Source organism: Oncorhynchus mykiss, chromosome 11, assembly GCF_057628025.1.
Source record: "Oncorhynchus mykiss isolate SJ-2025 chromosome 11, ASM5762802v1, whole genome shotgun sequence".
In the NCBI taxonomy this organism is placed as follows: domain Eukaryota; kingdom Metazoa; phylum Chordata; class Actinopteri; order Salmoniformes; family Salmonidae; genus Oncorhynchus; species Oncorhynchus mykiss.
This window is the reverse complement of record NC_143032.1, coordinates 12,571,478-12,715,656: the sequence shown is the minus strand read 5'-3', so window position 1 is coordinate 12,715,656 and position 144,179 is coordinate 12,571,478. Positions and strand designations below refer to the sequence as shown.

Below are 144,179 nucleotides of genomic sequence, written 5' to 3'. Positions count from 1 at the left end.
TATTATGGTCCAAACAAACCAAGACAGTCATGAAGAGGGCACGACAACACCTTTTCCTCCTCAGGAGACTGAGAAGATTTGGCATGGGTCCCCAGATCCTCAAGAAGTTCTACAGCTGCACCATCGATAGCATTCTGACCGGTTGCTTCACCGCCTGGTATGGAAACTGCTCGGGATCTGACAATAAGGCGCTACAGAGGGTAGTGTGTACGGCCCAGTACATCACAGGGGCCAATCTCCCTGCCTTCCAAGACCTATATAATAGGCGGTGTCAGAGCAAAGCCCAAAAAATTGTCAGAGACTCCAGTCACCGAAGTAATAGACTGTTTTCTCTGCTACCGCAAGGCAAGCGGTACCGGAGCGCCTACTCTAGGACTCCTTAAAAAAAGGCTCCTTAACATTTTCAACCCCCAAGCCATAAGACTGCTGAATAATTAATCAAATGGCCACCAGACTATTACATTGACCCCTCCCCCATTTGTTTTGTACATCGCTGCTACTCGCTGTTTAATATCTGTGCATAGTCACTTCACCCCTACCTACATGTACAAATGACCTCAACTAACCTGTACCCCCGCACATTGACTCTGTACCGGTTCACCCTGTATATAGCCTCGTTACTGTTATTTTATTGTGTTACTTTTTATTATTTTTTACTTTAGTTTATTTGTGATAGGTGAGAATTGTCTGTTAATTGAATGATTAGAATATTCCGCCCTGAAACATATAATTGTATGGAATTGATTAGAATGTATGAAATCATAATCAATAAATGTGTAGTCCTAGTCAGAATTAGGGTTTAGGGTAAAACAATATGCCTTTATGGTATTTCAAACAGACTGTCTGAGCTTGGTGCCGACCTGACTATAGATTTGGGAGAGAACGGGGAGTACGTCTCAAGGACAAAGTCACTATCTCTGTCGGCTGGGAAGTGAGACAGACAGTGTGTGCGTAGCAGGACATGTGTGTGCGTGTGTGTGTTTGTGTGTATGTGTGGGCGTGAGAAGTCAGTATAAAATGAATTGATTTGTATTCTTGACTTCAGAACGTTCCCGTGAATAAACATTTAACTTTGGTAGACTGGGCCTCTGTCTGTTTTCGTCTCTATCAGTATCTTACAAATCCTGATAGAACAGACTGAGGGTAACATCATTGAATTGGTAAATGAACAGGAGTATAGAATTCTCTTGACAATTTGGTAAATATTTTATTAACTCTTCTTGAACTGCCCTGTTGGTTAAGGGCTTGTAAAGTAAGCATTTCAAGGTAAGGTTGGCACACGTGACAAATAAAGTTTGATTTGATTTGTCCGAATTTGACAAAAAAAAACAAGAACCGGAACTGATGCTGCTGGTCATCTCAAGCTTCCTGTTGTACAATGACAGACCGACAGTACCAGTTATGTTTATGTTTAACACCCGATGAACCACTCTACCCCACAATCTCACACCCCTGGGAACACAACCAATTTAATGCACAGAGTAGTGTTCAGATGTGAGTGTTGGCAAGGTGTTACCGTAACCTTTTTGTGTGTTCCATATAGCCTTAGGCATGTTGTTATGCTGCTGTTACATGCCATGAAGAGATCGCATTTAAACAAACCACAATAAAACTGTTAGGATATACAGTAGATACAATGTATTAATTATTATTAGTTGAAGGCCCTAGTGGTGTAAACATACTCCATCATACATACACCTGTATGTAACCTGTATTTATCAGAGATGGTTTGGGGAACCATTATGTGATGAGTAACCATGCCTGAGACCTGAAGACTCCCATAGCTCAGTGGGCTAACACAGGCTTGCGGTGAGTAGGAACTCCTTTACACATGAGTTTTTCTCTGGTGTTCCAAGTCGGCCCACAGGTTCTGTTGATGAGTCAGAACCAGCTAATTGAAATGTCACAAGTGCCACTACTGTAGATCCTCTAGAGCCCTCAAACTCAACTCTGGACCTCGAAGCCAGGTCCACTGCATTCTTTCTGCATTCATTGTTCCCCTGTAGTCAGGGATTGATTTAGACCTGTGACACCAGGTGTGCACAATTAATTATCAGGTAGAACAGAAAAGCATCAGGCTCTGGATCTCGTAAGGTAAGAGTTGAGTACCTCTGCTACAGAACATAAAATGGCTCTGAAATATGCAGTGGCCTAATACCCCTAAAGCACAGCAGAACAGCCTCAGTTAACCAAATATAAAACATGTTAAACGTCCTCTCATGTTGGTTCTCATAGTCTTAGTGCCAAGACAATGTGTACCTGCCAAGACATTAATCAACCATTTACACCTCAGTATGTTGCCAGTCACCCTGATGCTAAAATGAATGATCTGTAGCCTTCCTTTCTTTATGGCTACTGCTATCTGGTTGCCAGGTGCTCTATACGGATGAGGCACCCTGGATCTATTGATTACAGTAATTGCATTGTCCAAAGCTTACATCTCTCTTATTAAACATTAAAGGGTGATGAGATGGCTGCAGATTATTTTTTTTTTGTTCTTGTTTTTTTTTGTCTCCTTTGAGTGAATTAGTAGCGCTTCGCTTGTCTAAACCCAAGGAGCACAGCAAAGATAATAAGATCGTTGTTTTTGGTTTGTTTTTATTCTCTCTTATTTTATAGTCTTGCTTGTACCCGTAGCGATATTGATTGACATGTAACGTCGGTCTCCACGGAGACAGGGGAAGGTCAAAGGAATTGTCTTGTAGAGTTGGGCTGTGCTCCAAACAGACTGAAGCTAATAGTTCAAATCAAATTTTAAAAAAATGTTCACATACACACGGTTAGCAGATGTTAATGCGGGTGTAGCGAAATGCTTGTGCTTCTAGTTCCGACAATGCAGTAATAACCAACGAGTAATCTAACCTAACAATTCCACAACAACTACCTTATTCACACAAGCGTAAAGGGATGAAGAATATGTACATAAGATATATGAATGAGTGATGGTACAGAACGGCATAGGCAAGATGCAGTAGATAGTATCGAGTACAGTATATACATATGAGATGAGTAATGTAGGGTATGTAAACATTAAAGTGGCATTGTTTAAAGTGGCTAGTGATACATATATTACATAAAGATGGCAAGATGCAGTAGATGGTATAGAGTACATTATATACATGTGAGATGAGTAATGTAGGGTATGTAAACATTACATTAAGTGGCATACGGGTACTTTAAGCCGTTCCAAAACAAGTCATGGGAAACCATTTTAGTCAGTCCGTTAGAGGGAAATACCTACAGTAGGTTTGGACATGTTTTAACAATTATTAATTTAAACATTTTTGTCTATGAGAAAATAGCCAACTTGTTCACATAAAACTGGTTGTAGAGATTTTTAGAGGATACATTTAATTTATTGATATCATCAGTTAATATCGATTTGATTGGTTAATGTAGAATAATGCATTTTAACCCAAGGTAGGAAGTACATACCAATGTATATGTACGTATATAAGACACTGAAGATATAGATTATGGACCAGATAATTTCGAAACCGCAGACCCTGAATCTAAACACAACGTCATCCACGTTATAGGGGAGGAAAAACTCTTTCCTCTTTTCCATGCTGTGGCAAATTCAGTTTGTTTTGATTGTTTTTGTATGGGAAATTGGACAGTGTAAATAAAGAGACAGAAAGGAAACAGGCAATGCTTTGGACCACACAGCTTGACAATTACAGCATTTTCCCTTCGTTATCCTAAATGAATATGCAATAAGCCCCAAAAAGTAAGCACTCTAATTTCTTAAATGGGTTTTGTCACACACAAATGAGCTATTGACTATTCATACTGTGGATTTGTTTGTTTGCTTTCCTTCATTGTTTACATTTTAAGAATGTAAAATCTTTCAGTATGATATTTAACTTGTTGCCATGCATCTACTGTATCTCCCTGACAGCTCATCACACTTCAGACAACACAAAATAAAAATTGACACTAAACTCAGGAACTGCCTAAGTGAGCACACACTGGTTGAATCAATGTTGTTTCCACATAATTTCAATTAAATTAAGTAGAACTAATGTGGAATTGACGACATCTATGCCCAGTGGTTGACTACACAAAAATGGAATACTGTTTTTATTACGAGCTTCAGAGTGAGTTTAATCAGCTTGTCAACCTTTGACCTTGAACAATCCCTTAGGTAATGAGTGATGAAGACATTTGATACCACATCTTGATTAAATCGTATCCATATGTGTTTTGCACATCAACAATTACAACAGACTTCCAAGGTGTTCACCAAGCATTGAAGGTACACGGTGTATTTGAATTTAATGTAAATACATTATGGCACTGTTGGCTTCAATCTTTGACATGTTTCCAAGAACAACCTGTGGTTGTAATTGTAGAACAAAATGCAGATGATCATAATAATAAACACATTGATAATTGGTTTGAGGACTTAGCCAGGCAGAGTAAGCTGGAGAGAAAACACAGAGGATCTGTGGTAAAAATTTTAGGAGGGGATTTTTTCTCTCCCTTTCATCTGGTGTTTTTTGTGTGTTTTTTTTGGGGACAAATATGAGAAACAGGAGACACCAACACAAGAAAGGAGGATGATGAGAGCCTTTGAGATGCACGTCACATCTCACTATTTTGGATCTTTTAGAGGGGTTCCTTTGTTCTGTCTGTCTGTTTCTGTTGACAGTGGTTATGCTCTAGTGGTTAAGAGCATTGGACATCACATTATTGTTAGTCAGGTATCCAGTAACTATGGTATCATGATCAATGTATTTATCATAGGGTGCGTTCGTAAATTCACTCTACCTATCTATTCCGATTTCAGTGCGCTCTCGTCTGAGCGTGCCTGAGTGCTGAATAACTGATGAATTTACAAACGCTCCACATCCGTTGAATATGACAGGTGTCAGAAAACGTCGGCAAAAAACATAATTAAATTGTTGCCAGCTGCACAGTTACAGTCACCAATGCTCTAGAGAGCTTGAAAACAGCCGAACAAGGAGAGGCACCAACTTCGGCGGAAGTCGTGACAGTACCCCCCTCCTGATGCACGGCTACAGCAGCGCACGACATCGGCCTCGGGGATGACCCGCAGGACGAGGCGCAGGGCGATCTGGGTGGAGACGGTGAAATTCCTGCAGTATGAAAGGGTCCAGGATGCCCTCCACCGGCACCCAGCATCTCTCCTCTGGACTGTACTCCTCCCACTCTACGAGGTACTGAAGGCCCATCGCCCGACGCCTTGAGTCCATGATGGCTCGCACAGTATACGCCAGGGCACCCTCGATGTCCAGAGGGGGCGGAGGAACCTCCCGCACCTCAGACTGCTGGAGCGGACCAGCCACCACCGGCCTGAGGAGAGACACAAGGAACAAGGGGTTAATACGATAATGAGGGGGAAGCTGTAACCTATAACATACCTTGTTCAGTCTCCTCAGGACTTTAAATGGCCCCACAAACCGCAGACCCAGCTTCCGGCAGGGCAGGCGAAGGGGCAGGTTTCGGGTCGAGAGCCAGACCCGGTCTCGAGGTGCATACACTGGGGCCTCACTGTGGTGGCAGTCGGCGCTCGCCTTCTGTCGCCTGATGGAGGCGCACACGCCATTGCAGGCGCACACGGGCAGCGTCCCAGGTCTCCTCCGAGCGCCGAAACCATTCATCCACCGCAGGTGCCTCGATCTGGCTCTGATGCCACAGTGCCAGGACCGGCTGATAACTTAGTACACACTGAAATGGAGACAGGTTAGTGGAGGAGTGGCGGAGGGAGTTTTGGGCCATCTCTGCCCAGGGGATGAAAGCCGCCCACTCCCCCGGCCGGTCCTGGCAATAAGACTGCAGAAACCTATCCACATCCTGGTTAACTCTCTCCACCTGCCCATTACTTTCGGTATGAAACCCTGAGGTCAGGCTGACCGAGACCCCCAGATGATCCATGAATGCCCTCCAGACCCTTGATGTGAACTGGGGACCCAGATCCTCAGACTATATCCTCAGGCACCCTGTAGTGTTGGAAGACGTGTGTAAACAGGGCCTCCGCAGTCTGTAGGGCCGTAGGGAGACCGGGCAAAGAAATGAGATGGCAGGACTTAGAAAACCGATCCACAACAACCAGAATCATGGTGTTTCCTTGTGACGGAGGAAGATCCGTCACGAAATCCACCGACAGGTGTGACCATGGCCGTTGTGGAACGGGTAGGGGGTGTAATTTCCCTCTGGGCAGGTGTCTAGGTGCCTTGCACTGGGCACACAGTGAGCAGGAGGAAACATACACCCTCACGTCCTTAGCTAAAGTGGGCCACCAGTACTTCCCACTAAGACAGCGCACTGTCCAACCGATGCCAGGATGACCAGAGGAGGGTGACGTGTGGGCCCAACAGATCAATCGATCACAAACATCAGACGGAACGTACAGACGTCCAAATGGACACTGGGTGGGAGTGGGCTCCGCACGTAACACCCTCTCGATGTCCGCGTCAACCTCCCATACCACCGGTGCCACCAGGCAAGAAGCCAGAAGTATGGGAGTGGGATCCGTGGACCTCTCCTCTGTGTCATACATCCGGGACAGTGCGTCTGCCTTAGCGTTCTGGGAACCTGGTCTGTAGGATAGAGTGAATAACATGGCCCACCTTGCCTGGCAAGGATTCATTCTCCTCGCCGCCCGGATGTACTCCAGATTGCGGTGGTCAGTCCAAATGAGGGTGTTTAGCCCCCTCAAGCCAATGCCTCCACGTTTTCAGAGCCTTAAACAGCCAACAGCTCCCGGTCCCCCACATCATAGTTTCGCTCCACCGGGCTGAGCTTCTTCGAAAAGAACACACAGGGGCGGAGCTTTGGTGGCGTACCCGAGCACTGAGACAGCACAGCTCCTATCCCAGCCTCGGATGCGTCCACCTCTACTATGAACGTTAAGGAGGGATCCGGATGAGCCAACACAGAAGCCGATGTAAACAGAGCCTTCAGGTGACCAAAAGCCCTGTCCGACCACAGCTGACCACTGCAGTCGCACCGGTCCCCCTTAAGCAAAGAGGAAATGGGAGCCGCTACCTGACCAAAACCCCAGATAAACCTCCGGTAGTAGTTGACAAACCCTAAGAACCGCTGCACCTCCTTTACCATGGTTGGAGTCGGCCAATTACGCACGGCTGAAATGCAGTCATTCTCCATCTCCACCCCTGACTCGGACAGGCAGTTCCCTAGGATGGAGACTGACTGCTGGAAGATCAGACATTTCTCGGCCTTAACGTGCAGGTCATGCTCCAACAGTTGACAAAGCACCTTGCGCACCAGAGACACATGCTCGGCGCGTGTAGCTTATTGTTATTGGTTACAGCTTCCCCCTCACAAAACGTATTAGAATGTCATCTATATACACCACTACACCCTGCCCATGCAGGTCCCTGAAAATGTCGCCTACAAAGGATTGGAAGATGGACGGAGCATTCATCAACCCATACGGCATGATGAGGTACTCATAGAGCCCAGAGGTGTTACTAAATGCCGTCTTCCACTCATCCCCCTCCCGGATACGCACCAGGTTGTAAGCACTCCTGAGATCCAATTTGGTGAAGAAGCACGCCCCATGCAATGACTCGGTCACACTGGCTATGAGTCTATACTTCACCGTGATCTGATTTAAACCTCTATAGTCAATGCACGGGCGTAAACCTCCATCCTTCTTCTTCACAAAAAAGAAACTCGAGGAGGCAGGTAAAGTGGAAGGCCGAATGTATCCCTGTCCCAGAGATTCGGTGACATATGTTTCCATAGCCGCCGTCTCCTCCTGTGACAGAGGATACACATGACTCCTGGGAAGTGTTGCGTCTACCAGGAGATTTATCGCACAATCCCCCCCGTCGATGGGGTGGTAGTTGAGTCGCCTTCCTTTTACAGAAGGCGAGAGCCAAATCGGCATATTCAGGTAGGATGTGCATGGTGGAAACCTGGTTTGGACTCTCCACCGTAGTTGCACCTATGGAAACACCTATACACCTCCCTGATCACTGACGTGACCATCCCTTGAGAGCCTTCTGTTGCCACTAAATAGTGGGGTCATGATAGGCCAACCAGGGAAGCACCAACACCACAGGAAACGCAGGAGAATCGATCAGGAAGAGACTAATTCTCTCCTCATGATCCTCCTGCGTTATCATACATAGTGGATAATCAGGCCCGACCCTTAAGGACGACTATCTAAGGAATGTACAGAGAAGGGCACATCAACAGGAACAATGGGGATCCCTAATCTAAGAGCAAACGAATGGTCAATAAAGTTCCCAGCTGCGCCTGAATCTACTAGCGCCTTATGCTGGGAATGCGGTGAAAATTCTATAAATATACACATGTGCGCAACAGGAAGCTCTGGGTGAGTTGGGTGCCTACTCACCTGGGATGATCCACCAGTGCCCTGCCTGTTCCCTCGACTTCCTGGGGAACCTCTCCAGCACCAACCAGCAGTGTAGCCTCCTCGGCCACAGGGAGTGCAGGAAATGGCCCCCACTCCCCACAAACTTCCTCACGTAGATTACACCGGTAATGGTCGATCAGGGCCCTCTCATTCCAACCCGTGCTGACAGCCAGGGTCCTGAAGTCCAGTGCGAATTCCTATATGCTCCTCATCCCCTGTCTGAAATGGAACAAGCGTTCTACCGCCGCTCTCCCCTCAGGTGGATGATTGAAGACCGCCCAGAAGAGGCGGGTGAAATCCTCATAGCTGCGTCTATACTTCCCCATTCAGCGTTGGCCCACTCAAGCACTTTCCCCAACAGACAGGAGATGAGGGAGGACACGCTCTCGTATCCCGAGGGAGTCGGGTGGACGGTCGCCAGGTAGAGCTCCAACTGGAGTAGGAACCCCTGGCACCCGGCAGCCGTCCCATCATATGCACTCGGGAGCGAGAGCCGAATCCCACTGGGTCCAGGTGATGGAGGAGTGGACAGCGGTGTGGGTTGTGGTGTTGGTTGGGGTGAAGTTGATGGGGGTGTGGGAAAACCCCCTCTCTCCCAATGCTCCATGGTGAGCAGCTCGCAATCCTTGGCTGTGGACGCGATCCATGCTGCTGGAAGCGTTCCTCCGCTGGTACCGGGGGACTAGGTGCACCTGCTGACTCCATATTAGTGGTGCACGTTTCTGTCAAGTGTTAGTGTGCAGCGGTGAGGACGGAGTCAGGCGCAGGACACAGAACTGAGTAAAATAACGTACTTTAATCGATAAAGAAACAACCATAAATTCCACGCAGGGAAAACACACCATAACTGATAAAATAATGTATATGTTGAAAGATAATGATAAAATAATTCCACTCTGAAACCTTATAACTGTATGAAATCATAAAATTATAATCTGATGATGTGCGTAGTTTTAGTCAGAATTAGGTTAAACACTGTATCTGTATAGTGGAAAAATACAGACTGTGGGTGCCTAGGAAAATACAGAAGAACAATTAAAACTGTGTTTGAACCGACCTGGCTAGGACTCGGAGGAACCTATGAGAGCACAGGGAGTACTTCTCAAGGTTTCCCTAATCTCGGGGGAATGGAACTGTCGGCTGGGCAGTGATACACAGTGGTGAGAACTATGGAGATAAAACTCACCTACTGTTTGTGTGGAAGTATGTGCGTAGGATACCTACTGTTTGTGTGGAAGTATGTGCGTAGGATACCTACTGTTTGTGTGGAAGTATGTGCGTAGGATACCTACTGTTTGTGTGGAAGTATGTGCGTAGGATACCTACTGTTTGTGTGGAAGTATGTGCGTAGGATACCTACTGTTTGTGTGGAAGTATGTGCGCAGCTATAAAATGAATGTCTTTGTATAATGGACTTTAGTACATTCTCTGAATAAACTGTACTATCTTTTTGCATAAATAAACCCATAGTCTTACAGATCTTGGGGATTGGTCAGAGCTATTGATTGTCAGTTATTATCATTGGGATTGAAAATTCTCTTGACAATAACACCGCAGTCTAACACTCAACAAGGAACAAACACACACAAAACATATTGGGAACCAGAGGGTTAAATAGGGAAAATAATATTAACGTAATGGGAACCAGGTGTGTACAATCAAGACAAAACAAAATAGAAAAAGAAACGTAGATCGGTGGCATCTAGAAAGCCGGTGACGACGACCGCCGAACGCCGCCGAACAAGGAGAGGCACCAACTTCGGCGGAAGTCGTGACAGTAACATAAACCACTTCAGTCTGATATCCACTACTTTGGCAATAAACATCAAGTTGCATGTCATTTTCTGATTGAACACTTAATACATTTACATTGGCAGACATCTGCTTTAGCTAAATCCTAGTTTGGTTGTTTTAGCAGAAAGTTGAACTAGTAACAGAGGCTTTGGCCTGAGGAGATGTTGACTCACTTGTGGAGGTATGCTTACAGCAGCAGCTCTGATGCACAACCTTACTTTGTCCTTTCTGTCTGCTTACATCAGGGTTCTCTTCATTAGGGCACGAAACGGAATTGTTTTACATGTTTCGCAACAGAACAACACATTGTACGTTTATAAAGGTAGTCCATCCCCTGTTTCAGTCCATTTCCATACTTTCAGTGCCTAATGAACACAGGCCAGACCCATTCTCAAAAATTAGGTCAAAGGTCACACAGTCTCTCATCCACACTACCACCAGAATGATTTGAGTCTCAGAAATGAGAAACGGACAAATTAGACCTTCATCTACCAATTTTCAATAAAGATTTTGTCAATTTATAAACATTGTTCTGATTCATTACTTGAAATGACTACGGGTCACATGGAAATGACCCTGATCCTGATGACCTTTTTACATTACCGATTGAAAGTCCAATATCCATTTCCTTCGAGATCGCATAGATTGCTTTGGAAAACAATTAGTGATTACAGAAATCTCAACCATCAATCACAACCATCGTCTTATTTATTGTCCCAACGTGTGAACAGCCCTAATGATGGAGAACTACAGAGTGAACCCCCACATACTTGTGCACATGCTTTGGGTTATGTCCCAATATTCCCACTGCGTCAGAGATTGATGAAAATCCCTTTTGCCTCAAGCTGGAGCTGTCAACTATCTCAATACAAATAATTCCAGCTGGTAGCCCTATCTAAAGTGACAAGCCATGTGTCATTTTAGCACAGAGGGATCGGCACACAGTGTGAGCCCAAGCATGGGGGGATTGACATAAACACTATCAAATGTGTGGCTGTAATATGGGGATGAACATGTACAGTTCCTACATGGACATACAGTATGTCAATGAGACTTTATTTGAAGGCTGCCTACATAAGGACTTCATAGTACATTTATAACCATACATAAACAGAGCTTCATAAATGATTATGTCAACAGCTACACGTTGATATGTTACGTATGTTGCAAGTTATGAAAGGCTAATGTACTTCCTGTAATATGTTATCTATGGGTTATGAACATTTGAGTAAGTTATTATGTAGGTTACCCTTCACAAAGTGTTGTTAGATTACGTTGTCATTACGTTGCTTTATGTCTTCTCTATGCTGAACTGAAAACTGATTGCATCTCCTTTGAGCAAACTTGTTCTTTGAAGCAGAGAAATAGCCTCATTTGAACAAACTAGTTCCTTGAGTAACCCTGAAATACTCTATGCTTTAAAATGAGACATCAAGGTTAAAGCAAAGAAATTGGCTAATTTGGCTATAGGGTTTTCTGCTATCAATGCTGCTACTCCCTTCTGTTCTTATTCAGAAAATCTAATAGTATACAGTTTCTCAACACATAGCATAATGAGATCTGTGTTAACATACTGTACAGAGAACCTTATTCCACATGTATTGTTAATTCTCAAGAGTAAATTGACACGTGTGTCAATCTAAGTAACGTTAAAAAAATACATACAAATCCGTCAGTTTAAGCTAGAGATATCAGGCTTTTAGCATGGGCTGGGTCTTAATCCACCTGCAGCCGCCTGTCGGTCTTCTGCATCTGCTGTGGAAGGTGGCCCGAGGTACAGCAGTCTTTGTCAAACCATGAGACATCCTGAAGATTGGTATTCTCACCAAAACGTCTGTAGTTTCCAAACGATTTGGCCGTAAAAATATATATGTTTCCTGAACTTTCTTATATCTCCTAGATATAGGACAGACACTACAAAATCTTATTCCTCATGCTTCATTTTTTTACAGTCTTTGTTGCATTTCTATGGGCTATAGTAATAAAGGCCAAATTAAATATTTTATAAAATAACTGTTTTATATGTATATTTCTATACTTAATTCACAATTAAATAGCTAAATGATCCATGGTAGGACCATCTCTGAGGGCAACATGTCTATACTTCCCCAGTAACTAGTAATGTATAAAAGAAACAAACATGGTCAAACACAACGTATTTGACAACTCAGGTAATCAACAATTTGCAATTAATCAAGACAATGTCTTGATTACACACACGCTGCCTGTATTTGTTGTGTTATTTGCATGCCTCACCAAACCTGCACAGCTCAAATACTGAGGCAGTTTAATTGTTGGTGGAGCGAGAGGGAAAACAAATGGGGATTTGAAAGTGAAAGAAATGTCAACAAATGGAAGAGCTGCAGTAGAATGGGTTATAAAGTCATGTCACGTGATCTGTCACAGCGTATTCTGAACGTGAAGTCACCCACCTTTTCCTTTCAATGTGTGTGTGTGTGTGTGTACCTTGGTTATTAAATTACCGCTTCGTGTGTCTGAGAATTTCACAAAGATATCTTTTTCCTTTAGCCGATCAACCTCTTTTCCATGCTTGTGAATAGTGGAACTATTGCTCACATTCCGCAGATTACCTCTCAATATTTCACAAGCATAGCTTTGATACTAGGGGCCAGAATGTGGCTAAGTGTTTACAAGATTTGTCCAGCTTGACTATCCCCACCAGTACTTTCTGGTAACACTACATTGGCACACCTGACGTAATTGTTACACATTTTTTGGGGTTGCCGTGTCCTTTATATCTACTTTCTTAACCAATTTTTATAATTGTCATTTCTAACATTTGAAACATATTTTTGCATTTATATTTTAATGGAAAATTATATTTCAAGTACTGTAATGAAAGTTAAACTGTTATTAGGATATTATCTGTTCAGGCGCAAAGTCATAAATGTTTGGAAAATGTCCTAAGAAGGGTGATATGAAGGATATTGCAACACTCCATAGAGGTGTCATGAAGTATTTACAAGGTGTTATGAATTAGTATGCAAACCCCCTTCAAGTAAACTGTTACTGACCTTCTACAGTAATTCTCTCTGCAATTTCAATAATTGATATTGGAATAGTGTTTCTAGCTCCATCTACCATTTACCATGTATCAACTAACAACTCATAGCTCTCTCTCACCCCCTTCCTCAGTCCCTCTCTCCCTCCCTTCCCCTTCCCCTTCCCCCCTCCCTCTCCCCCTAGCCCCTCTCCTGCGTACTAAACACTTCTTTCCAGAATATAAAGTTTATCAATTGTAATTAGCAGTTCTTCCTCACTAGCTGGGGAGGGGAACTAACCTGAAACGAGGAGTGGAGCAGTGGACCCCTCTGCCCTCTGTGTATCCACCACCTCCGGGCTCCTTGTGGCTGTCACAAACCATTTATCCCCTGCTTAATTAAGCAGCTTTATTCCTCAGCATTGACAACGTAGTGAGACCTCACGCACTCTGTGACAGCCCCTGTTCACAACACACATATCTGGCCCCAGTAAGACCTCAATGACAGGGCCATAACCCTGCCCATAGTTCGATTCCACTTGGCGTCTAATTTGGGTACCCCTCCTCCAGGGTCTTGTCTTGAAGATGGCAGTGAGGCCATGATAGGAAGTAGACTAGGGACCGCTGCTGTATCTCCATTGACCTTCTTCCCAACCACACAGGACATCTCTTACACTTGCCTGGGATTTATTTTTGGCATAATATCCCATGTGCATCTATTAATTTAGCCACTGATACGATATACTGTATTTCATCCACTATACATTTGTAAATTAATAAAAGTGGTATTGCATGTATCAAATAATGTATATAGGTTGCATCCTATGTTAACGTCCTACAAACATGTTCATTAGAGAATTCAATAGGAGAGCCACATTATTACCTCGATAGTTCCAGGCTATAAGACTGAAGCAGCACATGTGGCACAGTGGCGAGTGGACAAGCTAAAAAGGTTTCTGTGTGTCAGTCTGTGTGTGTGTGTGTGCATGTGTTTGTGTGTGTGTGCCAGAGGAGGCTAGTGGGAGGAGCTATAGAAGAACAGACCCATTGTAATGACTGAAATGGAATTCATGGAACGGTATGAACCACATCAAACATATGGAAGCCACATATTTGACTCCATTCCAATAATTCCATTTCAGTCATTACAATGAGCCGTCCTCCTATAGCTCCTCCCACCAGCCTCCCCTGGTGTGTGCGTGTATGTGTGTGTGTTCAATATGTGACTGCCTCATCTCAGCAGTTCCAACTTCTGTTTGGTCCCATGGGTCACTATGGAAATGAAAGAATCACAATGTACACATCCTCAAGACAGCCCGACAAGCTGGTGAAAAAATAACCCACCACTTTCATCATCAAAAGACAGCATCGTCACCAGTGTGCATGTCACCTGATAGGATTACATTGTGCACCATGAAAGATGATTGAGTGTAATTGGTGTTTAGTCAGCTGAATGCCTACATTCAGGTGACGAGAGAGTGAGAGAAAGAGAGAGAGAGAGAGAGGTTGTTCTGCCTGTAAAACGATGTACCTTAATACTGCTATTGTCACTACAAAAACACAAATACATTGAATGAACTGGAAGTAAAAGAAATGTATATTTAAATTATTTTTGCAATTCGTATGATATGTTTTCAATTCCATTTCGTACAATATGTTACAAATTTGCACGTGCTTAAGATCCCAGACGGCATCTTTAATAAAATGGGCATTTTCTAGTACATACAGTACATGGGGAGGCAGATAGCTTAGTCGTTAAGAGTATTGGACCAGTAACAGAAACGTGGCTAGTTCAAATCCCAGAGCTGTCTAGGTGAACAATCTGCCAATAAGCAAGACACTTATCCAGAGCGACTTAAAGGAGCAATTAGGGTTGAGCGTCCACTAAATGACGTAAATGAAATGCAGTACATACTACATATAATTCAACACCATAGAAAATCTGGCATAACATGGTACGTAGTGGTACTTGAGAAATCAATACATAAGAATCATGTAAACTGTAGAAAATAGAAAAATTAAGTGTTACACAAAAAAAGTGTAAAATAACCTTCAATTCAGTATCTGTATTCAGCGTTTCCCCGAGGACAAAGGAGAAATAAGCCATTCAACAGCAGCTTGGTGGTGGTGGTTCTGCAGAGGTAATCAAGCCAGCTTCTGAGGGCTTCAAACTACACCGATTGAGCATTATTATGATAAACGCACAGAAACAGAATCAGTCTTCTCTCACACAATGGCTTCCATTTTGTTGAAAATATTATAGTTTATTTATGTAATGGCATAACAGTGCTCTCTGTCTTGGATGTGTATGCTTTTGTTTGCCTGAGAAGTGACCTGCCTCTTCAGCATGAACTTGCAGTTGTGAAATAGTCAGGCGCTTGCCAATAGATAACTTTGTATCAACTGTGTGTTGTTGCAACACAAAATAATAACAGGTAAACCTACGGGATTAGTTGACTCCCTGACCAACATATCCCAGATGAGGAATTTACAGCCTCTCATACAATTGCCTCCATTTAAGCCTGGGGCTAATAGAGGTTGATTGTTAATAAACGTCTTAGAATCCCCTTAGATTAAATGTTTATACAGCGCATTAGATGGCAAGTGATTATTCATTTATTCATTTAAGCAGGCAAGTCAACTGAGAACCTGATCTCATTTTCCAAAGGATGCGTAAGAGGCTGCAAAGACAAAGTTAACACAACACAAGACAGGGCAAGAGTATAGCATATCAAACATCTAACAATGTGCCTTCAAACTAATTTTAGGTCGCTTGGGACAGGAGTAACTGTGAAATAACTCAAATGCACCGGTAAATTTATTTTGAATGTCAGTCAGGTTAGTGTTAATTTAAACCCCACCGGCAAAAAGGCGTAGTTAACATAAGTACCTTATTTACATAAGTATTCAGACCCTTTGCTATGAGACTTGAAATTGAGCTAGTCAGGATTGAGGGATAGATGAACAGAACAAAGTACAGATAGATCCTTGTTGAAAACCTGCTCCAGAGCGCTCAGGACCTAAGACTGGGTTGAAGGTTCAACAACCCTAAGCACACAGCCAAGACAATGCAGGAGTGGCAAGTCTCTGAATGTCGGGACAAGTCTCTTAATGTCCTTCAGTGGCCCAGCCAGAGCCCGGACTTGAACCCGATCGAACATCTCTTGAGAGAGTAGAAAATATCTGTGCAGCGACACTCCCCATCCAACTTGACAGAGCTTGAGAAGAATTACAGAGAAGAATGGGAGAAACTTGCAAAATGCAGGGGTGCCAAGCTTTTAGTGTCATACCCAAGAAGACTCAAGGCTGTAATCGCTGCCAAAGGGGTTTCAACAAAGTACTGAGTAAAGGGTCTGAACACTTATGTAAATGTAATATTTACGTTTCTTACTTTTAGTAACACTTCTTGAAATCTGCTTTTGCTTCGTCATTATGGGGTATTGTGTGTAGATTGATGAGGGTGAAAAAACTATTTAATCAATTTTAGAATAAGACTGTAACGTAACAAAATGTGGAAAAAGTCAAGGGTGTCTGAATACTTTTCCGAATGCACTGCATACTGTACAGAACATGTGGGCCCAAGCTGTGAGGAAGCAGTCACAGCACACCTGCATTCACTGTGGGGGAGTGATATGATGTCATAGAAGTGGGACGGGACCTCCAAAATGTCCATGGGGTGTCTCAAAATGGAGGTGGCTAGTGAGATGGGGAGGGCCTTCAGGGGATATTGGCAGCGTATGAACGTCACACCTATCTGTTGTTTTTAATAGCAACGGCTTGTTTGCTGTTGACAACACCCAAGTACTAATAGATATTCCCAGCATTGTTGTATTCTCTATTCCCTTTCTCCAATCTCTTACCCTTTCTTTCATCACACACATTCATCACTTTACACTCTTGTCTGGCTTTTTGCTCATCTGAGAGACTGAAAATACCTCCATTTCCTTTCTTCACAGGAGATGGACTGGCAGAAATGAAAGAGACTCTTTTCAATCAAGAAGCTCAATAAAAAGGTGTGGGTGTGTTAACTCTGTCAGAACTGCTGATCTCAGTACCCAAAACCATGTCTGTATTTTATGATGCACTTGTGATCAGTGTCATCTGGTTGTATGATTGGTTCACATCTGAGTGATGAAAGGTCCTAATAAAGTCTCTCTTACTTTCTCTCTCTCTGTTTCTCTTTCTCTATGTCTCACCCCCTCCCGCTCTGTTTGGGATGGCAGTTTGGTAGGCTAAGTGTTGCATAGACCCTTTGGGCACAAATTTAATGCATGCCTCCTGAATTAATTAGGGACATAAAAACCTCTCTCTTTAAGGAATTATAAAAAGGAAACTGTCAGTCACACGAAAATTACATTTTAGTGCTCCCTGTCTCTCGTTGACAGAGCGTGAAAATTGTCTCGTTATCTGTAGATATGAAGAAAAACATTGAATACACATCCAAATATGACTCATACAAGAAAGTAATTTGGAATGGAATGGTAGGTATTTGAATGGAGTCAGTTCTTGAATTGGGCCAAAACCAGTTTTCCATTCCAGTACCTCGAGGTCTGAGTAATTTCACATGATGCATCTCACTTATCCAATTTTCATGGCCCAAATGTTATTATTCTTTAAGTAGAAATGATCAAAATGCTAGCAGTCTACTGTAACACGTGTTCCATATACCATCTTGATGTGTTCCAAAAAACAGAAAAAAAAGGTAGGTTCTCATATCACATTCATTTTTAAAATCTACAGCAACTCTTATAGAAATGTCTCTCTTTCTGAGAACTCTGTCGACATACTCCTACAGACTGAACAGTCGCTGTGTTTATTATAACACCAACAATATGCAGTAAGATGCATGGACATGAGTGAGATATGCTTTCAGTCAATTCACACTGATAGTCAGTGTGCTTGGACTGATGTTTGTACAGCCAGAGACCACTCGTGCTGCTGGCTTCTGTCGACCAGACGCAGCCCTGCCGTGTCCAAATATATAGCCCCTGCAAAATGCACACGGCCACCTCTGACACATAGAGTGCTGGACGTGGGCCCAGAGACACAGATGTAGCTGGCTGGAGGGCCGTCCACATCCCATGCTGCCTTGCTCACTAGGACCTTATCCTCTTTTATAATGTTCTGTTTTGGTCATTACAATTTTCTGCGATTTCTTAATGTTTGACGGTTTGAGAAAAAAAATAGGCGTTAATTTGCTAATTATTGGTGCAGTAATTACAAAATCCCGTTCTGCGACAGGAGCCTCGGAATTCAGCGTTTAATTAACCCTGTAATCACAGCATCTGGAGCGTATTACCATTTCTATGAGCGACTGCAGGGGAATGAGAGAAATACCATTTTAGACCCAGCATTTTCACCTGTGCCATTGCAAAAGCTTATGTCAGAAATGTTTTTTGTATTTATCTACACAGTATTTTGTGTGTTTTGACGTGATATTTTATTCCTCCTCGGGTAGTTACACAGGCTAATAATACATGTTCATTTCCAATGAAGTATTGGAGGTGTGAGCGATGGTGGTTGTGTGACTGACTGACATTCACACCCACAACCTCTCTAATGTTGTACATCAATACCTAATCAATACCACACTACCTACATACCTAATCAATACCACACTACCTACATACCTAAACAATACCACACTACCTACATACCTAATCAGTACCACACTACCTACATACCTAATCAATACCCCATCACCTAATCAATACCACGCCTACCTACATACCTAATCAATACCACACTACCTACATACCTAATCAATACCGCACTACCTACATACCTAATCAATACCACACTACCTACATACCTAATCAATACCACACTACCTACATACCTAATCAGTACCACATTACCTACATACCTAATCAATACCACACTACCTACATACCTAATCAATACCACATCATCTACATACCTAATCAATACCACATCACCTACATAACTAATCAATACCACACTACCTACATACCTAATCAATACCACACTACCTACATACCTAATCAGTACCACACTACCTACATACCTAATCAGTACCACATTACCTACATACCTAATCAATACCACACTACCTACATACCTAATCAATACCACATCATCTACATACCTAATCAATACCACATCACCTACATACCTAATCAATACCACACTACCTACATACCTAATCAATACCACACTACCTACATACCTAATCAATACCACACTACCTACATACCTAATCAATGTGTTTTGTCTGAGACGCATCACTCTTTAATCCCTTTTCTTCTTTCCTGCTCTTTCTGTCGCTGTTTGAACTGTTGATTACAATCAGACTGTTTGATGTCAGGCAGATAATTACATTGAACTGCCTGGCGGGGAGACACGTTCCAGGCGTTGTTCGTTCTCGGCGTGCATCGGTCGGAGCCTCCGGGTTCCTCTCTGTCTTTACTCTGTCAGAAATGCCTGTGATCTGCCTTATCTGGCCTCTGAGGTCTGTCATTGGTCCACTGTGTCACTGTTAATAAAATCTGAAGTGACAGCCCCATCCGTACCCCTAAAGGATGCCAACTGATGAGGATGTCACTCACAAGCTTTTTCATGTTGCGACTGACTGTAATAATATCACACTGCACTCAGTGCGCTCCATAGACGTACTATCAGGGAGCAGCAGTAGCTAAAGAGGCGTTGCGATGGCGTGGTTGAAATAATGGTGATGATCGGGATACGACGAGCAGTCTCAATGCACCTCTGCTCCTGCGTTTGATATGTGAATGCCAATTTCTGAGAAAAGAGCCCTCTTGTGTAGGGTGGAAAGCTAGAAGACCGACATAGCCTCATGATCAACTTGTGCACTTAAAGAACCCTTCGTTCCTCTGACAGGTCCAATAACTGCTTCTGGTGGCTATGGTCAGGATCTAAACCAGGGTTTTCCAACCCTATTCCTGGATAACTACCCTCCTGTAGGTTTTCGCTGCCACCCCAGTTGTAACTAACCAGATTCAATTTATCAACCAGCTAATTATTAGAATCAGGTGCGCTAGATGTGGGTTAGACGGTAGCTCTCCAGGAAAGGGGTTGGAGAGCCCTGATCTAAAGTATGCCTGCAATTGAAACATAGCTATATGATCACCTTGAAGTAAAAGAATAGTTATCTACTTTGAACTTTTTTGCCTCTCATTTGAATATTTTATCATAGCTAATGTGAAAACCAGTTATTGCTTTTGCCAGTACAGAGGACTGCAATGGTTGTAATGACACTGTTGAGTCAGACGGGCAACGGACAAAGACAGCAATGCATTCTAAATGAGGGGCCTACAATAACCGTTCGCCACTCACAAAAGAGTTGACTTGCCTCTAAGGTGTAATGTAGATTTTTGCCCAATCCGGTAAAGAGCAGATGGCTGAGGTTGTGTGATTGATTGTCCTGATTGCCTCCCCATCTCAAAGAGACAAAGAGTACTTGCAAAAAGTACCATATGCATGAACGTTGCAGAGAATATGTTGCTATCTCCAAGGAAAGTAACAACGTCAGTCGTGTAATGAGGTTTCTTGTCAAAGCGTCCATGCACTTCAACCTGGATGCTGGCACGGACCTGGACTTCAGTCACAGTCCAAAAGGTTCAACTTTAGCCATGAAATTGTAAAGGATGATATGATTCACCTGTGCCATCGTTGATGATTCATGATTCATTACACAAGTCACAACCCAACCTCATGCTGAATAGAAGTACAAATTACTACCCTGACACAGAAGTGGTGTATTACTTCTATTGGCTCTCGGGACATTGGTGTCTATGACCTCAGTCATTACAATGAAACTGATTAAAACTGTGTCAATGCACCATTGGCTGTACAGGATGAGGGGAAGCCACTATTATTCATCACCCATTCTTTAGTCACTTGTTCGGTGGAGATCAGAGCACAGGGTCAAGATTATTCGAGGTTATGGGGTTTTACGAATGAGAGAAAGAATACACTACTGTTGGTATAGACTTTTTACAACAATAAAAAACATTGATAGAATGTTGAAGCAATGTTTACTGACAAAAGCCCGAAGTGGGCCGGGTCCTCCGAAGACAGAGCGAGGCCTTATGGGAGCGTGGGCCTGTGGGTAGTACCCTTCACAATGGAAAATGTATCTGTGTATTTAAAGTATCATTCCGTAGGAGCAAGCAACTGAAAATCAATGGAATGTTAGTAGCCTTCAAGCAAGACTGATTATCTTTCGACGGATGTAAAGAATCTCTGTCTCAAATTGAATAACCTCCAAACTCCCACACACCATGAGCAGACTGTGCGTGAAAGGGTAACTGGCTGTGTTAAGCCTAGTATGTAACAGTATAGGCTTACCCACCGCAGCGAGGCAACCAGCACTGTCACTATATACTGTATATTTCCAAAATCTTTAAGGAATGAAAAATAAACAGTTCATTTTCAAATGTATTGCATGTAGGCCTTGTCATTGAAGTTCACATAGTGTTTTGAACTACTAGATTGAACATTTCCCAGCACGTGTCAAGTTCTGACCTTAGTTCCTTTGTTATGTCTTTGTTTTAGTATGGTCAGGGCGTGAGTTGGGTGGGTTGTCTATGTTCCGTTTTCTATGTTGTGTTTTTGCGTTTGGCCTGGTATGGTTCTCAATCAGAGGCAGGTGTCGTTAGTTGTCTCTGATTGAGAATCATACTTAGGTAGCCTTTTCCCACTTGTGTTTTGTGGGTGTTTATTTTCTGTGTCTGTGTGTTCCACACGGAACTGTTTTGGTTGGTATTTTCATGTGTCGTTTATTGTTTTGTTTCAGTGTTCGCTTGTTGTAATAAAGAGCATGAACACGTACCACGCTGCGCATTGGTCCTTCGATCCTTCTTACTACTCCTCCTCAGAAGAGGAGGACGACGACCGTTACAATATGAAGGGGAATGGGTTTCCAGGACGCCGACAATTTCCTCAAACATGGTGTCACAATGTACTCTTGTTCCATCTCCTCAACATCCTATAGGTGCAATGAATATGCCACATAAGGTGCATATTAGGTCTTCAAAACTGTAGTCAGTAGGCTGCATGAAGTTGTAATGGAAAGGGTTTTGAGCTTTCATAAATTTGTTTCCAAAAAGCTTCTCAGAAATACACAATGTTTCTCAGGGTGGCGTTCACCTCTTACTAATGACATTTTCTGTGTAGCTGCTCCAATCACTGGACTTATTTCTCCTAAGGATCCGCCCCTTCTTTTCAATTTTTGCCTAAAATGACATACCCAAACTTCCTGTAACTGAGGCCCTAAAGAAAGGATATGCATATTATTGGTACCATTTGAAAGGAAACACTTTGAAGTTTGTGGAAATGTGAAAGGAATGTAGGCGAATATAACACAATAGATCTGGTAAAAGACAAAAGAAAGAAAAAAACAATTAATATTTTTTTGTACCATCATCTTTGAAATGCAAGAGAAAGGCCATAATGTATTATTCCAGCCCAGCTGCAATTTATATTTTTGCCACTAGATGGCATCATTGTTTGTGAAACGTTTTAGACTGATCCAATGAACCATTGAGTTTCTGTTCAAAAAGTTGCATTAAGACTGCCCAAATATGCCTAATATATTTATTAATAACTTTTCATGTTTAAAACTGTGCACTCTCCTCAAACAATAGCATTGTATTATTTCACTGTAATAGCGTCTCGAAACTGTCCTGACCAAGGTACAGCGCGGTGAGCGTACATTTTTTCTTTATTTTTTAAATGTCGCCAACCAAACAATAAACAACAAAAATGAACGTGAAGCTCCGTAAGGCTATACATGCATTAAACGAAGACAACAACCCACAAATGAGAAAAGGAAAAAAGGCTGCCTAAGTATGATTCCCAATCAGAGACAATGACAGACAGCTGTCCCTGATTGAGAATCATACCTGGCCAAAAACAAAGAACCAGAAAGCATCGACTTTCCCACCCGAGTTACACCTTGACCAAACAAACATAGAGAATAAAAGGATCTCTACGGTCAGGGCGTGACATAGCTACTGTAAATTGGACAGTGCAGTTAGATTAACAATAATTTAAGCTTTCTGACATTATCAGATATGTCTATGTCCTGGGGTCCAACTCATCAAAAAAAATAACCATCACAATTGGGTTGAGGTCGGGTGATTGTGAAGGCCAGGTCATCTGATGGAGCACTCCATCACCCTCCTTCTTGGACAAATAGCCCTAACACAGCTTGTGTTTTGGGTCATTGTCCTGTTGAAAAGCAAATGATAGTGGGACTAAGTGCAAACTAGATGGGGTGGCATAACGCTGCAGAATTCTGTGATAGCCATGCTGCTTAAGTGTGCCTTGAATTCTAAATAAATTGCTGAAAGTGCAACCAGCAAAGCACCATCACACCTCCATGCTTCACGGTGGGAACTACACATGAGAAGATCATCCGTTCACCTACTCTGCGTCTCACAAAGACATGGAGGTTGGAACCAAAAATCTCAAATTTGGACCCAGACCAAAGGACAGGTTTCCACTGGTCTAATGTCCATTGCTCGTGTATCTTGGCCCAAGCACTTCTCTTCTTATTATTTATGTCCTTTAGTAGTGGTTTCTTTCTAGCAATTCAACCATGAAGACCTGATTCACGCAGTCTCCTCTGAACAGTTGATGTTGAGATGTGTCTGTTACTTGAACTCGGTGAAGCATTTATTTGGGCTGCAATCTGAGGTGCAGTAAACTCTAATGAACTTATCCTCTGCAGCAGAAGCAACTCTGGGTCTTCCTGTGGCTGTTAAAGAAACTTTGGCACTTAAAGAAATTTGAAAAGTTTTTCAAATTTTCCAGATTGACTGACCTTCATGTCTTCAAGTAATGACGGACTTTCGTTTCTCTTTGCTTATTTGAGCTGTTCTTGCCATAACATGGACTTGGTATTTTACCATCATCAACTGACTTTCTACTGTATACCACCCCTACCCTCTCACAACACAACTGATTGGCTCAAACGCATTAAGAAGGAAAGAAATTCCACAAATTAACAAGGCAGCTTTTAACTTTTAATCTGTTAATTGAAATGTATTCCATGTGACTACCTCGTGAACCTGGTTGAGAGAATGCCAAGCGTGTGCAAAGCTGTCATCAAGGCAAAGGGTGGCTACTTTGAAGAATCTAAAACATATTTTGATTTGTTTAATACTTTAGTCACTGCATGATTCCATATGTGATTCCATATGTGTTAAAACTGTACTTTGGTATTTGTTTAATTAGTCCACTGTTGATACAGTTGATATAGTTTTTGAGTGGATTTTTCCTTTAAGCAGCTAAGGATGTAGAGTCAAGTGTTTTCTGGGTAGTTATTTGGACACTAAATACAATAACCATTGACACAGTACATGATGTTGTAAAGACATAGTTTGTCAACGGGAGATAAATAGAACTGTATTGTCTTGATAAAGCTGCTATAAGTACACCTTCTGTCCATTCAAGTGTGCCACTTTTCACAAAAGATCACCATTTTTTTATAGAACCTCTAGAACAGTCATTTTCAAGAAATCACTCTCACCATCTTTATTCTCATAAATGTTCACCCATTAAATAAAGTTCTGATAAACCACTAAAGTTCCAATCCTTTAAAGTTCACTTTGGATGTTGTATACATCTTTGAACAGTCTAGATCACTCAAGCCACCATAGTGATTCCATTATCAGTGTTTCACATCCCTCAGAGGGGATATGGCATGTTAATGTTCAATACAGCATTCGTTTGTCCCAGATGTGCTCCATGACATAACTTGTTGTGCCAAAATGAAATCACACAAAAAAATGTAATGTGTTTCCAAATGACTTTCCTGCCAAATAACATACACTGTAGCTGGGACAAACTTCAAAGAGTGACTTAGGGGGGGAATGGCATTGGTTTGGGTGGTGCTTCCCATACTGCTAATTCAATTAGCAATGCAGCTGTGGATGACTGACATCATTCTCACATGTTTACAAGGAACGGGGAAAAAACGCTTGTTCTCATAAATGCACTACCACAAGGTTGATTCATAAGGGAGTGTCTGTCTTTGTTTTGAATGAAGGCTTGCACACTTTTGGAACAAGATTCAAAGATCTAGAAATTGGAGTGAGTAATATATATTAGTGCCTTCGGGAAATTATTCAGAACCCTTGACTTTTTACAGCCTTATTTTAAAATGGATTAAAGAAATGTGTTCTCTCTGCAATCTACACACAATACCCCATAATGACAAAATGAAAACAGGTTTTCAGAAATGTTTGCAAATGTATATATATATATATATATATATATACAGTATATACAGTATATATATATATATATATATATATATATATATACAGTGGGGCAAAAAAGTATTTAGTCAGCCACCAATTGTGCAAGTTCTCCCACTTAAAAAGATGAGAGAGGCCTGTAAATTTTCATCATATGTACACTTCAACTATGACAGACAAAATGAGAAGAAAAATTCCAGAAAATCCCACTGTAGGATTTTTAATGAATTTATTTGCAATTATGGTGGAAAATAAGTATTTGGTCAATAACAAAAGTTTATCTCAATACTTTGTTATATACCCTTTGTTGGCAATGACAGAGGTCAAACGTTTTCTGTAAGTCTTCACAAGGTTTTCACACACTGTTGCTGGTATTTTGGCCCATTCCTCCATGCAGATCTCCTCTAGAGCAGTGATGTTTTTGGGGCTGTAGCTGGGCAACACGGACTTTCAACTCCCTCCAAAGATTTTCTGTGGGGTTGAGATCTGGAGACTGGCTAGACCACTCCAGGACATTGAAATGCTTCTTATGAAGCCACTCCTTAGTGTTTGGGATCATTGTCATGCTGAAAGACCCAGCCACGTTTCATCTTCAATGCCTTTGCTGATGGAAGGTGGTTTTCACTCAAAATCTCACGATACATGGCCCCATTCATTATTTCCTTTACACGGATCAGTCTTCCTGGTCCCTTTGCAGAAAAACAGCCCCAAACCATGATGTTTCCACCCCCATGCTTCACAGTAGGTATGGTGTTCTTTGGATGCAACTCAGCACTCTTTGTCCTCCAAACACGGCGAGATGAGTTTTTACTAAAAAGTTATATTTTGGTTTCGTCTGACCATATGACATTCTCCCAATCTTCTTCTGGATCATCCAAATGCTCTCTAGCAAACTTCAGATGGGCCTGGACATGTACTGGCTTAAGCAGGGGGACACGTCTGGCACTGCAGGATTTGAGTCCCTGGCGGCGTAGTGTGTTACTGATGGTAGGCTTTGTTAATTTGGTCCCAGCTCTCTGCAGGTCATTCACTAGGTCCCCCCGTGTGGTTCTGGGATTTTTGCTCACCGTTCTTGTGATCATTTTGACCCCACGGGGTGAGATCTTGCGTGGAGCCCCAGATCGAGGGAGATTATCAGTGGTCTTGTATGTCTTCCATTTCCTAACAATTGCTCCCACAGTTGATTTCTTCAAACCAAGCTGCTTACCTATTGCAGATTCAGTCATCCCAGCCTGGTGCAGGTCTACAATTTTGTTTCTGGTGTCCTTTGACAGCTCGTTGTTCTTGGCCATAGTGGAGTTTGGAGTGTGACTGTTTGAGGTTGTGGACAGGTGTCTTTTATACTGATAACAAGTAAAACAGGTTGCCATTAATACAGGTAACGAGTAGAGGACAGAGGAGCCTCTTAAAGAAGAAGTTACAGGTCTGTGAGAGCCAGAAATCTTTCTTGTTTGTAGGTGACCAAATACTTATTTTCCACCATAATTTGCAAATTAATTAATTAAAAATCCTACAGTGTGATTTTCTGGATTTTTTTTCTCATTTTGTCTATCACAGTTGAAGTGTACCTATGATGTAAATTACAGGCCTCTCATCTTTTTAAGTGGGAGAACTTGCACAATTGGTGGCTGACTAAATATTTTTTTGCCCCACTGTGTATATAAAAACTGATATACCTTACATAAATATTCAGATCCTTTACTCAGTACTTTGTTGAAGCACCTTCGGCAGCGATTAAAGCCTTGAGACTTCTTGGATATGACGCTACAAGCTTGACACATCTGTATTTGGAGAGTTTCTCCCATTCCTCTGTGCAGAGAGAAAAACTAAATATATCATTACACAATGAGTAACAATAACTTGACTATACACAGGGAACCACTACAGAGTTAATGTGCAGGGGTACGAGGTAATGGAGGTAGATATGTACATATAGTTAGGGATAAAGTGACTAGGCAAGAGAATAGATGATAAACAGTAGCAGCAGTGTATGTTATAAATCAAAAGAGTTAGTGAAAAAAAGAGTCAATGCAGAAAGTTAAATAGCTAACCAATAGCTACCCGGACTAACTATTAAGCAGTCTTATGGCTTGGGGGTAGTAGCTGTTCAAGGTCCTGTTGGTTCCAGACTTGGTGCATCAGTACTGCTTGAGGTGCGGAAGCAGAGAGAACAGCCTTCCTCTGAAACCGCCTGGTATAGAGGTACTGGATGGCACAGAGCTCGGCCCCAGTACTGGGCCGTGCGCACTACCTTCTGTAGTGCCTTGCGGTCGGAGTCCGAGCAGTTGCCATACCAGGCAATGATGCAACCCATCAAGATGCTCTAAATTCTGCATCTTTAGAACTTTCTGAGGATCTGTGAAAAGCATGATGACACAGTCATCCGGAACAGCTGGTGCTCTCACGCATGTTTCAGTGTTACTTGCCTTGAAGCGAGCATAGAAGTAGTTTAGCTCGTCTGGCAGGCTCGTGTCAGTGGGCAGGTCTCGGCTGTGCTTCCCTTTGTAGTCTGGCAAGCCCTGCCACATCCGAAGAGTGTCAGAACCGGTGTAGTATGATTCAATCTTAGTCTTGTATTGACGCTTTGCCTGTTTGATGGTTCGTCGGAGTGCATAGCGGCATTTCTTATAAGCTTCTGGGTTAGAGTCCCACACCTTGAAAGTGGCAGCTCTACCCTTGCTCAGTGCGGATGTTGCCTGTAATCCATGGCTTCTGGTTGGGCTATGTAAGTACGGTCACTGTGGGGACGAAGTCCTCGATACACTTATTGACGAAGCCAGTGACTGATGTGGCATACTCCTCAGTGCAATCGGAAGAATTCCAGAACATGTTCCAGTCTGTGCTAGCATCGGACCACTTTCGCATTGAGCGTGTCACTGGTACTTTGTTAGAATTTTTGCTTGTAAACAGCAATCAGGAAGATAGAGTCGCGGTCAGATCTGCCAAATGGAAGGTGAGAGAGAACATTGTATGCTTTTCTGTGTGTGGAGTAAAGTTGATCTAGAGTTTTTTAGCCTTTAGTTGCACCGATGACATGCTGGTAAAAATGAGGTATGACGGATTCTAGTTTCCCTGCAATAAAATCTCTGGATGTGCATTTTCTTGTTTGCTTATGGCCATATACAGCTCATTGAGTTTGGTCTTAGTGCATTGGTTTGTGGTGGTAAATAGAAAAATATAGAGCAAAACTCATTTCGTAAGTTTTATGGTCTGCAGCTTATCATGAGATATTCTAAGTCGGGTGAGCAAAACCTTGAGAAATCTCACACCAGCTGTTGATAACAAAGACACACATATCCCACTTTAACCTTACCCGAAGCTGTCGTTCAGTCTTGATATTGCATAGAAAAACCAGCTGGATGTACGGTTGAAGTCGGAAGTATACATACACTTAGGTTGGAGTCATTAAAACTCGTTTTCAACCACTCCACAAATGTATAGTAGTTAGTTTTGGCAAGTCGGTTAGGACATCTACTTCGTGCCTAACACAAGTAATTTTTCAAAAAAATAGTTTACAGACAGATTATTCCACTTATAATTCACTATATCACAATTCCAGTGGGTCACAAGTTAAAAGACACTAAGTTGACCCTGCCTTTAAACAGCTTGGAAAATTCCAAAAAATGATTTAATAGCTTTAGAAGCTTCTTATAGACTAATTGACACCATTTGAGTCAATTGGAGTGGTACCTGTAGATGTATTTCAAGGCCTACCTTCAAATTCAGTGCCTCTTTGCTTGACATAATCAGAAAATCAAAAGAAATCAGCCAAGAAAAATTTAGACCTGCACAAGTTTGGTTCATCCTTGGGAGCAATTTCCAAACGCCTGAAGGTACCACGTTCATCTGTACAAACAATAGTAAGCAAGTATAAACACCATGGGACCACGCAGCCATCATACCGCTTAGGTAGGAGATGCGTTCTGTCTCCTAGAGATGAATGTACTTTGGTGCGAAAAGTTCAAATCAATCCCAGATCAACAGCAAAGGACCTTGTGAAGATGCCGGAGGAAACATGTACAAAAGTATCTATATCCACAGTAAAACGAGTCCCATATCGATATAACCTGAAAGGCCGCTCAACAAGGAAGAAGCCACTGCTCCAAAACCGCCATAAAAAAGCCAGACTACGGTTTGCAACTGCACATGGGGACAAAGATCGTACGTTCTCTGGTCTGATGAAACAAAAATAAACCTTTTGGCCATAATGACCATCGTTATGTTTGGAGGAGAAAGGGGGAAGCTTGCAAGCCGAAGAACACCATCCCAACCATGAAGCACGGGGGTGGCAGCATCATGTTGTGGTGATGCTTTTCTGCAGGAGGGACTGGTACACTTCATAAAATAGTTATCATGCGGAACGAAAATTATGTGGATATATTGAAGCAACATCTCAAGACATCATTCAGGAAGTTTAAGCTTGGTTGCAAATGGGTCTTCCAAATGGACAATGACCCCAAGCAAACTTCCAAAGTTGTGGAAAATTGGCTTAAGGACAACAAAGTCAAGCTATTGGAGTGGCCATCATAAAGCCCTGACCTCAATCATATAGATAATGTGTGGGCAGAACTGAAAAAGCGTGTGCGAGCAAGGAGGCCTACAAACCTGACTCAGTTACACCAGCTCTGTCAGGAGGAATGGGCCAAAATTCACCAAACGTATTGTGGGAAGCTTGTGGAAGGCTACCTGAAACATTTGAACCAAGTTAAACAATTTAAAGGCAATGCTACCAAATACTAATTGAGTGTATTTAAATGTCTGACCCACTGGGAATGTGATGAAAGAAATAAAGCTGAAATAAATAATTCTGTCTACTATTATTCTGATGTTTCACATTCTTAAAATAAAGTTGTGATCCCAACTGACCTAGAACAGGGATTTTTTTACTCAGATTAAATGTCAGGAATTGTAAAAACTGAGTTGAAATGTATTTGGCTAAGGTGTATGTAAACGTCCAACTTCAACTGTATATTATCCATGTCCTTGTTCAGACACAACTCAGAGAAACATAGGATATCACAGTTCTTCAGGTCATGTTAATATGATAGTCTTGTGGCTATACCGGTCTGCGACAGTGGAATTGGATGGAATTATGTTGAAATAAGACCTTCACTGAGTGGCTTAACATACTGATTAAAATGCTGATTAGCACTCCCTTGTCAATCACGCTTTAATGCTACCAAACTCCAATGAGGCATTTCTCACCTAGCTTTTATGATGTGGCTTCAACCCTTCTGAATATTGCAGGAAATGCTAACTATTCCCTATTAGGTGACTGTTCATGAATCAGGCGTGTGTAACACAATGAAGTATTTGCTCTTACCAATCCAGAAGATTGTCAACTGTAGCTGAAGTTTTGTTCAAACAGGAAAAGCAGGTGTGGTTCTTGAAGACAGCAGCATCTCTGTCTGTGTGTTTCCCTCTCCAGCAGGTTACTCCAACCAATCAGAGCATACAATAGATTCATTCAAACGTACCAATAGGAAAGCATACAGATTTCACATGACTACCGTAATTATTCTAATTAGGACACATCGACCCTGTTACACATACTGTAGCTAGTTGGCTTTTATAAAACGTTCCATTCTGTGTGAGCTGTGTACAAGTGGCCCCAAAATGCAAAAAGGCTGGTGGGAGGAGCTATATGAGGACAAGCTCATTGTTATGGCTGGAATAGAATACATGGAACGGAGTCAAATGTGGTTTCCAAATGTATGGTGTGTTTTATACCATTCCATCTATTCCATTCCAGCCATTACAATGAACCCATCCTCCTATAGCTCCTCCCACCAGCCTCTTCTGGTTTCTAAGTGTGTGTTAGCCCTACAAAGCTTGCGGTCATGTATACAGTTAATAACAGTAAGTATACAGTTCGGAGGTGCAAACAACTCATTCCCAATCAGGATGGTCTGTCGATTATGGATATGCCTTCGTAAGTGGAAAAGTGTCCCCATACAGGCACAGTCACAGGTTGGGAATTAAGTCACATGGTGGGTAGGTGTTATACTGTATGTTTCAGAGGTAGCCATGCACACACAAACACACACACACACCCACACACACACACACATTCAGACACACACACACACACATTCAGACACACAACCACATAGCCCAGGTTCTAGAACCTAGGCTATGTGCATGTGAAATTCTAGAACCTGGGCTGTGTGCATGTGATGTTCTAGAACCTGGGCTATGTGCATGTGATGTTCTAGAACCTGGGCTATGTGCTTGTGAGATACTAGAACCTGGGCTATGTGCATGTGCATTTCTAGAACCTGAGCTATGTGCATGACAGGTTCTAGAACTTGGGCTATGTGCATATGATGTTCTAGAACCTGGGCTATGTGCATGTGAGGTTCAGGAACATGGACATGTGAGGTTCTAGAACCTGTTCATGTGAGGTTCTAGAACATGGGCTAGGTGTGTGTTTGTGTGAATGTGTGCCAGGTTCTAGAACCTGGGCTATGTGCATGTGAGGTTCTAGAACTTGGGCTATGTGCATATGATGTTCTAGAACCTGGGCTATGGGCATGTGAGGTTCTAGAACATGGGCATGTGAGGTTCTAGAACCTGTTCATGTGAGGTTCTAGAACATGAGCTAGGTGTGTGTTTGTGTGAATGTGTGTCAGGTTCTAGAACCTGGGCTATGTGCATGTGAGGTTCTAGAACCTGTTCATGTGAGGTTCTAAAACCTGGGCTATGTGCATGTGAGGTCGAAAACCTGGGCTATGTGCATGTGAGGTTCTAGAACCTGGGCTATGTGTGTGTGTTAAAAGCTGCAACAGTAGTACCTTAAATCCTTCCAAAACAACTGGACACCACATATTGTGAGGTATTGCTCCATGCCCTTCCAGTGCAGTTTGGGAGCCTTTTTTATACCCCTTTCCTTGATTTATTGTACGTCTCTTCTCCCTCGAGGAAGCTGACTATAGACCTTTGGTCAACAAGAGAACTAATTAAATGCAATTACAGAGGGGTTGGAGAAGGCTAGGCTGAGTGCTTTGTCCTTGCACATTATAGGAACTTAAGCCACTAGCTAACATGCTCCACTGCCTTCAATCCCTACAGGCAAATAGCTAAGGTTATTGTCAAAACAGTCCACCAATGCACTAACTGAGGACAGTTCTGTGCGACGAGGTCATTTGCACCAATGGTCATTCATTAGCAATAAGCTCCTGTTTGTATGCAGTATTTCAACTGACTGACCTACTCATTATCAGTGAAGGATGTGTTTAGTAGTCAAATCTTGGCTTTTATTTCTGTATATTTACGGAGTACAATCAATGTGTTCATTTAAAAGAAAAAATACAATTCCATGGCTAGCTGTGTTTGATAAAGATTCAATTAAGCCAAACAAGTAAAATGTCTGTTTCCAGAAGTAGGCCTACTTTGCCCTAAAAACTGAAGGATCTGCCTGACTGTGAGGGGGGAGTCAACCTGTGTCTCTATCATGCTGCTCGTGCTAATTTCTATTAGGCATTACTGAGGCCTGGGTTAGGTGAGTGCTCTGACTTGTTTATTATTTTTTGGTGCCCGTTTATTCTCCCTTTAAAAATGCCCTCTCACCTTGGGCAGAAAAAACATACTATTCTTGTCTGCCTTCTCACTGCTACACTCACTGTGACAGCCTACCTCACAGACCAACACAGACACAGGTTTATATGCTACTGGGTAAATAATGAAATACTGTTTTAAATTGATTTCGTTCTAATGAATACCATAGTGTAGTTTGCTGTTTGGAGGGTTTGGGGAATATAATGAAAGTTAAGACTAGACATGAGCTATATAAAATGTGATTTTATTATCTGTAAGCAACCAGCATCTAAATCAGTTCACGTAACGCACAGGAATTTATAGACATATGCCAGGCATTAGGCTACTAATCAATGATCATCAATGATCATCAACTCCAATTCTCACTCTTGCTCTAGTCTACTCTTATGCTTGCCCTTTAAAGAAACTTTAAATATCACAGTCTAAAAAGAAAAGTTTCCCAGCAGTCAGGAAATTCAATTTGCACATTGGAGATAGGGAAGTGATCCCAGGGTATTAGTCAGTCCAGTTTCACACTGGGCCTGGTCTTTCAATTAACAGCTATTTCCTTTCTCCAGATTATAAAACCTCATGTAGTGTTCAAAATCGATATAACTCCTCTTGGAAGATATGAACCTGTATGACTCTGCTCTTGTCACAGAACTTTTACATTTTAATGATGGTATTTTTTCAGTCAGGTTGGTATTTGTTCATTATATTTGTTAATTCTCCTTGAATATGGTCTATTTAATGTATATTCTTACATGTATCCATGGATACAGTGCAATGCCACTTTCTGAATAGGCTACTTGAGGTGAACAATTCATTTTCGGCAGGCTATTATTAAAATGATCACTTAAGCAGCCATAGATTGTAAGAAAAGTACCCAAATGATCTGAGAAGTCATAGATCAGGGCAAATTAGGTTTGATATTGACCTGTGACATTCAACTACTAACACACAAAATGATTTTAAAAAAAAACTGTACTTGAGGCTCTCCCTGCACCAAAGAGTTGTAAGATATCATATTTGCATAAAGGTCAGGAGTTCAGATACATGTGCATGTATGGCTCTGGAAGAGTTGTAATACTGCAGCACAGTGAGGTACATGGCTTCCTCTTACACGTAATGCAATCCAGATATGCACCAATAGATTTGCATAGTTCAATTACACATGCGGCGAAACACAATCTGATAATAAATGATAAGTGTGAATGTGTGGGCCGCCGTTCTGGGAACAAATAGGCGCTGGGTTCAGGCACGACATATGAAGGCATCATTGTATAAACATCATTTATTTGCATTCTTCAACATGAGAAGAGCTATAATGCCACCTCTTAGTGCGTTTCAAGCCGCCAAATAACCATCACTGTGTGTGTTAAAAGGGATCAGGGTCAAGCTTCCCACTGGTGACAGTTAAACAAATGGGGTGAAAGCATGAATCGATGCCTCCACACAAGTGCTCTTACAGCGTCGGTACAGGAGAGAGAGTGCATGTTCCTAATGGAGCAGCAGCACTCCATCACAGAGATTATGTTGGAGATTTCAGCTGATTTCCCTGATAGATGAGTGTGTTGCATATTGTCATGGCACTGATGTGATCATGCTACATGCGGTCTGCCACATGCCTCGTCTCTATGGTTCATGGTCTGCAGAAAGGCCTGCGTTTAGAATATGGTAAAACAAAAACTTAGAAGAAAATGATCATGGTTTGATTAAGTGTCTGATGCATAGCCATTTCAAGTAGTGTACACACAAACCAGCTGGGTAAGATAACAGGTATCATTATGCCATATATCTGGGACAAAAGTATATATATTTATTTTCTATGATAGGCTACATTCCCGTTATTTAACTGACAAAGATCCGGTTCGGATCGAAACGTTGACAAGCAGTGAATTCGGGAGGAGAGTAAACAGTGTGAGGGCCTTCCTGTTCTTTACTGGTATTATTTATTAGCCCAGCACCTAGGTTTTTAAGGATGTGCGTATGACCATTATTAACTTTTCTATAGGCTACATACCCATACCATAATCACAACTAGACTACCTACATTTGAACAAATGTAGCCTCAACCAGGCTTTCCCCTCTAGAACAAATGTAATCCATATCACAGCAATAATATGTAGCACTTTGCATTTGAATGATATAAATACGTACGAATACTATAGGCCTATTCTGGACAATCTACACACTATGTATAGATGTGTTACATTCTTGTTTCATAAGAACTGCATCATTCTGACGGCCAGGGCTATGTATAATATTGTGTGAGCAATATGCTGTTTTTAAATGTCTTTGAGGTAAAAGCAGTTGCCCCCTACTAAGGCTGTGTTTACACAGGCAACCTAATTCTGCTCTTTTCCCATTTATTGGCAAAAGAGCTGATCTGATTGGTCAAAAGATGCAATTAGTGAAGATTTGGGCTGACTGTGTAAACAAAGCCGAATCCACTCCAGTAAAAAAACTTGGCTGCATTTAGACAGACAGCCCAATTCTGATATTTTTTTCAGTAATTGGTATTTTGACCAATCAGATCAGCCCTGAAAAATATCTGATGTGAAAAGATCTGATGTGATTGGCCAAAATACCAATTAGTGAAAATAATATCAGAATTGGTCTGCCTTTGTAAACACAGCCTTTACATACCAGACATTTCCAAAGTTTGATCTTCTGGTTAAGATGCTCCTACTGTAATGATAATCATTATTCTCATTTTGGTTCAATCATTATCTGAAGTCATTATATAAAAAATATTTTGATTATTGCTAACATGACATTTGATTATGTGTGATACTATAATTTCAGGGGGAATTGACTGCATTGTAGTATGAATTAGACGTTGTTCAACATTTTCCACCAGAGGCACCATGCCTGTTGAAACTGAAGGAGCAATTTTGGGGATAAAAGTATACAAGATATATCCATTCATTCAAAGCCATGAAATTTGGCCATAAATGCCCCCACAAAATACTTTCCAGTGGTGGAAAAAAGTACCAAAGTAGACACCTTAATAGAAAATGACTTAGGTAAAAATGAAAGTCACCCAGTAAACTACTAGTTGAGTAAAAGTCTAAAAGTATTTGGTTTTGAATATACTTATGTATCAAAAGTATATGTAATTGCTAAAATATACTTAAGTATCAAAAGTACATGTAATTGCTCAAATATAAGTAAATATACTTAAGTATCAAAAGTAAAAGTATAAATAATAAATAAAAAATCCTTATGCTAAGCAAACTAGATGGCACAATTTTCTTGTTTTTATTTTATTTATGGATTGCCAGCGGCACTCTCCAACACTCAGATATCATTTGTAAATGAAGAATGTGTGTTTAGTGAGTTTGCCAAATTAGAGGCAGTAGAGATGACCAGGGATGTTCTCTTGATAAGCGTGTGAATTTGAAAATGTTTCTATCCTGCTAAGCATTCAACAGGGAACAGGTACTTTTGGGTGTCAAAGAAATTGTATGGAGTATAAAGTACAGTACATTATTTTCTTTAGGAATGTAGTGAAGTTAAAGTAAAAGTTGTCACAAATGTAAATAGTAAAGTACAGATAAACCCCAAAACGACTTACTGTAAATAGTACTTTAAAGTATTTTTACTTTAATACTTTACACCACTGCTGTTGTTCACTATAAATTGTTTCACTGATATTAGACCTACAAATGCTTGTTTTTTCAATTATATTTACATATTTTGATTGTATCCTTGGGATAAATGAGTCTCGCATTATAAAACACATTGTAGATACCATATGGCCTAAAATATGTTGTTAATTAATCTCAGAATTATTCATCTCATAAATGTTTTGTGGACAAATAATTCCACTGTGGGCGTTGTAATTCAAACCAATAACTAAATGTGTAGGCCTATCCGTAGCTTTTCTTTTCTCGCGTGTGTGTTAAATGTAGCCTACGTGAATATGTGCAAATGTGTGTTGAGAAGTGGGTGTCGCTGTGCATGCTGGTCCAAGAGGAACAGAAACACGGTGCAGAGAGGGAAGACACCTCGAACGCTGCTTACTTTGTTAAATGCGAGCTGAGAGTGCTGTGACTATTGGTGTAGGGTTCAAAGTCGATTGTAATCTGCAGTTTTGGATTTTTGCCAACTCGGATTGAGTTTTGCTAGGTGAAAGCGGGAGCAATACAATGTATCCATGCCCGACCTCTCATTGCTTCGCGGTCCTCTGACGAGCTCAAACCCACTGTCTATGGAGGGACAAACGAAAAGCGCAACGCTCAGGTACCAAGTACCCCCATTTCGGTTATCTGGGAGATGGTAACAAATGAACGGCACTGGAGGGAACATGGTTGAGAGGACCAGCAAATTTTTGTTGATCGTCGTCGGATCCGTCTTCTTCATGCTGATTCTATATCAGTACGTGGCTCCTGGGGTGATGAACTTCGGGTCTCCGCAGGGGTACCTCGCCGAGGACAACATGGATATTTTCCCCACTCCGGATCCCCATTATGTGAAAAAGTACTACTTCCCTGTCAGGGACTTGGAACGCACCGTTGATTTCGAGATCAAGGGTGAAGATGTGATCGTGTTTCTTCACATACAGAAAACTGGCGGAACCACTTTTGGCAGGCATCTGGTGCAAAATGTTAGACTAGAAGTCCCGTGTGATTGCAGACCAGGGCAGAAAAAGTGTACATGCTACCGTCCCAACAGAAAGGAGACCTGGCTGTTTTCGAGGTTCTCCACTGGCTGGAGTTGCGGGTTACATGCGGATTGGACCGAACTCACAAACTGCGTTCCTGGAGTGCTCAACAAGAGAGAAAATAAATCAAAAAAACTGAGGTATGTGCGGAATGTTTTGACATTTATATTTGTCTTAACTCTCCTCAGTTTTGCTTCTCTTACGGGCATTGTAACATAGTAGACTATGTCGCATTAGGAAAATAACCCTATTTAATGGTAACGTTATTCGTCCATGAGGCGCATATTAGAATGAAGAGTCACACATCCGTAGTCTATGCTGTTGCCCCCGGGTCCCCCTCTCAACCCAGCGTGCGGGGTAAACATTATCTGCCCCTAAAAGTGGAAAATGACTACGTTAACAACAGCTCTTGTAAACACTGATGATATGGATTCCTGTTCTGTATTTGCAATATCACACCAGGGGACATGTTCACATCAGGGTCCTCAGGAATAGCAAGTACACTTTGACCACCACCTATTTTGACATGACATGCTACTTGACCAGGCATCCACGTTGTTTAGCCCACTATACAATACAATGTTTATCTACGTCATCAATTCACGTGATCTCAAACCATTGTTTTGCATAGAGTGCTGCACAATACCATGAATTCACACACATGATGACGTCTGGTCGGGGTCCTCCTCATGCTTCATAAATACCAGATTCCACCTCCGTGTTGAGAGGTGTTGTACAGGCCTGCATTGGAAACTTCGCAGGGCTTTGTTATTTGCGCTCTAGCAACATCCAATGCTATTTTGACAACCGAGATGACAGAGATCCTCTGTGGAAATCTTCCTATTAATTTGTGCAGTAGGGGGTTTCCCTAGCTGAGTCCAGGGCTCCATGGGATGGCACCATAATAAACCAGGAGCTTAACACTTGACAAGTTCTATCAAACAGCATCGGCACTGCATTAAGTCCTGTCAGTGTGACATCATACTGATTGCAGTCTTCTCCACTTCAAATCAGAATAAGACATTGCGTCACTCCATCTGTCACAATCCCACATTATATAAACCGGGGGACGTTTCAACAATCTAGTGTGCTCCCTAGCTGGGGATCACGCCATTGAGTAGTTTCACCTATCACTATGCTACTAGGTTAAGGTATATAGGCCTAGATGCGGTGTGCCACTCACCACTGGTCCAGGGCCATCTTTGTTTTACTCAAACTGATAAGGTCAGTTTTAATAGTCAGTCCCAGTGCTGGGTTTTATTGGCCTGATGAACCGAGTTCCACATTGGGGCTGAACATTTTACAAACAAATCATCGATGCCATCAAATCGTACAAAATGATGAAGGTTGGGCCACAATTTCAAGAGGGCAATTTACTCACTCAGTGGCCAGTTTATTAGGTACACACATCTAGTACCCTGGCCAGTCACCTCTTTGCCTTCAGAACAGCTTGAATTCTTTGGGGCATGGATTCTATGTCCATATGCTGTGGCATTCAAATGTCGCTTAGTTAGTATCAAGGAACCTAATGTGTGCCAGGAAAACATTCCCCACACCATTACACAGTTGACACCAGACAGGGTGGGGCCATGGACTCGAGATGCTTATGCCAATTCCTGACTCTGACATCAGCATGATGCAACAGGCTCCAGGATTTTGTCAGACCAGGTAATATTTTTCCTCTCCTCAATTGTGCAGTGTTGGTATTCGCCTGCCCACTTGAGCAGCAGCTTCTTGTTTTTAGCTGATAGGAGTGTAACCCGGTGTGGTCGTCTGCTGCAATAGCCCATCCGTGACAAGGACCGACAAGTTGTTCATTCCGAAATGCTATTATTCGTCTGTTTGTAGCCCGCCTGTTAGCTTGCATCATTCTTGCTATTCTCCTTCGACCTCTCTCATCAAAAAGCTGTTTTTGCCTACAGGACTGCTGCTGACTGGGTGTTTATTTTTGTTTGTTGCACCAGTCTCTGTAAACCCTAGATGCTGTCGCGTGTGAAAAGCCCAGGAGGCCGGCCGTTTCTGAGATACTGAAACCGGCGCGCCTGGCACTGACGATGATACCATGCTCAAAGTTGATTAGGTCACTTGTTTTGCCCATCCTGACTTGCTGCATGTCTGCCTGCTTTATATAGCAAGCCATTTTTGTGAATGGGATGATGTACCTAATACATTGGCTACTGTATGTGTATGTATGTACAGTACCAGTCAAAAATGTGTACACGCCTACTCATTCAAGGGTTTTTCTTTATTTTTACTATTTTCTATGTTGTAGAATAATAGTGAAGACAACTATGAATTAACACATGGAATCCTGTAGAAACAAAAGTGTTAAACAAATCTAAATATATTTGAGATTCTTCAAATAGCCACCCTTTGCCTTGACAGCTTTGCACACTCTTGGCATTCTCTCAACCAGCTAAATGAGGTAGTCACCTGGGATGCATTTCAATAACAGGTGTGCCTTTGTAACAGTATAACTTTAAACCGTCCCCTCGCCCATACCCGGGCGCGAACCAGGGACCCTCAGCACACATCAACAACTGACACCCACGAAGCATCGTTACCCATCACTCCACAAAAGCCACGGCCCTTGCAGTGCAAGGGGAACCACTACTTCAAGGTCTCAGAGCGAGTGACGTCACCGATTGAAACGCTATTTAGCGCGCACCATCGCTAACTAGCTAGCTATTTCACATCCGTTACACCTTGTTAAAAGATCATTTGTGGAATTTCTTAATGCGCTTATCAGTTATGTTGTTACAAGGTAAGGGTGGTAAATAGAAGACGGCCCTATTTGGTAAAATACCAAGTCCATATTATAGCAAGAACAGCTCAAATAAGCAAAGAGAAATGACAGCCAATTACATTAAGACATGAAGGTCAGTCCATACTGAACATTTCAAGAACTTTGAACGTTTCTTCAAGTGCAGTCGCAGAAACCATCAAGCGCTATGATGAAACTGGTTATCAGGAGGACTGCCACAAGAAGACCCAGAGTTTCCTCTGGTGCAGAGGATACATTCATTAGAGTCCAAATAAATGCTTCAGAGTTCAAGTTATAGACCCATCTCAACATCAACTGTTCAGAGGAGACCGCGTGAATCAGGCCTTTTATGGTTGATTTGCTGCAAAGAAACCACTACTAAAGGACACCAATAAGAAGAAGAGACTTGCTTAGGCCAAGAAACACGGGCAATGGACATTAGACCGGTGTGTCTTTGTAAGACCGATGATCTCCGCATGTGTGGTTCCCACCATAAAACATGGAGGTGTGACGTTGTGGGGGTGCTTTGCTGGTGACACTGTGATTTATTTAGAATTCGAGGCACACTTAACCAGCATGGCTACTATAGCATTCTGCAGCGATACGCCATCCTATCTGGTTTGCGCTTAGTCCCACTATCGTTTCTTTTTCAACAGGACAATGACCCAAAACACACCTCCAGGCTGTGTAAGGGCTATTTTACCAAGGAGGAGAGTGGTGGAGTGCTGCATCAGATGACCTGGCCTCCACAATCACCTGACCTCAACCCATTTTGAGATGGTTTGGGAAGGAAAGGCAACCAACAAGTGCTCAGCATATCTGGGAACTCCTTCAAGACTGTTGGAAAAGCATTCCAGGTGAAGCTGGTTGAGAGTGCCAAAAGTGTGCAAAGATGTCAAGGCAAATGGTGACTACTTTGAAGAATCTCAAATGTAAAGTCGATTTTGATTTGTTTATCACTTCTTTGGTTACAACTTGATTCCATATGTGTTATTTCATAGTTTTGATGTATTAACTATTATTCTATAATATAGGAAAATAAAGAAAAAGCCTTGAACTGCTAGAGCTTCCCCGGTCAACTGTAATTGCTGTTATTGTGAAGTGGAAACGTCTAGGAGCACTACTGAGTTCCAAACTGCCTGGAAGTCAAATAAACTGTTTGCTGGGAGCTTCATGAACTGGGTTTCCATGGCAGAGCAGCTGCACACAAGCCTAAGATCAACATGTGCTATGTCGGCTGGATTGGCGTAAAGCTGGCCGCCAATGGACTCTGGCGCAGTGGAAACGCGTTCTCTGGAGTGATAAATCACGCTTCACCATCTGGCAGTCCGATGGACGAATCTGGGTTTGGCGGATGTGAAGAGAACGCTACCTGCCCCAATGCGTAGTGTCAGCTATAAAGTTTGGTGGAGGAGGTATAATGATCTGGGGCTGTTTTTCATGGTTCGGGCTAGGCCCCTTTAGTTTCAGTGAAGTCATGCTACAGTCATGCTACATTTTTAGAAGATTCTGTGCTTGCAAGTTTGGAGAAGACCCTTTCCTGTTTCAGCATGATAATGCCCCCATGCACAAGTCGAGGTCCAAACAGAAATGCTTTGTCAAGATCGCTGTGGAAAAAAACAGAGCCCCGACCTCAACTCCATTGAGCAACTTTGGCATGAATGGGAACGCAGACTACAATTCAGGCATAATTGCCATACGTGCCCACATCTCACAAATGCTCTTGTGGCTGAATCAAAGCAAGTTCCCGCAGCAATGTTCCACCATCTAGTGGAAAGCCTTCCCAGAAGAGTGGAGGCTGTTATGGCAGAGGGGGGACCAACTCCATATTAATGCCCATGATTTTGGAATGAGCTGTTCAACAAGCAGGTGTCCACATACTTTTGTGTGTATATGTATGCAATTTAGCCAGCACTTTTATCCCATGCGACTTAGTGACGCATGCATGCATTTTGTGAGTACAATTCATGGTTCTATACATTTTTTATTTTACCTTTAACTAGGCAAGTCAGTCAAGAACAAATTCTTATTTTCAATGACGGCCTAGGAACAGTGGGTTAACTGCCTGTGCAGGGGCAGAATGACAGACTTGTACCTTGTCAGCTCGGGGGTTTGAACTTGCAACCTTCCGGTTACTCGTCCAACGCTCTAACCACTAGGCTACCCTGCCTATGCATGCACAATAGGGTCATCTTTCAAAATGCATGCCTCATGAATGTTGCATATCTGGAAAAATCCTTCTGTCAATCGAATGGGCACCGTCAGTGTTTCCATGGCCAGTGTTAGTAGTTCTGATTTCAAGGTCTCCTGACATTTTGTTAAATTTGCATGGCTGGTAAATAATAATGCATTTTGTTGTTCTTTGACAAAGTTGTATTTTGTCATGGCAAACATGGCCAGCATCTGGGGTTGAATATATGGTTTACTGTTTTTTTATTTTTAACATTCAGACATTTAATATGGTTAGAAATGAATTCTGTGTTTACACACATTTTGGAGCTCTATTTCCTGGGGGTGTTTTCATCTGCACCGTTGACCACTAATTGTCAGTGATTTGCCTCGTTCCCTTATTTGAGCTCGGTATACCACTGGCTGTTGTCCTTCTATTCTCCGATGTGCCTGTATTAGGGAATCATTTTGATAACGACTATATCCCTCTTTTTTTCCAACCACCCTGAAAACAGCCCTGGATTGCGAGTGGACCAAAAGACACGGAAAGGTCCCAATGGCCTACCATCACGGATGTTCCACCACATGCTATACTGATGGAAATGGGCATTTGGTGGATGGTTATGTCCAATCACTGTGAGAGAAGGGGTTAGACAAATGAGATCAACTGGCCTAATGCTGTACATCGCTGGCTAAGCGCATCAATTATGTCCTGAAGCGCAGGTGTAATATGGCTCTGCTGCCAGCAAGCCTCCTTAGTTTTTGCAGTGCATCACAACCTTCAGCTCTGACTGATAGATCCATGTCAACAAGTAGCCTTCCCCTCTCTGTTTTTAACAACATGGATTGAATGCACCACATTTGAAAAATCTGATTACGGCCTTTCCAGCTGCTCATATTTTTTTTATTGTAGCCTACACATGACGTCTGTGATAATGAACGTGCTACATTCACAATAAATTGCAGTGTGACATAATCACGTGTGGTAATGTGAAGTAAGCATGAGAATGTCAGGGGAAGATAGTTGTGTTTGCAAATAGATTCCAATGGAGCACCTCTGGATTTTTTTATGTAATCAATATCTGATGAGAGCGACAGCCATCAGTCATTTAAATGATGTATATTTAAAAGTCAAGATGAGTTCTCATCATGTCGTACTGGGCATTCCAAACCTGTCTGTCATTTTGAGCACTAATAACCCTGATTACCCTTTTTGCAGTTTTGAAAGTGGCTCCCGGAGTTGTAACTCAATATTAGGTAGGTGTCTGCACCCAGTGTCTGTTATTTCCTGATAGTGTCTGGTTGAAAATACAATCTACAGAGGACTTTCTAATAGGCAGGGTGGAGTTTTCTTTTGCCTGGTGACATCACTAGGCTTTATAGACCAGTAACAGCTAGTTTTCAGGTTACATATCCCTCCCGTTAGGCTCCTCCAATTAGATCCCGCACTCAGACCACTCCCAGACAGTCCTAGCAAAATTCTTGCTTGTCCATTTGAATGGCTTTGGTCATTTTAATGGAAAACTATTTCAATAAGGTACTTCATTGTTGCCTAGAAATGATTTGATATTGAGGGGAAAACAGTTGCATTGGACCTTCAGAGATTTGAAGGTTGGAAATGCAAGAAAAGAAAGCAAGTTTGAGTGGTTCTCACAGCAAAACCTCTGGGGATTTTTCAGCGTACTCCAATGAAATATCAAAAGTACTTCCCTCAAAAGTAATGGTGTCTTGTTTTTGTCCGAAGTCAAGCTTCATCACTATCGTGGCGATAATAGCTGCAGTGAATGAGGTGTTAGGAGCCAACAAGTGCCTCAAACTAACCGATGCACAGACCATCACCCTGTGTGTGTCACATGAGTATGTTCGTAACACCCATGTCTGCCTCTTCCATATTATGCTTTCCTAACATCCTTGCTGCCTCAAGCAGAAATAGGCCCAGTTCTAATCAGCTTGCATGATTGTAGAGTCGCTGAAGAATGAAGGCAGATCTTTTTTTCAAGGTGTGTCATGTCAACAACACTTCTGCTTGTGTCAGTTTGTGAGCATGTGACCTTGGGCAGACAGTTACTCTCACATTCTGTAATGTGTTTTGTCTGGAACAGCTGTGTCTGTTTGTGAGGGACTGTCAGGAGCAGTAGCGATTTTAGCATGTAAATCTTGGTGGGGCAAACAAACAAAAAAATGTGGGATGCATGCCAGCAAAGCCACAACACTAAACAATACATTATTTGCATGATAACGGTGATAAGCGGGGCCCACAAACTGTTATGGCCTACATAAAGCTGTACCAACTGCAGAGTCCCAACAGCAGAGTCCCAACACCTTACCACTGCTACACCTGGCGGAGCCTTGCCTGGCAGCGAAACAGTTCATTCAGCCTCATTTACTGCCTTTAAAAAAACAACAAAATAGCTGATATGGCTGACTTGCTTAAACAAATGTGGTTTCCACTGACAATTGAGATGTACAAACTATGGCGTAAGTGAACGCCAAGCGGATAAGAGGCAATCTGTAATTTTGATTTAAGACATTAATGAGCGACGACAGACGTAGTCAAATATTTGTTCAGCACTTTTGAAATGTACAGCGACAGAATTCAGAACATGGGCCGTTCTTATAGTGTATTCCTTGTACAAGTCAGAACCATAGGATAAATAAAGGAGGCATATAAACAGGCAATGAAAGCTCTTACAATATTCAATGGTTACATTTATCTTAAACAGGTTATAGGCTACATGTGTACCACCAAGTTAGAACAGTAGGCTAAATTTAAGAGGTGAAAATAGACAGTTATTAGGTTGAGGCACATTGAACACTGTTTGGGTCTTTGCGTGTCAAAGATACACGTCATAACACAATTTAATGCGTTAAATAAGCTTTTAATTTGACACGTCAAATAGCACAATTCTATTACGGAATGGTTGTGTGCTGAATTTGCACATGCAAGCCAAGCGCCACCACTACTATCGGTAGCACTGTCAAAGCTGTACAACAAAAGTTGGCAAACAAGCACACGGGGCCGGGCCACGAACGATGTTTACAATACCGCCTCTGAAAATTATTAGGGTGACGCACATGGGTTACTAACAGCTTACTACTCAACGTACTTATGTATACTGTAGCTAATAAAGTAATACTATCTTGCATGTAATATTGCATATTACATTTATGCAACAGCGTACAAGATATTCTTTTGTGGGCACATTTTGTCATCAAAGTCTGACATTCTCGAGAGTGAGAGAACTTCATTGAATAGCAGGCTAACGTTAGTGGTTGCTTTGCACTGCTTGCAGTTAGCCACTGATTCCTTCCAAACAACTCATTGTTGAATTTGCGATTTCCAACTTGTGTAATCTTTGTCCAATGGCTGATGAGCACCGATACGTTTTATCAATAATTTATCTTCAAATGACAAGGATTAAAAAAGATTTGCCAGTAGATTTGTCGACTTGATTCATGATGACTGCTAGCTTAGACTTTGACACAGTCCATTCAAAGCTACTGTACATATAAAATGACGTTAAATCACGTTATCTGTGGCTAATGACCTTGAGCATTCTTCCAAGGGCACTTGTAATATAACTATATGGCAGGAGCCAAAGGGATGTCTACCCTTACTAAGGACTTCAAATTGCCGATGACGTACTGTCCCCATGAGTGACGGATCACTGAGCCAATCACGGCGCTATGCTCCTATTTTCTGCTGGCTCCCACACCACTACAGTAGGCACTGAGCTAGGCTAAAACGCCTGCATTTTTGAGCTGTCTTACTCAAGAAAACAACAAAAGAGACCGTATGTATGCAACTTTATTAACTAAATGATATATATATTTTTTACATTGTTTGCAAACTGATATGTGACACGTATTGATTCAACCCCCCCCCCAAATATTTATTTATTTTTTGCTAAGAATGTGGGGGTCAAAACATTTGAGGCTCTGACCCACCTGCCCTGAATGACAGTTCGCCACTGGTCATATATGCCTATCAATTCTACAGTATTTTGCGGATATGTGATGTACAGTATGTCTTTCCAAATGGATTCAAACGATTGTACAATAACCCCCCACCTGTCCGCAGCACGAAAGATAAGTTCCTGGAAAACATTCCAGACCTAGGACCTAGGACCAAGTTAATGTCTCTGCTCTACCAGATACAATTAAATGGTTGATTATTTGAGCACTAAACTGTTTGTATCCCTTGACTATTTGGATACCCCATAGGGAATTTGTCCTCCGTCTGTCAAAAACAGAAAACATACATTTTTGAATATTGGTACAATTACTTTGTAGCCTCCAGTTTTAAGTGTCAGTCTCTTGTCATTTACAGACATCAACAACCCCCCCCCCCCCCCTAGGAATTGCAAGTCAATACCTCCAGTATTTCAGTTTGAGGAGTTGACCTACTCTGCACACTGAAGAGGACCACTTCGCTGAAACATTTTTGCTTATCTTGACTGCACTGTGCATTTCTAAATTGGGCCCAATTATAATGAAATGGGAAAAAAATCTAACAACGTGAACAGGACACGTCATCTTCTAGTCCAGCAGCCCAGACTGCCAGTCAACATTGGTCTTGAGTGTTACTTATTGAGATCTGCCTCAATAGCAGCTCGCCCTCCGCACAGTGACGCCATTGTTCTGCATTTGGCGCTGTAGCTTTGCTTGGAACTTAATGTGGTCTATTTAATCTATTAAAGGACACTGTATACCCCCCCTCCCAGTTCGTATTATTAGTCAGTGGTTTTGGAGAATGTACCACCATTCAGAAAATATATATTAGTTGGGGACCTAGAATAGACTGATTGCTGGTGAGAATTTGGGTCCCATCCTCACAAGGGAATCTAATTGACTGATCATCTTGTTTTAATTGATGCAAATTTAGACACCCTAAACATTCTTTAAATAGAAATATTCTACCGTTCTCTTAATAGAACAGTTATTCAATAGCCTTTTATTCAAAATGAAGGACAGTGTGGTGAACTACTAACTCGTCAATACTACGCTTGGTGTATTAAAATATAGGCTACGTTGAGCAATGGGCTTGGGCTGATTTAAAAAATAATAATATATATATATATATTTAAAAAAAAAACAATCCAAAAGGGGTCAGGAGAGCACGGGGCTGAGCAGATGTAAACTCAGCAAAAAAAGAAACGTCCTCTCACTGTCAACTGTGTTTATTTTCAGCAAACTTAACATGTGTAAATATGTCTATGATCATGACAAGATTCAACAACTGAGACATAAACTGAACAGGTTCCACAGACATGTGACTAACAGACATGGAATAATGTGTCCCTGAACAAAGGGGGGGTCAAAAGTAACAGAAATCACTCACAGAACGAGCAGTTTTGCTGGTGGCATTGTCACGTCAGCATGAGCCTGCAGGAAGGGTACCACATGAGGGAGGAGGATGTCTTCCTTGTAATGCACAGCGTTGAGATTGCCTGCAATGAAAACAAGCTCAGTCCGATGATGCTGGGACCCACCGCCCCAGACCATGACGGACCCTCCATCTCCAAATCGATCCCGCTCCAGAGTACAGGCCTCGGTGTAACGCTCATTCCTTCGACGATAAACACAAATCTGACCATCACCCCTGGTGAGACAAAACCGCGACTCGTCAGTGAAGAGCCCTCAGTCCAGCCTCTCTCAGCCTATTGCGGACAGTCTGAGCACTGATGAAGGGATTGTACGTTCCTGGTGTAACTCGGGCAGTTGTTGTTGCCATCCTGTACCTGTCCCGCAGTTGTGCTGTTTGGATGTACCGATCCTGTGCAGGTGTTGTTACACGTGGTCTGCCGCTGTGAGGATGATCAGCTGTCCTCCCTGTCTCCCTGTAGTGTGGTCTTAAGCGTCTCACAGTACGGACATTGCAATTAATTGCCCTGGGCATCTTTCTTTTTGTGTTTTTCGGAGTCTGTAGAAAGGCCTCTATAGTGTCCTAAGTTTTCAGAACTGTGACATTAATTGCCTACAGTCTGCTGTGAGGGTCTTAACGACCGTTCCACAAGTGCCTGTTCATTAATTGTTTATGGTTCAGTGAACAAGCATGGGAAATTAAGATCTATGAAGTTATTTGGATTTTTACGAATTCTCTTTGAAAGACAGGGTCCTGAAAAAGGGATGTTTCTTTTTTTGCTGAGTTTATAACCTGTCAATGGGTAGTGGTGCTTGCCACACTACCCCTGTAATCCTGTTGAAAGGTGTTCCTTAGCTCTAATAATAGCACCAGTGATTTAGTGCATGGCTGTGGGACAGGGCCGGCCTACGTGTGGTGGGGTATGGGGGCCACAACTAAGTTGCTAACTACCTGTGGAGACAAATGAAAAGCCAAACCCTCTCTGGCTGGCTTTCCCTTTTTTTTGGGGGGGGGGTGAGCGAGAGGCTGGTTTAGCCTCACAATTTTTAAGATATTTTATGAGTCATTTGTTTACCCTGGGAACCTGACCCTGAGCCCTGTAGTTCATGTAGACAACCATTTCCCCTCTCTGGCTCTTTTCTTTGCCCACACTGTTCTGCTATTCAGGAAGTGAAGTGCTTTTCTAGATGATAGGTACAATAGCTGCTGTTTATTCCGAAGATGGACACTGGTGGTCAGTCTATGGGCTTCTGACTCTGGTAGAATATACACGGTAGGATAGATGGGGCATTTAGTTGACTTGAATCCAATTCCCCAGGCCCTTTGTCAGGCTATCTGCATTAGCCTCCATCCACAAGGGGGGCTACTCCAGCCACACATTCCATCTAATTGGGAGTCTTATTCAATTTCACTCCCATCCTATCCTTTTTGGGAACAGTGTGTGAACTATTCAGTCAAGTACTGCCTGCCCACTATAACACCATTAGCTTTGAGAAGAAACTGCTTAAAGTTGCTAAAAAGGGAAGAAGTGAGGAGAGGGAGGTTGGCTTAATTTAAGTAAATTATTGAAGAGGCCCATTTCACCACTGTCAGTTAGCAGAAGGGGGTCAGGCTCAAGCTATTTGAGCTCTGACTCCTCTGGATTGAATGTAGCTGTTCCTTGTTCTGCTCTGTCTTTGAGCAGAGTGGAGAGAGGGGTCTATGCCATGGCATCATGACGTTCTATTTGAAGCCTTTATTTGATTTTGTGTCATCATGTATTGGAGAGTGCGGGCCTCCTTGCTGAGCATCTGCCAAATCTTATTTTTAGTGAGCTAGTCGGGCAGCAGGTAGCCTAGAAGTTAGAGCGTGGGCCATTTTACCGAAAGGTTGTTAGTTCCAATATCTGAACCGAGAAGGTAAAATCTGATAGGCCCTAGAGCATGGCACTTAACTCTAATTGCTCCAGGGTCGCCGTTGATGATGGCCAAACCCTGGCTGTGACCCCACTCTCCTAGCGTGTCTCGGGGAGTTGGAATATGCTCAAAAATGCATTTCCAATTCACGCATGTGTATTGATTCATACTTGTACATGTGTGAAATAGGACAAATATTAAGCACCCACCAAATTATTATTATTATTAGTCAGGAGCGAGCTAATACCGTCATTGGTGCAGATGGTTTGGCTTCAGAATGGAAGTGCAGATGGAAATGGAATCTATAATGAGTTTCACATTGGATAGGGCAATTTGTGCCCTATCTTTGTGCAGTCAATATGTCTGCTAAACTTTTTAGCATTACATCTCCTCTCACGATAACCTGCTAGCCAGGTGACCGGCTCTTGTGTTGAGAAGATCACCTGCTCACCTGAGATGGGCTGCTTCCCTAGTTGAGTTACTTTCCTGACTTCTAGGCAAGCCCAAGGCACCAAGGCAAAGCCATGGCTTTCTGAGCCAGCATGGTCCTCGTGTTAATCCTATCAGATCAGTGGGATTAAAGGCTGTTGGCACCAAAAAAGGTTCTGCGGCTATGCAAATCCTTCAACTGTGTTTGCCTGGGAAAGGATTATACAGTGTACATTGTTATGTTACTATGTACATGTAGGCCTATGCTATATACAATACAAGTTAGTATTTTCTTATTTCTGTCAGTAGATAAGGAGGATTTATTTAGATTATATAGTTTGGGAGTATTGCAGCATAAACCCTGCACTAATACTATCTTGGTTGCATGAGAAGACACTGGGCTTAGATACACCTGTTTGACTTTATCCTTTAAACAAATCTTTTGATACTTGTGGTGATCTGATTTAGAAACATTTGACTTGTTAGCTTAAGTAGGGCTGGCACAATCAATTACTGTGTTACCAACAGTTATGGATGAAGACATTCATAAAAATCATTAATGTTTTTCTTGAGAGGGGGGGCGAACAGCTTACTGAGAACAGGACGGACGGGCATCTGTTGGTTTTGAGTTTCTGCCGTAACATGGACTCAATGTGATAAAACATTGTTGCTCCTTGCTGAAAGCTCACAGACGCTGTCACTATGAAGTCAAGGGCAAAACATGTGCCATACACTAGAGTAATTACAGTTAACCCACATAGAAATGTAACCTTCTATGTAGAAAGACCATGCCGTTATGTGAATGACCCAACCATAGAAATGTAACCTTCTATGTAGAAAGACCATGCCGTTGTGTGAACGACCCAACCATAGAAATGTATATTTTTTTCTGTGGACCGAGTTGTCGTTCTTCAGCCTACCTGTTGGATTATTTTTTTGCAAAGAGTAAAGTGTTAATTAAGTGCACTTTACAATGACACTGTAACTACAATGTTGTTACCCTGTAAAAACACTACTGTAATGTACCGTTACCAGAAAATGCAGCTAGATATTTACCTCGGCGGCTAAACCCTGTGAAAAGGGAGAAACTGCTGCCCGACGACACGTTGTTAAGTGGAAACATTTTGATTAATCCCCGCCTTGTCTGTTCGCTGACTAGACTGAAGGGAAGGCCGTTGCACAAGCAGCTCTCCCCTTCTATTTAGATGTATCAGTTGCAGATATACCTGATTCATGTGGAGCAATTTGAAGAACACAAGGCTTTAAGAGCTCTTTGATGGCCAAGGTTATCATTTTCTGTCGGCCATTGACTGATTCAACACAATTGAATCTCCTTGATGTTGAGGGGAAAATGGCATCCAAAAAAAGCAGTAATTTTTGCCTCCTGATAGGCTCGACTCATCTATGATTGATTGACTGCTCATGGAAAATGTTGCCTCATCATGACGTCACCACTTTCAACACTACCATTTGTCACATGCCTCGTAAACAACCGGTGTAGACTAACAGAATAATGCAGAGACAAAAGAGAAAATCCTAGAAAAAGGATAACACAAGGAATAAATACACAATGATTAACGATAACGTGGCTACCTACACAAAGAATCTTTTTGGAAAAACTGAACATTTGCTATCTAACTGAGAGTCTCCTCATTGAAAACATCCGAAGTTCTTCAAAGGTAAATTATTTTATTTGAAGGCTTTTCGTGTTTTTGTGAAAATGTTGCCCGCTGAATGCTACGCTAGCTATCAATACTCTTACACAAATGCTTGTTTTGCTATGGTTGAAAAGCATATTTTGAAAATCTGAGATGACAGTGTTGTTAACAAAAGGCTAAGCTTGAGAGCTAGCATATTTATTTCATTTCATTTGCGATTTTCATGAATAGTTAACGTTGCGTTATGGTAATGGGCTTGAGGCTGTATTTACGATCCCGGATCCGGGATGGCTAGTATCAAGAGGTTTTAAACAATGCCACTTCTATATGTTTACATAACCTACATTACTCATCTCATATGTATATACTGTACTCGATACCATCCACTGCATCTTGCCTATGCCGTTCTTGACCATCACTCATTCATATTTTTTTTGATGTACATATTCTTATTCATTCCTTTACAGGTAATTGTTGTGAAATTGTTAGGTTAGATTACTCGTTGGATATTACTGCATTGTCAGAACAAGAAACACAAGCATTTCGCTACACTCGCATTAACATCTGCTAACCATGTGTATGTGACAAATAACATTTGATTTGATTTTGATATAGGTAGGGATAAAGTCACTAGGCAACAGGAAAGATAAAGAGTTGGTACAAAAAGGGTCAATGTAGAGTCTGGGTAGCAGCTATTGGTTAACTGTTAAGCAGTCTTATGGCTTGGGGGTACAAGCTGGAGCTGTACAGTAGATATCATCCAGGATTGGCCATCTTATCACAGCAACATGTCAGCTAGCCTGTGGAAAATGTAATTCTCAATGGCTTTTTTGCTTAATCAACTTGACCTTGGCGGGGTTTCTTCTTCAAAATAAAGATTTGAACCAGGCCCTGATGGAGTGGCTTTCTATCTTCTATCACACGCCGGCAAACTTGTGTTGAAAATGGCACCCGGTAGTCATTTATAGCACCAAAGATATGATAAATGGACATATTCTGTGTTCACCCAATTGCTTCTCCCGACAAGGAACAAATTACAATGAGATGACTGATTAGCCGGAAAAAGGTTCTTTATTTTGGAATTGGTGACCTTAATGTATGGCTATGAAGAACAGCGTCGAGGCGATCATCGTGTGTGTGTTCATGAGGTAATGAAAGTGAAAGAAAGAGCTCTGGTTCTGAAGTGTACTCTCTACCCCATATTTTCTGTCATCTAAACTGGAATGAAAAGGCCTCCACCAGTTCAGTCTAATAATAGATAAGAGGCCTATCACATCAATCTGAGGTAATCTGTCTCTTCCAACTCCTCTGGAAGGGTGAAGTCCTCATAGGCCACCTCTGAATCACATAAACACTCTCTGTGAGGAATTGAGCAAATCCTAGCAGGATGTGAAGAGAACTGGGGGTGTTTCTAAAGAACCACAACCAAAACTGAAAGCGGAGCCATTTATGAGCAACAACACATGAATAGATGCTAGTAGGCAGGATAAATGTTTGAACTCTCAGTACTTTTTCTTAGTTTCTCTAAAATGGAAGAAGTAAATGCTGAGGAAAGTGAGTAAGCCAACTGTGAGAGGGAAACCACTATTTTATGAATCCCCATTTTAAAAGTCCTAATAATATTTTTCATTTAGAACGTAACTTTTATAAAGGCCCCCTCGCCACCTAGTGTCAGAGCAGCATCCACATACCTCGTGAGACTCCACATGGATCTAGTGGCCTTATCACGTTTGGTGGATACTATTTTGATCCATCTCACTGATATAATGGCCCTCTCATCATTTCCTCGTCATAGTTCTAGTAATGTGATGGTCGTACCATACGACTCAATGTGAATGGGAAGGGTTCAGAGAGGCAAGGAGAAAATTCCTGTGGTGATGTATTGCCCCTGCAGTGTTTGAGAACTCAAGATGATATGCTGCGGAGAGGGAGAGCGGAGCCAGGGACAGTTGCTGCAGTGTTATGGCAGGTTGTGAGAAGGTTACACATTTTGGTTTGTAATGGTTCTATATTCTCCATTTTTTGTGTGTGTGTGTCCTCCATGGCCTCGGTCCCCACCGCGGGACGGTTTAGCTAACGTAGGCTAATGTGATTAACATGGGGTTGTAATTAACTAAACAAATTGCAAGGACAGACATCTGTCCAATTTACAGTAACTATTACAGTGAAATACCATGCTATTGTTTGAGGAGAGTGCACAATTATTAACGTATTAATGTATTAATAAACCAATTAGGCACATTTGGGCAGTCTTGATGCAACATTTTGAACAGATATGTAATGGTTCATTGGATCAGTGTCAAACTTTGCACGTACACTGATGCCATCTAGTGGCCAAAATCTAAATTGCACCTGGGCTGGAATAATACATTATGGCCTTTCTCTTGCATTTTAAATATGCATGCTTTTTTTCTTTGTATTATCTTTTACCGGATCTGTGTTATATTGTCCTACATTCATTTGAAATGGTATCAAGAATATCCATATCCTTGCTTCAGGTCCTGAGCTACATGGTCAGATCTTTATTCACCTTTATTTAACTAGGCAAGTCAGTTAAGAACACATTTTTATTTACAATGACGGCCTACCCTTGGCTAAACCCGGACGACACTGGGCCAGTTGTGGGCTGGCCAATGGGACTCCCGATTACAGCTGGATGTGACACAGCTTGGATTCGAACTGTAGTGATGCCTCTTGCACCTGAGATGCAGTGCCTTAAACCGCTGGGTCACTCGGGAGCCCATATTTTCCATTTGATTTGTAATGGTTCTGTATTCTCCATTTGATTTGTAATGGTTCTGTATTCTCCATTTGGTGTGTAATGGTTCTGTATTCTCCATTTGGTGTGTAATGGTTCTGTTGATTTGTAATGGTTCTGTATTCTCCATTTGATTTGTAATGGTTCTGTATTCTCCATTTGGTGTGTAATGGTTCTGTATTCTCCATTTGGTGTGTAATGGTTCTGTTGATTTGTAATGGTTCTGTATTCTCCATTTGATTTGTAATGGTTCTGTATTCTCCATTTGGTGTGTAATGGTTCTGTATTCTCCATTTGGTGTGTAATGGTTCTGTATTCTCCATTTGGTGTGTAATGGTTCTGTATTCTCCATTTGATTTGTAATGGTTCTGTATTCTCCATTTGATTTGTAATGGTTCTGTATTCTCCATTTGGTGTGTAATGGTTCTGTATTCTCCATTTGGTGTGTAATGGTTCTGTATTCTCCATTTGGTGTGTAATGGTTCTGTATTCTCCATTTGATTTGTAATGGTTCTGTATTCTCCATTTGATTTGTAATGGTTCTGTATTCTCCATTTGGTGTGTAATGGTTCTGTATTCTCCATTTGGTGTGTAATGGTTCTGTATTCTCCATTTGGTGTGTAATGGTTCTGTATTCTCCATTTGGTGTGTAATGGTTCTGTTGATTTGTAATGGTTCTGTATTCTCCATTTGATTTGTAATGGTTCTGTATTCTCCATTTGGTGTGTAATGGTTCTGAATTGGCACATTTGTTACAAAGTGTGCCTCTTGTATTCACTCCATTTGCATGTGGCCCCTCCCCGAACTTCACAAACTGTGTGAATGAGTCAGTGCAGTGGATTCTACTTCACCAGGGTCTGAAACTACAGGAGAGGGCTGGTTCCCTGTTCCCTTGTCTCATCCTTTTCTGACACGTCTCCTAATGCGTCACATTTAGAGCTGAGCGAGAAGACCTTTTAGCTCAGCGTGCTGCTGCTACCGCCTCTTATGCCGCCCACGACCTTGCCTACCACTCCTCACAGAGCACAGCGATCAACAAAACCCCTGTGTGTTGGAGACCGAGGGTGAGTTCTGTCAGAAGGTGCTCCCATTTGAATCTGGTGGCACACAAATACATTTTGCATGTAGAGATCCACTCCTCTGAGTGTGCATCATTCTTTGGGACCCCCCTGGGCTAGTAAAACAAATGTGGGTTCTGACAGCATATAAATCATACATATGGGGAAGTGAAATCCATCCACCTAAGTCCTACAGAAAGTCAGACGTTTTGATTTTGCCAAACTTGCATGAGTTTATCCAATCTGTCCTTGGATGCATTGGTCATACTGTGCATAGCACTGGGGTTATAACATTTTACAAATGACCTTGACTCTGAAGCTATTTTGGATCTGTTCTATGCCTCAATCATGCCTTGTGCTTGACTTTAGATTTAGGTCTGTCTCACCATGCTACATATTCAATTCCAGCTTACTGTCAAGACCGTTGATAGACAAGAGGCGATGGTGAAGGAAAAATCCAAAGTCAGGAGAGAAATCAGAGGAAGCGAATGTCTGACAAGTAGGCGAGAGATCCCTACTCCGGTACGCATAAAAATGTGACACGTGTGGGAGATGAGTCTAGAGAGAAAAGATTGATGCGTATTCCTCACCAAAGATATTCATCTCCATGTGGGACACTATTTATACCACTGTTATTGCGCTTTACAAGGGGGATCTGGGGGCATGTGGGGATTGCTAGAGGGCGATTTACACACTACCAACCATGATATGCTGCACCGAGAGTCAGAACCTCATGGCAGATAAGTACGTGGGAGGTTCCGTAAATGTTGCTCACTGCTATGTTATCTGATATTGGAGTGTTTTGGAAATGCATACACCTGGGTCAGGGTGGAAACTTGGCTTGACACCCATTGCGATTTACCCTCAATGCAGTGCTCTGGATAGTAGCATTTCTTGTGAATGCCCTGGAACGGAGAATGCATTCGCTCATCTGCAGACCCCATTTGTGACTCAGTCGGCATGAAGCCAGAAATCGTGCAGCATTTATCCTATTTTCCTCCCTCTCTCCCTGGGATATTTGCAGTCATTCTTGGGCCCAGCCTAGTCTCCCGACAGCTGTTCTATTGTACCACTTGCAAATGTTCCCATCGGAGCAGAAAAAAAAGTCTAAACATTAAGCTAGAGGAAATCAAGGAAAGAAAAGTAGGAAGATATGGGAGGGAGGGAGGGTTAGAAGATGGGGAGGGTTAGAAGAGGGGGGGAAGGGTTAGAAGGGGGTGGAGGAGGGAGGGATGGTGGGTTAGAAGATGGATGGGGAGGGTTAGAAAAAGGGGGAAGGAGGGATAGAAGAAGGGGGATGGAGGAATGGGGGATAGGGGTAGAAGGTGTGGTGAAGTGTTGAGGGAGGGGTGGACGGGGTAGAAGAGGGAGGGATGGTGGGTTAGAAGATGGATGGGGGAGGGTTAGAATTATTATTTTATTTATCCGTTATTTTACCAGGTACGTTGACTGAGAACACGTTCTCATTTGCAGCAACGACCTGGGGAATAGTTACAGGGGAGAGGAGAGGGATGAATGAGCCCAATTGTAAACTGGGGATTATTAGGTGACCGTGATGGTTTGATGGCCAGATTGGGAATTTAGCCAGGACACCGGGGTTAACACCCCTACGATACGTGCCATAGGATCTTTAATGACCTCAGAGTCAGGACACCCGTTTAACATCCCATCCGAAAGACGGCACCCTACACAGGGCAGTGTCCCCAATCACTGCGCTGGGGCATTGGGATATTTTTTTAGACCAGAGGAAAGAGTGCCTCCTACTGGCCCTCCAACACCACTTCTAGCAGCATCTGGTCTCTCATCCAGAAACTGACCAGGACCAACCCTGCTTAGCTTCAGAATCAAGGCAGCAGTGGTATGCAGGGTGGTATGCTGCTGGCAGAAGGATGGATGAGGGTTAGAAGAAGGGGGAGGGAGGGATAGAAGGGGGGGGTGGAGGAATGGGGGGGTAGAAGGTGTGGTGGATGGGGTAGAAGAGGTATGGGGGAGGGTTAGAAGGGGTAGGAGGGGTAGATGGGGGAGGGGTAGAAGAGCGATGGAGGAGGGTTAGAAGAAGGGGTAGAAGGGGTAGATGGGGGAGGGGTAGAAGGAGGGAAGGTTAGAAGAACGGGGGTGAAGGGGGAGTGTTAGAAGAGGGAAGGATGGGGGTAGAGGAGGAAGGGATGGATGGGGGTTAGAAGAGGGAGGGAGGGAGGGAGAAGGGGGAAGGGTTAGAAGAGGGAGGGAGGGAGAAGGGGGAAGGGTTAGAAGAAGGGGGTGGAGGAGGGATGGGTAGAAGGGGGGTTGGCGGAATGGGGAGGGGTAGAAGGAGGGGTAGAAGAGGGGGGGGAGATGGGGGAAGGGTTAGAAGTGGGGTGAATGGGGAGGGTTAGAAGAAGGAGGGGTAGAAGGGGGGTAGGAGGGGGGTAAAAGGGGGGAGGGATGGGGAGGGTTAGAAGAGGGAGGGAGAAGGGGGAAGGGTTAGAAGTGGGGTGAATGGGGAGGGTTAGAAGAAGGGGTAGGAGGGGGTTAAAGAGGGGAGGGATGGGGAGGGTTAAAAGAGGGGGGAATGGTTAGAAGGGGGGTGGAGGAGGGAGGGATGGGGATTAGAAGATGGATGGGGTGGAGGGATGGGAGGTGGGGTAGAAGGAGGGATGGGGAGGGGTAGAAGAGGTATGGGGAGGGTTAGAAGAAAGGATAGGAGGGGGAGCGGTAGAAGAGGGATGGGGGGGTAGAAGAGGGATGGGGAGGGATAGGAGGGGGGAGGGGTAGAAGAGGTATGGGAGGGGTTGGGGGAGGGGAAGAAGGGGGGGGGTAAAAGAGGGATGGATGGGGGTAGAGAAGGGAGGGATGGATGGGAGCTAGGGATTGGGGGGTAGGGGTTAAGTACGGAAGGTAGAATGTACAATACTGTAGCCTCCATGTTGACCTCAAACTGTTGCCAAAGAGTAATTGAGGACAAAAGGGAGTGATAGTTTATCTCCTCCCCTTCATCAGGGTACACAAAGGCTTCACTCCGGAAAATAACTTGGCATCGTTCGGAAGATGCCAATACCCCAGGTTCCCGAGGGGCGCTCATTCACTCTGTCTTCCGGGGTGGTACTGTCGTGGTCAGTATGATTCCAGGAAATCATATCTTCGATCCAGGCGCTCTCCCCCTCGCTCCACTTTTATAGCTTGCCTTAAATGAGCTGTCCATCAGAAGCCAGATGTGCTTTCCCCTACCCTAGAAACCCATGTCTCTACCCTACCCTAGAAACCCATGTCTCTACCCTAGAAACCCATGTCAACTCTGGCATAAATCATTTGATTGAAACCTGCAGAAATCTGACATAAGTTACCGCTCGTTTTTAAGTTTCTGTGAAGGATTATGACGCGCTTGCAGAGCTACGAGTCCAGCGCCCCCGGCGAGATCTGACAATTCTGAATGCAGGTTGGCTACTCTCTCATTTCCATCTTGGTATTCACGTAGGTCTACTTCTGTAGGACTGGCAGTATTACTATTGAGTTTCATTGGTGCCTGTTACAGACCAAACAGAAGGGAATAGAAATGGAACAGACTGTTTCATTGGTGAAGGACAACCCCAAGGTAGCAATTAACAACAGGAGATATCAAATCAATGGGTTGGCAGGTAGCCTAGCAGTTAAGAGCATTGGACCAGTAACCAAAAGGTCGCTGGTTCGAATCCCAGAGCTGATTAGGTGAAAAATCTGCCTGTGCCCTTGAGCAAGGCACTTACCCCTAATTGCGCCTGTAAGTTGCTCTGCGCAAGAGCCTGCTAAATGACTAAAATGTTATGTCATGTTTAAGAACCTGAAAGATGACATGAGGGTTTCAGGTGATTTTTAGTCCAGTTGGTGCCATCTGCCAAATACTGCAGAAATCCCAGATTTTGCTTTGAATTAATTTGAACGGTAAACTGTGGCGCTGGTCCAGCATCTCTCCAGAGTTCCAATGTGAGTCAGTGGTTTTATTAATTCAACGTTTAATTAGACTACCATATGTTGGACTCCTCTCTCTTGCCACCATACTCGTCTGAGATTACATTTCTTGTATTAAATAAATAAAATGTGTAGTAGGGGTCGTACAAAAATACATGATCTGGAATTTGCCCATACTCGATTTCCCTGCGCCTGGTCCCATTGTTTTGTGTCACTTGTATCTGCTTGGGCCTGGAATATTTTACAGCCAACTTTCCCAGAGAACATCAACAAATCAGATTGTTGATGTTTTTTGGACAAGACTTCCTATGCACCTTTTTGGGGAGTGGTGAAGATTAAGATATTAAAACTGTCTGAGATGAAGTTGATGTATTGTCTGGGGTGATGGGACTGTCTCCCATGCACTCGACTAGTGGTTTCAGTCTGCTTCTCCTACTGTGGGGTAGTTTATTAGCCCTATGGAGCCCTGATGGATTTCTTGAAGCTGCCATCTTGGGAGGCCTTCTAAAATATATATATTTTTGAGAACACAGAACTGAGAGCCATAAACCACTATGTTAGTGTGCTGCTGAGCTACTAACAGAGCTGGATCCTTGACTTGGGGGATGACAGGGTTGTGGACTGGATTTAAAGAAAGAGTTATTGTAGAAGGCGCGTGTGTGCTACACTTTCTCTTTTCCAAGGTAACACCATTTGAATAGCCCCTCAGAGGTCAATGTTTCAAGTTGGAGTTAAAGCACCCCTGTTAAGTTGAATTCAGTGTTGTGTAGGGTGATATTGAGTTCGTGAGAGTGTTAGGGTGGGGAGAAAGCTGGAAGGAGGGGGCATTTTATTTCTCCAAAAAGCTTAGATGGGTCAGTGCGAGATGAGGGGCGCCAGTCTGTTGGATGCCATGTGAACGGGCCCAGGTGGCTGACAACCGTGCTAATTGAATTGTGGGAAAATGCAAATGCCAAACTGTTGCGCTTTGCATGCCGAGGGACATATTGGGTTCGCTTTTTAACAGTGATGCACCGCCATGGTTTCCCATAGAATTAATGAATCATTCTCTCTCCAACCTGGCAGACAACAGCAGCTGCATGCAGACTAGCTAGGCGGTTGCTGTCGGTGAGAAGTCGATTTAGGGCATTTAATTCTCTCCCGTAGACATTGTCTTGAATGCACAGCTATTGGGCCTGACGCTTCAGTTTTGGTCTTTGAATTCTAATATACCCTGTTTCCCTAAGGACATTTTTATATTCAAATTCATGTGGCCAATGTTAGCTCTGTATTGGCTGGAATTGTAATGGAGTTGAACCCAACCTCACCTTTCTGGATTGCAATTGGTGCTTCAATCTGTAAAACAATGAAAAAACAGTTGAAGCAGGGAAACGGACAATTTGTGACCACTGGTAACCACTTGTGCTCTTCGTCCTAGTGTTGTGCATTGCTTACCCATTTTCACTTACAAGCTTTTGTACGCTGTGTACTGCATAATTATTTTGGCATGGTTCAGCAACACGTGTTCTCTGTGGAGTTGTGACAGCAATAAATAGAGGATGATATCTGCAGGTCACACAACATGACCCTGAGGTAAGGGGAACCCGAGAGGGGGGAGAGATGCATCTTCTTTGCTCTCATTGTCCTTCCCCCCCCTTTTCTCACCCACTCATTTTCTCTCCATCTCAGCCAGATATGAATTCTACTTAGGTGGAGACAAGAACCCCGTCTCAACACTTTCCATTTTACAGCTGTAGTTTAGAGGATGTGCATGGTGTGGAAGTCAGATTGGCGTTGCTTGCGCACACACACACAGAGTGATCAGAAATGGCAGCAGACCGCGTAAGAGCAGTGCACAGGAAGTTCATAGGGAGGTACAGAACACTGACAATACAGAACACCCCTCCCGTCCGTCCGTCTCTCTCCTGGAACCATCCGCTCTCAGTGCATGCACAGAGCAGATTCTGAAAGGGAAAATGAATGGAATGCGGGGGACCCGGAGGAGGGGGGGGGGGGGGGGGGGGGTGAAATGTCTCATGGAAGGACTATGCCTTATTCCCCCAGCTTCGTGTCTACTTTTTCTAATTAACAGAGGGGTGGGGTAAAATGGTTGCAGGGTATGTTTTTTTTTCTTCTTTTAAATGAATTATTTATCGCACCGCAGACCCGTGCTCGGTGTGGATAAGCACCAGACAAAGCCATGTGCCGGTAGTTGAATGCGGGCAGAGGGGGAAAAAAAGTGGGATATTTATTTTACCAGCCCCGCTCTCATCTGTGGGATGCATCTCTTCCACAGTGTGAATCTCAGGACACCTGAAGCTTTCGTTCATGTCAGAAGAATACTGCTGATCACTCGTTTCAAACTGAATGACCATAGTGGTTTTACAGTTGCTGGGCAACAGATTGTCATTCCAGACTATAGCGACATTAGCTCAAATCTAAACTTCAGATACGTTATGCAGAAGTGCACCTTAATGATTATAGTTAACCTAGTTATATCTTGAGTCAGGATTTGCGCCATTGGTTTCAACTTGTTGATACAGCAGAGATGTCAGTTGAAACTCTGCTAACCTGGTTTCCGAAATTGTTGGGGCCATAACCCACCCAAAGCTGTTCAGATGATCACTTCAACACAAAATAAACAAAGCCTTCAGGCAGCCATGTTTCTCCATAAACTAGAACCTGGGAAGAATTAGTCCCGGTCCAGCAGTTGGTCATCCTGACCTGCCATTTGTCAAACACCTCCATGCTGTATGCCTGCATGCCAAAACAACATACAGATTCCAGTAGGGCTCTCTCTAGCTATCTCCAACATGTTGTCTCTCCACCACTCCATCCCCTGCTTACTCAATCACTCTTGCACTCTCTCGCCCCCTGTGGTATGATCCAGGCTGTGCACTTCAAAGGCCCATCAGACTCATCCCAAAGCTCTTCTCTGTCCTGGCACCCCAATGCCAAGCTTCCCCCTAAAGTCAGGACAGCGGAGACCCTGCCCATCTTTTGAGTATCTTAAGCTGAATGCACTAATTGTAAGTCGCTCTGGATAAGAGCATCTGCTAAATAACTAAAATGTAAATCCCTCATTCAGCCAGACTGTCCACAACATGAAAAGAAGGAGCGCAGGAAGGAAACAGGATATGGACAGGTTTAAGAGAGAGGGAGAGGGGGTCCCTCTCTTCGTGATTTACTGGGCGTCAAGTTATTCTCTGTCACTGCAGGGAATGTAGTAGTGGGTATTAGAGACCCCTCTGCTTCTTCAGACTGTTTACACAGCTCCATCTCTCTTCCTACCACACGATCTTCTTCAGACTGTGTACACAGCTCCATCTCTCTTCCTACCACATGATCTTCTTCAGACTGTGTACACAGCTCCATCTCTCTTCCTACCACATGATCTTCTTCAGACTGTGTACACAGCTCCATCTCTCTTCCTACCACATGATCTTCTTCAGACTGTGTACACAGCTCCATCTCTCTTCCTACCACATGATCTTCTTCAGACTGTGTACACAGCTCCATCTCTCTTCCTACCACATGATCTTGCCTAGCGCACAAAAAAAAAATCCACATCCCTCCTCGTTTGGTTTTGGATAATTGTTTACTCCTCCACATTTTGGTCCTCCATCCTCTGCTTGTGAACTTGAAGGCTCAGATCAAGTAGTTTATGTGTGGCAGTGTAGCATATCCCTCTCTCAGTGCAAAAGCTTTTTCCCCCCACACAAAATGTCACAAAGGTCTCTTAGCAGTTTAACACTAGCTTGTGTGTATATTACAATATTGACCAAATGCGCTTGCATTTGTTTGCATCTGTCAGTGTTTGAATGTCTGTGTGTGCTCGGGTAAACAGACACTTTTACATTAGGCTTTTATGGTCGGTGTTAAGTTCCCCAAAAAGAAAACCAAAAACTGTTGCTCAAACATAAAGGGGAACTAACAGAGTAATAGAAAAAAACCCATACGAAACAGGTGGGGTTTAAGGAGGGGTTCTGAAAGACACTCATGGGGGGGCCACTGTAAGTTGACTAGCAACAACAACCGGGACCTAAAAGACAACCACCACGAGAGCCCACAACATTTTCCCAAGAACAGGCAAACAAAATGAAAGGCCACACCAAACTTAGACAGGAAGCAAACAAATGATGGAGCAAAACAAAAACAGGGCAGATCAGATAAAGGATTGTTTTTCTAGAAATCAAATAGGGAGAGACAGCTAAATGTGTTAACCTTCGAAATCGGCGGGTCCCCCGCGGGACAGTTGAGCTAACGTAGGCCAATGCGATTAGCATGAGGTTGTAAGTAACAAAATTTCCCGGGACATAGACATATCTGATATTGGCAGAAAGCTTAAATTCTTGTTAATCTAACGACACTATCCAATTTACAGTAGCTATTACAGTGAAATAATGCCATGCTATTGTTTGAGGAGAGTGCACAGTTTTGAACTTAGTTATTAATGAACAAATTAGGCACATTTGGGCAGTCTTGATACAACATTTTGAACAGAAATGCAATGGCTCATTGGATCAGTCTAAAACTTTGCACATACACTTCTGTCATCTAGTGGCCAAAATATAAAATTGCACCTGGTCTGGAATAATACACTATGGCCTTTCTCTTGCATTTCAAAGATAGTACAAAAACATATATTTTACCAGATCTGTGTTATATTCTCCTACATTTCTTTCACATTTCCACAAACTTCAGTGTTTCCTTTCAAATGTATATGCATATTCTTGCTTCAGGGCCTGAGCTACCCAAATCAAACTGCCTGTTTATCATTTTAGGCAAACATTTTAAAGGAGCGTATCCTTAAGTGGTTTTAACCCTCCAAATCTCTCAAGACCTGGAGCTCTGGGCCAGCCACTCTTAAATATCACTTGGGCCCTCACATGTGAAACACCTTCCGACTAACGAGATTGACAAATCAGCACAGGTGTAGCACATACTGACCAACGAGGTGACACCAATCGGTGCACCCCACGTGCTAACGTCCAACCTTGTATAAAAAAACAAAGCCTGTAGCAGTCAGGGACCCCGCCAACCCTATGGCTATTAAATACAGGAAATGACCTCTGCTTCATTGTGGAAGTAATCACTCTCTGTGTACTATTAGTAGAAATTGCAAATTGTGTGTGTGCGTTCGTGTTTGTGTGTGTTTCCGCAGGCTTAAGGAGATTTGAGGGTAGTTGCGACGCTTCCACTTATCAAAAAGGTGGCAGCTGTACCTCATAATTTATTGGGCTCATGTTACCCAGGTATTCAATGAAAGATGTTAACCCCCTGCCAATGGGTGGTTAATGTAAGACCCTGGACACCAACAGAAAAGGCCCAGAGTCAACATGTTGGGTCCAATAATACAACACACGGCAGCTGGGGCCTTTAAATCAAATTCAGGGCTAAAGAGGTCATTTTGAAGCTTATGGACACTGTATTCTGGCCTAATATGGACACTGTATTCTGGCCTAATATGGACACTGTGTTCTGGCCTAATATGGACACTGTATTCTGGCCTAATATGGACACTGTATTCTGGCCTAATATGGACAATGTATTCTGGCCTAATATGGACACTGTATTCTGGCCAAATATGGACACTGTGTTCTGGCCTAATATGGACACTGTGTTCTGGCCTAATATGGACACTGTGTTCTGGCCTAATATGGACACTGTATTCTGGCCTAATATGGACACTGTATTCTGGCCTAATATGGACACTGTATTCTGGCCTAATATGGACACTGTATTCTGGCCTAATATGGACACTGTGTTCTGGCCTAATATGGACACTGTGTTCTGGCCTAATATGGACACTGTATTCTGGCCTAATATGGACACTGTATTCTGGCCAGATATGGACACTGTATTCTGGCCTAATATGGACACTGTGTTCTGGCCTAATATGGACACCTTAGAAAGAGGACCTGCTATCTCTTGCTTTTAGTGTTTACGTTCAGAGTGTCGACTCTGTGTCGACTCTGGAGATTCGCTTCCAAGAATATTCCTTGCACCTATGAGACATTTGAATCTCTCCTATGCACAGATTATGTAGTCTTCATTGGTTGGATAGCTTGCCTGGAGTCTTACGAGAAGACATGCTGTGCCACAAAGCCATGTTAATCACAGTATGGCTACTGTATGCTATTTACAAGCTCATGGATCACCTAGAGATTGCACCTTACTGCTGTTGTATTCATGTATATGAATTTCCTAGAATAGGAACGGCTCATTCCGCGGTGCTATTTCCAAACTAAAGCCTTGGGGGACAGTGTATTGATTGCTAATGGTCTGCTCTACTGTGTAAAGACACATCTGGTGTATTGAAGCTTGGACCACTTTAAAGCCTCAACAGGACCTGGCTAGGGCTGCTGTGGGCAGCAATCAATTACGAAGTGTTTTTAGGCCTCGTGAACGCGACAGAGGACTATTAGAAATCAATATTTAGTTTTTGTTTTCTCTGGATGGGGCCTGTTTTTTTGTTTTGTTTTTTGTCTCCCTTTTTATAGCTGAGGTATAGTTCATTTTTATTTAAACAGGGAGTCACATTGAGATGAAACATCTATTTTACAAGAGCCCTATACATTACAATAAAAACCGAAAAATAAAACATACACGTGTATAAGTATAGTGGTTAGAGCGTTGGACTAGTAACCGAAAGGTTGCAAGTTCAAATCCCCCGAGCTGACATGGTACAAATCTGTCGTTCTGCCCCTGAACAAGGCAGTTAACCCACTGTTCCTAGGCCATCATTGAAAATAAGAATTTGTTCTTAACTGACTTGCCTAGTTAAATAAAGGTAAAATAAAAATAAATAAATAAAACAATATAATTCAGCACACAATAACAAAATAAACATATTTGATATTTGATAAAAGCAGTCACATTCAACTACATAGAGGTAATAATAATGTAAACTTCCTGAGTGGCACCAGCACATATAACTACAGTGTGTGCAGATTGTTCCGCAAATTAGGGGCAAAAAACAAAATGCAGATTTTTCCCAAATCTGTGGAGACTGAAGGGATCTCTAGTGTTATCCATTACTGAGAACAGGCTTGGTAACTTATGACTCTTAACTTAATTAATGAAGTTGCATATGAAGGGAGTTTATGTAAGATGGCTTTGTAACTAAATAAAAGAATGCAGCTCTCTTATAGACAGAGGTCCATCCCAAATTGTTATACAGACTGCAATGATGAGTCCTAAAATTGTCCCCTGTGGTAATGGTAGACTGCATCCGAGGCTTTCAGAACAGAGGTTGCTGTATGTAAACGATATCACCAAAATTCAATACAGGCAGAAAGAAGCCTTGTTTGAACAATCTTTCTCCTATTTTCAATACTGAGGCATGATTTATTCTTAGCTTCTTCGTCAGATTTTATATATGCGTTACAAAGGACAACTTGTCATCAATCCAGACACCCAGCTACTTCTATTGTTATATTTGTTATATTTGTTGCGCAAATATGCAAGAATTACGTGACCTAGAGAACAGCATGAGCTTGGTTTTACTTGTATTTAAGACTAATTTAAGCTCTGTAAGTGATTTCTGAATTGAATTGAAGGCATGCTGAAGGGCATGCTGCACAGAGGTGGCACGGGAATACAAAACTGTATCATCTGCAAAGACATGAATGTTACAAGTAGTAAATGTCATTCATATACAAGGTGAACAATGGACCCAAAATCAAACCCCGAGGAACACTCCTTTTGAATCTCAAGAAATGTAGAATTAACCCCATCTGTCAAGATGGCCTGAGTTCTGTCGCTAAGATAATTCTAAAACCATAAATAGGCTGTATATCTCAGGCCTATTCTTTGATAACTTCGTCAGCGAAACAGAATGATCAACAGTGTCGAACGCCTTTGACAGGTCAATGAACAAGGCAGCACAGCTCTTTTTAGCATCCGAGGCATTGACAAGATCATTAACAACTAGCGTGGTAGTACTATGCCCAGGCCTAAACCCCCATTTGGTTTATATAAAAAATACAATTCTGATAAAAAGGAACGAAGTTGTACATTAACCAAGGATTCATGAATCTTAGCTAAACAAGGTAGTCTTGAAATGGGGCGATACTTGTCACGATCATTTGTATGTCCACCTTTATGGAGTGGCTGCACATAAACTCAGCAAAAAAAGAAATGCCCCCTTTTCAGGACCCTGTCTTTCAAAGATCATTTGTAAAAATCCAAATAACTTCACAGATCTTCATTGTAAAGGGTTTAGACACTGTTTCCCATGCTTATTCAATGAACCATAAACAATTAATGAACATGCACCTGTGGAACGGTTGCTAAGACACTAACAGCTTACAGACGGTATGCAATTAATGTCCCAGTTATGAAAACTTAGGACAGTAAAGAGGACGTTCTACTGACTCAGAAAAACACCAAAAGAAAGATGCCCAGGGTCCCTGCTCATCTGCGTGAACGTGCCTTAGGCATGCTGCAAGGAGGCATGAAGACTGCAGATGTGGCCTGGGCAAAAAATTGCAATGTTCGTACTGTGAGACACCTAAGACTGTGCTACAGGGAGACAGGGCGGACAACGGATGGTCCTCGCAGTGGCAGACCACGTGTAACAACACCTGCACAGGATCGGTACATCCGAACACCACACCTGCGGAACAGGTACAGGATGGCAACAACTGCCTGAGTTACACCAGGAATGCACAATCCCTCCTTCAGTGCTCAGACTGTCCGCAATAGGCTGAGAGAGGCTAGACTGAGGGCTTGTAGTCCTGTTGTAAGGCAGGTCCTCACCAGACATCACTGGCAACAACGTCGCCTATGGGCACAAACCCACTGTCACTGGACCCTTGTTTATCGTCGAAGGATTGAGCGTTACACAAAAGCCTATACTCTGGAGCGGGATCGATGTGGAGGGTCCGTCATGGTCTGGGGCGGTATGTCACAGCATCATCGGACTGAGCTTGTTACAGGGAAGACATCCTCCTCCCTCATGTGGTACCCTTCCTGCAGGCTCATCCTGACATGGCCCTCCAGCATGACAATGCCACCAGCCAAACTGCTCACTCTGCGTGTAATTTCTTGCAAGACAGGAATGTCAGTGTTCTGTCATGGCCAGCGAAGAGCCCGGATCTCAATCCCATTGAGCATGTCTGGGACATGTTGGATCGGAGGGTGAGGGCTAGGGCCATTCCCCCCAGAAATGTCCAGGAACTTGTGGGTGCCTTGGTGGAGGAGTGCGGTAACATCTCACAGCAAGAACTGGCATATCTGGTGCAATCCATGAGGAGGAGATGCACTGCAGTACTTAATGCAGCTGCTGGCCACACCAGATACTGACTGTTACTTTTGATTTTTGACACCCCCTTTGTTCAGGGACACATTATTCCATTTCTGTTAGTCACATGTCTGTGGAACTTGTTCAGTTTGTCTGTTGTCGAATCTTATGTTCATACAAATATTTACACGTTTGCTGAAAATAAACGCAGTTGACAGTGAGAGGACGTTTTATTTTTTGAGTTTATGGGAATTTCCATGCTTTTGGAATACTTAATTTTAACAATTTTAAATAAAAAATGTGGGCTACTGAGCCAGCAATAAGGGGTGCTGCAGACTAGGCTCCAAATGATCAGCCCCTGGGGATGTTTGTTAGTCTAATGTTAGCAAAGCAACCAGGACTTCTTTATCGATGAATTTCTGACAACTCCTGACCAGCATTTTCACCACCATTCAATAGATTTTTACCAACATCCAAACTCTTCTTTTCAAGCGCTGGCTTTGAAATACATTAAATATATAGCCCGCAGAGAGAAAATTGTGATTTTAATTGCATTAATGATATCAATTTTGTCAGTAATGGGGCCAGAATCTACATTAATTTCTTGAGGGAGAGAAGAGGAGACACAACCCTTCAGTGATGTAACAGCTTTCCAAAATGTAGCTGTGGTCCCTGTATATTCAGATAGTGTATTAATTTAACATCATTTAGTTTTTTTAAACTAGTTTTACGCACAGATTTCTCAATCGCCTGAATCTAGCTTTGGCCCAGGCAGCATTTCTGTTGTGTATGATTTCAGATAGCTCTGGACTGAACCAAGACCTATTTTTAATTCTCACTTTTTTTAAAGGGTGCATGTTTTATCTACAATACAATTGAAAGTGGATCAGAGCCAACTCTGGGTCAGGTACATATGCAATACAATCAGGCCCCAAAATAAAGGTCACAAAAAAAGGCCTGTTCATTGAAATTTTTTAAATTCCTCTTTTTGATAAAACGAGGTTTGGATGTAGGCATACATATATCCCTGACACATACTTTCGCAAGGCACTGTATTCGGCCCCCTTGAACTTTGCGACCTTTTGCCACATTTCAGGCTTCAAACATAAAGATATAAAACTGTATTTTTTTGTGAAGAATCAACAACAAGTGGGACACAATCATGAAGTGGAACGACATTTATTGGATATTTCAAACTTTTTTAACAAATCAAAAACTGAAAAATTGGGCGTGCAAAATTATTCAGCCCCTTTACTTTCAGTGCAGCAAACTCTCTCCAGAAGTTCAGTGAGGATCTCTGAATGATCCAATGTTGACCTAAATGACTAATGATGATAAATACAATCCACCTGTGTGTAATCAAGTCTCCGTATAAATGCACCTGCACTGTGATAGTCTCAGAGGTCCTTTAAAAGCGCAGAGAGCATCATGAAGAACAAGGAACACACCAGGCAGGTCCGAGATACTGTTGTGAAGAAGTTTAAAGCTGGATTTGGATACAAAAAGATTTCCCAAGCTTTAAACATCCCAAGAAGCACTGTGCAAGCGATAATATTGAAATGGAAGGAGTATCAGACCACTGCAAATCTACCAAGACCTGGCCGTCCCAGTAAGGGATTTCTTCCATTGACGGAGAGGCGGACCAAAGCGCAGCGTGGTTGTTTTGATTCATGTTTTAATAAATCACTTCACATGAACAAACTAACAAAAACAAGAAACGTGAAAACCCAAAACAGCCCTATCTGGTGCAAAACACAGAGACAGGAACAATCACCCACAAACACACAGTGAAACCCAGGCTACCTAAGTATGATTCTCAATCAGAGACAACTAATGACACCTGCCTCTGATTGAGAACCATACTAGGCCGAAACATAGAAATACCCAAATCATAGAAAAACAAACAGACTGCCCACCCCAACTCTGACCATACTAAATAATGACAAAACAAAAGGAAATAAAGGTCAGAACGTGACAGTCCCTCTAAACTTTCAGCTCATACAAGGAGAAGACTGATCAGAGATGCAGCCAAGAGGCCCATGATCACTCTGAACTGCAGAGATCTACAGCTGAGGTGGGAGACTCTGTCCATAGGACAACAATCAGTCGTATATTGCACAAATCTGGCCTTTATGGAAGAGTGGCAAGAAGAAAGCCATTTCTTAAAGATATCCATAAAAAGTGTTGTTTAAAATTTACCACAAGCCACCTGGGAGACACACCAAACATGTGGAAGAAGGTGCTCTGGTCAGATGAAACCAAAATTGAACTTTTTGGCAACAATGCAAAACGTTATGTTTGGCGTAAAAGCAACACAGCTCATCACACTGAACACACCATCCCCACCAACATGGTGGTGGCAGCATCATGGTTCGGGCCTGCTTTTCTTCAGCAGGGACAGGGAAGATGGTTAAAATTGATGGGAAGATGGATGGAGCCAAATACAGGACCATTCTGGAAGAAAACCTGATGGAGTCTGCAAAAGACCTGAGACTGGGACGGAGATTTGTCTTCCAACAAGACAATGATCCAAAACATAAAGCAAAATCTACAATGGAATGGTTAAAAAATAAACATATCCAGGTGTTAGAATGGCCAAGTCAAAGTCCAGACCTGAATCCAATCGAGAATCTGTGGAAAGAACTGAAAACTGCTGTTCACAAATGCTCTCCATCCAACCTCACTGAGCTCGAGCTGTTTTGCAAGGAGGAATGGGAAAAAATGTCAGTCTCTCGATGTGCAAAACTGATAGATACATACCCCAAGCGACTTACAGCTGTAATCGCAGCAAAAGGTGGCGCTACAAAGTATTAACTTAAGGGGGCTGAATAATTTTGCACACCCAATTTTTCAGTTTTTGATTTGTTTAAAAAGTTTGAAATATCCAATAAATGTCGTTCCACTTCATGATTGTGTCCCACTTGTTGTTGATTCTTCACAAAAAAATATGGTTTTATATCTTTATGTTTGAAGCCTGAAATGTGGCAAAAGGTCGCAAAGTTCAAGAGGGCCGAATACTTTCGCAAGGCACTGTATAATGGGACAGTGGTCATTAATATCCTAAGCAAATACCCCACTCCCAGCATATTTATCTGGAGTAGTTGTAAATATGAGGTCAATCAAAGTTGATTTCGTAGGGTCCTTTTAAGTTTGGACAAGTAGGCTTTGTAATCAGCTGGGTCAAATTTAGATTAATACAAAAATCCTTTGAACAGTCAGCATCCTGCATTCCCCATGCAATACTAAAATCTCCAGCGATCAACACCTCTGGGGTAATAAAAATGGCAATTCAATCAGTGAGTTTGTTTAGTACACACTGGACGATAGATTCCTATAACTGTTCTTTTTGCGTTTGAACCTGACTCAAATACAACAATTCAAATTGATTAGGACTGGAGGAAGCCTTTAACAAAGACACAGAAAAAATATGATTTGTGTAAATAGTAACAACACCACTTTTGCCTTTGCTATCAGCCCTAAACACATTGAGGTTGCTATGGATGGTTACAGAGACAAAGGTTTTATCAGTTACCCAGGTTTCAGAGACTCAGATCTTGACATTATCCATTTTAGATAATAAACTACGAATGTTAAGTAAAAATGTCAAACCTTATTTTTGCTTTTTAAAATCTGAGTTTCACTACAGGTCAGATTACTTTGAGATTTCAGAATAACAGGAGACCCAAAGATTGGATTATACCTATTGGGAAAAGAAAGCAAAGTAGGAATAGCAATTACATTTCTCCGGTTAGCACCATGAGGCATGTCACCATGTTTAGATACATGTGGAACTCTCACAATGACCAAAGAGATGGTAAAAACTAGAGGTCGACCGATTATGATTTTTAAATGCCGATAGCGATTATTGGAGGGCCAAAAATAACCCATGCCGATTTATTCTTTTTTTGTGTGTTTTTTTAATATATTTTTTAAATATACAGTGGGGCAAAAAAGTATTTAGTCAGCCACCAATTGTGCAAGTTCTCCCACTTAAAAAGATGAGAGAGGCCTGTAATTTTCATCATAGGTACACTTCAACTATGACAGACAAAATGAGAAGAAAAAAAATCGACCTCTAGTAAAAACTGACTTGCATGTAATTCTAATATTGTTCTCGCATCAGTTTAGTTGACCAAGAACCTTTCCAATGGTTGACAACAGCTGGGAGCCATTTTCACTTAGGTGAATTCCGTCTTCCACACAGTAGCCAGGCCTTTTCCAGATGGAGTTAAAATTTTCAACGGAGGACATTGGTGAAGACACCAAATACGGCTAAAACACTCAGTCCCACAACGGCAAGGGGATGGAAGTGTGCCTGAGACAATTATGTTCTGCTAATTTATGAATCTTTTTTAAGAGCTGTAAGAAATTGTCTCTTAGCTTTACAGATTTCTATCCCTTCCAGGCGTGTTCGTAACACACAGGTTAAAATACCAAAACCAACTATATTAATTTGGGGAGAGGTCAAAACATTCATGGACATTTAGCTAGGTTGCTATTGCTAGCTAATTTGCCCTGGGAGATACACATTGGGTTGTCATTTTAGCTGAAATGTAATGGTCCTTTTTCTTTTGCTGGATCTTTGTAGAATTTTGAACCATTTTCAGTCAATCAAAACCATGTGGTCTCCGACAATTTAATCCACAGATAAAATGTTTTTTAAATTTATTTCCTCTCTCCATCTTTCTTCTTCTGTGGATTTTTATATGGCGGTTGGCAACCAACTTTAAGATGCATCACTGCCACCAACTTCATCTTTCAGTGCTCCACCTTGGTATGTGCTCGTAAAAATCAATGAGTAGATGGGAGAGGCGGGACTTGCTGCGCGTCAAGCGTCTAAAATAGAACCAAGTTCTATTTTAGCACCTGGCAACGCAGACACCTATTGAATAACGTGTGCATTTATTTTGCAACACTTGCGCAACATGGTCGGTTTAGTCAGCATGTTAGTTCTTAAAGATGATCTTATTTTAAATGTATAACTCCGTTATCATTTCTACATACTTTTGTGTTTTACTGATTTGATATCTGCCTTGTTCCTCGTGGTCACTCTGTCTAGTCTAGCGAATAGAGCTATCTTGTGTTGTGACCATGTTAACACAGTAGGTTAAGAGGCTCACTTGTATGGCTTTATCTCATAGGGATAACAGCTTAACTCTTGCTCTAGTTTTCCTTGCGGTTTCCTAATCATCCGTTTGGTCGTTGAGTCTCTGCCAAACGGCAAAGTCTGCTCTGAAGTTTTTCGGCCAGCATCTGTTTGAGGTTTGCAGCGCATGAGATGGAGCTCATGGAGTGATAAATGAGTTTTCTAACAGAAGATACACTTTGCCTCTCCCCATGCGTTTTAAAAGAAGGCTGAAAGCCTGGATAGAGTAGTTACGCCAGTGATGTTGCAGTTCAGTTAGACTGTTATTTTTCTTGGTTAAGCCTTGATTTGGGTGCTGTACCATCTGGACTCACTCCTCACTCCTCAGCCCAAACCCCCTCCACTATCCAGAAGGTCACAGTTCTTTAGGATGAACCTCCCAAAAAACACCACCCTGAGTGATTGCCGCCCGACAACAGCAGCAGAAAGGTTAAAGGTCAGTGGTGGAAGCCGTCCTCCAGAGGTGGACAAAAGACGGGACACATTTCAGAAGAGCGTTCCTTTATTGGCTTGATTAAATTACCGCTCCCGAGTGGGAGGCATCTTGTGTCAAACGCCACTGTTTATCAAGACCTAGGTGGTGAGGCTACATCCTGCCGGGCAAGGCAGGGGGCTTAGCACGGTAAACTTGGGTCGTGACCCCGGATGCCTGGAATTTCTGTCCTTTCAGTCCTCTTATGTTGTTTATGGTATATGACCAATCATTTTGGGAGATAAAACCGGTATACTGTACCATGTGACCATGTTATCCCAAGCCCAATTTGGATGGGACAGTCACATAACTGAAAGGCCTTCATCTTGATTGATGATTGGTGTCTTTGCTTTAGCTTTTTGCTCTTTCACTGCATGAGCATGACCCCCATTGGTCCCATCACCCTGTTTTTCACTTAGCCAAAGGGGATCAGAAAGGGGTCAAGTGCCCGGTCATCATTCATGTCACAAGACCTTGAGATCAAAGTACCCATCCACTGGTCCTCTACCTGTTAATAGTAGAGGAATTATAGGTGTTCTGGGGTGCCAAAGGGAGTGATTATGCAACCAACCATGTAATCAAATAGGATCCGATCAGATAGCATCTTGCCTAGCATCTTTAGGACAACGTTTGACTGGGTGTATAGAAATGGTGCACTGTACTCCGGCGAGCTAATGCTAACAACCGCTATGGTACTGACGGTGGTTTATATTACTATAATGATGGGGATGATTTATGATTGGCTCATTCGTTAGCTCACATGACAGGGTGGAAATCGCACTCGGTTGGTATCTCTTGGTAATCCCAAGCCCAGAGGTCAGAAGGGCTTCTGTGTTGGTTCCGATTATCCCTTGGAACTACTACTAATCTGGCTCCCACAGCATATTGTGTGGCATTTAGGGGCCCTATAAATCGACAATATACTGTTCTGCACACTGACTGCTCCAATGGGGGTTCACTGGGTAGCTGCAGTAGTACAGCTTGATTTGCAGTCTCTTTCAACACTAACCAAAAGATTGGCGTCCATCCAACCTGACGTCATTTGTGAACACTCTCTGTAGAACACTGTCTGCAATCAAATGGAAGAGAATTAAAATATGTATTTGCCTTTGGTGGAAAAGTATATGATCCATTTGACTGGCCCTCTGTAACAGCTTTTCCCTTCCCCATGTTCCTCTCCTCCTTGTCAGAACGGCATCACTTGCCGCTAGCTGACAGTCTCTCTCGCACCTGGGAGAACAGGAGAATAGCACTCTGCTTGTCCTGTGTTACAGCATTCCATGCATATTGCATCAACGACTTAGTCTCAGAACCCTTAGAATTGTACACAGTGAATACAGTTGAATGTGGGAGTGATGTGTAGAACATATCCTCAGAATAGAGTCGCTTAATGTGGCCTCGCACCTCGTTCTTTAATGTGCCATTGTTTCTCAGATTTACTTTCAAACACGCATGTGTGCATGCACACACAATGGTGGGTGAAGGCCTTAAAGGTCCTTAATGTATTCTGGAGCAACCTTGGCTTTAACCTTTTACACTCTTGGGGATTGGCCTATATGGATAGGGCTAAATTGAAATGTTCCTTACAGAAGAAATATGGAAAGCATATGAATAATCATGGTGGTAATTGAAAGAACCGTTTGGAGATTTATGGGAAAATGAGTAGAGGACACAACAGTTCACCTGACACAAGACTGAATCCAAACAGTACACTGTTGATTTTCTGTGCATTTGACATTTACTGTACCTTTCGATGCATTTGTTGATTAACATAATCTGTAAATACTCTGGATACATTCAGTTACATAAGAATATTCCTGGAAATGTGGGGTGGGTGTAGGGTTGCACATTTTGGGGAATATTCAGAGGTGGAAACTTGCCGTGGGAATTAATGGAAATGTATGCAAATTAATATTAATACCATTTAAATGTATATGTTTTTTGCATTGGATATATTTACCATATCATATGGAGACAAACATAAACCTTTTACCTTATCATAAGAAGACATAATTGCAAATTATTAAATAATTCCAATAGAAATAAAAAAAAAATGTTATGAATTGAACTTTAATTAAATGAGTTGACTCTTCACATGTGATGATTTCACTGAACGACAAAAGGGAATATTGAATGATCCCCAATGATCCATCATACGTTTTCAACGTACATCTGTAAAATTATAGTCTAGAAACTAAAGCTTTGGTTGTCTTGCTGTCTTCCTCACCAGTGAAAATACCTTCTGTGGTCCAAGCTCATTGACTCCCTTCAGCTCATCTGCAATGTAGAGACCGGTGTGTCTGTCCCTTGTCTGTGCTCTTGTAGAATTCTGGTTAAGGGGTGGAGATGATGTAGTTAATAATTCCTTGCCCACAAACATTCGACCACTCATCAGAGATGATTGCAATACAGTCTGCTTTCTCTATGATTTGCTTGACCTTCGCTTGAACTCCATATTGAGAAAATTAGAAGATAAAGCATGTCTGGTTGGATGGGTGTATGCTGGGTGAAGAACATTCAGAAATCTCTACCAATACACATTGCTTGTGAGCATCAGAGGTGAACTAGTTGCATACACAGCTTGAGCAAGACGTTCATCAGCATTTCTCTGACTATGTTCCTCCACTGAGTCAAAAAAACTTCTGATTCCAGGAGGACCATGAGCTGTTGCGATCGATAAGGTGTCTGATTCATCATTTTCACCTCGAATAGAAGTAGAGGAACTTTTATCAGAGGTTGCTTGTTGTGAGCGCTGAGGGAATTTTATGCACTTGGCCGGATGATTATCCATCTTTGTTGCATTCTTCGCACAGTATTTGCAAATGTACACAGCTTTTCCTTCTACATTAGCTGCAGTGAAATGTCTCCACACATCAGATAGTGCCGTGGCATTTTCCTGTAAAGATTAGAATATATATATATTTTTTAAAACCCAAATACAATTTGATGTACAGATAAATAGTTAAGCAGTTAGATTAAACAACTCCTTAGTAAGATACATGTTTTAGGAAAACAGGTGAATTAACAAGTTAGAAATTATTTTAACATAATTTGCGGTAGGCTACTATTTACTAGTCAACAAAAAATAATCTATGTCATATAAAATATATTCCCCCCACCCAGAATTGTAATCAAAACTTACCAGAAAGCATGTAGTCCTTGGCTCAGAAAGTGTAGTAGTGTGGGCTCAATAGCATCTCATTAGTGTGCAAGATCTTGAGAATCAGCTGTACATGTGATGGAATAATGCGCTGTGCATGCAGAGGGTGGCAATTCCATTGAATTGGAGATAGTTTAACCAAAATATGCCACAAGACCTAGAATTGTCTTATGTGTATCCCACAAAAAAAGTTTTGCTGTTATAAGCTAACTTTTTGATGAATTTAACCAAACTTCTCATGTAAAAATGTCCGGAAAAGTCCCGTAAAGTTTCTGACCCTTGCAAACCCTAGGTAGGTGCAACAAAAGATGACAAAATGACAATGTTTTGAGTGAGAGGACTAACTGGTGTCTCCAAGTGTCCACACACCTCTCTAAAGTGTGCACAGTTCCTAAGTAATTTATTTTCTGAGCTCTCCTAGTTGTGCCGTTGAGGAACTAGAGCAAGCACAGTTATAGTTAGTTTGTTTGGAACACAAGCCTGAATGTGCCGCCCTCACACAATTACTACCATCCAAAAATGGTCCATTATAAATCGCAATCTGGGTCAGGTGGGCATCACTTGAAAGCAGGTTCTATTGCCAATTCGACTTGCTAAATTATAAAATACGATGCGTTAGTGTTAGGCTTTCACATTGCAATTCAGGGAAACTGATCATCATTTTGGTGCACATACAAAGGAATCATGAGGGCATTCAGGTGTGTGTGTGTGTGTGTGTGTGTGTGTGTGTCGCAGCTAATGTTCAAACATATAGGCTCATTCTGTTCAGAACAACCCAGGGTGTGACACCATGTCATCTTGTAACTGTACATCAAACATGGTGATCATTAACATTGACACTGTATATGACATGAGTTTTATATGGAAATGTGAAGTGTACTTGTGGACTTATTTATTATAATTCTCAACGTCTCATCTTTCATAATACATAGTCCTCATAATTTACAGCATTCCCTCACTCAGACAACCAAAAATGTGCAAAAGTCCCCCAATTTAGGGGGATAGAGGGGGGAGATGCTCAAATTCAGAACGTCTGCCAGTCAAAACCCATAGAGCTGTGAAGCGCAGAGCCTGAGCTCTGATGTCATGTATAGCATGTTATTGTACAGCCAATGCCTTTCATTTTGGCCGTTTTTATCAGTGCCCAAGTCTTTCAACTGCATACGGGTACGAATGTAAAGGGTTATAAAGAGATATTTTGATGAAGCTTAGATGTGTGTAGGTGACTGTATACATTTTCTCTGAGACTAAACTTTTTAATTTCTCTCTTTCTCTCCTATTTTATTGGCTCGCTGGCTGTTTACCACCTACTAACCTGGTTCAAGGTAAGAGAGAAAAAATCTGCCTTTTATTGTGCTTCCACATCACTGTCTCTTTCTTGTCCTTCATCCCTCATTTCATTAAGCAACAGTTTGGCATGGCATTGGATATGTTGATTTGATTGAAATCCAGTGTTTGAAATGTTTTCTGATGTGGATGCCGATATGAATGCCCCATGAGACCCTGTCCCATTCTGCTTCGGTGCCACTGCCTTGTGAGCATATGGCCGCTGATACACACACAGGCTGCCTTTAAATAAGGTGGGCATGTGACAGCAAGTGACACCGAGGCCTTGAATGAACGGGTGCTCTTTTGATGTGGAGAAGGAGACACTGGAGGAAGACTAATAACTTGTGTGGAAGAAGACAGGGAAGGAGGGAGAGGCAGAAAGGGAAAGGTTGACAAGAGAAAGTGAGGGCTAAGAGTGTGGATAGGGAAAAAGTGTCGACGTAGAAGCAGGTTGACAATGGCCTTGCTCAATTTGTTTTCAATTTCAATTTGTTTTCGTGACAAAGATGAAAACCAAGCTATTCTTCATCTCTTCTCTTCACTGTCCTGCTCTTTCATACTCATTCTAGTTTCTCTCCTAGGTTTTTTTTTCCGTTTCTTGGCCAGGTCTCCCTGAGTAGATATTCTATATCACAGAATAACTTCCTGGTAAAAGTAGTCGCTAAATATGATAAATAGTTTATCTAAGTTGTGCATCAAGGACAATTACATTTTTTTTAGGTGAGACTTTTTCTGTAACTAATTTGCAGATACTTAAGTATCTCATTTGAGTTGTTGAAGGACAGGCAGACTAAGCATGCAGAAGGCCAAGCCTACATATTGTTTCTGATATGCTTATTTTTTTTGTCTGTGAAATATTCATGCCACTGACCCAATGGCTGTTCTAGGATTGATAACATATTATGGACAACCATTGCTGCTCCCATAAATGATTAGGAATTTATGTTATGGCCACTACGGTGACATTTTGTATGGTAAGTTCATGTTTCTCCCAGTTCTCAGGACTGCTGATGCATGTCTATTGGAAAAGCACCATTTCCATATGTGAATAAGATTGTATTGTATGAGCCAAGGAGCAACCCTTTGAATTAACTATTCAATGTAGAGGAAACGCGGGGGGAGGAAGCCAAAACCTATAATATTAAGAGGTGTTAAGGTCTCTTGTGTTTACATCTTGTTTTCTTTTTGATCCAGCTTTGAGTCCACGGTTTTGTTTTCTGCGACATGCTGAAAGGTTGTGACCTTTCGGAGGTTGAAACCCCAGGAGGAAGTGTTTGCGACCCCCTTTGCATTTGCATTGCGACCCGTCACAGAGGCCAGAACCTAGCTGGCGTAGCTCATGAACCTTCTTGGCAATTAGTGTAGTGCTCTGAGCGTTTGTGTTGCGCCTGCTGCATTTGAGTGAGAATCTCACCAGTACCTTCCCACAGATTGTTGAATACATGATGATTAGGGGGATGTGCCCTGGCAGTGGTAAGCAACACCAGCTGTAGCCATACAAACAGAGTAATGGTTATACGTCTTGCCAACCAGTCTTTTTGACACAAGTCTCTAAGCCTACTACTCAGCCCATGAAACATGGCTGATCAGGCCTGGGCGGTATAGACTCCTAACTTCACACACAACTCTTCAGTGTATTTATGGCAAGGGAAAATCCATCGCCTCTCTCCTCTGTATGTAAATTGAGATGAAGGGAGAAATGTAGCCACCGTTTTAATGACCATCATGCATCACTTTAAATCCACAGGATGAGTCAGTGTGGTGTGAGAGTGTTGATGAGAGGAAGGAAGTGAATGACTTGTTTCCAACCCTGCCCTTTAAAACAGAGAAGGGTCTAAAATGAAAGATGTGACGAGACGAGTAGAAAAGCTCACTTCCAGTATAGGGTACGGTGGTGGGATAACGAAGACGACATAAGCCCCACAGCCCACCCACTTCTTAGTTCCCCCAACTCTTCCCCATGGTCCCCTCTCTCCCTTGTGGGCATGTCTTGAGACATGGTATGGAGAGCAGAGGAATAATCTCTTTTGAGTAAGAGCCGTCTGTGCATAATACATGTCCCCAGTACCTCCAGAATGGATGAAATATTCAGTGGTTTCAGAGGATGAAGAAATTATGAGCCAAGTTGGAAGGAAGCTGTCTCCCCTTTGTAGCCTAGATAAGAGGAAAGTCTTTACAACAGGGCATGGAGAATGGAGGCCAGCAATATTTCTGTTTACCACAAAAGATTACTTCCTGACCCTATTTTCTCTCGATGGACTGGAGGACACCTGGATAGAACTGATTTGAAATGTGTTTTTCATTTTCCATTTTGTTTGGTCTGTTGCCCTTTTAAGGGACTGAAATTGACTTCTTTGTTCCTGGTTCAAACCAGCTGTGATATTGTTGTGCTCTTCGGCGCTCCCCCAGGGTAGCAGACAGACACCAGCTAGAATCACACTGTGATTTGTGTTCTCCTTTTTACCTTGTTGTACTGTGAGCCATTATCAACTAATCCCACTCTGTAAACTCCCGTAGGTAGCCAAAATAAAAAAACGGAATAATGATGAAAGCCCCCCCTCCATCATGCAGGGCTATACTCTGTCTCACTGTTAGGAAAGCAAAGTCGGACTCTCGTGATGGTTGGCAAGGAGGCTATGACGACAAGGGAGAATGTGAATACATTTCACAGATATTGTCATGCCTCTTAATCTCATTTTATAGCGCCTGAAAAATGGGGGTGACAACCCCTCGATGCAGGTGCGAGCGTTTGGCACAGTTCCCGGCCTGCACCTGGCTAAGCAGACCCTGAATAAGTATTTTGTGTTGTCAAATCAGATTTCTATATTTGTGTGTTGGTCAGCCACCAAGATCCTTCTGTGTATGTATCCGACAGTAATCCATCCCAGGGTGATTTGATCATTTTGCAACAGTGATTCACAACAGATTAATTTATGTTTATGCAAAATGATTCTAGGTGGATATGGCCTTGATGGTAAACTTTGTCTGTTAGTGTAGCTTGGCGTACAAACCATACAGTGAGGAGAGGCTACCAGGGAGGTCATGCTTCTAATAAGGCCCTTATTAGCTAGTGGGATTTAGCGTCCGTCTCTTTGAGTTACAGGAGAACAGGGAAAGGGATCATTGGGGAGCGATCATTACAGCGCTCTGTTCAGACCCTCTTCGTCTCAGAGGTTAATCTCGGCGGAGTGGTGTGCTCTGCCCTGTATTTACAATAACGGAGATTAGCTCTTCACTACGGTTCCGCTGGGTCTCGGCTGATATCTTACTGCATGCAATCCTTTTGTTTATTCCATTGCACTTTGGGACCTCTCCAATATAACAGGTCCAGTGCGAGTGCTTGAGACGTCTGTCGTTTCTTGGCTTCACTGAAGGGCAGTAGCAGACTGATGGGACTATAGAAAAGGCTATGGCCTTGAAGATGCCAAACATGAAAGCGTTACACGGATAGGTGACTATATTACCACAAAACCAGAGGCTGACTAACGGATGCAGCCAACATAGGCTCGAGACAACGAGTAAACGCTTGCTCTTTCGCAGACAAAGGATGGCTATCACTACTCAATTTGAACAGGAAGGTTGACGGAGGCACAAATACCAGGTTTAAGGAAATGGAAACAAAGCATAGGTTACAAAATAAATGGTGGGCTGGATGTCTCCTAATGATTATGGAGGTATAACTTGATTTCACGTTCGCTCAACGTGCCCTTTTCATTCTCTCCCTCCCTTTTTAAAAAAATTGTCGGTCACTGATGTCACAGATGTAAGTCCTGATCTTCTAGGGCAACAGTACCATCTACAAAATGTCATCTTCACCTTTTTTTTATTCACTTATTTGATGAGATGTTTTAGACCTAGTAGTGTATGGGCTCTCTTAACCAAGTTTCATTGGTCAATCATTTCTGGGGACAGAGAAACCGACAGATACATTGAGGACTGACGTTGCGCAACCCTGAACTAAGATCAGAATGAGAAGACCGAATGAGTGATATTGAACTTCCGCGACTACATTTTCACAGACGTGTTAGAATCAGAATGCATCAACTTGATAGACCAATTTAGCATGCACTGGATGTGATCTGTAAGTTTGGCGAGTTGTGAAGAGATGGTGTTTAACTTTTGTTTTATGACTCCCAAAACTCACTGTCGCAGTCTAAACTTAGACTCCGACAAGAATGCAGTTGTGTTTCCCCCACAGGTTTCAATCGGTTCTGAACTGCTCTGCTACAGCACAGGTCTTTTTATTTTCACATAAACGTCATCAGTGCACAACACCTACAACTTATAGGTTTGACTCATCTCGCACCAGCGGAACGGTCTCGCGGGAGGCGAATATTGATTCTGGAGAGTTTATTACCCAGCTGTCAGTGTGTGTCTGCTGAAACAACGTCAACGCCAGCCCAGTTTGTGTCTTTGCGCTTACATCTTGGCAGGCTGTTCAAAGCGAAATCTCCGAAAGGCCCTTGTTGTTTTCGCCAATGTTTCTTTCCCCGACCGTTTTGCTGTTATATAAAAACATCATCTTTGGAGATGAATGCCCTCAAGGTTTTCTTAGACGAAACTAGGAAAAAGTTTCAGTCACTTCAGAAACGCCGTTGTTCCTTCATGGCTGGTTGTTTGTTTTGCCCCAGAGGTGTGATTCCTGCCATAGTATGCCTGGTTGGCTGGTGTAGATAGGTTGTCTGTTTACATGGGTCACATATCTTAGGCTAGCACCAACGACTTGGCACTGTTGCATTGTTTACACTGCAGATTAGACTGAGGTGTGATGTTGAGCTTCTCTGATTAGGGTGGGTGTGTCTATACGGAGTGAAAGCCTTTCATTCTACAGGGCCCCTGAGCACTAATCTGTCATTTAATTAGCCGGGACATCCGTCACTAATTGGGGGGGGGGTCACAGATGTCAGATTGTCCCGGGCGTACCCGCTTCTTTTCCACCTCCTTGAAGTCCCAGTTAGTGGTAAAGGCTGTCTAAACCCAGGGAATGTGGCACCTCATTCTGCAAACGAGACAACAGACTGCAGGCTTCCCTTTTGAAGCTCCATGCAGCTACTGATGGAGTATAACCAACCCTAACCTGATTCCCTGACCCTGATGTGCGAGGAGGCACTTGTCAACGAGGGTGTCTGGCAACTCGCTCGAGGCGTAAACTCTTCATAAATGTTTAAACCGCCTTTATGCCTTCTGAAATATGTTAAAGCATCCTCGGTTACTTGACTCCGAGATAAAGTGTCACCTTCATCCCCACACTCACCCCCACACTCACACACACCCCCACCCCCACACTCACCCCTAGAAATACACAGTGCTATATGTATAGACTTGTACAAAGAATAGCCGGGCACAAACCCTCATGCATTTATGCCCAATATGAATACGGGCTTCTTTCCTTCTCAAAAGGAGCATTTCAACCTTAATCCTAATCAATAGGTCAGGGATCATCAACTAGATTCAGCCGTGTGCCGTTTAAAAAATACATCTTGAGTGGATTGTCAGGGGGCCAGAACGTAATTACAAATAATATCGACTGCAGATTCACCGCAATAAATAATAATTTCAAACCTTGCTTGTATATGACCGTGTGTCTCTCTATTATGCGTGGGAATACAGATTTCCTAAATAAAAATCACTTGGATCTAATGTCCTGGTGTTTTTAGTCTTTTTTATGAAAATCCCCCAAAATCTAAATGTTTGCTCAGAACTTGAGGGGCCGTCAGTTGGGGAACCTTGCAATTGATGCTTCTTTGGATTGGATGTCTCTCTCCCTCGCCGTGTCCCTGTATGAACTGGAATACAAATTATATTATGTACTCCTTTTGGCATATTAATTATTGGCGTGCGGAATGAAACAGGAATTGTCCCTGTCCCGGAGGGATGAGCTGTGCACAGGGAATAAAGAAACTTTATCTTCTGAGGGTATTCACTCTGAAGCGTGACAGTTGGGCCCAACCCATTCTCACTGAATAACAAACACACTGTAACCAACTGCTGAATCATATCAGAGCCTGTAATGAAATATGGCCCCACTGTTAAGGGGATGGTCGCCTTCTTTCCTTTCTTCTTTGGGATGTATAAGAGAGCGGAGGGAGAGAGGGGAGGAGGGGACTGGGGATCATCATAATGTATTTGGGATGTATAAGAGAGCGGAGGGAGAGAGGGGAGGAGGGGACTGGGGATCATAATAATGTACTTGGAATTATTATTCATGCTTTATAGGTTCCTCTGGCTTGATGTATTTGGTCAATTAGTTTTTTGTGTGTTTTTTTTAACTGCGTTTTGGTGTTTATTTTGACTGTTTTTATTATCAATTGTAATCCATAACCTTGTTCTATATAATAGTGTGTTCTTTTGTAAGACAATTTACTAGCCTGGTAGATGGGAGGCATTTATTTATTTTCTGGCCACTCTCTGGCCATGATAAGTGTTAGTGAAGGTCCATTAGTGGAGGTGAGACTGACAAGACGGGAGCAGAGTCAGCCCCAACACGTCATCCACCCGGACAACGGCCCAGCGGTGGCGTCCGTATCCCTCATTCCCAGATGTCATCCTATGCTCTAGACAGGCACGGTGGCTTTCCCCGGATGCCGGGAATGACAGCGCTGGGAACAGAGTGGCACCAGAATGGAACTGGATCTTTTCAACTGCACTTTCTTATGCTTCCACACGATCTCTGACAGATGACAGAAATGTTTAGATAAATTGCCACTTCCGAATATCCGAAAGGCTGTTAGTATGGAATTGATAATGATTTCTGAGTTTATGCACCACTACTATAAACTAATGATCTGTTGATGTTGAAGCTTTTTAGAGTGTAAACATACACATTGCTCCCCAAAGAACTGAAACTGACAGAGTGCCTTGAAGCAGTGGTTTTTTTTTCCATCTAATTTATTTGAACCTTTTTAAACTATTTACTTTTTGGAATGCTTTTCACTGAAATGGCCTACTTTCAAAACACTAGGTTGGCAATAGATTTTTGTTGTTCAGAAGTGGTCTTATTTACAAGTCCTTTCTGTAATTAAAGGTGCTGACACCTAACAATTTAGAGATGATTGCCTTTGTTGAAGAATAAATTAAGTATATATTTATATTCCGGTCTCCGGGCACATGGCTTGTTCTGATATTTAATTGTTTCTTTATTGTATATATATTTTTGTTCGTTATTACTGCACTGTTGGAGCTACAAACAATAATTTCGCTGCACCTGTGATAATGTCTGCAAATCTGTGTACGCGACCAATAAAGTTTGATTTAAAATCTTAGAGCTAACTTTCTTACCCGATCATAATACAAATGAAATCTGTTTCAGGGAGTGGGCCGTGAAGGCCTGTTATAGCTTATTGCTAATGTTTTCAACTTCATTGAATGAGACCCAATTGGGAAAAGGGTGATTGTGTCCGGGCCACGAGGGAAGAAACTCCACATTCAGCCATCTTACATTCAACAGTATTTCCATTGTGTTGGGTCCATTCTTCTCCTAAAGAAGGGAGCTGCAGAGGGCATAGGATCTTTAACCTGACCCAACATTCCTTTATTCAGGTATTTTCACGGCTAATCCTTCCGCGCCTCAAGTCGATGTTTACAGGTCTTTGCAGATTTAGCATGAGAATAGGGCCATGTCGGGGGATTTTTCTTTGCCGTGCACGCTTGACTGCATCTTGTTCAATATCACAACACTTTTGATTTGCATGTTAATATGGCCCCTGCTGAAGTCGCCCCATTAGACTCAACAATAAGCAGAGAAAGATAGTCGCTCTCTCTGTGATAATTCTTGTAAGGATTCTTATTGAATCAATTTGGGAGAGTACTCCTGCAAATGAACGCCGGCATCCATCTTGATCGATACAGGGCAGCGTGGCGGAGTTATCCCATTTTTCACTGATGCCCCAGTGAGGAGAGGGGTTTTCTAATTTAGAAACACTACCCCTCCCCTTAATCTCATTTAGTTTTTGGTTTTGTCTTCCCCCTTTCCCTTCCCAAAGTGGCCTATCTCATGGATTCATCCCAAGAGTTTCACAGTGCCATTTTTTAAAGATTCCCTCTCTCATTAGCGACGTTTGTTTGTTTGGCCCAAGTGCTCCCAACGTGTCTTTCTCCCCATCCCCCTTTATTTAAGAAACACCCCCCCCCCCATCTTGACTGGCGTACAGTATGCTGTAGCATCCTGGGACAAGACGTTGGGGGAAAACATGTCATGAGATGGGATTTCTTCCTCATCTCACTCACACACACACACACACACACAGAGCGAGAGATTTGAATTAAACATAAGCTGTGGAAGGTAATTGTCAAAGCTTCACAGGGAGGTAAAACTGAAAAATGAGGGCCATTCTCATACTGAGCAGTCTTAACTCGGTTACCTCAGGTGGCATGTCCGCCTCAGTCGAGTTTGGATAAGCACGTAGATGATAGGTGAATGACAGGGGCTCCAATTACAGTGAGAGGAGCAGCAGTTGACACATTTTTACACATTGCTCAAGATCAGACAAGAGTTTTCTGTTGCGTTTTGTTGTCGTCGTTGGTGGTTTGATTTCTAAAATGTTTGGAGATTAGGAGTTGTTCAAGATGTTTTTAATTCACCGGCTACACAAGATTAGAAACACCGCTGCAATCCCTCCAGAAAAAAAGAGCGGCATGGGATTGAAGGATGCCAAGAGAACAAACTTACTGTTATTTATTTTTTTAAGAGTTGACGCCTGAGGTGTACAGTGGACTTCGGAGTTGCGTTTTGTTGTTCCGTGAGGGGGACAGTGTACTTCGGAGTTGCGTTTTGTTGTTCCGTGGGTGGGACAGTGGAAGTTCTGTCCCAAGGATCTGCTTCTGCTTGGTTTAAAGGAGTTATAAGGTCTGGAAGAGCTGACTAAATCTCTGGGTTGTTGAGTGGATCTTTAGAGGCCTTTTGGGGGCAGGCAGCTTTTGAGAATTGCCTTCCAGACAATCAAGACTCTGCCTTTTCCCATAATCTCCAGCACAAGGTCTTGGGAGTGACGGTCGGTCGGGGCTCTGACTGCACCATCTGTTTCATCATTAGCCCCATTAACTAGCACTTAATTACCTTATGGTTGACTGTCACTTATCTGACACACACACACACACTCCACAACCTGCCGCTTGTTTGATGCAGTGTTCATTGCCGCACTGTAACTGTGTAATGGTAATCCACTCGTCTTGGTCTCTCTGAGTTGCTGGCCTCTTCCTCCTCCTTCCTCTCTCTCAAAGGGTTGTAAAAGCATCGTTTCTCAGCTTCCTCTCCTACACGACCACTGATTTGATTGGACACGACGGGAGACCGCAATACCCAGGCCTTTTCTCTGTACATACAATCCTTCTACTTTACTCTCTCTCTTTTTATCAGTGGTCGTGAAAGAATGATGAGGGAAGGACTTCCTGTAGCAAGGCTGCTTCATAATTGTAATCCATCAGTTCATTCAGATGTTGACTTGTATCATTTGCACTGCAGAAATGAACACCGTTTAGATATGTCCAATAATTGTTTGTTCTTTCTTTGTCTACTGCCTATGGTCCCACCTGTGCTGTCCTTGTCTTTGTTTTACTGTAGGTAAGTGTCAGTTGTTCATCTCCTGCCTCTCATAAAGCCAGCTACTGTGATGAAATATGGCACTTGTTTTTGGTCCTGTCATTGAAACTGTGGCCACTACAGTAGAGCATAGTGCCTTTAAGTAGCACTAAAGCAGTATCTGTCATTTCTACTTTCTGACTCTGCCACTTTTGTTTGGGAAGCTGAGGGATGGGGCTGGAGAAATGTAGGAACCAATGGGTACATCATTCATTGAAATGACCATTGAACAGCAGGAAATGTCACTGATAGTGCCTTTTGAAATTGGACAAAGAGGAAAGGTTTTCTTGCTAACCTCCATTATAAACAGTATAGTAGACCACTCAAGTGTGTGTGTGCATGTTGAGGGGAGAGCAAGGGATTTGTCAGTTATCTGCATCCAAATCTAAACTCCCTTGGCATTTAGCACTACTAAACAAATCTCCAATCCCATCAAAGGAATCGTGGAGTGATTTTTATTATTAGGTTGATTTGAAAAAAGCCTACGTAGTTTCTGTAGCACATCTCTTTGACAAACAGCTGCTAAATGAATGGCAGAATATTGTCATCAACAAGTCATATAGCATCCTGTTCACGTTCTAATGACTGGCACGACAAAAGAGAACAAAGCAGACCACCAACGCATTACTACCAGATGGTGTCCCCCATCGTGACGGTGCGTAAATAAATAGATAACCACTCATTTTGCCTGGGCTAACCGCCATTTAGTGCATTAAGTGACATCAAATGCCTGATCGTTTATTTCCCGACGACTTCCATTAGGTTTAATCTGCCACCTCTAAAAGGTGTTTAATTGCAGGGCTGCTCTTAAAGAAAAGTAACCCGGGTAGCAGTAATGCGGATTCATCTGATGGCGCCGACATTTATTGCAGTCATTTGAAGAGGACGTGTGTAAAAAGGGTTTTCTACCAGTTTGTGTGCACTAGCCATTATACCCCAGATGCTGGTAGCTGTAGGCTATATTGGGAGTGGCTTGTAATGATATTTTGTTGGTATGCATGCTCTTATAAATGTTAAGATAATGATAACTTTTATGGAATTATGTTTTTAGTGAGCCTTTATGAGACTATGATTACAGTTACAGCATGTCAGCGGTCACCTGCAGTAAACCTGCATTAAACTGCCGTAAGTAAGAGAAGTGGAAGGTGTGTGTGTGTGTGTGTGTGTGTGTGTGTGTGTGTGTGCCCCACGAAGCACAGCAGTGTGGCACTGAACTTCCTGGGAGTTGCATTACTTTCCATTGAATGCCTTGTGCCCCTTGATGATATTCCTGTTGACACCACGGCTATAATTTAACACCCACACATACACAGTGTTCAACGTTCACTGACGTTGCCTTGTTAACCATACAGACTTACAAGCGATCAAAACAATCAGTCCTCCTAAATATAATCTAGCTAACTATTTATGAAAATTGTTTTATAAATTGTTCTGAAATAACCTGAAAACTCATATCTGTTGCTTATTGCTGTGCATTATAGGGAAATAATGCACACACTCGAATGCCCTTCAAGCCAATAAGAAACAAGTGTTCAACAACGCCATGGTATAGAATGACACATCTGGTCATTACTGTTGTTGATGGAACTCAGCCTAACATCACCTGACATAACCCTGTCATAACTGTTCTATGCTTTATAGCAGTGCACAGTGATGCTTTGCCTCTATTGTTGTTACTAAGACCATTTGTGTCTAAGTGATGGGTGCCATATCCTTCCCATAACAGAGTTGATATAGGCTTGATATGTTAGCCCACCTCATGGGAAAGTGTCAAAGCTGCCTGAGGACAAAAAACATGACCTGTTACTCCACCGTGTGTGTGTGTGTGTGTGTGTGTGTGTGTGTGTGTGTGTGTGTGTGTGTGTGTGTGTGTGTGTGTGTGTGTGTGTGTGTGTGTGTGTGTGTGTGTGTGTGTGTGTGTGTAAGTAAGTAGAAGAAGACCGAAGGGGACTGTCACGCTTGGCCGGTACCCACTTTTCAATAAGGGGGGTGGGGATCACTTACTGGCATGTTTTAAGAGGAGAGAGAAATGTCTCATCACTTCGATACTTTTGCCTTGGCTTGACAATTGTTAGTGAAGCCGTCTCTTGTTTTGATGGATAACAACAAAGGGAATCTAGATTCTTGCGTGGAATGGGAGGCCTATACCTGCCTGCCACAGCCATCTGGCGTTTCCAAGGTAACGGTATTATGGAAAATAAGCAAAGGGTTGGTAGACTGGGGGGGGGGGGGGGGGCGCGCTATCAGCTGTCCTAGTCCGGCTATCGACTGTGTTGGAGCCTAGAGTGAATAGCCTCCTACAATAGTTGTGAGAGATGCTGTGTGAAAGGAAATCAGTTGAGTTTTGTTGTCCTCTGTGAGATCTGAACTGTGAGTCTTGACAACCTTTTGGCAACCATTTCTATGAGACCGATGGGTAGATGTATACATTAAGTGTACCATTTAGATGTGTATTTTATCGCATTCCCATTGTCATATGATATTGAGTAGGTTTACATGCACGCTAATAATTCAATATTAAACTGATTATGGCAGAAGGCAGAGTATGGCATTAGTCTTGTTAACCCCTTACTCGGCTTATCTTAATTGGCGTGAGGTCATAATCAAAGTAATAATGTGCAAATAAAAAACCCTACAGTTGAAGTAGGAAGTTTACATACACTTGGGTTGGAGTCATTAAAACTCATTTTTCAACCACTCCATAAATGTCTTGTTAACAAACTATAATTTTGGCAAGTCGGTTAGGACATCTACTTTGTGCATGACACAAGTAATTTTTCCAACAATTGTTTACAGACCGATTATTTCACTAATAATTCACTTGATCACAATTCCAGTGGGTCAGAAGTTTACATACACTAAGCTGACTGTGCCTTCAAACAGCTTGGAAAATTCCAGAAAATGATGTCATGGCTTTAGAAGCTTCTGATAGGCTAATTGACATGATTTGAGTCAATTGTAGGTGTACCTGTGGATGTATTTCAAGGCCTACCTTCAAACTCAGTGCCTCTTTGCTTGACATCATAGGAAAATTGAAAGAAATCAGCAAACAATTTTATACCTCCACAAGTCTGGTTCATCCTTGGGAGCAATTTCCAAACGCCTGAAGGTACCACGTTCATCTGTACAAACAATAGTACACAAGTATAAACACCATGGGACCACGCAGCCGTCATACCGCTCAGGAAGGAGACGTGTTCTGTCTCCTAGAGATGAAGTACTTTGGTGCGAAAAGTGCAAATCAATCCCAGAACAACAGGAAAGGACCTTGTGAAGACGCTGGAGGAAACAGCAGGTATAACAGTATCTATAACCACAGTTAAAAGAGTCCTACCTTGACGCTCAGCAAGGAAGAAGCCACAGCTCCGAAACCGCCATAAAAAAGCTAGACTACTGTTTGCAACTGCACATGGGGACAAAGATGATACTTTTTGGAATGTCCTCTGGTCTGATGAAATAAAATAGAACTGTTTGGCCATAATGACCATTGTTATGTTTGGAGGAAAAAGGGGGAAGCTTGCAAGCCAAAGAACACCATCCCAACTGTGAAGCAGGGGAGTGTGGCAGCATCATGTTGTGGGGGTGCTTTGCTGCAGGAGTGACTGGTGAACCTCACAAAATAGATGGCATCATGAGGGAGGGAAATGATGTGGATATATTGAAGCAACATCTCAAGACCTCAAGTTAAAGCTTGATCGCAAATGGGTCTTCCAAATGGACAATGGACAATGACCCCAAGAATACTCCAAGCATACTTCCAAAGTTGTGGCAAAATGGCTTAAGGACAACAAAGTCAAGGTATTGGAGTGGCCCTGACCTCAATCCTATAGAAAATGTGTGGGTAGAACTGAAAAAGAGTGTATGCGAGCAAGGAGGCCTACAAACCTGACTCTGTTACACCAGCTCTGTCAGGAGGAATGGGCCAAAATTCACCCAACTTATTGTGGGAAGGTTGTGGAAGGCTACCTGAGACATTTGACCCAAGTTAAGCAATTTAAAGGCAATGCTACCAAATACTAATTGAGTGTATTTAAATGTCTGACCCACTGGGAATGTGATGAAAGAAATAAAGCTGAAATAAATCATTCTCTCTACTATTATTCTGATGTTTCACATTCTTAAAATAAAGTTGTGATCCCAACTGACCTAGAACAGGGAATTTTTACTCAGATTAAATGTCAGGAATTGTAAAAACTGAGTTTAAATGTATTTGGCTATGGTGTATGTAAACTTCCGACTTCAACTGTATATCATCCATGTCCTTGTTCAGACACAACTCAGAGAAACATAGGATATCACAGTTCTTCAGGTCATGTTAATATGATAGTCTTGTGGCTATACCGGTCTGCAACAGTGGAATTGGATGGAATTATGTTGAAATAAGAGTGTATGTAAACCTCTGACCCACTGGGAATGTGATGAAAGTAAATAAGGTTGAAATAAATCGTACTCTCTACTATTATTCTGACATTTCACATTCTTAAAATAAAGTGGTGATCCTAACGGACAGACATTTTTTATTCGGATTAAATGTCAGGAATTGTGAAAAACTGAGTTTAAATGTATTCGGTGTATGTACATTTCCGCTTTCAACTGTAGTTTTCTGAGCAATCTTTCAAATTATTAGGACATGTAAACACGTGTGTGCCTGCACCGGGTAGAGCAAGCTTCCTTCTTATGTGCGAGTTAAGTACGTTTGGAGAAACTGAAATGATACATCTAATAGTTTTTACATACAAACTTTGTATTTATTTTACCTTTATTTAACTAGGCAAGTCAGTTAAGAACAAATTTGTATTTTCAATGACAACCTAGGAACAGTGGGTTAATTGCCTGTTCAGGGGCAGAACAACAGATTCGTACCTTGTCAGCTTGGGGATTTGAACTTGCAACTTACTTGAATTTACTAGTCCAACGCTCTAACCACTAGGCTACCCTGCCGCCCCTGTATGCCTGAACTCAGAATCAAATAGTCTTCACAAAAATAACATGGTCACTTGGTTAGAACATTTATTTTGATTGTCGGTGTTCTGCATTTATCAAAAGTCCAATCAGTAGCGTGTTTTCAGATGTGTCCATGTAAACAGGATTATTAGGGAAATCATTCTTGTAAAGCATGCAAACATTTTAAACTATTATATTAACCTGACTATCCACAATAATCTCATTAATGTGTGCATGTAACCGTACTCATTGTCGAATTCTTTGGCCACAGCTGTCCCTTTTGACAGAGGTGCCCCATACAATTCTACTCTACAATTCTACCCAGGTCTGTTTGTTGTCCTGCCAACTCCTGTGGTCATTGCATTGCATAACAACGGCCGCAGGAGAGACCAGGCTAATACAATATGTAAAGGAACTGTACATTTCTCATTTTCTCCCCCTGACATTCTCTTTGACATCACTTTTAAGGCAAGGCTGGCTATTGTGTGTGTGTACGGCTTGGGTGGTATCCAGATTGTCATACCTTCATACCGGCACTGAACACAAGGGGCGCTGTTTTCAAACCCCACTGAGTCTTTGTAATCCAAAGGTTAGCATTTAGCCCATTTTAGACAAATATGGCCGTTCTGCTTCTAGCTACCAAGCAACTTTGCAGTATTTTGATTGTTTGTGTGTTATTACAAGCATTTTGCTACACCCGCAATATCTGCTAAATATGTGTATGTGACCAATAACATTTTATTTGAATATGATTTAAGATATCTAGTTGGCAAACATTTAGTTGTGAATTCGGTACTGTAATTAGATCACCTGTCAAGTACTGCACAACACTCACAAGGCCCCGGTCTCTCGTCATGCTTGTAAACAAACACTACGTGACTGGGAACCACCGGTAAGTTTCATAATGGAAAACAATGGTAAAATGAAGAACTCGATTTTCTTATCATAACATATGGCAGGTAATTATTTAAGAAGCTACAAATATTCAAATGTAATAAAACACTTCAAATAAATAGTTTCAACGGTATTGACAGTATCGAAAAACCATCCTGTGGCTATTTCTAAATACCCCGGTAATTGGCCCAAGCCTAGCGTGTGTAAATGCTCATGTGTAACTGTGTATGACCACCATTCAGGAAGTAATGACTTACCACTAGCTACGCTATTCCAAGACCTCTACAACTGTACTACGCAGCACGGCCACAGGATATGTCACACTTGTGCTCAAAGGGTCAAAAGTCGTATGAAAATGTGTTTGCGGTCATAATTGATCATGGGGTGCTAGGCAGAAAAGTACAGTGTCAAAATCTAGAATAAGGGTTGCACACTGACTCCCTCATGCCCCAACACATACCCTGTATTGTAGTAGTCCACTGACAATGTCCCAGGCCTTAATCTCTTTCCAAACAAGGGTATGTCTTGGCACATGTGAAAGTGCAGCTGTGTTCCTAAGCTATAGTTCAACTTCCACATGTTCTGAAATATGAGGGGAATGGAAAAAGTGAATAATCAGTGTTGAATGAATGGAATGTTTTTTTTGTTCGTTTTTTTCCCCTGAGAAGTCAGTGCATCAGCTATTACTACAGCTGAGCAAGCAGAGGGGCAGTGAGTTCCCTAAAACAAGGCAGCTATTTCTCAGAGCTTGGCGTCTTGATGGAAAAACACTTTGTGGTCTCGGGCACCACACGCACATACGTGCGCACGCAAACACACATTTACCCGTGTATTTAGACATGAATAATCATATTTTTTGGCTTAATTCCGTATCTAATTACAAATGTTTGGCCCCATGCTGCCTCACTCCATGGGGAAGTGACAGCTGTTCCTTGCTCTGACTCATATACTTGCGTAACTCGGGGGCCGAAATGAACCGCATCTAGCTCCAGCTTCCTGAGAAAATGCCCTTGGCTTCTTCCCAGTCTGAAGGGGAGTTTGCGGGAATGTTTTTCTGCAGAAAAAAGAAGCATGCACGCGCGCGCACACACTGCATCTAGGTGGTGTTAACCATATCAAAGCATTTCATGTCAACATTAGGGCTTGGCTAGGCCCTTAATGTACACACATGCTTTTCTGTTATACTAGGGCCCTATAAAATCATTCCCCCCCACCCCAATTCTGTTTTCTCCGTTATTGTTTTTCCAAGTTTCCATTTTCCCCAACTTCTTTTTAATTGAACATACAATTTAGTTGTTTTCTAAGTCCACAACAATGCTTAAATCACATCAGTAGACCACTTTTGAGGTCTGGTAACATTTGAGAAATGTTGATTTTTTTGTTGTTTGTGTAGTTAGCCTTTAATTCCAGTGCAAGATGTTTAGGGTTTTTCTGTACCGCACGTGATGTTGAGAGTTTTGCAAAACAAATACCCATTGGATTGTGGCAAATAATCATGATATCATTCTGCCAGGTAAGCATAGTCGACTACAAAGTAAACATTCAATTGAGAAGGTTTTTGGGAAAGCCTTTCCATCTACCAGAATACCTTTCATTAGCGTCATTGCTAACGTCTACTAGGTGGTAGATTCGCGCACCGAACATACACAGACAGGGAGAATTCTCATTGCCTCTTCAGAAAGTTGCAGGAAATATGAATCACCAGAGGCGTCATGCCCTCAGATTTTGTTCTGTTTCCCCCTAAAAAAACAGTTTTTCTCTCTCTGTAATACTACTAGCAATTTTATGAAGATGGCTTTAGCTAACCGAGATAGCCTGAAATGGGAGAATGGGAACCTATCAGTCACGTTTAGAGTAGATAGCTTGTCTAACGATCTTAACTGGCATGCCTGCTGGCAAGGTTTGAAGACTTTAGAAAAGAAAGCAATAACTTAATGTACTGAATAAGTCTCACATTCCTTTCAATCTTTTACCCAGATGCAGAAAAGAATATTTAGTTTGTTTAAAATAAGAACCACCAGTCAGGAGGATACAGACAACTCAAGTGGTAGACTTAGATGTACAGAAAAGTAGACATTATATATTTTTTTAAAAAGTAGAATTAAGCATAATGTTAATGGTTCTAGATTGCATGAAAAAGCTGTTTCGGGTGTTTGAAAAAGGCAAAATTCTCCACCTTCCTGACTGGGGTTATAGCCCTCTCCGGACCAGCCCCCAGCTATCTATACATACATTGTGCCCCCTCAGACTTTTGGGGTGCTCGACACCCCTGCAAATCACAAATGCATTCTGTTCATGGTTTATGATAAACTTGGGCAAATTAATACATTTTCAATACATTCACTTGATTCCCTACTAAGTTCAATAAAAAAAATGTAGGTTTTTGAATTCCATTTTAATGTCTGGATTCCGTGATTCTCTCCTGTTCTCTGCATCACAGATTTCATAGGACCCTTCTATACTCAGCCACAAACTACTTCTCCATCTCTTATCGATCCAAAGCCCAACTCCACCCCCCACCCGCACCTGACCGTGTGCTAGTGGGAGACGTTTGCTCAGCCAAGCCCGACACCCAACAAGCACAACAACCAGAACAGAGTGGGTTTTAGGGAGGAAGGGCTGCCAAAATGACCCAATTTCATTTGCCAATTTAACTGATAATCATCTCAACGTGCGAGTACAGCTCGTGGGAGAGGATGCCGTGAACTCTACAGCTGTGGTGCATACAACACTAAAACACACCCACAATATGTGGGGAAACCAATGAGCCAAGATACTGAAGGTTATACCCACATACATGATTTCTGGATCATTTTCTATATTGTTGCCAAATCAGTCAGTAGTGAGTAATGAAAATACTCTATCAATGTCATTCTTGCTCCCCCATTCTCCTCGCCACTCTCTACTTTTTCTCTGTCCATCCATCTATCCCTGCATTGCTCCTCCACCTCTATCTCTGTCTCTGTGTGGGATTTGAGTCGTATAGCATTACAATTTCAAAAGGCCCCGTCTTATGGACTCCCTTGTCAGGGAAGGCCAGTGGCGATGTTTAAGGGATGTGAAGTATGAGGAATGATGATGGAGGGCAGCGCTCCCAATGTTTACATTGCCATGTCACGTATCATCAGGCCAGTGACGTTTTAAGACCTCGCTGCTCATCTCAGCTGGCCCTCCACACCACAAGGCCTCCAAAACATGCCCCAGGCCGCTCATTGATCAAACTCAAGCTTTTTAAAATGCTTTTTCTCTACACGCACCCTTCTCCTCATGGTGTGTATATTCGTATTTATTATTATCCCCACTCTTCCTGGGGTCCAAACACATTAAGGAACTTACATCACACATAAAACAAAAGATGAAAAAGGACTTCATATAACATTATTACATCACTACGTAGCTACACTACAAAATGTATAATTCCAACCATACAATAATATTACAATGTACGTGTGTAGTGGGTTTGTGTGTGTGCTAGCATTGTGTGCATATGCGTGTGCGCGCATGTGAAAGTGCTAAGTGTTTTGGAAGTAGAATTCATTCAATAACTAACTATTTTTATATATTGGTGCCATATGCAAATAGTTTATTTCTGGATGGGAGTGCTCCGGTGATTCCGTTTAGTGGATTTCTCACCTTGTCCAAGGAGTGAAAACAATGAACAAACCTGCTATATAATGAGCTCGGGAGAAAAATAAAATAAAAAAATCCCAGCCAGAATTGGCGCTTCCAATTATCACTGTGTTGCTGTGACAGGCTCCCCGCGGGCTTGGATCTCACCGCTCCTCCTAAGTGTTTGTGTACACATTTAGGCTCCCGAGTGGTGCAGCGGTCTAAGGCACTTCATCTCAGTGCTAGAAGCATCACTCCAGACCCTGGTTCGATTCCAGGCTGAAACACAACCGGCCATGATTGGGAGTCCCATAGGGCTCTGCACAATTAGCTCAGCGTTGCCCGGGTTAGTGTTTGGCGGGGGTAGGCCATCATTGTAAATAAGAATTTGTTCTTAACTGATTTGCCTGGTTAAATAAATAAAACATGTGTAGAGTATGTGCCTTAGAAAACCTCTGAGGTGTCCGAGGGGGTGTGCATCTGATGCCCCTTGTCCTAACAGAGTTTATTCGCTATGCACATTCTAACCCACCACACATTAATCAAATCAAAATCACATTTTATTGGTCACATACACATATTTAGCAAATGTTATTGCGGATGTAGCGAAATGCTTGTGTTCCTAGCTCCAACAGTTCAGTAGTATCTAACAATCCACAACAATACACACTTCTAAAAGTAAACGTGGAATTAAGAAATAATATACAGTCGCAGTCAAAAGTTTGGACACCTACTTTCTACATTGTAGAATAATAGTGAAGACATCAAAACTATTAAATAACACATGGAATCATGTAGTAACCCAAAAAAGTGTTAAACAAATCAAAATATATTTGAGATTCTTCAAAGTAGCCACCCTTTGCCTTGATGACAGCTTTGCACACTCTTGGCATTCTTTTAACCAGCTTCATGAGGTAGTCACCTAGAATGCATTGAAATGAACAGGTGTGTCTAGTTAAGTTCATTTGAGGAATTTCTTTCCTTAATGCATTTGAGCCAATCAGTTGTGTTGTGACAACGTAGGGGTGGAATACAGAAGTCCATATTATGGCAAGAACAGCTCAAATAAGCAAAGAGAAACGACAGTCCACATGAAGGTCCGTCAATCCAGAAAATGTCAAGAACTTTGAAAGTTTCCTCAAGTGCAGTTGCAAAAACCAAGCGCTATGATGAAACTGGCTCTCATGAGGACCGCCACAGGAAAGGAAGACCCAGAGTTACCTCTGCTGCAGAGGATAAGTTCATTAGAGTTACCCGCCCAAATAGTTCAAGTAACAGACACATCTCAACATCAACTGTTCAGAGGAGACTGTGTGAATCAGGCCTTCATGGTCGAATTGCTGCCATCAAACCACTACTAAAGGACACCAATAAGAAGAAGAGACTTGCTTGGGCCAAGAAACAGGAGCAATGGACATTAGACCGGTGGAAATCTGTCCTTTGGTCTGGTGTCTTTGTGAGACGCAGAGTAAGTGAACGGATGATCTCCGCATGTGTAGTTCCCACCATGAGGCATGGAGGTGTGATGGTGTGGTGGTGCTTTGCTGGTGACACTGTCCAGTGATTTATTTAGAATTCAAGGCACACTTAAGCAGCATGCTACCACAGCATTCTACAGCGATACTCCTCCCATCTGGTTTGCGCTTAGTGGGACTATCATTTTTTTCAACAGGACAATGACCCAACGCACCTCAACCCAATTGAGATGGTTTGGGATGAGCAGAGTGAAGGAAAAGCAGCCACGTGCTCAGCATATGTGGGAACTGTTGGAAAAGCATTCCAGGTGAATCTACTTTGACCTGACTCATCCACTTCAAAAGTCATTCCAAGAGTTGCACGGAGATAGCTAGTCCCATAATACACATGGATATATAGGACCTGTAGTCGACAGGTAGAATAGTTACTTTTCCTAATTTAGCATTATTGTGGAGTTTGAGAACATTTGGCTCGGCAGCTAATGAGATATTCCTGTCGTTCATCAACCGTGTGCTGTTGTCAGTGTGTGTGTGTGTCAGAGGGAGAAAGAATAGAAGACTGATAAAGAGGGACTTTGATGTGGAGAGACGGAGAGAGTGAAATGGACAGTGAGAACAGGGTAGAGGCTGTCTGAGAGAAGCCATAGTCAGTAAAGGCTCTGGAGGTTTCTCCATTGTGCCTGTCGCTCACCCTCATGGGTAAGCTCTGCCAAAACCACCCAACCAACCCCAAAGCTTAAAAGCCCTGCCCCTTACCGTTAGGGGGGGTTCAGACGATGGCAGGTAATTGTTTTCCCTTTCCTTTTTTTTACCAGCACACTCTTCATGTGCAGGCCACCCACACTCTCCATATTGTTTAGGCTGACAAGACAGGAGCTAAGTGACCGAGCTAGCCAGGAAAATGAAGGGAAGAAAAGAGAAAAGAAGTTGGCGGTTCTCCAAAGAAGGCAAGGAGGAGAGTGAGTAAGGAAAGGAAGACGGGGAGAGAGAAGCAGGGGAAAGGAATCAGCTTCTCGCTTCATCGATTCTCAAAAAGGATGAAAAAAAGGAGTCACGTTCCTTTCAAATGGAAGCCGAGCGCGGCTGTAATCAACTGCCTGCTGCTTTACCTGGCAGTGCATTTCCATGGTAACCCTATTAGAAAGCCAATATAATGGGGCCTTAGGTTGAAGGGGAATGCCTAATACTGGTGCAAAGATAGTTCACTGTGGCAGATGGTACAGGTACAGATGTAGGATCTTTAATTTGATCACCCTGTTACAAGACAACTTTCCTGCAGTAGTGTATTTAGTGTAGTGGTTTAAAAAGGCTTCTAAAGTTTGGATTTTCCATTTAGAAATGTCAGACTTGATTGTCCCTTACAGAAAATGTACTAACCTCTACAATAAGGCCCTTTACATTTCCTGTTACAGGGTTATTACTGGCTCAAATTAAGATCCTACATCTGTAGGGTACGAAGGGGGTTCTTACAGACATAAAGGGTATTGGACAGGCTTTGATTGGTATTATTGTGTTGGCTACTTCTCCCGGCCTCTTTGTGTAGAAATGCTAATGCTATCCTGCATATCTCCTGTTATGTTTGTACCCAACCATGTTGTTCTCAACTGTATCTCTGTCTCTATTGAGAATCAGCCCTATCCTGGATTTGAAGACAATCAAGCAAAATAGCTTCTCCTTCCTCACCCGTCTCCAGATGTCAAGCACAGGAACACCGCATCAATACTTAAAAAACAATATGCCTCACTTGCATTCATTAGTTACCTTTCCCTCTTAAACACATATACACTTACTGTATGCATACGCATTCTGGCTCTGAAAAGTTCCACACAGCCGGCGAGCCAACATGTCTCTACAGCGTGTAATCTTGAGGAATTTACAAAGTCCCTCTGCTTCTGCGAAAAACCCTTTGAGGTGATTTGCGTGGAGTAGTCGACGATTGAGATGTAAGGCTTTCTTTTTTTCCTCTCGTCCCTCAAGCGTGTTTTAATACACACAACTGTCCCAGCATGCCAAACAGGATCTCCGAAATGAAAAAACCTTGATGATCAAGGCTCGTAGGTCAAAGGTTGCAGAGGGATGTCCCGCCGTGGCTCTTATCTCCAGGATTTCTGGAAACCTTTTATTTTGTTCTCCTTTTATTCCTCCAGTCCTCAGCCAGACTCCACCTGTCAAGAGTTAGTCATAAATAACCATGAAGCTCTCTGTATATCACTCAGGATCTGTTGAGTTTGAAGAATAACAAATGTCTTTATTAAATCAAGCAGCCAGACCTCTGCAGTATATCAAGTGTTACTGTAATTTCACCCCTTTCCTTTCTCTCCTCTACATTTCCTGCCGCGTTCCTGTTCATTAGTTCAAGGATCTTCTTCAGTGGGGCTCTGGACATGATTCACCGCCATGACACCTGCTCGCCATGACACACACACATACACACACACACACACTTTCCCGAGAGATCCCCCCCATCCCCAGCACACGCTATCCCCAGTTGAATTGGCAATCTCGCATGAACCGAAAGGTTAGATATGACCTATAGTTTGCCGTGAACACCTGATGTGGCACTAGTATTGGTAGTTTTTGTAAGTGCAAAGATCAAAAGGGAGGCAAGACTATAATTTTTCCTTAAAGCTGAAATCTGTGCATTTGTTCTTATCTTTGTTTTGAGGAAATGAACGTCCAGCGTTGTGGTTAAAAACATCCTAGTTAATACTCTGCTGTTCTATCGCACGTGCAGTGATGGAGGGACGGACGTATTTTGTTGTTTGAAGTAAGGTATTTGTTGTAATATCGCAAACAGACGTGGCAGTTTCACCTCTATGGATTCCAGCTTTACGTAGGATATGCATCTAGTTGATGCTCATACCTACTGCGATGGCTGCTTATATGGCCCTGTTGTAATTCTACACTCACCCTGAAGGGTATAGCAAGCTAACGTTAACGAGTTAACGTTAATAGCTCATTGCTAATGCTAATAGCCAGTCATTATGCAGTTGTCACGATAGCGACTGCTGAGTTGGGTATTTGGTTAGGTTTGTTAAAAAAAGGACTCTGGTCCTTTGGTACTATTAGTGCTTTAGTATACTGCCGATTTACCAAAGGTGTCTAGCATATCATACTGGAGGATTTGGGGCTAGTTTCTCAGAAAATTGGATACAATAAGATAACCAATACAACCAAAGCTGTCCACTGATTTTTGCAACAATCGTCACTTCGACACAATTTTGAGCTGGATGACTGGGACCTGATTTTTGTATTCTGCTTGGTTATTTATGCCATACTCATTCTCACGGAACACCTGCCACTGTTGAGCATTGAGCGTTGTCGTCCCCCTAGTTAACTGAGAGCCGATCTTGAATTCCACCAGTGTCTGGATTTACCATACAGTTCTGTCCTGGCACACCTGGCCGGCACTAAGAGAAACTATATCATATTTTATTTCTCCAGTCCAGGTCCTCTGTCATCACTATTTATCACCAGGCCTGATTTGAACGGAGAACCTGCTAGTATTGAACATGGCCAGTGTTTACGAGACCCAAGTGTGACAGAGTGGAAGCCCATCCTTTCCTTTCTCTACCCACAGGTTATTTATCTACCACCGGTCCCACTACCAGGACCCCCGGCAGTATTAAACATGTCGGCAAAATGTCTCTCTCTGGCGAGCATGGGGTATTGAGTTGTGTGACAGGTCGGGGGTAGGCGGCGATGCGCCACACCTGCCCGGATTAAACATGGCAACATTTACGAGCCCCTCATGGGACAAGAGAAGCAATCTTATTTTGGGTAATCGCGGTGCTCTTGGCTGCGGGTCCATCTGCTGCACACCTGCTTCAACTCTGAGATGAGTGGAGAGATCTTGTTGCGGCAGGGCCCGGGAATAGTCCCGGGTCATCGGCAGTTTCCTCATTAGCTTCTTTCTCTGTAAGATGTGTGAAACATCTGGCAACCGCCTCTGTCCTATCGATCGCCTGTTTTTTTGTTGTTGTATGATGATTCCCACCCATTGACCCTGAAGACATGCTGAGGTTTCCTTCACAGCTGATGTCTCTCCTCCCTTCATCCCTCCTTCATTCTCTCTCGCTTTGCCCTTCCCTCCCGCTGAAATCATAGATTATATTGATAAATCAACTTTCTCCCCTTCTCACTCAACAAAATATATTTCCCCCACTTCCCTCTCACACCGACAATGCCCCTCACCCTGTTAGTTAGTTAGTTAGTTAGTTAGTTAGTTAGGTGATTAGTTAGATAGTTATAATGTTCGCTTGCCTGTACTGGGTGACATGTTCACAGTTCCAAGAAAAGCCTGAACTTAAATACATTTATTCTGGCTCTCCACAAAGAAGGCTCTGAGCTTCTTTGATGGTAGGGGGAAACCTAATTGAAATTCTCCTCCCTGCCTTTCTCTTTCTCTCTTTACTGCCATGCTGCTGACACTGAAAATCTCCGCCTACTGCTGCCGACTCTGCACCCACACTGCTCTTTGAGAGTTTCAGTGGTAGAGCAGAGCACGCCAACCGCTATCCATGTAATGTTGTGGGGGGATTACTGCTTGTCCTAAAACGCCACTGTGCCTTATCACCATGTACTTGACTCATCGAAAGGAAACACCCCCCTGCATGACCATCCAGTCATTTTTACTTGAAGCTGGAATCCTTAATGGTGAAACTGCCATGTCCATTTGCGATATTACGAAAACAAAAGTTACTGTAAACAACAAACAGTTTTCCCCCGCTGACATCATTGCGCACGCGATAGAACAACACATTATGTACTACACATTTGTTTTACCATGCTGCGTAAACGCTCCTCAGCTCAGCAACAACAACAGGGGAAAGATTGCCCGTCCACATCTACTACAGTATTATGGCTGTAGAGGATGAGCATAGTTTCTGTTTTAGACAGAAATGGATGGTGTGATCCAGAGGGACTTTATATGTATCTTTATCAATGTAAATGTTAATTCTCTATGAATTATCTTCGATCAGGATAGACTATATAAAATAAATACTCCCCCCTCTTGAGGTCGAAGTGTCCCTAGAGCTCTGAGACAAGATTGTGTCGGCACAAACCTGGGGAAGGGTACCAAAAAATGTCTGCAGCATTGAAGGTTCCCAAGAGCACAGCGACCTCCATCATCATTCTTAAATAGAAGAAGTTTGGAACCACCAAGACTCTTCCTAGAGCTGGCCACCCGGCCAAACTGAGCAATCGGAGGAAAAGGGCCTTGGTGACCAAGAACCCGATGCGCACTCTGACATAGCTCCGGAGTTCCTCTGTGGAGCTGGTTGTCCTTCTGGAACGTTCTCCCATCTCTACAGCACTCCACCAATCAGGTCTTTAAAAACCTGTTCTTGCTTTGTCATTATGGGGTATTGTGTGTAGCTTAGAATTAGGCTGTAACATAACAAAATATGGAAAAGGTCAAGGGGTCTGAATGCTTTCTCAATTCACTGTATGTATTTACAATGCAGTATCTGTATGTACACATGGATGCTGGCTCGTGTTGACTCCAGTTGTCAAGTTGACTGGATGTCCTTTGGGTGGTGTATCATTCTTGATACACACAGGAAGCTGTTGAGCGTCAACCCAGCAGCATTGCCGTTCTTGACACAAACCAGTGCACCTACCACCTTACCCTGTTCAAAGGCACTTAAACATTTTGTCTTGCCCATTCACCCTCTGAATGGCACACGTACACAATTCATGTCTGAGTAGTCTTGAGGCTTAAAAATCCTTCTCTTCCCCTTCATCTACACTGATTTGAATTGGATTTAACTAGTGGCATCAATAAAGAATATCATTCACCTGGATGGCCTATATCATGGAAAGAGCAGGTGTTCAAAAAGTTGTATATACTAAGTGTGTGTACACTGTAGTATATGTATGTATACTGTAGTATATGTGTGGACACTGTAGTATGTGTATGTACAATGTAGTATATGTATGTACACTGTAGTATATGTATGTACACTGTAGTATATGTATGTACACTGTACAGGATTATAGCACTAAAAACAAACCCTTACCTTTTTCAAATCTGTATTTCGCAGCTTGGACTTTTGTGATGGACAGTCAGATAAGCATGTGATACATGTGATGAAATAGTGTTCACCAGAAACAAACCATTTACCTAAGCTGCGGTCTGACTGATGAAGAGTGACTTGACACACACACACAATCAATTATCCCGACACACAGACTGATTGAAAGGGAGAAAATGAAAAATTCAGATTGGAGATTGTCTTCATGAACAGTTCCACTCAGTCTGTGAGATGAAATGACTTGGTAACCTGAGAAATGACTTGGACACGTTATCATCATGGTAGAGCTGTCCTCTGACTCTCTTTATCTGTTATTTTACCAGGTAAGTTGACTGAGAACACATTCTCATTTGCAGCAATGACCTGGGGAATAGTTACAGGGGAGAGGAGGGGGATGAATGAGCCAATTCTAAATGGGGGATTATTAGGTGACCGTTTGAGGGCCAGATTGGAAATTTAGCCAAGGTTAACACTCCTACTCTTACAATAAGTGCCATGGGATCTTTAATGACCTCAGAGAGTCAGGACACCCGTTTAACGTCCCATCTGAAAGACGGCACCCTACACAGGGCAGTGTCATTGGGATATTTCTTTTTTAGACCAGGGGAAAGAGTGCCTCCTACTGGCCCTCCAACACCACTTCCAGCAGCATCTTGTCTCCCATCCAGGAACTGACCAGGACCAACCCTGCTTAGCTTCAGAAGCAAGGCAGCAGTGGTATGCAGGGTGGTATGCTGCTGCACTGGCTTTGTGCACACACTGACACGCCAACACACACACACACTACATACGCTCTCACAGAAAAACACACACATGCATTTTGACACCACACACAGACACTCTTTCATGATCTTCACACACACTGCTTCTACTGTTTATTATCTATCCCGATTGCCTAGTCACTTTTACCCCTACCTATATGTACATACTGTGTTACCTCAACTACCTCACACCCCTGCACATTGACTCAGTACCGGTACTCCTTGAATATAGTCTCATTACTTTGTGACTATTTCCTTTTTTTTGCACATTTGACTTACTTTTGAACTCTGTATTGTTGGAAAAGGGCTCGTAAGTAAGCACTCGCGGGGTGGTTTTGTCCAACACTTCTATAGTCTCCTTTTGGTAATGTTGTCTATGCTTCACTTGAAGACTGCTGGCATAAGTCTATATGACAGTGTCCCACTAAATGGCAAAATAGCTGTCACATCTCCTATGCCTCATTATGGGATTTGTGACTTGGTATTTAAGCATACTTTTCATTGTCATGAACCACCAAACCCATTAATTAGGCTATAGGCCTATTGGTGTCATATCCTATTTCTGTGTGTTGACACCTTGCTGTTCTATTGCCTCTCATGGCATTATGGATGAGCACGGAATAAGAATAATTGCAGTGTTCAAGATGAGTCAAGTTCCATAGTTCATACTGATAATCCCAGAGAAGCACAGAATGAGACATATTTAAAATATCAATTTAAAACACCTGTCAGATACCATTTATCTACAATTCCTAGAGATACCTGTATCTCTTTCTCAAAATGGACGTCGATGAGCATTAGTAATTTTAAATAGGCTCGTGGGACAAACACTTAACTCCCTCTCACTTGATTAATGCACTCCAGAAATCTGAAGAACTTTCTTTGAGAGAAACTTTCTGTTGAGAGGAGAGTCAACAAGGCCTGTGTAAATGGGAGAGTCTGAAAGGTTATGTAAATCCTTGCTCTATATACCCCCGTTCAAGTCAAGCCCCCTGAAAAGCTGGAAAGAGGCGTTTTACGTTTGCTTTTGTAGCTGAATGCGTGCTTGGACACCATTAAGCCACTACTGCAATCTCTGCAGCCTCTTAATGTAGCCTAAACTCCCAACTGTGTGCCTTGCCTTGCCAGTGTAGTTTTACCGGGAATCTTCAAAGGATCTTTAATGGGTTTTAATGCAAGGCTGGAATTCGCTGTGTTGCGGCAGGGGTGTCAGTTTTAGGTGTAGCTAACCCACTGGCACTCTGAAGTGTCTCTTCCCTCAGTGTTGAATTATTCAGCGTCGCTCTATTTCCCTAGAATGCCAGTGGGATGTTCTCAGTGGAAGACGAATAGAGAGAATTGTGTGTGGGTGTGCCTCATTGCCTGCTAGGCCTGCACGATATGGGGGAAACATTTAATTGTGTTTTTTTTTGTACCAAATATTTGACTTGCGATTTTCACCCTTGGCTAAACTGTTGGAATCATAGAAATAGATTGCTCATTCTAACTTTGTGGTTGGAATGCAGTTTTGTTTGGCATGACAGCAAATGAAAAAGGAAGGAAGGAGGTGGTTGTGTCAGAGTAGGAACCAAAGTGTTGGTCAATGTTTTTCGATAGGACCGTAATTAGATTTAAATAGGTACATTCTCTTTGCCATTTCCTCTGATTTTAAGAACAAGCCACAAACAATCATGACATAATCCCCCACTAGTACCAGCCTGTATTAAAGCAAAGGTTTGTTAGAGTGATTTACCTTCTCAGAGGATTTAGCTAGCCAGGTATCACTTAGCATTAGGGGCTAACACACATTTTGTAGGCATATTTACAACTTGCTAAGAACAACTAATTAGTGTTTTGAAGAGAACAAGTTACACAAACTAAAAGTATAATATAGAAAACATGGATTTATATTAAGAAGCTAAGTGGAAAGCTGCGTCGTTCTTGCTTGGGGAAAATCTGACTGCATGCTGTGGTTTAGTCAATGTTTGCAGAGTCAGAGTGAATCTCGAGCACAAGGAACTGAGTGAGTGATGGGGCGGGGCTTGGCGTGTGGGATTGGGAAGTGGACAAAAGAGAAGAAATTGAGAGAGAACTCCGTCAACGCGAGCAATAAATCACATAAAAAAAACAGGCATTACACACTAAGTGGGGTTTCAAAATATCGCAGCCTTTTGTGATATGGATATTACACATGGCAATATCACAATTTAGATTAAAATGTGATCAATTGTGCAGCCCTACTGCCAGCATATACAATTGAAGTCGGAAGTTTACATACACCTTAGCCAAATACATTTATACTCAGTGTTTCACAATTCCTGACATTTAATCTGAGTAAAAATTATCTGTTCTAGGTCAGTTAGGATCACCACTTTATTTTAAGAATGTGAAATGTCAGAATAATAGTAGAGAGAATTATTTATTTCTGCTTTTATTTCTTTCATCACATTCCCAGTGGGTCAGAAGTTTACATACACTCAATTAGTATTTGGTTGCGTTGCCTATAAATTGTTTAACTTGGGTCAAACATTTCGGGTAGCCTTCCACAAGCTTCCAACAATACGTTTGGGGAATTCTATCCCATTCCTCCTGACAGAGCTGGTGTAACTGAGTCAGGTTTGTAGGCCTCCTTGCTTGCACATGCTTTTTTAGTTCTGCCCACAAATTTTCTATATGATTGAGGTCAGGGCTTTGTGAAGGTCACTCCAATACCTTGACTCTGTTGTCCTTAAGCCATTTTGAGACAACTTTGGAAGTATGCTTGAGGTCATTGTCCATTTGGAAGACCCATTTGCCACCAAGCTTTAACTTCCTGACTGATGTCTTGAGATGTTGCTTCAATATATCCACGTAATTTTCCTTCTCATGATGCCATCTATTTTGTGAAGTGTACCAGTCCCTCCTGCAGCAAAGCACCCCCACAACATGATGCTGCCACCCCCGTGCTTCACAGTTGGGATGGTGTTCTTCGGTTTGCAAGCTTCCCCCTTTTTCCTCCAAACATAACAATGGTCATTGTGAACAAACCGTTCTATTTGTGTTTCATTAGACCAGAGGACATTTCTCCAAAAAGTATGATCTTTGTCCCAATGTGCAGTTGCAAACCGAAGTCTGGCTTTTTTATGGTGGTTTTGGAGCAGTGGCTTCTTCCTGGCTGAGCAGCCTTGTACCTGTTTCCTCCAGCATCTTCACAAGGTCCTTTGCTGTTGTTCTGGGATTGATTTGCACTTTTCACACCAAAGTACATTCATCTCTAGGAGACAGAACACGTCTCCTTCCTGAGCGGTATGACAGCTGCTTGGTCCCATGGTGTTTATACTTGCGTACTATTGTTTGTACAGATGAACGTGGCACATTCAGGCGTTTGAAAATTGCTCCCAAGGATGAACCAGACTTGTGGAGGTATACAATTATTTTTCTGAGGTCTTTGCTGATTTCTTTCAATTTTTTTTCATGATGTCAAGCAAAGAGGCACTGAGTTTGAAGGTAGGCCTTGAAATACATTCAATTGACTCAAATTATGTCAATTAGCCTATCAGAAGCTTGTAAAGCCATGACATAATTTTCTGGAATTTTCCAAGCTGTTTAAAGGCAGTCAACTTAGTATTTGTAAACTTCTGACCCACTGGAATTGTGATACTGTGGATTATAAATGGAATAATCTGTCTGTAAACAATTGTTGGGAAAATTACTTGTGTCATGCACAAAGTAGATGTCCTAACCGACTTGCCAAAACTCAAGTTTGTTAACAAGAAATTTGTGGAGTGGTTGAAAAATGAGTTTTAATGACTCCATCCTAGGTGTATGTAAACTTCCAACTTCAACTGTATGCCTTTTTGAGGCTGCTTTCTTCAACCAGGTATTACACTACTAAGCTGCTGTCTGGTGACTCTAGGCTATATACCAACTGTAATTCCATAAAGCTCCAGCAAATACAAGGAAGATTTGGATGATTTGATGCTACGTGTCCAGAACTAGTCCACATCTAGCCTGCCTCCCGTCTGTTTCAACCATCTCTCAATGGTTGTTTTTCCTTTCTCTTTATTTCTTATGGCTCTTCAGTCTGAAATGTGTGTTGAGTGCTGGCCATCTGGCCCCGGGCCCCCAGAGTCCTCTTCAGCCCTCAAATCCCTCACACTGTCATCTCTCCTTTTTAGCCCTGCAGCCCCTCTCAAATCCCTCACACTGTCATCTCTCCTCTTCAGCCCTGCAGCCCCTCTCAAATCCCTCACACTGTCATCTCTCCTCTTCAGCCCTGCAACCCCTCTCAAATCCCTCACACTGTCATCTCTCCTCTTCAAACCTGCAGCCCCTCTCAAATCCCTCACACTGTCATCTCTCCTCTTCAGCCCTGCAGCCCCTCTCAAATCCCTCACGCTGTTATCTCTCCTCTTCAGCCCTGCAGCCCCTCTCAAATCCCTCACACTGTCATCTCTCCTCTTCAGCCCTGCAGCCCCTCTCAAATCCCTCACACTGTCATCTCTCCTCTCAGCACGAGAGCGGGTGCATCTCGTTAGTCTAAGCTGGCTCATCTCCTCTCTTCCATCTGAACTGATTTGGAAGAACCTGACAGGAGGAAGCAAGTTCACAGTAGCTTTCTGGTATCCTATAGCTCCTAACCTGTGGAGGAGCGTACTTCACTCCACACTTGCTCCAGAACTAGTCACAGCCCCACAGACCTTTCTGATATGGCTCTTCAGAAATCTGCCCATCCTTCTGAGAAGGAGAATATTAGCAGCTGGGCAGTGTTTCCCCTACCATTGTAGGGTCGGCTCCCCTGCCTAGATCTGTTGCTCCCACCTGAAGGACTGGAATGTTGGTGTCAGAGGCCCAGGATGTTGATGTCATTAGGACATTGCACTGTGATATTGTGTTATAATTTCTTCCCTTGTTGTGTTCTCAACTCTTTACTCGGGCAGTATATTCAGAGGCTGACGTCATACCAGTTAAAGACAACATTCAGTAAATGCAGTGAAGAGAATCATAGACTTTGCCTTCATCTGTTTCTTACTGTCCCTTTTGGCGTTGATGTTCCCCTCTTAGAAATGCAGGGCTTTCCCTATTTCCTGTTTTTCGCGTAGAAAGTAATTTGTTTCAGATTGTAGTAGTCTCCTGTAACTGGCATTGGAGTGAGGCATTGGTAATCCTTGTCATACATAGAGCCACAGAGGGTTTGTTTTGCTGCCAAGAAAGAGGACTGAGGAGTGACTCATTAATATCACATGGGAGTCGTAAGACACGTCCCAGGGTGCCTCGCTTTCCTTAATGTCCTACTCCTAGAGAAACATATACATTCAAACACATACATTCATAGATTCACACAATTGTGCGCACACACACACACACTCTGAAACTGTAGTCCCACACACATAGACTACACACCAAAACGCAATCACATGGCCACAGAAGGGACATATCTATATTTCAAATGGGCATAGTTTGAGCCACGCGCTAAAGTGCTTGAGAAAGCAGAGCGAATCAAGCAGCACTACTTCAGCAAAGTGTCAGTCAACAGAGCTAAAGCCTGAGCTGTATGACCAGCCTGCTGCGTCTCAGTAATAAGGTTATAGCCTCGGCCCGTGTTAATACTGACTGGCCGTGCATTAAGTGGGCAGGTAGGTAATTACCAGGTTATTGGGTCGTGCAGCCAACCTCTAACGTGTCAGGTCATGCACGTTGCCACCCAGTTTAATCACCTTGGAAACAGGGGGTGTTGGGTGATAACAACCCCCCTTATCAGGTGTCAGGACTAGAGGTTGACCGATTAATCGGAATGGCCGATTAATTAGGGCCGATTTCACGTTTTCATAACAATCGGAAGTCAGTATTTTTGGACGCCGATTTTGCCTATTTACATTTTTTTTAAAGAATAATCTTCTTTTTTTTTACACATTTTATTTAATCTTTATTTAACTAGGCAAGTCAGTTAAGAACACATTCTTATTTTCAATGACGGCCTAGGAACAGTGGGTTAACTGCCTTGTTCAGGGGCAGAACAACAGATTTTTACCTTGTCAGCTCAGGGATTCAATCTTGCAACCTTATGGTTAACTAGTCCAACGCTCTAACCACCTGCCTCGCGAGGAGCCTGCCTGTTACACAAATGCAGTAAGTAGCCAAGGTAAGTTGCTAGCTAGCATTAAACTTAATCAATCATAATCACTAGTTATAACTACACATATAAATAAATAAAAAGTTCCCATATCAGATCTACAAACATACTGTATGAATGTAACCCAACATAATCATGAAAATACTGTCACCAGATAGTGATAGATGATATTACTAGTTTATCTAGCGTGTCCTGCGTTGCATATGCGATGCAGTGCGCATTCGCGAAAAAGGACTGTCATTGCTCCAACGTGTACCTAACCATAAACACCAATGCCTTTCTTAAAATCAATATACAGAAGTATACATTTTTAAACCTGCATATTTAGCTAAAAGAAATCCAGGTTAGCAGGCAATATTAACCAGGTGAAATTGTGTCACTTCTCTTGCGTTCATTGCACACAGAGTATATGCAACAGTTTGGGCTGCCTAATTTGCCAGAATTTTACATAATTATGACATAACATTGAATGTTGTGCAATGTAACAGGAATATTTAGACTTATGGATGCCACCCGTTAGATAAAATACGGAACGGTTCCGTATTTCACTGAAAGAATAAACATCTTGTTTTCGAGATGATAGTTTCCGGATTCGACCATATTAATGACCTAAGGCTCGCATTTCTGTATGTTATTATGTTATAATTAAGTCTATGATTTGATAGAGCAGTCTGACTGAGCGATGGTAGGCACCAGCAGGCTCATAAGCATTCATTCAAACAGCACTTTCGTGTGTTTTGCCAGCAGCTCTGCTGTTTATGACTTCAAGCCTATCAACTCCCGAGATTAGGTTGGTGTAACGATGTGATGTGAAATGGCTAGCTAGTTAGCGGGGTGCGCGCTAATAGCGTTTCAAACATCACTCGCTCTGATACTTGGAGTAGTTGTTCCCCTTGCTCTGCATGGGTAACGCTGCTTCGAGGGTGGCTGTTGTCGATGTGTTCCTGGTTCGAGCCCAAGTAGGAGCGAGGAGAGGTACGGAAGCTATACTGTTACACTGGCAATACTAAAGTGCCTATAAGAACATCCAATAGTCAAAGGTATATGAAATACAAATGGTATAGAGATAAATAGTCCTATAATTCCTATAATAACTGCAACCTAAAACTTCTTACCTGGGAATATTGAAGACTCATGTTAATAAAAGGAACCACCAGCTTTCATATGTTCTGAGCAAGGAGCTTAAACCTTAGCTTTCTTACATGGCACATATTGCACTTTTACTTTCTTCTCCAACACTTTGTTTTTGCATTATTTTAACCAAATTGAACATGTTTCATTATTTATTTGAGGCTAAATTGATTTTATTGATGTATTATATTAAGTTAAAATAAGTGTTCCTTCAGTATTGTTGTAATTGTTATTATTACAATCAATTTTAAAAATAGGCCGATTAATCGGTATCGTTTTTTTTTTGTTCTCCAATAATCGGTATCGGTATCGGCGTTGAAAAATCATAATCGGTCGTCAGGACTGGCCGTGACTGTTGGAACCACTCGGGCCCAATGGGCTCTGGCAACAACAGAGATGGGAAGATGAGCAGGAGATGGAGAAAGGGGGGTGACCGAGCGAGATTAAAAAGTTGGAGGGAATATTGGTGGTAATGGGGGAAAGAGAGGAGGGTATTCAGTATGATCTGGGGGAAAGGTGGTAATGTGTAAAGAGAGGAGGGTATTCAGTATGATCTGGGGGAAAGGTGGTAATGGGGAAAGAGAGGAGGGTATTCAGTATGATCTGGGGGAAAGGTGGTAATGTGGAAAGAGAGGAGGGTATACAGTATAATCTGGGGGAAAGGTGGTAATGTGGAAAGAGAGGAGGGTATTCAGTATGATCTGGGGGAAAGGTGGTAATGTGGAAAGAGAGGAGGGTATACAGTATGATCTGGGGGAAAGGTGGTAATGTGTAAAGAGAGGAGGGTATTCAGTATGATCTGGGGGAAAGGTGGTAATGTGGAAAGAGAGGAGGGTCTTCAGTATGATCTGGGGGAAAGGTGGTAATGTGGAAAGAGAGGAGGGTATACAGTATGATCTGGGGGAAAGGTGGTAATGTCGAAAGAGAGGAGGGTATACAGTATGATCTGGGGGAAAGGCAAAGAAAAAATGAGGGCGACGACTGATTTTAGGATAGAGTGAGACGAGAGACAAAAAAGAGCGAGAAGGAGAGGCAGAGCAATTCTGGAAGTGAGGGCAGGTAAAAGGAAAGTACACCTAATTTTGTGTGTGTGTCTGTGTCTGAGTCTGTGTATCACTGCAGTGCTCACCTCCCTCCCTGCATTGGGACTGGCCGAGGTGCCTTTGGTTCTGGTCCACATATGGCCGGGGCGGTGCCGTGTTGTGTGCCTGCGCTGATGGCAGGTGAATGGGAGGATATATGATCGTAATGCCTGTGTGTAATGTGGTGTCACGCCGTGTGAGGAACGGGCCCCGTTGTAAAAGGGTGCCTACGCTAGCATTATTTGGAGGCTAAGCAGCAGCGGCCCGGGTACAAATCAAGATACGAGTCCCTGGCTGCTCTCCTTCCTCTTTGAAATGGCAATCTTTCTCATTTCACCTCATTCTGTTCTCTCATTCTCTTCTGTCATGGGGTTGTATTGAACTTTCTTCATCTTTTGAGTCTCTGTCTGTCTGTCTGTCTGTCTGTCTGTCTGTCTGTCTGTCTGTGTCTGTCTCTCTCTGTCTGTCTCTCTCTGTCTCTCTCTCTCTGTGTCTCTGTCTCTCTCTCTGTGTGTGTGTGTGTGTGTGTGTGTGTGTGTGTGTCTCTCTGTCTCTGTGTGTGTCTCTGTCTCTGTGTGTGTGTCTGTTTCTCTCTCGCTCTCTCTCTCTCTCTCTGTGTGTCTCTCTGTGTGTGTGTGTCTCTCTCTGTGTCTCTCTGTCGGTCTCGGTTTCTCTCTCTCTCAGTCTCTCTCTCGGTCTCTCTGTCTCAGTGTGTGTCAAATCCACTACTAAATTCACTACTCCTACAACTACTATCATCATTACTACCAGTACTACTACCACCACTGCTATCATTACCATCACCCTACTACCCATACCAATACTACTACTACAACTACCATCATCATTACTACCACTGCAACTACCATCATCATTACTACCACTACAACTATCATCATCATTACTACCACAACTACCATCATCATTACTACTACTACTACTACTACTACAACCACCATCATCATTACTACCACTACTACTACCACCACTGCTATCATTACCATCACCCTACTACCCATACCACTACTACTACAACTACCATCATCATTACTACCACTACTACTACTACCATCATCAATACTACCACTACTACTACCACCACTGCTATCATTACCATCACCCTACTACCCATACCACTACTACTACTACAACTACCATCATCAATACTACTACTACTACAACTACCATCATCATTACTACCACTACTACTACTACTACAACTACCATCATCATTACTACCACTACTACTACCACCACTGCTATCATTACCATCACCCTACTACCCATACCACTACTACTACTAATACTACAATTACCATCATCAATACTACCACTACTACAACTACCATCATCATTACTACCACTACTACCATCATCAATACTACCACAAATACCATCATCATTACTACCGTACCACTACCACTACCACAACTACCATCATCACCCTACTACCCATACCACTACTACTACTACTACTAGAACTACCATCATCAATACTACTACTACTACAACTACCATCATCATTACTACCACTACTACTACTACTACAACGACCATCATCATTACTACCACTACTACTACCACCACTGCTATCATTACCATCACCCTACTACCCATACCACTACTACTACTACTACTACAACTACCATCATCAATACTACTACTACTACTACAACTACCATCATCATTACTACCACTACTACAACTACCATCATCATTACTACCACTACTACAACTACCATCATCATTACTACCACAAATACTACCACCACCATCATTCCACTGCTATCATTACCATCACCCTACTACTAAACTGCTACCACTCCCATCATCATTACTACCACTACTACCACCACTGCCATCATTAAACTGCTATCATTACCATCATCATTACTATCCATACCACTACTACTACTACAACTACCATCATCATTACTACTACTACTACTACTACAACTACCATCATCATTACTACTACTACAACTACCATCATCATTACTACTACTACAACTACCATCATCATTACTACCACTACTACTTCTACAACTACCATCATCATTACTACTACTACTACAACTACCATCATCATTACTACAACTACCATCATCTTTACTACCACTACTACTACTACAACTACCATCATCTTTACTACCACTACTACTACTACAACTACCGCCATCATTACTACCGCTACTACTACTACAACTACCATCATCATTACTACCACTATTACTACTACAACCATCATCATCATTACTACCACTGTTACTACTAGACTATCATCATCATTACTACCACTACTACAACTATCATCATCATCATTACTACCACTACTACAACTACCATCATCATTACTACCACTACAACTACCATCATCAATACTACCACTACTACAACTAAACTACCATCATCAATACTACCACTACCACTACTACAACTATCATCATCATTACTACTACTACTACTACTACCACCACCATCATCATTACTACCACTACTACAACTACCATCATCAATACTACCACTACTACAACTACCATCATCATTACTACCCATACCACTACTACTACTACAACTACCATCATCATTACTACTACAACTACCATCATCATTACTACCACTTCTACTACTACAACTACCATCATCATTACTACTACTACAACTATCATCACCATTACTACTACTACAACTATCATCATCATTACTACTACTACAACTATCATCATCATTACTACTACTACAACTATCATCATCATTACTACCACTACTACTACTACAACTATCATCATCATTACTACCACTACTACAACTATCATCATCATTACTACCACTGCTACTACTATCATCATCATTACTACCACTACTACAACTATCATCATCATTACTACCACTGCTACTACTACCATCATCATTACTACCACTACTACAACTACCACTGCTACTACTACCATCATCAATACTGCCACTACTACTACCACCACTGCTATCATTACCATCACCCTACTACCATACCACTACTACTACTACTACTACTACAACTACCATCAGCATTACTACTACTACTACTACAACTACCGTCATCATTACTATCACTACTACTACCACCACTGCTATTTTTACCATCACCCTACTACCCATACCACTACTACTACTACTACTACAACTACCATCATCACTACTACCACTACTACAACTACCATCATCATTACTACCACCACTACTACAACTATCATCATCATTACTACTACTACTACTACTACCACCACCATCATCATTACTACCTCTACTACAACTACAACTACCATCATCAATACTACCACTACTACAACTACCATCATCATTACTACCCATACCACTACTACTACTACAACTACCATCATCATTACTACTACAACTACCATCATCATTACTACCACTTCTACTACTACAACTACCACCATCATTACTACTACTACAACTATCATCATCATTACTACTACTACAACTATCATCATCATTACTACTACTACAACTATCATCATCATTACTACCACTACTACTACTACAACTATCATCATCATTACTACCACTACTACAACTATCATCATCATTACTACCACTGCTACTACTATCATCATCATTACTACCACTACTACAACTATCATCATCATTACTACCACTGCTACTACTACCATCATCATTACTACCACTACTACAACTACCATCATCATTACTACCACTGCTACTACTACCATCATCAATACTGCCACTACTACTACCACCACTGCTATCATTACCATCACCCTACTACCATACCACTACTACTACTACTACTACTACAACTACCATCAGCATTACTACTACTACTACTACAACTACCGTCATCATTACTATCACTACTACTACCACCACTGCTATTTTTACCATCACCCTACTACCCATACCACTACTACTACTACAACTACCATCATCACTACTACCACTACTACTACTACAACTACCATCATCATTACTACCACCACTACTACAACTATCATCATCATTACTACTACTACTACTACTACCACCACCATCATCATTACTACCTCTACTACAACTACAACTACCATCATCAATACTACCACTACTACAACTACCATCATCATTACTACCCATACCACTACTACTACTACAACTACCATCATCATTACTACTACAACTACCATCATCATTACTACCACTTCTACTACTACAACTACCACCATCATTACTACTACTACAACTATCATCACCATTACTACTACTACAACTATCATCATCATTACTACTACTACAACTATCATCATCATTACTACTACTACTACTACTACAACTATCATCATCATTACTACCACTACTACTACTACAACTATCATCATCATTACTACCACTACTACAACTACCATCATCATTACTACCACTACTACAACTATCATCATCATTACTACCACTACTACAACTACCGTCATCATTACTATCACTACTACTACCACCACTGCTATTTTTACCATCACCCTACTACCCATACCACTACTACTACTACAACTACCATCACCACTACTACCACTACTACTACTACAACTACCATCATCATTACTACCACCACTACTACAACTATCATCATCATTACTACTACTACTACTACTACCACCACCATCATCATTACTACCTCTACTACAACTACAACTACCATCATCAATACTACCACTACTACAACTACCATCATCATTACTACCCATACCACTACTACTACTACAACTACCATCATCATTACTACTACAACTACCATCATCATTACTACCACTTCTACTACTACAACTACCACCATCATTACTACTACTACAACTATCATCACCATTACTACTACTACAACTATCATCATCATTACTACTACTACAACTATCATCATCATTACTACTACTACTACTACTACAACTATCATCATCATTACTACCACTACTACTACTACAACTATCATCATCATTACTACCACTACTACAACTACCATCATCATTACTACCACTACTACAACTATCATCATCATTACTACCACTACTACAACTATCATCATCATTACTACCACTGCTACTACTACCATCATCAATACTGCCACTACTACTACCACCACTGCTATCATTACCATCACCCTACTACCCATACCACTACTACTCCTACTACTACAACTACCATCATCATTACTACTACTACTACTACAACTACCGTCATCATTACTATCACTACTACTACCACCACTGCTATTTTTACCATCACCCTACTACCCATACCACTACTACTACTACTACTACTACAACTACCATCATCAATACTACCACTACTACAACTACCATCATCATTACTACCACTACTACAACTACCATCATCATTACTACCACTACTACTACTACAACTACCATCATCAATACTACCATTACTACTACCACCACTGCTATCATTACCATCACCCTATTACCCATACCACTACTACTACTACTACTACTACTACAACTACCATCATCATTACTACCACTACTACAACTACCATCATCATTACTACAACTACCATCATCATTACTACCACAACTACCATCATCATTACTAACCGTACCACTACCACTACCACAACTACCCTCATAATTACTACCCATACCACTACCACTACTACAACTACCATCATCATTACTACCACTACTACAACTACAACTATCATCATCATTACTACTACTGCTACAACTGCCATCATCATTACTACTACAACTACCATCATCATTACTACCACTACTACTACTACTACTACAACTATCATCATCATTACTACCACAACTCTCATCATCATTACTACTACTACAACTATCATCATCATTACTACCACTACTACTACTACAACTACCATCATCAATACTACCACTACTACAGCTATCATCATCATTACTACTACTACTACTACTACCACCACTGCTCTCATTACCATCACCTTACTACCCATACCACTACTACTACTACAACCACCATCATCATTACTACCACTACTACTACTACAACTACCATCATCATTACTACCACTACTACTACCACCACCATCATTACACTGCTCTCATTACCATCACCTTACTACCCATACCACTACTACTACTACAACCACCATCATCATTACTACCACTACTACTACTACAACTACCATCATCATTACTACCACTACTACTACCACCACCATCATTACACTGCTCTCATTACCATCACCTTACTACCCATACCACTACTTTATTTATTTAACCTTTATTTAACCAGGAAGTGCTCATTGAGATTTAAAATATTTTTTTCAAGAGCGTCCTGGCCAAGATAGGCAGCACCAAGTCATTACAAAAATTACAGACAAACAACATGAAAAACTACAAGTAATCTAATAAAAAACATAGAATTCACAAGAGTATAACAAAATCAAAAACCGCAAATTAAAAACATTGACAGGTCAGGGAATCAGTCTCAAGATCATTCATCAGTAATTTAAAAATACCAATCGGGACAAGTTATTCTAGTTTAAAAGTATTTTGTAAGGTGTTCCAAGACGATGGCGCAGAGGACATAAAAGCCCCTTTACCAAATTCAGTTCGGACATTTGGAACAGTTAGCAGGATAATGTCCAGCGAACGAAGAGAGTATCCACCACATTTCTGAACAATAAAAATGCCCAAATTAAAAGGTTGTAAACCCAAAATGGCTTGTAAATTAAAGTTTACCAGTGCCTGAGCGTACGACTGACTAGAGAAGGCCAGCCAACCCTGGTATACAAAGTGCAGTGGTGCGTAAGTGTTTTGCAGTTTAAAATAAATCTCAAAGTGCAATGGTAAAGGGTGTCAATTGATCTCAAACACTGAGCGGAAGCATTTATATATAAAATATCCCCATAGTCAAGTAAAGGCATAAATGTAGCTGATACTAGCCTCCTTCTGGCTTCAAAAGAAAAACAGGCCTTATTCCTAAAATAAAATCCCAATTTCAGCTTCAATTTTTTTGTCAGTTGTTGAATATGCAATTTAAAGAGACGCCGTCATCAATTAAAATTCCAAGATATTTAGAAGAGGTTACAATCTCCATCTCCTTGCCCTGACAGGTAGTAATAGGTGAAAGGTTCAGAGGTATATTTCTTGCTTTAGAAAACACCATTAGTTTAGTTTTGTCAGTATTGAGGATAAGCTTCAATTGACACAAGGTATGTTGAACAGTATCAAAAGCAGTTTGCAAGTTCTGGAAAGCTTTTGTAAGAGACGAGGCACAACAGTAAGTAACTGTATCATCAGCATCAAAATGAAGTTGAGCATTTTGGACATTTTTGTCTAAATCATTTATATAAATAGTGAATAAGAGAGGACCAAGTACAGAGCCTTGGGGCACACCATTAAATACAGACAATTTAACAGACATAAGCCCACTACTACTACTAAAACTATCATCATCATTGCTACCACTACTACTACCACCACCATCATTACACTGCTATCATTACCATCACCTTACTACCCATACCACTACCACTACTACTACTACTACTACTACTACAACTACCATCATCACTACTACCACTACTACTACTACAACTACCATCATCATTACTACCACTACTACTACTACAACTACCATCACCATTACTACCACTACTACTACTACAACTACCATCATCATTACTACCACTACTACTACAACTACCTTCATCATTACTACCACTACTACAAGTACCATCATCATTACTACCACTACTACTACCACCACTGCTATCATTACCATCACCCTACTACCCATACCACTACTACTACTACTACTACTACAACTACCATCATCAATACTACCACTACTACTACTACAACTACCATCATTATTACTACCACTACTACAACTACCATCATCATTACTACCACTATTACTACCACCACCACCATTACACTGCTATCATTACCATCACCCTACTACCCATACCACTACTGTTTGGAATGATTAACAACAATAATAAAAATTATAGTAATAACAATAATAGTAATAATAAGTAAGTTACTGTTTACTATGCAGATGTTATTATTCAGTGTCCCTCAGGCTATGGCAGGAAAATACATATTTGGCTGCTAGAGGAGCCATTGCTCCTTTGCCCATGAGTATTCTTAGTTTTTCCTCTGGGTTTAATAAGTTAAAATGTAGAATAAATGTAGTCTTTTCTGTGAATAATGAATCTCTTTGTGAGGAATATTTATCACAGTAAAGCAGAAAGTGCATCTCTGTCTCTAACTTCCCTGTCGTGCAGTGACCGCATACACACTCCTCTTTGGGTAGCCATGTCTTTTTATGTCTGCCGGTTTCTATTGCCAATCGGTGGTCACTCAGCCTGTACTTGGTAAGGATCTGTCTCTGCTTCATATCTCTGACAGAGTAGAGATAATCAGCCAATTCATATTCTCTGTTTACGGTCAGATAGCAATTTAGTCTTTAGGCTTTGGGATTTTGTTTCGTTTTTCCAATGTTGTAAATATGAGTCCTTTGATTGGTTCAGGATTTTGCTTATTGGAATTCTTTCTTTTGAAGCAGTGCTGGTGTCAGCTTGGTTGGTGAGGTCCAACACCAGCTGACTGAGAGGGCTCGTTTCTGGGCTCAGCTCTTGGGTTTGAAGTGCTTTAAATTGCAGACTCGAATTTGGACTTGAATTTAGATGTAGCCAAAAAAGTTTAATGATCTTTTCTGTATTTTCATTACTACTGGAAAGCGGCCCAATTCTGCCCTACATGCATTATTTGGTGTATTTCTCTGGACTTGTAGAATTTTCAGACATGATTCTGCATGTAGGGCTTCTATTGCCTGTTTGTCCCACATTTTAAAGTCCAGTTTAATGAGCGGCCCCCAAACCTCACTTCCGTAAAGAGTGCCAAATAGAATCAAATGCTTTTTTAAAGTCAATAAAGAAAGCAAAGATTTTCCCTCTTTTTTTGGTGGACGTGTTTATTAATTAGTATGGTCAGCAGTGAGATGGTGTTTATTCATTAGTGTGTGTAAGGTGTATATATGGACAGTAGTGCGATGGTTGGGGAGAAAGCCAATTTGACATTTACTTATTACATTTTTTTCTTAAAGAAAGGTTTGAATTCTTGAATTCATAACGCTACAGGAAACCTTTCCCAAGTTGCTGTTTACGCAAATTCCCTTGTAATTATTGGGGTCTGATTTGTCTCCACTTTTGTGGATAGGGGAGATTAGCCCCTGGTTCCAGACATCAGGGAAGCTGACAGAAGTTAAAACCATGTTGAATAATTTAAGCACAGCATTTTGCAGCTCAGGTGAGCTGTTTTTCAGCATTTAATTCCTGATGTTATCTAGACAACAAGCCTTTGATTTTATAGATTTGAGCTTTTCTTTTAGTTCTTGTTGGGTTATTGGGTAATCTAATGGATTTTGGTTGTTTTTAATGACTGAGTCAAGGATGTTCAATTTTTCTTGAGTTTCTAATTGGTTCTGTTGTAAGTCTTTTTGTGGGATGTTTGTGTAAAGATTATCAAAATACGTTTTGTATGGCTAATTCTTGTGGCTTTGTCATGCTTAAACCATCTCGCTCTCTCTGTCTATCTCTGTCTGTATCTCGCTCTCTCTGTCTGTCTCTGTCTGTCTGTCTGTATCTCACTCACTCTCTGTCTGTCTGTCTGTCTGTCTGTCTGTCTGTCTGTCTGTCTGTCTGTCTGTCTGTCTGTATCTCACTCACTCTCTGTCTGTCTGTCTGTCTGTCTGTCTGTCTGTCTCTCTCCATCTCTCCGTCTGTCTGTCTCTGTCTGTCTCTGTCTGTCTGTCTGTCTCTGTCTGTCTCTCTCTCTCTCTCTCTGTCTGTCTGTCTGTCTGTCTCTCTGTCTGTCTCTCTGTCTGTCTCTCTGTCTGTCTCTCTGTGTGTGTTCTTTTCCCACCCTTTCTCTTTAACTTCCTGTTCGTACAGCTTATGCCTCGCCTCCTACACTGCTTACCTAAACTTCAACACTTCTTCTTCTGTTGCCCTTTATTTCAGTTTCTTACATCTTTTCAACCAAAGGCGGGCAACATATTGTCTGTTAGTTAGAGGATTGTCTGTTAGTTTGAGGATTGTCTGTTAGTTAGAGGATTGTCTGTTAGTTAGAGGATTGTCTGTTAGTTAGAGGATTGTCTGTTAGTTAGAGGATTATCTGTTAGTTAGAGGATTGTCTGTCAGTTAGAGGATTGTCTGTTAGTTAGAGGATTATCTGTTAGTTAGAGGATTGTCTGTTAGTTAGAGGATTATCTGTTAGTTAGAGGATTGTCTGTTAGTTTGTCTGTTAGTTAGAGGATTGTCTGTTAGAGGATTATCTGTTAGTTAGAGGATTGTCTGTTAGTTTGTCTGTTAGTTAGAGGATTGTCTGTTAGTTAGAGGATTATCTGTTAGTTAGAGGATTGTCTGTTAGTTTGTCTGTTAGTTAGAGGATTGTCTGTTAGAGGATTATCTGTTAGTTAGAGGATTGTCTGTTAGTTAGAGGATTGTCTGTTAGTTAGAGGATTGTCTGTCAGTTAGAGGATTATCTGTTAGTTAGAGGATTGTCTGTTAGTTAGAGGATTGTCTGTTAGTTAGAGGATTGTCTGTCAGTTAGAGGATTATCTGTTAGTTAGAGGATTATCTGTTAGTTAGAGGATTATATGTTAGTTAGAGGATTGTCTGTTAGTTAGAGGATTGTCTGTTAGTTAGAGGATTGTCTGTTAGTTAGAGGATTATCTGTTAGTTAGAGGATTGTCTGTTAGTTTGTCTGTTAGTTAGAGGATTGTCTGTTAGAGGATTATCTGTTAGTTAGAGGATTGTCTGTTAGTTAGAGGATTGTCTGTTAGTTAGAGGATTGTCTGTTAGTTAGAGGATTATCTGTTAGTTAGAGGATTGTCTGTTAGTTTGTCTGTTAGTTAGAGGATTGTCTGTTAGAGGATTATCTGTTAGTTAGAAGATTATCTGTTAGTTAGAGGATTGTCTGTTAGTTAGAGGATTGTCTGTTAGTTTGTCTGTTAGTTAGAGGATTGTTTGACTACTATTAGCACATAAGAACCTATGAGTCGGTGTTAGCTAATTATAAGTGCCGAACGTCCATAAAGATGCCAGAATTAAGATATGACGTTTTTAAACTACGACATGAATGTAGCGCTAATAATTCAGCACAATCTACTTTTTCAAATTGCTGGGGTCTTGAAGATAAATCTGGGATCATGTGGACTCTGCTAATGACCATAAACAAATAGTAACACAGCAATGTACAATACGGCGAACTTTGCTGTTTTATGAATGAACTACATGACTCCAAAAAAAGTATGAACACCTGCTCGTCTAACATCTCATTCCAAAATCATGGACATTAATATGGAGTTGGTCCTCCCTTTGCTGCTATAACAGCCTCCACTCTTCTGGGAAGGCTTTCCACTAGATGTTGGAACATTGCTGGGGGGACTTCCATTCAGCCACAAGAGCATTAGTGAGGTCGGGCACTGATGTTGGGCGATTGTGTTCGATGGGGTTGAGGTCAGGGCTTTGTGCAGGCCAGTAAAGTTCATTCACACCGATCTTGACAAACCATTTCTGTATGGACCTCTCTTTGTGCACGGGGGCATTGTCATACTGAAACAGGAAAGGGCCTTGCCACAAAGTAGGAAGCACAGAATTGTCTAGAATGTCATTGTATGCTGTAGCGTTAAGATTTCCCTTCACTGGAACTAAAGGGCCCGAACCATGAAAAACAGCCCCAGACCATTATTCCCCCTCCACCAAACTTTAAGGCTGGAAAGATGCATTGGGGGCAGGTACCGTTCTCCTTGCATCCCCCAAACCCAGATTCATCCATCCAGTTGGTGAAGCGTGATTCATTACTTCAGAGAACATGTTTCCACTGCTCCAGAGTCCAATGGCGGCGAGCTTTACACCACTCCAGCCGACGGTTAGCATCATGGTGATCTTAGTCTTGTGTGCGGCTGCTCGGCCATGGAAACCCATTTCATGAAGCTTCCGACGAACAGTTCTTGTCCAGAGGTAGTTAAGAACTCAGCAGTGAGTGTTGCACCCGAGGACAGACTATTTTTACACACTACGTGCTTCAGCACTCAGCGATCCCTTTCTGAGCTTGTGTGGCCTACCACTTCGCGGCTGAGCCGTTGTTGCTCCTAGAAGTTTCCACAGCACTTAGTTGACCGGGGCAGCTCTAGCAGGGTAGAAATTTGACCAACTGTCTTGATGGAAAGATGGCATCCTATGACGGTGCACGTTAAAAGTCACTGAACTCTTCAAGTACGGCCCATTTTACTGCCAATGTTTGTCTATGGAGATTGCAAATCTGTCCCTGTATGTGACTTCATTGACAATTACTGCATAACTAATTAATACATGTTCTCAGTGATTCAACGTGACATTCTTTGAATACTGCCAGTTGGGGCGTTAGGTAGCCCCGTTGTTAAGAGCGTTGGGCCAGTAACCGAATGGTCACTGGTTCGAATCCCCCAGCTGACTAGGTGAAAAAGCTGTGCCCTGGAGTAAGGCACTTATTGCTCCTGTAAGTCGCTCTGGATTAGAGCGTCTTCTAAATGAATGAGATGTCAATCAAGTGGCATCGTTATGAATGGCATCCTCCTAACTAGTGCTGTGCTGTGATGGCTGGACTACCTGGGCTGGCGGTTGTGTGGTTAATACTCCCTGTTCTGTGTTTAAAACTCATCTTGTGAGCCGCTGTCATGTTTTTGCTATAACAATCTCGTGGAAAATTGTGATCGTTATTGCTATCCCATTAGAATAGCACAGTCAGCATTTCCGGCTGATACATTCTGCCAGTGTGGGGCCCATCCATCAACAGTGGTGCAGAGTTGCCGTGTGTGTGTGTCCCCTGAGTGAATGAGAGCTTGTGTGTGTGTGTGTGTGTGTGTGTGTGTGTGTGTGTGTGCAAGAGATAGAGAGACACACACACTCAAATACAACAGCTTTGTGTTTAGTGAAAACTCTTAGAGAAAAAGGGATCAGACACCAAGAGAAACTCCCAGTATTATAATGGATGGGTGTATTAGCAGGCTGCATCCATCTTGTCAGCTTTGTAACAGAGCCGCTCTATGCTAGGCTGGGTCAGGAAGCTCTCTCTCTCTTTCACCCCCCCACTCCCTCTCTCACCCCCCACTCCCTCTCTCACCCCCCACCACTCACTCTCTCATGTTCTCCCTCTCTCACCCCCCTACTCCCTCTCTCACGTTCTCCCTCTCTCACCCCCCCACTCCCTCTCTCACGTTCTCCCTCACTCACCCCCCACTCCCTCTCTCACGTTCTCCCTCTCTCACCCCCCCACTCCCTCTCTCACTCCCCCCCCCCACTCCCTCTCTCATGTTCTCCCTCTCTCACCCCCCCATCTCCCTCTCTCACGTTCTCCCTCTCTCACGTTCTCCCCCACTCCCTCTCTCACGTTCTCCCCCCCCTCTACCCACTGATTCAAGGCCCATCATATCTCATTCTGTCAGGTGTGCTGATGTAGTGAAGGCCCCCCCAGAGGGGGATCCTGCCGTGTCGTACTCTCCAACTCGCTTGCAATGTTGACTGAGCGGAGCACTAATTTGTAATGAGATCAGAACTCCCACATGTAACCCACCTCCAGACTTCACTTCTCCCCAATCCAGCTCAGCTATTCATCAAAAAACTGCTCTTATTTTCCCCCTCGTGTTAGTTCCCTCTCTATATTCTCTAGTCATAGCAGGGGGCCTGGCAGGGACGTGAGGTGGGATGCTGAATGCTACTTTAACTTCAGAGGCTTTTGTTTTGTGCATCTCTATGCTAAAGGGAATGAACTACTTTAAACTAAGTAAACAGTTCTTGTGTTTCCCAACATGGGAATGTCATCTTTTCCACATCCGAATCCCTCTAGTTACACAATCATTTGCTAATGCGGTCAAATACCCTGGAATTTCCACTTGTTTCCCGAGAATCCCGAATACCCCAAAGGCCTAGAATTCCAAACTGGAAGTCTTGAACCATGACTACTACACTGATACTTGACAGGGGTGGGCGTGACTGGACACTGAGAGACAATAAGAAGAGTAATTGTCCCAGAGTAACTCTTCAAAGACCTGAAGGGATGGAAAAAGCTATTAGTCTCACCTTTTGACCTGCACTTGTCAAAATGACTCAGAGTGGAGGGAAAATAGAAAAAGGGGCCCCTCTTCTCCCCATCTCAGTTACCTGGCACAAAATGGCTGCCTTGTTGCCTCACTGTCTCTCTCAAAATTCAGCCAGGGGTGGAAACAAAGAAGCGGTTGGCTCTACTGTTGATTTGAATTTCACTTGGCGTCACTGTCCCCACTGTCTCTGTTTAAAGGTTGTGTTATGACCCCGCCAATGGACATAAGAGTGTAGGGATCACTCTGAATCATTATCGGACCCTCTTTCCGGCTCTCTAACTCAAATCACATTACCAGGATCTGTTTTGGAAAAGCAATGACCCTCTGCTGTTTCCACAGTCAGATTGAATTTCAACGTACAGGCCAGACAGTGGAGTCTAATGTTTGGAATACTGAAGTGGTTTGTTCATCTGGTATGTAACGGGGAATAGAGTTATGCAGACGGGCGTATGGATGGTGAGGTCATGGTTGGCCAACAGAAATCCATACGTTCACTGTGAGCTGGAATGCATTCCCCGTTGCCTGGCTGCAGTGCAGTAGAATAACACAGCGAGGTCAGGCCTCTTTACACGACAGGTATTTCTGATTACACGGATGCAGAGGAATGTTTTTTTCTCTCTGGAGATGATTATGTTCCAAGGTGCGCTTCAATCCAGGTCTCTGGTCTGGACCCCACCGTAATCCTTGAGGTCTGGAATGTTATCGACGATCCGGTTAAGCGCCAACGATAATGTCCCCAATATATCAAAACCGCCGTCAATATCAACATTCACAGCAGTGATTTGTGATGACACACAAAGTACCCCTGATTCTCCATTGTCTTTTTTCCCCCATAGAGTATATTTATACTATATATTTCACAGGTGTGCGCTTCACAATTCACTTCAGTCTTTGACAAAACTTCAAGTGGTCTGTAGAATGCTTACGTGGTCACTGTTGATCCTTCAAGGCTTCCATAGTTCATCTCATGTTGAGTAGAGCTAGCAAAACCAGATTTGATCATGCTAACATGGTCAGTCATCAGTCATTTTTTTATGTTTTTGTATGACATCACTGTATTGATATTTTCATAAAGTGGTTTTCCTCTGTTGTGTTTTACAGGAAGTTCTACTACATAACCCTGCTGAGGGACCCTGTGTCACGCTACCTGAGTGAGTGGCGCCACGTGCAGCGCGGCGCCACCTGGAAGACGTCCCTCCACATGTGCGACGGGCGCACACCTACGCCCGAGGAGCTGCCGCCCTGCTACGAGGGTACGGACTGGTCAGGCTGCACCCTGCAACAGTTCATGGACTGCCCCTACAACCTGGCCAACAACCGGCAGGTGCGCATGCTCGCCGACCTCAGCCTGGTGGGCTGCTACAACCTCTCCACGGTGCCCGATAAGCGGCGCTCGCAACTTCTCCTCGAGTCGGCCAAGAAGAACCTGCGCGACATGGCCTTCTTCGGTCTGACGGAGTATCAGCGCAAGACGCAGTTCCTGTTCGAGCGCACCTTCCGACTGCGCTTCATCCGGCCTTTTGTGCAGTACAACAGCACGCGGGCGGCCGGAGTGGACTTGGACAACGACACGGTGGCGCGCATCGAGGAGCTCAACGACCTGGACATGCAGCTGTATGACTACGCTCGCGACCTCTTCCAGCAGCGCTACCAGTACACTCGGCAGCTGGAGAGACGGGCGCATCGCTTGGCACTTCGGAGTCACGGGCTGGACCCCCGTGATTTACTCAGAGAGGAGGGTGGTGTGGGGGGCGAGGGGACAGCCAGGCTGCCCACAGAGGACTACATGAACCACATAATTAACAGGTGGTAGCCCCTATCCCATCCCACCCCAACCACCCACTTTCCTGATCTCCCCATTGTCTGGTATGGTGAGATTGCATCAGAGTGAATGTTTAGGAAAGGTGAGATTTGGCACTTATGGCTCGAGAGGAAGAAAGTTGCAGAGGATTGGGTGCTGCAGTGGTTTACCTACAGACTTTGCATGAGGCGAGCTGTGGGTTGCGAACCAGATGATATCACTTCCAGCTACTGGATGACATAGTCCTTCTGGTCTTCTTGGACTATGTGGACTCATGATAAACCTGAGTCACGGGGCTTTGTGATTGGAAGCCCATGATAAACCTGAGTCATGGGGCTTTGTGATTGAAAGCCCATAATAAACCTGAGTCATGGGGGTTTGTGATTGGAAGCCCATGATAAACCGGAGTCATGGGGGTTTGTGATTGGAAGCCCATGATAAACCGGAGTCATGGGGGTTTGTGATTGGAAGCCAATGATAAACCGGAGTCATGGGGGTTTGTGATTGGAAGCCCATGATAAACCGGAGTCACCCTCTGGAGTTCTCGGAGCAACAACTGTCTCTACTCAGATTCCCAATGGAGCAAAAGAAAAACGATGGATAATTCCTTTACAAAGTAACCAGACTTGTTTTACTTTCCGTTCTGTGTCTTGGCCCATCAGAATAACATATGTGCTTAATATGTTGTTGTAAGGAATTACAAAGCAGTGAGATGGGAGATTACCTGTACTGGACATTTCCGACGAGCCATCTTTTTATTTATTAACATTGCTTTCTGATCGTTTGAAATACATATTTTTCCAATGTGAGAGACTATTTGGCTCGGCTTGAAATACAGTTTGACACTTGTAAGTTATAAAAGTCATGATGGTGACTTAAAAAAAAATATTTCATAACATACTCATCCATTTGCTGAAAGGTTACTAACATTTGCAATCAAAGTTTAGAGCTATATCTTAATAGAGATGATGCATAGTGTTTTTTTTGTTTTTTTTACACTTGTATGTTTTTACCATTTTGTCAATGTCGTGTGAAGAGGCCAGTTTCTTTGGTTCCGATGTATTTTCATTTGCCCGTTGTACTGTGATCTGTACACTAAAGGAGATGTACAGAATTGAATGAAATATTTGGCAAAGGTTTGTCCAGGAACATTTCTGACCACAACCTCCATACAACAATTGATGCTCAACAGGAGACCGACCGAGGGTCTCGCACTGAAGGGGAAACAGGAAACACTGTCTTATTATTACTTGTACAAAATAAAACTTCTGTGAGTGTGTGCATGTGTGTAAGTGTGTGTATTGTAAGTGTGTGTATGCGCGTCCATTTGTTCCTGAGCTTTCATGCTCAATTCATTTCCTTCTGATTGGGATCAAATGTGTCACCTAAAACCAGAACTTAAACGGTTGAAATGGATGGATTATCCATTGAGTTTGCCATGCTCCTCGATGTGCGTCTGTTGGGGCATTATAAAACTATGTAAAATAAAGTGCATCAGGTTCCATATTAAAGAGGTGAAGAATGCACAGCCACTTGTCAACCATAAGCTCTTGTTTTTGTTAATAATACATTTTTTTTGTAAACTGAAATATGATGATCCCCTGGTAAACTGTGTTTAATTAACATTCTAACAGAATGTGTCTGGACATGATATAACCCTCATCAATCAATACTGGTGTATATGGAGCCTTCACAACTATCCTATTTAAAATTCAATTCCCAAAGTCCCCCATCCAACAACAAACTGTAGTCCCACAGGCATAGCCAGTACTAAAAACAGACCCAAGACTAATTGCTTGGGGAGTGTTAAGATGCTAATGCATTATTATTAAGGAAATTTGGACCAGTGTGTGCAGATCCTGCGAATGACTGTCTTTTCATCAAGAACATAATGTTTGTTTTAGTGACGAATACTTACATTATGTCCAATCCTCTCCGGAGCGGAGGTATAATGATTGGTAGCAGGAGACTTCTCTAATGCAAAGTATTTTTATCTTATTTGAGAAAGATAGCTTTGGGGAAGATGGATTACAAAGCTATGGGTTTAGACAAATCGTTACAGAATGAAGTGTATGTGTGTGCGTGCAGTCGTGTGAGATAAAGAGAAAGCAAAAGAGTGAGAGAACAAGAGAATTTGGTGAAGTGGGACATTTCTACATGGGCTCTGGTCTGGTTTTACCCATATTGTATTATTGCTGTGAGTATTTCTGTTCTTCAAGCAGATTGGATCTTCTATTCAACAATAAAAAATAAAAAAGATATTTCTTTGTATTTGAGTCTCTGCTCTTATTCCTCATTGTTTGTTGTCCTCTTTGCATAATTGTTTTTATTACAGGAATTTAGCTTTAAAATGACTTTCTCTTAACCTCATGGCAAAATGTGTATAATAGCAGGAAATTAGCTCAGGGATTCTTGAAAGTCAGGACAATGCTTGTCTGGCTGGGAAACCTTTTTATTACTTTTTTTTTCCATTATTTGAGCTTAAAATGTACCTTTTTAGGGGAATTTTTATAAGAACAAAAATCATTTTTTGAATACTTTAAATGTTATTAATTTCCATGTCGGATGCCAATTTCAAACTCCAAAAAAGTGTTTAAATTCTGAAAACTGGCAATGGATATTAACTGGAAAATTATCGTGAGTAGGTTCTTGCAACAGCCCTCTGTGACTTTTTAATTAAATAATTTTTATCTCTTTTTAATTAAATAATTTTTTATCTCAAAACTAAAAAAAATTAAGTGACCAGATTTCTGATATGAAAACCGGGGACATTTCCAGTTCGGCGGTCAATATATAATTAAAATATCCAATGTTATTATCTATGAAATAAAAAGGTGTACAGTTCCGGTTTCATGTATTTAGTCTAACAGGCACACTGAGAAACACTATAGACAAGACAGAACTGTCCGATCTGAACAGCCATTCAGTGGTCCTGCTAGAATAAGAGCAGAAGAGAACATGAGCAAAACAAAAAAAAACAGACAATAGTATACGTGAAATATTGAACAACATAATAAAGAAATAAGATGCTGATGAGATTGGTAACTACATAATATACTTATACCAACCTAATCTGTATATTTCTCAGAAGAATGTATTTTCTTCAGGATTGTTCTGTCTTTGGCCAGCCTCTCCATGAACTCCTGGCAGGGGAGGTTGAAGTTTGTCTTCACAATAAGCACAGCCTTGATGGTAGGAACAGTGAACCTATTTCTTGCTGCTGTCCTTAGAGCATTCATTTGGGAGAACACTCTCTCGACTGGTGCATTACCTCCAGGTAAGCACATGACAACAGAAGCTAATCTAGCCAGGTTAGTGTGTGGGATGTCATTCTCTTTGAAGTGGGTAACCACCGTGCTCCATCTCTGACTAAGTATTGTCTCCATTTGGGGCATTTTCCCTGCAGTGTGCCTGCCTGCTGCCTCCTGGATCTCTTCACGTAGAGGTTGCCTTTTTAAAAGGAGACAATGTAAATATTTTAGATTATCTGTGTGCTTTCCCCATGCTTGCAACTAGTTCATAGCCATAGTGAAGAATGATTGGGATGTTTTGAGAAAGTTCTCTTTAGACATGGCTCCAGCTCTCTCAGAAGTCCTCTGACCAAAACTGGAATGAAGTTGTCATCACGTCTTGCAGTCAATTTTGCCTCAACGTTTCTCAGAATTGCAGCGGACTCCACAACACAGTGGTCCTGGCCAAGCACCTTGATCGTGTCACTGAATACGGTCAGGTTTCCATGGACAAAGACCAGCCAACGTTCAGTCAGTGGCTCTTCGAACATTGTTCTCAGGACAACAGGGCATTTGTCTTCAGAAAGAAAAAAAATAATTTCAATGGCACATACATTTTCAGCACTCTTTCTAGAGCAGGGAGCATGGACAGCCAGCAAACATTGTGGTGTACTAAAATGTTATGGTACTCCTGGCCAACAAACTCACAAAAGCTCTTCAGTCTTTCTACTCTGACGGTGAAAATATCTTTGTGAGCAGATACTCAACATCAAAGGGAATCATATCCAAATCTGTTCTAGCCATGTTATTTATTTCACCTTTCTTTAACCAGATAGGCTATTTGAGAACAAGTTCTCATTTACAACTGCGACCTGGCCAAGAATAAAGCAAAGCAGTTCAACAGATACAACACAGAGTTACACATGGAATAAACAAACATACAGTCAATAATACAGTAGACAAAAATCTATATACGGTGTGTGCAAATGAGGTAAGATAAGGGAGGTAAGGCAATAAATAGGCCATCGTGGCGAAGTAATTACAATATCCCAATTAAACCCTGGAGTGATTGATGCGCAGAAGATTAAGGTGCAAGTAGAGATACTGGGATGCAAAGGAGTAAGATAAATAAATACAGTATGGGGATGAGGTACTTGGATGGCCTATTTTACAGATGGGCTACGTACAGGTGCAGTGATCTGTGAGCTGCTCTGACAGCTGGTGCTTAATGCTAGTGAGGGAGATATGAGTCTCCAGCTTCTGTAATTTTTGCAGTTCGTTCCAGTCATTGGCAGCAGAGAACTGGACGAAGAGGCGGCCAAAGGAAGAATTGGCTTTGGGGGTGACCAGTGAGATATACCTGCTGGAGCCCGTGCTATGGGTGGGTGCTGCTATGGTGACTAGTGAGCTGAGATAAGGCGGGGCTTTACCTAGCAGAGACTTGTAGATGACCTGGAGCCAGTGGGTTTGGCGACGAGTATGAAGCGAGTGCCAGCCAACGAGAGCGTACAGGTTGCAATGGTGGGTAGGATGTGGGGCTTTGGTGACAAAAACAGATGGCACTGTGATAGAATGCATCCAGTTTGTTGAGTAGAGTGTTGGAGGCTATTTTGTAAATGACATCGCCGAAGTTGAAGATTGGTAGGATAGTCAGTTTTACGAGGGTATGTTGGCAGCATGAGTGAAGGAGGCTTTGTTGCGAAGTAGGAACCCGATTCTAGATTTTATTTTGGATTGGAGATGCTTAATGTGAGTATGGAAGGAGTGTTTACAGTCTAACCAGACACCTAGGTATTTGTAGTTATCCTCCACATATTCTAAGCCAGAACCGTCCAGAGTAGAGATGCTGGACGGGCGGGCAGGTGCGGGCAGAGAAGAGCATGCATTTAGTTTTACTTGCATTTAAGAGCATTTGGAGGCAACGGAAGAAGAGTTGAATGGCATTGAAGCTCGTCTGAAGGTTAGATAATTATTTAACACAGTGTCCAAAGAAGGGCCAGAAGTATACAGAATGGTGTCATCTGCGTAGAGGTGGATCAGAGAATCACCAGCAGCAAGAGCGACAAAATTGATGTATACAGAGAAGAGAGTCGGCCCAAGAATTGAATCCTGTGGCACCCCCATAGAGACTGCCAGAGGTCCAGACAACAGACCCTCCGATTTGACACACTGAAATCTATCAGAGAAGTAGTTGGTGAACCAGGCGAGGCAGTCATTTGAGAAACCAAGGCTGTTTAGTCTGCCGATACGAATGTGGTGATTGACAGAGTCGAAAGCCTTGGCCAGGTCGATGAATACGGCTGCACAGTAATGTCTCTTATCAATGGCGGTTATGATATCGTTTAGGACCTTGAGCGTGGCTGAGGTGCACCCATGACCAGCTCGGAATCCAGATTGCATAGCGGAGAAGGTACGGTGGGATTCGAAATTGTCGGTAATCTGTTTGTTAACTTGGCTTTCGAAGACCTTAGAACGGCAGGGTAGGATAGATATAGGTCTGTAACAGTTTGGTTCTAGAGTATCTCCCCCTTCGAAGAGGGGGATGATCGCGGCAGCTTTCCAATCTTTGGGAATCTCAGACGATACGAAAGAGAGGTTTAACATGCTAGTAGTAGGGGTTGCAACAATTTCGGCAAATCATTTTAATGATGTGGGCAGGACAACCTAAGCCAATCGCCTCCCGCTGCAGAGCCTTTTTAACTTTGGTATGGACATTGACCCTCCCCAGCCTATTCAGTCCTCCAAAGTTGGTATTTGTTGTCGGCAGAGAATGTTTTCCAGGTTACATTTTTGGGTGACCACCAGGACCTCAGCTGCAATTTCCTCTGCTGTTTCTCCTTTCAATTCTACAAAATCAAGCAGTTTTGTTTCCACAGATGTGCTGCCATCATATATCTTACTCACTATGGCTTCACATTTTGTCATAGCACATGTAAACTTTGGCTCATAAAGCTTCCGTGTGAGTTGTGCTGGGCAGTCCATAGATCTGTAACTATGACTGTGTCGCATAGTGTGGTATGCAAAGACACCCTCCTGCACAGCTAAACCATATTCTTCTTGGGAAGGCTCTACCTTGTTGAAGAATGTGGTGACAGAGGGCATACCCACACGGCCAATCAGAGGCTTTATGCTTTTTCGTCTGTTGATGTTCTACCACTGCCGTTCTTCCTCCGCTGCCAATTGGAAAAAGAGGAATTAGTAAGGTTGCTGTGAACCATTCTATCGTCTTGACCTGAGCGTATAAGCAGGAATTCTCTCATGTGGCCATTAAAATGGCATTTTCCGTTTCTTGGAAAGAGAAAATCTATTTTCTCTGTCCCTTAATGAATAATGTTGCTACTGGTTACCATCTGTGACTTTATTCCTAGTTATATGTACATATCTGCATCAATGATCTTGTACCCCTGCACATCGACTTGGTACTGGTACCAGTACTGTTACTCATTGTGTATATGTTATTATTTTAATTTTGTGTTTAACTGCTTCGTTAATGTTGTTTTAATTTCACTATTTCCTTTTAGGGGCTACATTTTCTTTTTCACTCTGCTTTGTTGGGAAAGGGCTCGTAAGTAAGCATTTCACGGTAAAGTCTACACCTGTTGTATTCGGCACATTTGATTTGATTTGTTAGACCTTGTGACCAGATTTAAATTAAATCATCCAAGCAAGAAATAGCAGACAGACTCACTCTGGCCTTCGCCATTGGTCATCTAGGCTCATTACACCCTTGCTTACTGTGGCAAAGTAATTAAGTAAAAATACTTGAAAGTACTGCTTAAGTCGTTATTTGGGGTGTTTCCTTTACTATTTGTATTTTTTACTTCACTACATTCCTAAAGAAAAGGTACTTTTAACTCCATATGTTTTCCCTGATACCCAAAAGTACTCATTACATGTTGAATGCATAGTAGGACAGAAAATGGTCAAATTCACCCACTTATCAAGAGAACATCCCTGGTCATCCCTGCTGCCTATGGTCTGGTGTACTCACTAAGCACAAATACTTTGTTTGTAAATTATGTCTTAGTGTTGGCGTGTGCCTCTGGATATCCGTAAATTTAAAAAATGAGAATTGTGCCATCTGGTTTGCTTAATATAAGGAATTTTTAATTATCCATACTTTTACACTTGAAAATGAAGTATATTTTAGCAATTACATTTTACTCTTGATACTTAAGTATATTTAAAACCAGATACTTTTAGACTTTCACCCAGTAAAGTATTACTTGAGTAACTTTCACCTCTACTTGAGTCATTTTCTATTAAGGTATCTTTAGTTTTACTCAAGTATGACAATTGGGTACTTTTTCCACCACTATGTTAACTAACACTTTTGGCTTAAATGAATAATGAGTTAAGGAGTTAATGAATGACTTGCTGTCCGTTGAGAACAGGGCTGTACAGTGTTGTCTGCAAGAAGTCGGGAAACGTTTTGAGAATGTTAAGCAAGTGCACAGTTCTGTTGGGTTTGAACACGCGCCAGTGGAAACGGAGAGGGAATTGGGATTATGACGGTCTCCCTGTCCCTGTGGAACGAGTCAAACAGATGGCAACAGCTGGCCAGGTTTAACCTGGGGGTGAAGTCTGCTTGAGTTGAGCTCCACATGAGGTACCGCTGAGAGCATACCAAGGTCATGCTCAATCACCCAGGATATATCATTACTCTCGACAGAGAGCATTATTGTATTAACAATGTATTAAAGAACTGACGCAATACACCAGACAGCACCACATTAGCCATTTTCTTGGAATACTGGTTGTGTGTTTATTTGTTTGAGCTTATCAGAACATACAGTAGAGCAAACCACTTTGGGTAATTTCTAGGTGAAATTAACAGTCCTAACACAGTACTTTCTGGTAAACATGATTTTGATAACATGTATGTTTACATTGCATGTTTATCATATGTAGTGATTAAGGGTTCCGTTTTTCAAATTGACTGTTGAAACATTACTTGAATGTGTTTCCTTTGTGCTCACTTACCTCCCAATTTCAGTTCCATCTTTATGGGATCCTGTTTTTGTTACCAAACCACCTAGCCTACATTATGTGTATCCACTATATATAATGTATTACTTTCGGGGCTTCAAGCTTAACGTCGGAGACCTGTTTACAACTGAAGTGTACATATTTCAGGAGCCATATAGGAGCATGAACATGTGTCCACAAACACAACCAGGTGCACTTGTCACTATAACTGACCTTAAACCCAGACATCATGAATTAACTGAATAACAAGTCTTTCTGATGATATACTGTCGACGCTGTTGGGTTGTTTCATGTTTGAATCACAATGAATAAGTCAGAGCTCAGCTGGTGGCTGTGTCTGGAGAGAACTCCAAAGAAAGACTCCATCAAAACATTGCAATGAGTCGATTTGGCAGAGAAAGAGAGAGGCTGAGGAAATAGCTGGAGGATTGGCCGTATAGTATTGTGCATTTTTCGGTTTACTCAAGAAATGAGAAGACCTTGTGCTTCTCAGCACCTTTAAAATGTGTAAGTTGCACAAGGCCATACATTCTCAACTGCCTAACCCAATTACAGTGTGACAAATGGGGACAGAATTGAATTGACAGAGCTATTCGTTTATGTGAGATAAAACAGGCTTACATTGTATAGAGCTCTGAGATCAAAAGACCGCCTCAAAACTAAGACTGTTGTTATATAACTCCAACTATTTCTCTCTTTGGTTTCCCATAATGAGTGAACCATGGAGTGATCTCTTGCAAACATTAATTGACTCAAACACATCAAACCAACTGTGATATTTATATAAATGAGCATTATAAGTATTTATTTACAAAACAAAAGTTTTTTGAGGTGATATAAGGTGATAGCGCCAAAACTTTTCACTGATCCTTGAGTGGATGTTGAATTAATATTGACTCCCGAGTGGCACAGAGGTCTAAGGCACAGCCTCTCAGTGCAAGAGGCATCACTACAGTCCCTAATTCAAATCCAGGCTGTATCACATCCGGATGTGATCGGAAATCCCATAGGGCGGTGCACAATTGGCCCAGTGTCACCCGGGTTTGGCCGGGGTAGGCCGTCATTATAAATAAGAATTTGTTCTTAACTGACTTGCCTAGTTTAATAATGCATAAATAAATAAAAAAATGTAATGGAATTCAAAAACTATCTTTCAAAGATTAGTCTCTGTCTCCATCTGCTGGTTATAAACTGCTAATCCACTACTCCCCTTGTGTTGATATCGAATGGCATTTTCTTTTTAGTAGGTTTATGTAAAACTGAACCAACAAATATAATGCTGTATTTCTTGTAATAAGCATGTATAAACATTAAGGTTCATATTATAATCTATTTCTATGCTGTAATTTTTTAGGTTTATAATGGATTAAAAAAAGAAACATCCCTTTTTCAGGACCCTGTCTTTCAAAAACAATTCGTAAAAATCCAAATAACTTCACATATCTTTGTTGTAAAGGGTTTAGACACTGTTTCCCATGCTTCAATGAACCATAAACAATTAATGAACATGCACCTGTGGAACGGTCGTTAAGACACTAACAGCTTAGAGACAGGAGACAATTAAGGTCACAGTTATGAAAACTTAGGACACTAAAGAGGCCTTTCTACTGACTCTGAAAAACACCAAAAGAAAGATGCCCAGGGTCCCTGCTCATCTGCGTGAACGTGCCTTAGGCATGCTGCAAGGAGGCATGAGGACTGCAGATGTAGCCAGGGCAATAAATTGCAATGTCCGTACTGTGAGTCGCCATTAGACAGTGCTACAGGGAGACAGGACGGACAGCTGATCATCCTCGTAGTGGCAGACCATGTGTAACAACACCTGCACAGGATCGGTACATCCAAACGTCACACCTGCGGGACAGGTACAGGATGGAAACAAAAACTGCCCGAGTTACACTAGGAACGCACAATCCCTCCATCAGTGCTCAGACTGTCCGCAATAGGCTGAGAGAGGCTGGACTTAGGGCTTGTAGGCTTGTTGTAAGGCAGGTTCTCACCAGACATCACTGGCAACAACGTCGCCTATGGGCACAAACCAATCGTCGCTGGCCCAGACAGGACTGGCAAGGCGCGGTTTTGTCTCACCAGGGGTGATGGTCGGATTCGCGTTTATCGTCGAAGGAATGTATCTTACTGTATCTTATGGACCATCATCATCATCTTCCTGCTGTGTGCTTTCCCTCAAGGCTTTATGAAGTCTGATCCAGAACACCTCCTGGTCATGATCCTTCTTGGGCAACAAGAAGTATGTTTTCTGACGCACCATCTTGCGTAACTGAGTGTAAGGGGAGAGGCAGTCTGGCATCTCTCTTTGAGAAACATCAACAGTAGAACATCGTTCCCCTCACACAGAAATCTCAGACTGGTTAACTGGAAGTCCAGAATGCACCACTCGGGAGACATTCTCGGTTCACCACGCAGAGCGTGCTTCGGGCATGGTAGATGGCTGCTTCAATCTTCTCTAAGATAGCCGTGCCCGAGTGGAAATTGCAGTGGTGCAGGTACAGTCAGAATGGAGCTGATCCCAACATAGTCCCCTCTAGACAAGCTACCAGCTCCCTCATCACCCACAACTTATCCTTGGAGCTGTAGGAGATGAAGGTGTCGTACTGGTAGTCATCTTTCCCCGCTGCCTTACACCTTCGAAGGCGAGTCTGCAGGAGGAGCAGGTAACGGCTACATGTGCAGTAGCTAATGGACCCCAGGAAGAGTAGCTGCTCCATGTGCAGTAGCTAATGGACCCCAGGAAGAGTAGCTGCTCCATGTGCAGTAGCTAATGGACCCCAGGAAGAGTAGCGGCTACATGTGCAGTAGCTAATGGACCCCAGGAAGAGTAGCGGCTACATGTGCAGTAGCTCATGGACCCCAGGAAGAGTAGCTGCTCCATGTGCAGTAGCTAATGGACCCCAGGAAGAGTAGCTGCTCCATGTGCAGTAGCTAATGGACCCCAGGAAGAGTAGCTGCTCCATGTGCAGTAGCTAATGGACCCCAGGAAGAGTAGCTGCTCCATGTGCAGTAGCTAATGGACCCCAGGAAGAGTAGCTGCTCCATGTGCAGTAGCTAATGGACCCCAGGAAGAGTAGCAGCTACATGTGCAGTAGCTAATGGACCCCAGGAAGAGTAGCGGCTACATGTGCAGTAGCTAATGGACCCCAGGAAGAGTAGCTGCTACATGTGCAGTAGCTAATGGACCCCAGGAAGAGTAGTGGGTACATGTGCAGTAGCTAATGGACCCCAGGAAGAGTAGCGGCTACATGTGCAGTAGCTAATGGACCCCAGGAAGAGTAGTGGCTACATGTGCAGTAGCTAATGGACCCCAGGAATAGTAGCTGCTCCATGTGCAGTAGCTAATGGACCCCAGGAAGAGTAGCGGCTACATGTGCAGTAGCTAATGGACCCCAGGAAGAGTAGCTGCTCCATGTGCAGTAGCTAATGGACCCCAGGAAGAGTAGCTGCTCCATGTGCAGTAGCTAATGGACCCCAGGAAGAGTAGCTGCTACATGTGCAGTAGCTAATGGACCCCAGGAAGAGTAGCTGCTCCATGTGCAGTAGCTAATGGACCCCAGGAAGAGTAGCGGCTACATGTGCAGTAGCTAATGGACCCCAGGAAGAGTAGCTGCTACATGTGCAGTAGCTAATGGACCCCAGGAAGAGTAGCTGCTCCATGTGCAGTAGCTAATGGACCCCAGGAAGAGTAGTGGCTACATGTGCAGTAGCTAATGGACCCCAGGAAGAGTAGCGGCTACATGTGCAGTAGCTAATGGACCCCAGGAAGAGTAGCTGCTCCATGTGCAGTAGCTAATGGACCCCAGGAAGAGTAGCGGCTACATGTGCAGTAGCTAATGGACCCCAGGAAGAGTAGCGGCTACATGTGCAGTAGCTAATGGACCCCAGGAAGAGTAGCTGCTCCATGTGCAGTAGCTAATGGACCCCAGGAAGAGTAGCTGCTCCATGTGCAGTAGCTAATGGACCCCAGGAAGAGTAGCTGCTACATGTGCAGTAGCTAATGGACCCCAGGAAGAGTAGCTGCTCCATGTGCAGTAGCTAATGGACCCCAGGAAGAGTAGCGGCTACATGTGCAGTAGCTAATGGACCCCAGGAAGAGTAGCTGCTACATGTGCAGTAGCTAATGGACCCCAGGAAGAGTAGCTGCTCCATGTGCAGTAGCTAATGGACCCCAGGAAGAGTAGCTGCTCCATGTGCAGTAGCTAATGGACCCCAGGAAGAGTAGCGGCTACATGTGCAGTAGCTAATGGACCCCAGGAAGAGTAGCTGCTCCATGTGCAGTAGCTAATGGACCCCAGGAAGAGTAGCTGCTCCATGTGCAGTAGCTAATGGACCCCAGGAAGAGTAGCTGCTCCATGTGCAGTAGCTAATGGACCCCAGGAAGAGTAGCTGCTCCATGTGCAGTAGCTAATGGACCCCAGGAAGAGTAGCGGCTACATGTGCAGTAGCTAATGGACCCCAGGAAGAGTAGCTGCTCCATGTGCAGTAGCTAATGGACCCCAGGAAGAGTAGCTGCTACATGTGCAGTAGCTAATGGACCCCAGGAAGAGTAGTGGCTACATGTGCAGTAGCTAATGGACCCCAGGAAGAGTAGTGGCTACATGTGCAGTAGCTAATGGACCCCAGGAAGAGTAGCTGCTCCATGTGCAGTAGCTAATGGACCCCAGGAATAGTAGCGGCTACATGTGCAGTAGCTAATGGACCCCAGGAAGAGTAGTGGCTACATGTGCAGTAGCTAATGGACCCCAGGAAGAGTAGCTGCTCCATGTGCAGTAGCTAATGGACCCCAGGAAGAGTAGCGGCTACATGTGCAGTAGCTAATGGACCCCAGGAAGAGTAGCGGCTACATGTGCAGTAGCTAATGGACCCCAGGAAGAGTAGCTGCTGCATGTGCAGTAGCTAATGGACCCCAGGAAGAGTAGCTGCTCCATGTGCAGTAGGTAATGGACCCCAGGAAGAGTAGCTGCTACATGTGCAGTAGCTAATGGACCCCAGGAAGAGTAGCTGCTCCATGTGCAGTAGCTAATGGACCCCAGGAAGAGTAGCGGCTACATGTGCAGTAGCTAATGGACCCCAGGAAGAGTAGCTGCTACATGTGCAGTAGCTAATGGACCCCAGGAAGAGTAGCTGCTACATGTGCAGTAGCTAATGGACCCCAGGAAGAGTAGCTGCTCCATGTGCAGTAGCTAATGGACCCCAGGAAGAGTAGCTGCTCCATGTGCAGTAGCTAATGGACCCCAGGAAGAGTAGCGGCTACATGTGCAGTAGCTAATGGACCCCAGGAAGAGTAGCTGCTCCATGTGCAGTAGCTAATGGACCCCAGGAAGAGTAGCTGCTCCATGTGCAGTAGCTAATGGACCCCAGGAAGAGTAGCTGCTACATGTGCAGTAGCTAATGGACCCCAGGAAGAGTAGCTGCTCCATGTGCAGTA

At 42.5% G+C, this 144,179-nt stretch overlaps 1 protein-coding gene across 1 annotated transcript; it reads left to right on the top strand.

The window, feature by feature from the left end:
• Positions 1-36,834: 36,834 nt before the first annotated feature.
• hs6st1b (heparan sulfate 6-O-sulfotransferase 1b) lies at positions 36,835-132,066 on the top strand. The gene is made up of 2 exons (XM_021620191.3): positions 36,835-37,762; positions 129,821-132,066. Exons 1-2 carry the CDS (start codon positions 37,245-37,247, stop codon positions 130,530-130,532), a joined length of 1,230 nt encoding a protein of 409 aa, XP_021475866.1. The 5' UTR covers positions 36,835-37,244; the 3' UTR covers positions 130,533-132,066.
• The last annotated feature ends 12,113 nt before the right edge of the window (positions 132,067-144,179 follow it).

Excerpts from the sequence above, each read along its gene's own strand:
- hs6st1b (XM_021620191.3), top strand. The coding sequence starts at position 37,245 with ATGAACGGCACTGGAGGGAACATGGTTGAGAGGACCAGCAAATTTTTG. Across the intron at positions 37,763-129,820 it reads AATAAATCAAAAAAACTGAG|GAAGTTCTACTACATAACCC; the intron begins GTATGTGCGGAA and ends TGTGTTTTACAG.